This window comes from Neltuma alba, unplaced genomic scaffold, assembly GCF_004799145.2.
Source record: "Neltuma alba isolate B1F8T4 unplaced genomic scaffold, ASM479914v2 tig00012481_pilon, whole genome shotgun sequence".
In the NCBI taxonomy this organism is placed as follows: Eukaryota; Viridiplantae; Streptophyta; class Magnoliopsida; order Fabales; family Fabaceae; genus Neltuma; species Neltuma alba.
This window is the reverse complement of record NW_021636956.1, coordinates 1-123339: the sequence shown is the minus strand read 5'-3', so window position 1 is coordinate 123339 and position 123339 is coordinate 1. Positions and strand designations below refer to the sequence as shown.

General features: G+C 34.4%; 14 protein-coding genes and 1 long non-coding RNA gene across 25 annotated transcripts; 9 read left to right on the top strand and 6 right to left on the bottom strand.

Moving 5' to 3' along the window:
- The first annotated feature begins 255 nt into the window (after nucleotides 1-255).
- Nucleotides 256-9314, top strand: LOC114727511 (protein unc-13 homolog). The gene is made up of 15 exons (XM_028914207.1): nucleotides 256-405; nucleotides 582-662; nucleotides 1270-1452; nucleotides 1548-1691; nucleotides 2284-2376; nucleotides 2558-2629; nucleotides 3263-3380; nucleotides 4253-4431; nucleotides 5395-5476; nucleotides 6248-6352; nucleotides 6433-6539; nucleotides 7605-7682; nucleotides 7757-7852; nucleotides 8372-8467; nucleotides 8850-9314. Exons 1-15 carry the CDS (start codon nucleotides 343-345, stop codon nucleotides 9021-9023), a joined length of 1671 nt encoding a protein of 556 aa, XP_028770040.1. The 5' UTR covers nucleotides 256-342; the 3' UTR covers nucleotides 9024-9314.
- A 2142-nt stretch (nucleotides 9315-11456) lies between these two features.
- On the top strand, nucleotides 11457-12651 carry LOC114727527 (uncharacterized). 2 transcript variants are annotated; one of them, XM_028914231.1, is made up of 2 exons: nucleotides 11457-11942; nucleotides 12018-12651. In XM_028914231.1, exons 1-2 carry the CDS (start codon nucleotides 11540-11542, stop codon nucleotides 12509-12511), a joined length of 897 nt encoding a protein of 298 aa, XP_028770064.1. In that variant the 5' UTR covers nucleotides 11457-11539; the 3' UTR covers nucleotides 12512-12651. The 2 variants fall into 2 exon arrangements, with proteins under 2 accessions (XP_028770064.1, XP_028770065.1); XM_028914232.1 differs by having other exon boundaries at nucleotides 11457-12092; nucleotides 12167-12651.
- Nucleotides 12652-14443: 1792 nt separating this feature from the next.
- Nucleotides 14444-18105, top strand: LOC114727512 (peptidyl-prolyl cis-trans isomerase CYP22). The gene is made up of 7 exons (XM_028914208.1): nucleotides 14444-14667; nucleotides 15329-15352; nucleotides 15726-15813; nucleotides 16601-16693; nucleotides 17081-17113; nucleotides 17231-17287; nucleotides 17843-18105. The coding sequence occupies exons 1-7, from the start codon at nucleotides 14504-14506 to the stop codon at nucleotides 17951-17953; spliced, it is 570 nt and encodes a 189-aa protein (XP_028770041.1). The 5' UTR covers nucleotides 14444-14503; the 3' UTR covers nucleotides 17954-18105.
- Nucleotides 18106-19326: 1221 nt separating this feature from the next.
- Nucleotides 19327-23791, bottom strand: LOC114727524 (transcription factor TGAL1). Of its 2 annotated transcripts, none has more exons than XM_028914226.1 (8): nucleotides 23598-23791; nucleotides 23281-23355; nucleotides 23132-23191; nucleotides 22327-22404; nucleotides 22106-22157; nucleotides 21720-21991; nucleotides 20444-20692; nucleotides 19327-19779 (listed from the first exon to the last, which is right to left on the bottom strand). In XM_028914226.1, exons 1-8 carry the CDS (start codon nucleotides 23661-23663, stop codon nucleotides 19633-19635), a joined length of 999 nt encoding a protein of 332 aa, XP_028770059.1. In that variant the 5' UTR covers nucleotides 23664-23791; the 3' UTR covers nucleotides 19327-19632. The 2 variants fall into 2 exon arrangements, with proteins under 2 accessions (XP_028770059.1, XP_028770060.1); XM_028914227.1 differs by having other exon boundaries at nucleotides 19697-19779; nucleotides 20479-20692.
- A 5001-nt stretch (nucleotides 23792-28792) lies between these two features.
- LOC114727525 (sigma factor binding protein 1, chloroplastic-like) lies at nucleotides 28793-29724 on the bottom strand. Its single transcript, XM_028914228.1, has one exon. It carries the CDS (start codon nucleotides 29472-29474, stop codon nucleotides 28980-28982), a length of 495 nt encoding a protein of 164 aa, XP_028770061.1. The 5' UTR covers nucleotides 29475-29724; the 3' UTR covers nucleotides 28793-28979.
- Nucleotides 29725-33924: 4200 nt separating this feature from the next.
- Nucleotides 33925-35974, bottom strand: LOC114727526 (50S ribosomal protein L27). The gene is made up of 4 exons (XM_028914230.1): nucleotides 35814-35974; nucleotides 34879-34989; nucleotides 34657-34781; nucleotides 33925-34468 (listed from the first exon to the last, which is right to left on the bottom strand). Exons 2-4 carry the CDS (start codon nucleotides 34961-34963, stop codon nucleotides 34235-34237), a joined length of 444 nt encoding a protein of 147 aa, XP_028770063.1. The 5' UTR covers nucleotides 34964-34989; nucleotides 35814-35974; the 3' UTR covers nucleotides 33925-34234.
- Nucleotides 35975-39174: 3200 nt separating this feature from the next.
- Nucleotides 39175-50145, top strand: LOC114727522 (E3 ubiquitin-protein ligase KEG). The gene is made up of 16 exons (XM_028914224.1): nucleotides 39175-40215; nucleotides 40620-40979; nucleotides 41074-41304; nucleotides 41490-41618; nucleotides 41712-42048; nucleotides 42127-42284; nucleotides 42796-42953; nucleotides 43659-43780; nucleotides 43931-44065; nucleotides 45149-45273; nucleotides 45978-46082; nucleotides 46208-46441; nucleotides 47092-47425; nucleotides 47556-47744; nucleotides 47848-48153; nucleotides 48638-50145. Exons 1-16 carry the CDS (start codon nucleotides 39500-39502, stop codon nucleotides 49853-49855), a joined length of 4857 nt encoding a protein of 1618 aa, XP_028770057.1. The 5' UTR covers nucleotides 39175-39499; the 3' UTR covers nucleotides 49856-50145.
- Nucleotides 50146-50854: 709 nt separating this feature from the next.
- Nucleotides 50855-54673, bottom strand: LOC114727519 (nudix hydrolase 16, mitochondrial). 2 transcript variants are annotated; one of them, XM_028914220.1, is made up of 4 exons: nucleotides 53948-54673; nucleotides 52709-52823; nucleotides 51815-51898; nucleotides 50855-51325 (listed from the first exon to the last, which is right to left on the bottom strand). In XM_028914220.1, exons 1-4 carry the CDS (start codon nucleotides 54016-54018, stop codon nucleotides 51086-51088), a joined length of 510 nt encoding a protein of 169 aa, XP_028770053.1. In that variant the 5' UTR covers nucleotides 54019-54673; the 3' UTR covers nucleotides 50855-51085. The 2 variants fall into 2 exon arrangements, with proteins under 2 accessions (XP_028770053.1, XP_028770054.1); XM_028914221.1 differs by having other exon boundaries at nucleotides 50855-51226.
- Nucleotides 50855-57064, bottom strand: LOC114727521 (uncharacterized). Its single transcript, XR_003738585.1, has 3 exons — nucleotides 57053-57064; nucleotides 55002-55008; nucleotides 50855-51024 (listed from the first exon to the last, which is right to left on the bottom strand). It is a non-coding gene; the product is annotated as an uncharacterized LOC114727521 (long non-coding RNA).
- A 1-nt stretch (nucleotide 57065) lies between these two features.
- On the top strand, nucleotides 57066-58723 carry LOC114727523 (uncharacterized). Its single transcript, XM_028914225.1, has 4 exons — nucleotides 57066-57239; nucleotides 57335-57577; nucleotides 58127-58330; nucleotides 58448-58723. The coding sequence occupies exons 1-4, from the start codon at nucleotides 57066-57068 to the stop codon at nucleotides 58721-58723; spliced, it is 897 nt and encodes a 298-aa protein (XP_028770058.1).
- Nucleotides 58724-60779: 2056 nt separating this feature from the next.
- On the bottom strand, nucleotides 60780-61740 carry LOC114727520 (uncharacterized). Of its 2 annotated transcripts, XM_028914222.1 has the most exons (3): nucleotides 61706-61740; nucleotides 61411-61564; nucleotides 60780-61201 (listed from the first exon to the last, which is right to left on the bottom strand). In XM_028914222.1, the coding sequence occupies exons 1-3, from the start codon at nucleotides 61717-61719 to the stop codon at nucleotides 61040-61042; spliced, it is 330 nt and encodes a 109-aa protein (XP_028770055.1). In that variant the 5' UTR covers nucleotides 61720-61740; the 3' UTR covers nucleotides 60780-61039. The 2 variants fall into 2 exon arrangements, 1 of the variants encoding a protein (XP_028770055.1); XR_003738584.1 differs by lacking the exon at nucleotides 61706-61740 and having other exon boundaries at nucleotides 60780-61252; nucleotides 61411-61699.
- A 947-nt stretch (nucleotides 61741-62687) lies between these two features.
- LOC114727518 (mitochondrial acidic protein mam33) lies at nucleotides 62688-69291 on the top strand. 2 transcript variants are annotated; one of them, XM_028914219.1, is made up of 4 exons: nucleotides 62688-62923; nucleotides 66755-66938; nucleotides 67038-67357; nucleotides 68466-68868. In XM_028914219.1, the coding sequence occupies exons 2-4, from the start codon at nucleotides 66771-66773 to the stop codon at nucleotides 68590-68592; spliced, it is 615 nt and encodes a 204-aa protein (XP_028770052.1). In that variant the 5' UTR covers nucleotides 62688-62923; nucleotides 66755-66770; the 3' UTR covers nucleotides 68593-68868. The 2 variants fall into 2 exon arrangements, with proteins under 2 accessions (XP_028770052.1, XP_028770051.1); XM_028914218.1 differs by lacking the exon at nucleotides 68466-68868 and adding an exon at nucleotides 68954-69291 and having other exon boundaries at nucleotides 62700-62923.
- LOC114727514 (transcription factor IIIA-like) lies at nucleotides 64927-86090 on the top strand. 5 transcript variants are annotated; one of them, XM_028914213.1, is made up of 8 exons: nucleotides 81829-81938; nucleotides 82013-82042; nucleotides 83503-83654; nucleotides 83760-83894; nucleotides 84500-84788; nucleotides 84918-85153; nucleotides 85292-85435; nucleotides 85551-86090. In XM_028914213.1, the coding sequence occupies exons 3-8, from the start codon at nucleotides 83511-83513 to the stop codon at nucleotides 85707-85709; spliced, it is 1107 nt and encodes a 368-aa protein (XP_028770046.1). In that variant the 5' UTR covers nucleotides 81829-81938; nucleotides 82013-82042; nucleotides 83503-83510; the 3' UTR covers nucleotides 85710-86090. The 5 variants fall into 5 exon arrangements, with proteins under 5 accessions (XP_028770048.1, XP_028770046.1, XP_028770045.1 ...); XM_028914215.1 differs by lacking the exons at nucleotides 81829-81938; nucleotides 82013-82042; nucleotides 83503-83654 and adding exons at nucleotides 64927-64939; nucleotides 84214-84395 and having other exon boundaries at nucleotides 83871-83894; XM_028914212.1 differs by lacking the exon at nucleotides 82013-82042.
- On the top strand, nucleotides 74640-75727 carry LOC114727517 (acidic endochitinase-like). Its single transcript, XM_028914217.1, has one exon. The coding sequence runs from the start codon at nucleotides 74694-74696 to the stop codon at nucleotides 75582-75584; it is 891 nt and encodes a 296-aa protein (XP_028770050.1). The 5' UTR covers nucleotides 74640-74693; the 3' UTR covers nucleotides 75585-75727.
- A 21470-nt stretch (nucleotides 86091-107560) lies between the features above and the next one.
- On the top strand, nucleotides 107561-110006 carry LOC114727513 (transcription factor IIIA). Of its 2 annotated transcripts, none has more exons than XM_028914209.1 (6): nucleotides 107561-107707; nucleotides 107813-107947; nucleotides 108553-108841; nucleotides 108972-109207; nucleotides 109347-109490; nucleotides 109597-110006. In XM_028914209.1, exons 1-6 carry the CDS (start codon nucleotides 107564-107566, stop codon nucleotides 109741-109743), a joined length of 1095 nt encoding a protein of 364 aa, XP_028770042.1. In that variant the 5' UTR covers nucleotides 107561-107563; the 3' UTR covers nucleotides 109744-110006. The 2 variants fall into 2 exon arrangements, with proteins under 2 accessions (XP_028770042.1, XP_028770043.1); XM_028914210.1 differs by lacking the exon at nucleotides 107561-107707 and adding an exon at nucleotides 108267-108448.
- Nucleotides 110007-123339: the final 13333 nt, after the last annotated feature.

Here is a 123339-nt window from a genome sequence, read left to right as displayed (position 1 = left end):
TCTCGAGATACCACCAATGTGGACATATATAGTTTAACTAGACAAAGAACAAAGGCAAACCAATATTATTCAAACATATTTGGTTATTTTCTGCATTTGTTGCCAAAATATATCACAATTTCATATATTTGAAAGTTTCAAATAATTGCTTGCTCTTGTAAGTGCGGGCTATTTTTGTCTTCTTTATTTTGCATGGAAGGACAGAAAACTATTGAAATCCCTCTTTCTTCTTCATGTCTCATGAGAACATATTCTGATTTTTAGCCATTTATATCTGATCTAATTTGGAGCTGCGCCCTAGTTTTGCTATGAACATCTTTTACTTTGTAGGGTTCAGCTACAATGGAGAAGATCATGACAGTTGCAATGATTTCTAGGAGGCTTCTACTGGAAGAACCAGAGACTGTATGTGTAACTCAGTTTGAAGTCATCTTTCACATGTTGAGATATCATTCTGAGGAAAATTATAGCATTAATATATAAATTTCTTAAATGAAATCCTTGCATCTTAATACTTCTTCACACATCATGTTATTCTTTTTTCTAAAACTGATGAAATTTCTCTACCTTTTGAAATGCAGAATCAGCAGTCCATGCCTATTAGTGATCGTGACCAGATAGAGTTATATATTTCATCATCAATTAAGAGTGCATTTGCAAGGGTGAGTATTCTAGTTGTTTATTCTAAATTCTGATAACTTAATTAACCTTGTGAAGTTGTTTAAATATACCTTTCTACCCAAGCGGCTAATTAGTTATTACTAGCAATAGGCTTCCAAGCTAAACCTTCCTGAAAAGGTCAAACTGAGAACTCCTCTGAACAAAGCTTCTTGAATAACTGAATAGAACCCCTGCTATTATAACATTACATCTCCTACATGTTTTTGTTTCTTGTATGTCTCCTACTATGGGTTCACTGTACTATGGAAAACACTGAGCTAGCATCTCCTTCTGAGCCCATTTAATTGTAGCTTTCAGCCACCAACTAACCTTGTCTAGTTCATTTGTTAAAACTAATTTTCGTGCTTGTTGATCTTCTGACAACACCCCACTTCTAAGGCTGCTATTTATGCACCTAAGACATGTAACAACCCTCTTTCTAATCCTAATAACTCCACTTGAAATGGTTTTGTGCCTTTCTTGTTTCTACCTGTGAATCGTAAAGTGTATGGGATCATTTTATTTCTCTTTTGTTTTCCAATGCAAAGTAGAGGATAGAGAATACTTTCTTTGGTTTTTCTGTTTAAGCAATTTCTTTTCTTTCGACAGATATTGCCAGTTGTTGATAGACTGGACACATCACATGGGCATCCGCTGGCATTGCTTGCAGAAGAACTCAAGAAACTCCTTAAAAAGGATTCAGGAACTTTCATGCCTATTTTATCTCAGAGGCATCCACAAGCAACCATTGTGTCTGCAACACTTGTTCACAAACTTTATGGGAACAAATTGGTGAGTGCCTATATTTTGTTTTTGTTTATCTATATTTTCCTGATGAGAGTTTGGAAGATATTAAAATAGTGAAAATTGATTGATCATATTTTCAGAAACCTTTTATGGATGGTGCTGAGCATCTGACTGAGGACGTCATTTCCGTTTTCCCAGCTGCTGAAAGTCTTGAGCAGTTTATAATAGTTCTTATTACATCTGTGTGCGAGGAAGAGATCTGCAGGAAATTGAATCAATACCAGGTTTGGTAGTTAGAATTATTATTGTTAGAGTAAAACAATTTCTTGTTTGATCCCTGGAATGTGATGATCCACTACTGTAACAAGCTGATAATAAGACTAAAACCAGAAATAGACAACAAGAGAATGGGAATAACTTGAGATTGATAATACTGATACTGCATAACGAAATCAGATTACAAGAAAAATGATGATTTAAGCCAAACCATATCTCTCATACACCCAAATTATAGAAATTACAATCAAATAACAGTGATACAAATACGTGAAACATAATGGGGTACACATCAACTCATTACAACACAGAACCATACAGGAAAGAAAAAGCAACACTGGCTTTCGAGAGGTCTCCTTCTTAGCCTTACTTCACTTCCGAAAGTCTGAACTCCTCTTCCCTAATAGTTTTTGCGCATGATTTAGATTGTCACATGCTTTTTTATTGCCTATTAGTTTGTTGATACACACATACATATGTGTATGTGTATGTATATATATATCTCAAATAGTTCTACATTAGAAATTTTAGAGGTTTGGCAATATAGCTTTCATGACTTTATTTCTTCTAAATATGTTCTATGCCCTCCTGCTGTTATAGATTGAGACAAAATCTGGCACGTTGGTTTTGCGTTGGCTCAATTCACAGCTTGGAAGAATTTTAGGTTGGGTGGAGCGGGCTATTCAGCAAGAGGTGAACATTGACAATTTTTTTATTCCTGTAAAATATTAGGCATTTTGAATTCATTCTCTTTGTACGTCTGTAACTAGGTAGGGTATAATCAATGATTATACTGTCCAGCATCATTGTTTGTTGTCAGCATTATGCTGCTCTGCTGTGCACATTTTAATTTTTTGCCAATATACTTTCACAGCATTGGGATCCAATATCTCCTCAGCAGCGTCATGCAAATTCCATTGTTGAAGTATACAGGATTGTGGAGGAGGTAAGAAACTTGTAGGTTCTTCGTCTTTATTTTACAACTTTACCAAAAGAATAGTTTTCATGGCCCACCAACCAGATAGGCTTTTACTATAGGTCATCTTTGAGGAAAGAATGCGATAAGGCAAATAGTCATAAATTAGAAGAATTGGTCTGTATCTGCATCCATGTTTTCTGCATTAAGTATTTAGTACATTACACAAGATGAGAAACCTTCTATTAATCTCCAATGTGCAAAAATAGAGGAAGGGAACAAACACTAAGGAAATGACCAAAAACAAGTTCAAATACTTCAAAGGAGCTTCCCCAGGGAACATGGATATAGCTTTGTCTCTTCTACATCTTTCCAGAACCTTTTCTCTGCTGTAAGGAAACTCTATCAAATTCATTTGCAAAAGAATCCTTCCCTCTTGAATGATGGTATTTATAGTATTTTGTTAGATTTTATCAATGAGATTGATTATGCTTATAATAAAGTATCAGAGGTCAAGGTCTAGCTCTATTATTTCCGGGGCCTTGTTTTACCAATGCTACTGGGAAACTAAGTGAAATTGTAACAAACTAATGTTAGAGGCAAAATTACTATCTTACCCAGCTGTCTCCTAAAGTTTTGACTTAATTTTGTTATCGTGTGCAGACGGTGGACCAATTTTTTGCTTTTAAAGTTCCGATGAGGACAACAGAAGTAAATAGCTTGTTTCGTGGCATTGACAATGCTCTTCAAGAGTATGCGAAGCATGTTGTTGATGGGATGGGTGAGTAGATGCTTCATAATTTTTTCTTCTATACATTATTTAACGATGGAATCGATTGTCTGTTTTCTGCAGACATCTGGATTTTGTATCTGTGGAAGAAGGATTTGAACCCTCATGTTATTTTAATGTCGAGCTTGAAAGTTTTTTTTTTCCTTTCCAGTTCTCTTTTAAGCATCTTTCTATGTATTTTATCCCTCTACAATAATTTTGATCAATATGATAGCATCTAAGTCTCAAGGATAGAGATCAAACAAGAATTGGTTTCAGACAAAGCACAATAGCATCCTATGATCCTTGTAGCTAACCCCACTTAATGGGATAAGGCTTTTGTTGTTGATAGCTTATAAATCCCTCTGATAGAGATCAAGTTGGTCATTTTCTAGTTATCATGACAACCTATTTCAATTTCGTTTGAATGTTGCTAGACAATTGATGTGAGCAGATGGCAAAGTAGCTTCTATATTTATTCTCAGTTTATACATGGCATAACCCAAGGGCTAGACTCACTCAAGCAGGAATTATCTGTTATATCTGGAAGTTTTGGCATTGAAAATTGAAATTGTATTTTTAAGAAAAACTTTTAATTAGATACTTGTTAAGTACTGGTTGCTTTTTAACATCCAGGTCAAACTAATGTAGTTAAATACTTGTTTGGTGCATCCATAAGCTTGGTGTTTACATTCCAGGATTTTATGTACTTGATTATCAGTATATTGCCTTTCTCCTTAACTGTTGTCATTTGCAAAAGGCTTCATGATTATCTGGAAGGAATTATGGATGTGTATCCAGTGGATGAATAATTTTTCTATAAATTCTTCCCTATGAATCTTTATATATCTGTTTGGACTTTCCTCTACCCTTTAATTGCACAGCTAGCAAGGAAGACTTAATACCACCAGTGCCTATACTCACACGGTACAAGAAGGAGGCTGGAATAAAGGCTTTTGTGAAGAAGGAACTGTTTGACACTCGGGCACCTGATGAGACAAGATCCAGCGAAATTAGTGTTCTAGCAACTTCGACACTTTGTGTTCAATTAAATACTTTATATGTGAGTTCAAGCAAACCTGATTGTATTGGGTCATCTTTTTCCTGTCTTATTTTAGTGATTTGAGGATATTTCGTTTGCACAAGACTTGGATAATGTTTAGGTTTGTTATTAGGTTTTCTAATAAAAATTGAAACTTTCTCTCCGAATCATCTTATCATTTGAAATAATTCATTGGTGGCCCTTTTTCTTTTTCCCTTTCATTCTCTGCTGCCAGTTTGTAGTTTAAAGCATCATACAATTGGTCAGATCAGATGTTGAAACAAGTTTTAAGGTTCATGAGGGGGATGAGTAATGTGATTACCTTCTGCATAGTCTAAAAGCTTTATTTCTTTATGTTTTTCTCCCAGATTGTGTCTTTTCCCATTGCTGAAAACTAATAATCAGAATTCCCTTTTTTAGATATTACTAAGTACATTGAGCTTGATTAAGGAAATCAACTTATGATTGCAATATGAAAAATCCAAGAAGCCATACTATTCATAAGCCTTGTGTAGTGTGGCTTCAGTTTATAATTTTACTGTGCACAAGGCACATAAACAATACGGTTTGTACTGGAATCTGTCTTAGTTTATTCTTGTATTAGTTATTTATCTGTATCTCTTCTCTCTATTTTACTATCTGAATGTGAATTTTGAATTTCCCAAACCTAAAATTTTGTTCAAATTAAAATATCCGCTGATAAAAAATTTCTATTGGGTTATTATTTATCTCGTGCATTGCATTGCACAGCAGGGAAAAAAAAAAATCTAATTTTGGTCCTAAACTGTAGATAATAATCAACACAGAGTTGGGAACTGCTGCGTTGTGCAAGTCATCTGATGCTATTGTGGAAGCTCTTTCCACATGATTGTCTTTTTTTGCTCTTCTTTAAATCTTGGTGTGGCATGTACCAAATACATTTATTTATTAAATTCTTCCATTTTTGTGGCATTAAGCTGATGCAAATATTTCTACCATCTGCAGTATGCGATTACTCAGCTCAATAAACTGGAAGATAGCATTTGGGAGCAATGGACGAGTAAAAGGTCCCAGGAAAAACTCATAAGTAAGTGGCTGTGGCAAGTATTTCTGCATATACAGTATGCAAAACCTATTTTATGAACAGGGGAAAAGAAAGACATGAAAAATAGAGTAAAAACTTCTTTGTTCACCATGCTAATCATAAGTGAAAAACAGAAATTAAGAGAAAAATGAAAATTTGATCCTACTTATTTTGCTAGGTAGAATATATAACCATTTGATGTGGCCTGTTAAACAAGTTGGAAGGATTCTTTTTGAAAGGAACAGCAGGAATTATTAATAAAGCACTTCCTGTAATTCTTTATATTTCCTTTTTGACTTGACTTTTGCTAATTTATTGAGGATGTCCTATCCTTCAGATCTTAGCTTGATCTTTTTATCCATCTGCTAAAATCATTAATTAAAGATGGTGATTTAGTACTTGCTATGTGAGACAGCATTCATTCTCTTAATGCAGTTATGCCATCTTGGACGACATGCTCTGCTATGTTGATGCAATCATGATTATGGATCAAAACTGTCGTACTGTACTGATTTTGAAAGATGCTTTTGTGATTGACATTATGATCAATGAACTGCATAATTATGGTCATGTCTTATTTGTTTCCTTTGCAAACAATAATTTTTTGAAGAGAGGTCTTAAGAAAGAGGATAAGAAATGCTTTCTTTGGATGCTTGTTACTTTGAATTATGTTAGATAATTCTTGATGCTTGATTGATTTTTTTTTCTTCTTCAACGATTAGAATACTGAAAATATTTGAATTTTACCTTCTTATATGAAATTTTGCATTGTAGAGAAATCCATGGACGAGAAGTCCAAAAGTTTTGCACAGAAGGATATCTTTGATGGGTGTAGAAAATCTATAAATGCTGCTTTGGACCGCATTTGTGAGTACACAGGTAACATCTTGAAATTTCATATCTTCCCTTGAAATTTAAACCCGTTTGATCAACGTATTAATTTAACTATTCTCTTGCAGGAACTAAAATAGTCTTCTATGATCTGAGAGGGGCATTCATAGATAACTTATATAAACCCAGTGTCTCAGGTTCTAGAATGGAAGCACTAATCGAACCACTTGATGTGGTAATGTTTGTCTCATTGGAAAGATATCATATTCTGCCATATAGTTTTCACTTGATAGGTTTTACTTCAGAAATGTAGTTATGATTGAAATGAAATTATATGATGTTAAAAGTGAAATCACATGTTAAGTCAAATTTCTAGTTTGCCTACTTTGTCAGCTTCTTTTCTGATGAATACTTGGACACAAATTTAGGTATCAGTTTCTGCGTTGTTACCTATTCAATCATATGTTTCTTTCCCTCAAAACGTTGGATTAAAGAGGAGTTGAAAGTATGTGAAGTGTTCCCCTTCTTCCTTTGTTTAGAGGCATATAAAGTGGGTTAAATGTGAATGTGAGGGCCCATTTGGTTCAATGAATCATAGGGAATGTAATGTTTTTGGGAATGGAATGGAATGTAATCATGATTACAATGTGTTAGTTTGGTATGTGATAGGATGAATACATGTTATATCATGAAGATATGAAAAGAATTATGAAATGGCCATTTTACCCCCGGTTACGGGGAGGGGGGGGAACCTCCCCCATCCTCCCTCTTCCCTGATGCTTCCTTAAGAAGCCTTCACTGTATTATGTTTCAGATTCAAATGTCTAACATCTATCTGCTGCATGCGTTTTTGGCGATTTTGATGAGCACAGGGTCTGCTCAGTTTTGTTGGAGTTTAGACCATTTTCAGTAGTCAATTTAGAAGTTTCAACAGCACAAAGGAAAAACAAAAATCTTTGACAGTCTGCTATTTTTCTATTTTTGCTCACTTGTAGTGGCTGGAACACAATGCCTACTTCCAAAACAGAATTTCCTTTCTCTTCATCAATAGTCTATCTGGCAACTCTTGGGTTCACTGTGTGACTTTATCAGAAAGATCTCCCTTGTAAATTTGCTGCGGGGTTGGAGAGCTGTTCTGGAGCATTATTTTTCTTTAATTTTTTATTTTGTCTCTTCTTGTATGTTCTTCGAGAACGGATTTCTTTTCTCCATTTTTCTTTTCCTATCTCTCTAACTTTTTTATATTGATTAAGAACTCTGTAACTGGAATTTTGTGATTTACTATATTCATTATTTTTAGGAACTTAATCAACTTTGTGATATTATTGTGGAGCCTCTTAGGGATCGCATTGTGACAAGTCTTCTTCAAGCATCTTTGGTTGGTACCTCATTCCTGCTTGCTGCTTCAGACATATTTCTTTCGTCGTCTTTTTAACATTTTCCTCTTTCCAGGATGGCTTACTCCGAGTGATCCTAGATGGGGGTCCCTCGAGAGTTTTCTCCCCAGCTGATGCGAAATTATTAGAGGAAGATCTGGAGGTTCTAAAGGTATTATTGTAATCTAGACAAGCCAATGCTGCCAATAGTATGCAGTAATTTTATTGTGCAACAGGCCAATCTGAATTTTAAGAAACGAATACTTTAACTTTTGTTTAAAGATCATGAGCGTGAAGGTTATCTTTCCAATTTGGAAAAGGATTTCCTAGTTTCGGAATTTTAGAAGAATGAAAAAACATACGCCATTGTGCAAGATGTGTAAAGTTTACCAATCAAGGCGCTGCATAACTATACCTAGTCAAATATTCTCCATGAAGGAGCTCCATTGTTTATATCTGTTTAGTGTAAAAATTACAATAAAAAGGTGAATTCCCTAAACATTAACACATCTTTTTTTCTGCTTCCTTTTGCTCGTCAAATGCTCTGAAAATTCCTGTAATCAAAGAAGTTTTCCTTTTGTTTGGAAGACTTGATTCTCGCTGGACTTTGCTACGTCGGAGCACAAAAAATGCAGGGACCTGGGACTTTTGAGATCTATGATTTTTAATTAATTTGTGATGCATTTTGTAGGAATTCTTTATATCTGGAGGAGATGGGCTTCCTCGAGGTATTGTTGAAAATCAGGTAGCACGCGTTCGGGATGTGATAAAGTTACATGGTTACGAGGTTGGTTCAGATGCTTCTGTCTGCTTAAATACTTTGATAAGCAATATTTGTGCAATATAGAAGGCATTGGATTGACTTAATTTCAAATAGTGTACGTTCAAACTATTTAAAATTAAGCGAGATGCTTAATGGCCATTTCACCCATCTTCATTATCTATTAGTTAACAAATTTAAACATGAGGATTTGAGGATAGTTTGGAAGACGAAATGCTTTTCAGAGGATCACAGTGAGATGATTAAAAACTTCTGGGAGATCAGAGTCAAAAAGAGATGTTCAGAAGGACTGATATGTCTATTTACTATGCGATATCCTATGTTGAAAATAGGGTGCCCATGTCAATCACTCTTTAAAATATATATTATTCTCTGTATTCTTTTGCAGACTCGAGAGTTGGTTGAGGACCTGAAATCTGCTAGTGGCATGGAAATGAGAGGTGGCAAAAGCAGACTAGGAACAGATTCCAAAACCCTAATTAGAATATTATGCCATAGGAGTGATTCTGAAGCTTCACAGTTTCTCAAGAAACAATTCAAGATTCCCAAGTCCTCTGCATAGTTGGGTACAAAAATGGGGGAAACAACAAAATTTTCAGAGTTGAAGCACCATTCTGTGAATATTCATTGTACTGGTTATTTGTGTATGTTTAAGGTTAGGTCATTTGGTGTATAATTCTTTTTTTTCCCCAAGCGGCCCAAACGTCACTTGTATCAAACTACTTTGTTTATCTCTATTTGTAAAGTTTTTCTTGTGAAATACTTAAGAAATTGTGATTATTATTCTTTCAACAATTTCTAGAACCTTTTTCTTTTACGTATAATTTAGAGTATTTTCAAGTCATTTTGTACTTGAGACTGATATATGTCAGACTAAGATGTCTCTAGAATCTTTATTTACTCATTTTGCCCTTATCCATAGAGATCCTTTGTGCACACAGAAGTTGAGATCATTTTTTTTCCATCACAACTTTTATTCTACAAACACTGTTAATTGTTTTGATTTTTTTGGGAGAATTATAATGAGGTGCCAACAAAAAAAATAATTACTAAAAAGTCTTAATAATAGTCTAAACAGTTTGTAACGAGAAGTTTCGGAGTATAAAATAATAGTTTTTGAGACTTATTTTGTATTTCTTTTTTTGAGGTTTTATTGTAATTCTCTATTTCTGGTGAAAATGTTTTGATGTTTCTCATTGTAATTCTCCTTTGTTTTTTTGTTTTTTTTGGATAGAACCTTTGTTTGATTTTTTTGGGTGAAAATGTTTTGATGTTTTCTACAACCAAATAAAACCATTGTATTGAAAACCGGACCGGATCGGCCGGTTCAGACTGGAAACCGGTGAACCAGTCAGGAAACCAGTCCGCTTAAGCTGTGAACCGGGTTATTGTGACTCGGTGTGACCCAGCTTGAACCGGGGTGACTCGGACTGAACCAGGGTGACCCATCGGTTCGGTGGATCAACCCGGTCTCCCCTTTTTAAAAAAAAAATATTTTGATGATTTTTTTTAAAAAACTGTTGATAATTAGGATTTAGTGATTGAGTATTATAAAGAGAAATATTTTATTATCATATATCCATTTTGATATTTTGTTGGGATGAATATTTAGTGATTTTAGTAGTATGATATTATAAGAAATTGTAAAAATGTAATTATTTTACTAGTAATTTAAGATATTAAATTGATATCTAATTCTTAGTGAACATTTAAATTTTTTTTTATTTTTGTATTTCTCACCGGTTTGACTCCGGTCTGACCCACTGACCCTTGACCTATTGCCTTAATCGGTTCAATTGCCGGTCTGGTTTTCAGTACCTTGAATAAAACACGTGATAATCCCTGACCAATTTTTCATGTATTGTTGAAGTCAACCAAAACCAATCCAATGGTTTTCCTTTTTTTGTGGGTATGTTAATGGGACCTTCACCCAAACAAGACAGAGTAATGGGCCTTTGTATTTTTCCCCCTGCGGAAGCCTTTACTCCGTGGGCCCACCAAAATGACAATGTAGAAAAATGAAAAAGCGACTGCATTTTTTCACCAACGGCTATGATTGTTCCTGGAGACTGGAGAGTGAATCAAAGGGCTATTACTGTTTTGTCTTTTAGTATGACAAGGAGACTGTCCCGTCATTGTCAGAAGCCATCTGTCATGCTTCACTTCGCACTTCTCAATTCTCATGCACCCTTCTTCTTCTCTGGCCTGTTTGGATAGAAACCAAACTATGATTTCAGAAGTGCTTTTATAGTTTATGAAGTAAATATGTAAAGGAATTTGTCTCGTTTTACAGAAAAATACTTTTAAAACCCTGGTTTGGAAGTTGTCAAACACCCCCTAAAAGGTTCGAACTTCTGTTTCTCAAGCATAAAATTAGCTGTCCTTCTCACATGTGTTATAGATTCTACTTAAAACAGAGTTGCACGCAAGAAAGGTAAATGGCACTTAACGCTAACGGGATTGTCTTTTATCTAAGTTCAAAGCAGTTTTTTTTTAGAAATTAATGTTTTTAATCTCTAAAATTTGAAATCTCTTAATTATAATGACTTAGTGTAATAAAAATTAAAAAAAAATAAGTTCATGCTTAACTCTTTAATATTAATTACTCCTTCAGTCCTTAATATAATATCTATTTAATTAATTTGATTAGATTAAAAAAATTAGGAAAGTTAGTTAATTATAAAAAAAGTAAAACATTTTTCCTAAAACACTATAATCATCTTTTTTAATATCCCTTCTCCTTTTTCTATTTGATTATGGTTGAGGGAATATCCATATGGGTAATTTAGAAAAAATTGATAAATATAAAAAATAAGTCTTATATTTAGAATCAAAACTAATTCAAAAATTAGATCCTATATTAAGGATAGAAGGAGTATTAGATTTCTTCTCTCAAGTCTCAACATATAGTATTAATTTTAGACTATTTATTAAAAAATTAAATCAGCTGATCGCAGAAATGAGAATGTGACGTGCTGTGTGTGCCTACGCCCCTCATTTTCTCCCGTTTTTGCCAAATCTCATCGCACCAATTCCCCTTTCTGTTGGGGACTGACTCATCTCATCAATTTCACAGCAATGGCGTTTTTGATTTCACGGAAGGTCATCAACAATTTGTTGACATCTTCTCGATCATCTTCTCTTTGTTTACCATCACTCTCTTCCCCCACAATTTCAAAACCCTCCGCTTATTTCTATCTTCTTCATGTTTCATCTTCTTCAACCCCTTCACACCCCACTCGGAAACCCCAAATTCTTGACCCCAACTTCATAAGATTGGCTCCATTCTCCACTTTCAGGCCAAGCAAACCGACATTTTCACCGGCCAATGACGACCGTGAAACCCCATACTCCGGCCAAATCCCTAATTCGATCCACTCTTCATTACTGGAGAACGAGCTTCGAGACTCGCTCAGAAAATCGATAGAGAACATCAGGGGCTTGAAAAATGCATTGACAGTTCTGGGTTTGGTTCATACAGGCATAGGAGCCTGGATCGTTGGCTCCATTCCATTTTACCCAAGCTTTTTAACACAGGGCTTTCTGGCATCTGCAGTCCCACTCTTTCTGGCTAGCAGGATGAAACGAAGTTTGCAGATAATAGGCTATTTGAACATGAAAACAAATGATGGTTTGTTTCTAATTTCCAAAGTTGCTTGGTTGGCTACTTGGAGAGTGTTCGTGATGGCTGTCTCTTTGCTTCAGGTTCAAGTGGGTATCTGTTATTATATGCCCGAAGATCTTCTAATGATCCCAAGGATTAAGATTTCTACAATCACCATGACTTTACTTCCAGCATTATGTGGGTTTCAGCTGTATCGAATGACATCAGCGTGCTATAAGTTGTCAAGCTGGCATCTGGAAAGAAAAGTTGATGGTATGCTTCAAAGTTCGAATTTGATGGAGAGACGAGAGGTTTTGAAGGTCATGAATGTTTGCCTGCTTCGATGGAAAAATGCCTCCTATTTGGCTGCAGGTTTATCTTGTTCATGGTTACTTTATGTGTATTTGCATAGCTATGGAATTCTTACATTTTATGCCTTTGAATGAGAAGCTGTTATGTGAAAATAATCTTAGTTCTGGCAGTTCAGAATTCATTCTGGCAAGGGGAAAAAAAAGTTCAGAAGTTAGTTTAAGGATATAAATCAGGTTTTTTGCCTAACACCTCTGTTCTATAAATATAGGTGTAACTATATGAAATGAGAGCAAATGAGTTGACATAGTTGGTATATGCGTGGTTACTTATGGAGTCATGGCATTGGTATAATTATGTTACAAGTGAAATTGAATTGGCAAGCTCAAGCTCTCACTTATAAAGGAGCTTGCATGTTATTGAATCACAAGCTCATCTGCGGAATTGTTATACTTTAAATCTTTGAATGAATTGCAATATTTTTGGTATTAGAATGATTGGCTCTTGTGAGTTAAGAAATTAGTAAGGTATAGTTCAACTATTTGGCTCATACCTCTGTTGATCCTGAGAGGAGCTTGAATTAATTTCTGTTTTTTTTCATACATTTGTCAAGTAGTATTAATTATGAGACCAGAATAGTTAAACTCACTCACTCCTCTGTTCTATTCTGAATGATGGACCTTTTTAAAAGCCCCCCACCCTGTCTTCAGTATGAGGAAAATAAAAGGGGGGCAACGAAGAAAATTTTTATGAGTTTAATTTAAAAAATTAAAAAAGTATGGTTATAAAATGTTAATAAAAGGTGTAAAATAAAAAATAATAGAAATTAATTTAAAATTTTTAATTTGACCTTTTTAATTTTTCAAATCGACTTTTTTTAAAAAAAAATTTCTCCGTCCTTCTATTTTCCTTGAACCATGCGGAGTCCAAGGAGATTTTGGTGCTGATATGACTGATTTTAAAAGGAATAAATCCCAATAAACAAATTTTAAATTTGGTTGGAATCAAGACATAAAAGACGAAAGGAAAGGAATTAAGGCAATTGTGTTGCAGATTGACTCGTCAAAGCAGAGCTTCCTTCAAAGTATCCGACTGCCAGTTGAGCTTCCAGAAGGATTGTTGCACAGGGATATATCTGATTTCAATGTTTCCAGGGGAAAAAATCCTACAGTGTAATAAACCCTGGCTCATGTGAGGACTTTAAAAAAAATCCAACATGTAATTCTTATATAAAAACTACTTAATTAATTTAGACAGATTAATAAAAACAAATAAATAAGTTAATTGTAACAAATATGGTATGATTTTTTTAAAAAAATATTCATATAATATAGACAAATTGATTTATCGAAACAATGATAAATCTTAGAAACAAAACAGATTAATGTGTTAAATCTGTGTGTGTGTGTGTTTTTTCACCAAATCAAATTTCCCATTTGCCTGTTTCTAAAATTGATATGAAAATATATAAATTCGTTTGTTTGTTCATAAGAATGATAAATTAATTCTGATACACTATTTATTTGAGTTCATTTCAGAATAAAATTTTTAAAACGAATTAATGGTTACATATATTACCTTCCGTTTTTAACACAAGAAGTATTTAACTAATTTAAATAGATTAAAAAAATTAGTTAGGTTAATTATTTATAATAAATAGGTGTTGTCTTATCTAAAGTATTCTTGCTAATCACGTGTCATTTAATTAAACATTTAATATATACAGCTATTATAAGGACTACTTTAAAAATAAATAAATATGATAGACAAGATGAATTTAAATCTTATATTTAAAATGAAAATAAAAATTAAACAAACTCTTATATTAAGTATTGGTGATAGTATAATAGATGGTAGTCTATTGCAATAATAGATGCCCCAGTAACGTTGATGGTTTTTTTTTCCTTTAAATATGAATTAACCTATACTATTAAAATTTTGTTTAAATAATTTAGAATTATAGGTGGAATACAGAGGAAAAACCGAACTTTCTCGCAAAAAAAAAAAAAAAAAAACCCCAAAAGACTAGTTTTTTGAACAAGCATTAGATGCTGCCGCCACTTTACAAACGGCGACGGAGCGACTATTAGCATATTATCATCTCTCTTCGCGGCTGAGCTTCAATTCCGATGGCGTCTGGCGGTGGAAACGCAGGGGTAGAGTGGCACGTTAGGCCTCCTAACCCTAAGAACCCCGTCGTGTTCTTCGATATCACCATCGGTAACATCCCGGCTGGTAGAATCAAGATGGAGCTCTTCGCCGATATTGCCCCCAAAACTGCTGAGAATTTCAGGTTCGTTTCTTTCCAACCTGTGATCGCTTTTTTCTTATTTTCTAGCTTGTTTCCTTAGGAATTTGACGGAAAGAAAGTTGAGTAGTGGTTTATTTGTTGTGTTTGATCCGAGAACCGTTGCTGAGAGTAGGACTAGAGAGGTTCAGTGATGATTCGACGGGTTTTTGTTGTTTCTATAGCTAAAATAAGCAACACTGATAATAAAGGTAGTGAATGAGTCAAAATTTGGCAGCTGGATGCTGTAGTTAGTTCTATTGCTGCTTGGCTACGGACATGGTATTCGTTCCATAAAGTTTTGAATAGCCTTCCAGGGTGGAAGAAATAGAAATAAATTAAAATATGAAAATGATCACAAGTTCATACTGTAGGTCTGGACCAAAGGAATTTGACAACATACCGATGAGAAATTATTATGAGTTTTTAATGTCGATGTGATATCATATGTCTCACTTTAGAAGTTTGGACACGTAAATTTTAGCTGATGTTACATTCAAACAGATATGAGATAAATAATCTTGTGAAATACATTCATAAATGCAATACATGTTTTGTTAAAAATGATTACCTTTAGAAGTAAACTTGTATATTGCACATCAAAAGCTGGCTATTTGCCTATTTATGTCCTTCCAATTGATTGGTTTTGTTTTTTTCTATCTGGCAGGCAGTTCTGCACTGGCGAGTACAGGTAGTGAAATAATTCTTTTCAAGCTGGCAAAGTGTGGGTTGAAATCTACCGTGATACTCTTCTCTTAGTCTCATTCCTTTATATTTAACTTTGGGTTCAAAACACTATTAGTATTGACAGCCTGATGGTTTTCCATCATATGCTTCGATTTAGAAGTCTGGATACTATTTTCAATTGAGACCTAATTTGGCATTAACATCAATGTAGATAAAATCATTAGGACTTCTGAATGACTAAATAGTAGTCCTAGTTTAATTCTTGAGTGTTTTTCAATATCTTCAGTCTTCACTGGAAGTAAATTTCAAGTTTCTGAATGGCATATATTTGTTGGGTAAAGTTTGAAACTTGTAATATGATCTGAATTAATTGGCAGGAAAGCCGGTCTTCCTGTTGGTTATAAAGGCTGTCAATTTCATAGGGTGATTAAGGATTTTATGATACAAGCTGGTGACTTCGTGAAGGTACCTTCTCTCCTCTATTAACCTTAAACTTTCTTTTTTCAACGCACACTATATATAAGCATGGTTGTTTTTGTTCCTGTACGTAAGGACAAAAATATTTGATATTAAAACAAGCAAGGTATTCATATAATCGTCATGCATGGCTTGTTATCAGTCCCGTGTTTCATAACATTGTATCAAGCATAGTATCAGTCATCAAGATTGGAAAAGCTTCAAATTTTTTCTTATATATAATTACATGCGCCTACTATTGAACTTGGATTTAATCCAGATCCACATAATTATGTAAAAATCTTTAGCATGACATCTCTTTCTGTATAAAATTCAAATCAACACGAGAGTACTGTGTTTTAAATGGAGATATAACTATTAAATCTACAACTTGATTTCCATACAATGATGTTAGTCTTTGGATCTCATTAAACGTGGCATTTAGACATTCTGAGCAGTGCTCAATGTAGTTCAAAAAGTGTGAATCATATATTCTATTGGCTAGATAGCCCTAATTATCAGCAAATGCTATATAAGGATTCTCTATTGCCCTCAAAGTTATGAAAAGGCAAAAATGCTTGGGATTCCATTGTTTTTCACGTATTATAAACTGCTAAGTTTAATAGCCTTTGTTCCATCTTTTTGGTTGTTATATTGATCCTCTGAAATCGACTCTTAGACCAATTCCATCTTCCTTTGTGGATTTGTACTTATGTTATATATAACATCAATTACAAAAATTGAGTTGGATTCTGTCCATGGACACAAGTTTGATGATGAAAATTTTATTGCGCAGGGTGATGGGAGTGGATGTGTTTCCATCTATGGACACAAGTTTGATGATGAAAATTTTATTGCTAAACATACTGGCCCAGGCCTTCTATCAATGGTATGTATTTGTTGTATCAACTTTCATCTTCTGTCTTGAATGCGTCAAAATTATATTATTCTTTTGCTTAACCGGTAATGCACTAAATTTGTATGGCTAAATGGTTGCACTTTAATCGTCATCCTGCCCATGGACGGCATACTATCCTCGCGACTGGTTTATTCTTGTTAATTTTGCTCGTCCCTTGTAAAATTGGAAAACAATGATTTAGCTTTTCTGGGGTGCAGTTATCTGGTCTATATATTTTATCTCATCACAATATTAAAGTTCTTTGAAACACTTCCTATCCCCAGGGAAAATAATATGTGTACTCCTGAGACCGACATTAGTTTTTGCTTAGTTTACATTTGCCAAATTAAGAAGGCTTAAACCCTTTTGTGATTGCAGGCAAATAGTGGACAGAATACCAATGGTTGCCAGGTAACGTCTCAGTGGCCACACTTTTCCTCCGTTCTCATCTCCTTTTTATTGGCTGGGAATATTAAATTATGTTGGCTCTATCTGACTCAAGAATCCTCACTTCCTCTCTTCTTGCAGTTTTTTATAACATGTGCAAAATGTGACTGGCTGGACAACAAGCATGTCGTTTTTGGGGTATGCTCTAATATCTCATGCATTATATTTTTCTTCGACGAACCAGTATGGAGGGTTATTTCCGGACCCACATGAGCTTTGTTTTCTGTTTTGTGTCTGCATGGTTTCAAATTATGATGCTAGTAGAATCACTGGTCCTGTGAGCTAAAGTAGATATATTAAACCTGAGAGCCACACAAACAAAAGCATTCATCTAATTTCATTCTTGGCACAGAACAATTAAATATTGCTGGCTTGTGCTAAAATCTGTTGCACTACATACCGTACTGAGTTATAAAAATTTTCACTCAGTAACGAGGTTGGTTGAATTGTTTATAGATCAATTTTCATTTGACCTATGAACCTTCGTTTGGTTCCTAATAATGATTCTTTGCTGGTAGAGCCTGCCAATTCGGTGACTGTAGCTTTGGATTTGAAACAGTCTAACACTAGAAACTTAACCAATAGAGGAAATTTTCACTTGTGAATTCTTCATGTCTTTATATGCCTTTCAATAGCTAGCCTTGTTTGAATGTGGTGGGCACTTACCTGTAATGAAATTTACTTTCTATGCAGAGGGTGCTTGGAGACGGCCTTTTGGTTGTCAGGAAGATTGAAAATGTGGCCACTGGACCCAATAACCGGCCTAAATTAGCTTGCGTCATTGCTGAGTGTGGAGAAATGTAAATCTAAGCTTTTAACACTACTTTAATTAGCAAATATCTATTGAATCATTTGTAATAAAATTGTGAATTATGATACACGTGGACTGACAACTGGGGATTAGAATGTATACAGACTCTGGATGAAAACAACTATTTGCAGTTCTGTTTTTATCACCAAGTTCCTTTTAATCAAAATATGGTAAATGCATGAATCTATAATTATAACATAATAAGTATGTGTTTGATAAAAAGACAAAACAAACAAAAACAAGCATGAAGATGTAATGAAGCAATAGAACCAACATTTGTTATGAAAAAGCGATGCTATCAGTGGCCTTTAACTTAGTGGTGTGAAAGTTCTTTTTAAGTGGGAGGTCATGGGTGTAATAAATTTCTAACCATTAGTATCAGCTCCTCTAATTCAGAAAAAAAGGGGTTTAATCGCGTGTCCAAAGCATTTCTTTTATAAGAGGGAAGCAGACTCTGCCTATTATCTGCCATTAAATAGACAAATTACTCTGCTCCACCTGGTTTGTTGACGTGTTCAGTTCTTAGCGAAATTTGATTTTTTAGGAAGGGTTCGGATTGAACTGGATTTACGATTTACGATTTATTTTCTAATTTGATCAGATGATTTGGTTTAATCGGTCTTTTTAATTGTGATATTTAAATATCTGCCTCGAGATGTTTAGGTATTGCTAGTTAGTTCTTTATGGCATTTGCTGACATTATCCATTCAGTTTCATAATATTACTTTTTTTAATTAGTAATTTAATTTTAAATATAAGACCCTAATTCATTCTTTTTCATATTTATCTATTTTTCCCAACATAATCTTTGCAGCATACATAAATGTTTCATCACATAATAATTCTGACTAATATACATGTATTTTAAAAAAATGACACATTTGTTATAAATAACTAATTTAACTAATTTTTTTAATCTACTTAAATTAGTCAACTAATTTTATATTAAAAACCAGAGGTAATATTTTGAAACAACAAGCCATAATCGACGCCCGTGGCCAGTGCCACAACATTATGCACCTTTTCAAAAGAGGCAGATTACAAGTCATATACTCGTGGGGCATATACCTCTTCGTGGGTGTGCAGTGTGCGCGCGTAGAGTTGTGAGGGGTTGGGTGTGTGCATAATTGTCCATTTCAAGCTTTATTCGGGGCAAAAAGAAAAATAAATAAATACTTAGTAGCAATAATAGACTTGACCTTAGAGAAGCAGTGATTGACGGAAAAGAGGTCAGAGAATGCTGCACTGTATTTTATACTGCCTCGCGTCACATATGCCCAAACTCATTTGTTAGCTATTTGGGGTTTACCTTTTTCCAACAAAGCATTCCCTCGATCACAAAAACACACCACCTTCAGGACAACAGTTGCGGGGCCAAAAATTCAACTTGGTGATAACACCAAGAATGATACGCTGATACAACTTACAGAGAATGAACAGATTTTCAGTCAAGTTACAATTACAGTGGACAATATTATTAGTGATAAATATCCAGACATACTGTCTGCTTCTCACCAATTCTACAGAGTGTGGCTAAATGAAGCACTACAATCAGTATTACAGAAAGACTACAACACAAGAAAACCTGTAAAGGTAGTACCTATGACGGTCAAGCATTGCTGGTGCCAGGTCCATGAAAGCCAAATTATTATAGCAGGTAATCTTCTACCCTTCAATCTCTTGGGCGAGCCAGCCAGAGGGAACTAAGAGCACGAAGTCGAGAGAAGTAGTCATGTATAGCCAGAAGGGCCCGAGCCGACTGGCGAGTTGTCAATATACGGTGCATTTGTTGTAGTGTTTGCTGCCTCAAATTGTCAGCCTGATGGACACCACAGAAATGTAGCCCAGAGTGAGAAAAATAGAACTTAACTATCAAATAGCATGCCAATGATCTCTAAAACTGAAAAAATGCAAATAAAAAGTTGATGCTAAATTGCCAGAAGTGCAAAACAAAAGCTGCCAAGACTAGAGAGTAACACTAGGGAGCCAAATTTGACCACTTCCTCCCCTAGCTCACCTACAATCTTATTTCAAAACAAGTTCAAGTGGATTTTTACCCTCAAACTATTTTTGAAGGAGCTATGAGTACCCTAAAGAAAATTTGGAACAATGAAATAAAGTTTTTAAAACCAATGCAATGTTTTTCCTTTTTAACAGTCAAACATTAAGTCAACGTTAGTGCAGGTCGGGAGACTTTTCTGGACCCAATATTGATTACTAAAGAGAGGGACGCATTGCACAGGTTTTGAAAGATTATGGGCTACATTGCTCCACAATTTCTTTGAACTGCTCTATCTCCTCCAACACTTTCGGGGCAAAAAATGCACTTTAACCCTCGAAAGAAAAAATACCATTTCTATTTTACCAGTACACTTAAATTTTCACCAGTTTTGAAATCCATTAGGAAGCCAATATTGGAATAAAACATTCCCAAACCATATGAGAAAACTTTACCTATCACAGGCTAGCAAGAAATAATGTACCTGTCGAATAAAACCCTCAAGTGTGCCAAGCTTACCCATGGCCATAGCCATTTGGCCCATGTAATTTGCCACATTCCCAGATGAACCAGAAGATCCGAGAGACCCACTAGATAATGTCTCAGCCAGGGATTGTTGCAAAGCTTCCATACCCTGAGATAATGCATCTTCTGCTTGTTGAGAGGATTGCTGCAGGTTGGTAATGCCAACCAGCTGCTGCTCCGTGAGAGGTTCCAATTGAGTTATCAGAAGCTGCAACAGAAGTCATGGCACCCAAGACAGATCTCAAAAGAATATTCTCGGTCAAAACTCAATTATACCAATTGTGGTATGCATGATAAAAAAGACATAATATTTGTAGTTCTGTCAGATGCTTTATTTTCAAACAGCCGGTTTCTTTCTAACCCTTAATTTAATCGAATCCAAACTGAAAAGAATTCAAGCAAAATATTCCAAACATAATCAGGATTCATGAATGCAGTATGAATTTATTGACATGGTAGTTAATTAAGCTATGTATGTGATGCATAAAGCGTATATTCAGTAGATTCGCAAATTGGCATTTCAGTATACTATATCAATACTCTTGGATTACTATAAATTTTGCCCACCCATATCAAATTTCCTGCAGGAAAGGGGAGGAAGGTAGTAATGTTGCAATCTAACACATGCCGCACCATCTCAGTCAGATCTGAGTCGGCCCGAAGGAGAAAGAGAATACCCTCATAAAAGCAGATTTTCATAAAATTCTATAAGATGCACATCAGTTCGAACAAAGCTAGAAATTGCAATTATATTTCTGGAAATGACCAGGTGACATGGTAAATTCAGCGCAAGTGGAATTTGAGCTTCTGCTTATCAACCTTACCCCTATTTCAATCCCCAAAGGTTATGGAAAACAAGTTAAACCTAAAAGGTTCCGTTTTTTTTGGGGGGGGGGGGGGTGGGAGTCCCTTAGAATGAGATGGACTTTCCACATCAGGAATTTGTGACAACATATGAAAGCAAATAGAGAATCTGAAGAAACCAACACCAGCCATTGAAGTCCTATGTAAAATATCATATCATTGACCAGAAATGAGGTAGCAATCAAATTTAGATGCCACAAGGCAACCCAGAATGCTTCAATAATTACTTCCTTTTTAGAAAACTCCAAGACTGAGTAAGATGCACCTGTCTTACAATAGTTGAAACTGCAAAGAACCTATTAATGTGTCTTACTCTTTCTTTAACTAAGTGAACCATGAGGACTATAAAGAAGAGGTCAGAATAAGCCCACCTTGAGGAGCTCAGACGATCGAAAGCCACCAAGCCATAAAAAACATCTCTCTGCAGGTGTTTTCCACATGCCGGACAACAAATGGAAAACGTCAGCCTTAGCTGCAATACCTTTCAGCCTAAAAATCTCATCATAGTGGGCCAATATGTTATCAACAATCATGCGAAGTTCTGTATCACCAGCATGAGAATTTACAGCTGCTCTTAGCTCATTAATTTGGCGATTCTGCTCTTCTAACCACCTTGCATATTCTACATCAAATGCCATGGCTCCTGTAAGACAATATGATGAAAATTATTGATCAGCTTGTGCATTATGTTACTATTTTTTCCAAATATTTCACTAATCAAAATTATGGAAGGAACAACACATCACAGAAGGGATACCATTTCCACTCATTGCATTTGTTTGATCGCTTGAGCTTGATATAAAGATTCCCTACCAGAAAGGAACAAGAGATTTTGGTTAATATTAAACATGAATGGCCAAGAACCATGTCAAACAAAAAATAAGTAGGGGTACTCATGAGCTTAAGACTGCTGAGACATTCTACGTGCATAAAATAATAAAAATTATTTGTGGACATAAAAGAATAAATATATCTCACCTGCTGCCTAGCTCGTTGAAGCTCTTGCTCTAGTTGGGTCAACTTCAAACGACTGCTTTCCAGTTGTTGGACATAGGCCTATGAGGAAAAGCAAAAAGAGGCATTTCACAGATGAGTTTATGCCATAAAGCCTACATCATAAGGGAATCACTTGATTCTACTATCATCGTCACTGCAAAACCCAGGTATATGATTACATGAGGCTGAACATCTTAATCTAACACACACGATATAATCTCAGGAGTAGGTGAACATTATACAGGAAAGATCCAAGCATCCAGCTTACTTCCAATATCATATCACTGGATATGAGAAAAATAGAAGAGGACAAGGATAATATGCTTGTGCCTATAAAAGAAGGGACTCTTCTCAAAATTAAAGAATGCTTAAGATTTTAAATTCCGTTAAAAAAGAAACACAAATAAGCATGACTATGATGAATATGTAACCCCAAAATACTCGCACAAAGTTCTACCCTTCTTCAGCCGTCGCAATGAAAACCAAAGCGTCCAAAATTGGAAAACGAGACTCACTGGTGAGTCTTATATGTCTCTCTGCACTCACAGGTAAACTCCTTAAATATGTAGATCCAGGTCGATCATCAAGATAGGTAGAACCACGTAGAAGTTATGGCACGTTCAAGAATAAAAACTACACAGATATTTCATAGGTCAAGAAAATTCTGTCCTTTTCGCTCATGATGATTTGATTGCAATATTCATAGAGAGTCACACACATACATTAAAAAATAAAAGATATTGATAAATTTTATGTAAGAAAACGGTATAGCAAATGTGTTTCATACTTTCTTTCTCAATCGGCTTTTTCTTGCTGCCTCACGATTCTGAGCAAGCCTGCGGAGAGTCTGCAATAATTAAATGAAACAAGCATCACATGAAAGATACAATAAAAAATTTTAGATATTACTCATAAAATATGATTTAGATATACAACCTTCTGATCTGATTTATCCTTTGATCTGTCACTAGAATCAGAAGCCACAGCAACAAGGGATTGATTTCTATCATACTGCAAAAGCATGCATACACCCGTCAGATTGTCAAGAGAAATCCAATTTCAGTTTTCAACTCTGGTTCCATAAAAAAACATGGCAATTGACAAATGCTTCCACACATGCACTATGTTCAAATACTGTTTTAATGTAGATTAATTATTCTTGACAATAGGCTCAACATGAACAGGTGCTCAACTGTGGAAATGTGGAGCATCAATGAGATTTATCAATAAAAAGAGAGGTAATCAAACATTACCTGCTGATTTTTATCATCAGTATCAACATCCGTAGAAATATCAGTCCTAGGACTGGCATCAGCCATGGCCAACTCTCACTGGTTTTCTGTATTACCTGTTGGTATTTACCAGATCAGATTATTGGACCTTTTGTAATTGCAAACTCAGTGACTCTGCTTACTTGGAGTCTGTCTTTATCAGTGTAAGTTTGAAACTGCATTAAAAAAAAATTATATGAATAGCCTGCTAAAAAATACCCATATTCATATTCTAACAAGTTGAAAGTTTGTTGGATGATAATTAGGAAACTCACCTTATCAACAGTACCTGTGTGAACAGGACCTGAAGAAGTTGTATGGGTAATTACTTTTAATGAATTTAAAGCTGACTCTGAATCATATAACAGAAAAATCATCAGAGAAGAAAACTAGGGAAGGGTGGAAAAGAAAAATAACCTCCTAATAAGAATATAGAAAATACATTAATCAGCTTATATTAATAGATATATGAATCTTCCCCCAAAAGTAACAGTGTGCGCATATGCCCATGTGTGAGTTAGTGTGAATTTAACAAATTCTTTTTTCTTATCCCCAATGCTGCATCACTACAGCGTTTATGATGAAATGATGCTTCAAGATCCTTTCAACAAACAAAGTGATCCATCTAAAGATGATCTGATGCTTGAAAATTGACATCAAAGGAGATAATAGTACAATGCAATGCCCATATACGATTGTTCCATGTGAAGTTATCTAAATTAAATACAAGATGCGCTTACTTTCACTCAGGTCAGAAGCATCCTCTAAGCGACATCCAACTGATTGATCTAATGCTCCAAAGTCAGACACACACAACGAATCAATGGCGCTTCCCTTGGTATATCTGAAATGCAAAAAGCAGATCTTCAGATTTAGGGCAACAAAAATAATAAATGTGCTCCTTGTCAGACAGCATGTAAAACATAGGTAATCTAAAATTTAGATGAATGCAAAAATAAAACCAAAATTCAGCATCAGCTTTCCCAGCACAAACTTCTTATCCATCTCAAACCAGAAATTACAGATTCACCATTGCCTTGCACACACATCATTATTCTAGCATAACTCTCATGCACTTAATCAAATAATCTGTAAGTGCATCCACCCATAAATGCCATGTTGGAAGTACATAGCACAAAATATGCTATTGCTAATGAAATTTTAGAAATACCATTAAACGATTTTCTGAATTCATATTACATAGCTTATTTAGTAGTATCCAATTCATTTCTACACTGACATTCAAAATTTTGGCTAGATGGTGAGAGCAATTTAATACCATCAATCAAGAAACTTTTTTTTTTTGGCCGAAATCAAGAAACATATTTGAAACTGGCACTCCTCAGTTGAACCAAGAAAGGAAAGAAAAAGTATGTGCTTATACTAGCTGTAGCATGTATATCACACCAACGCAAATTACCTTGTTAGATTTAGAATCTTTTGACAAAGATATGTACCCAATTTTAATTAAATTAAAATAATTAAAATAACATATGCTGTAATTTAGACAACCAAATAACAATAAACGTCCCATAAATTATTCAAGTTCTGGTTCAAAAAACAATAATTTATAATAAAAATTAATTAATAACAAAAAGTCAGATCATTAACTTCAAGAGCAACTTCATCGAACTATTTATTATCCCAAAGCAACAATGAATGTCAGCCATCACAATCTCAAAAAAGAGGATAAGAAGGGTGGGGGAAAAGACTCTTCTATTAATGCAGTTAACAACATTGAATAATTCAATAAATAACTAAATATGAAACCGAGAAGATACTCACCGAAAAATGATGGAAACCAGAAATATTCCGCGCATTGGATATGGATAACTGAGAATTGAAGCTCGGCATTCTTCTCACGACCTGCTTCTCATCTTCAAAACCGACCCCCGTTACACAGCCCATCCATCATCACCAACGTATTCTTAACTCGCCTGCTGCCTAATCAATGAGGAAACAAAACCCCTAGCTCAAATCAATTCACAAAATCGATCACAATAGTTGCTTTAGTAGAGCTAAAATAAAAGACAGCAAACATTACATTACAAGTTCAGCAATAAAAGAAAGCAAAATAGCTTCATATGCAAGCACAGTATAATACCGCTCTTGTACAATGCATAAATTGCTAAAGCAGAAAGAGACCAATCTTCAGATGCTTATTCCCGCACGGATGTTCGGCAAATTTGACGTCGACAAGATTTCAGAAAATGTAAAGCGCGAATTGAGATCAAATCAGAGAAAACGCTAAGTCCCAGAGATGAAAACTGATACGAAACCCTTATTGCAAAGCAGCTCTTGTGAATAAAATACACTAGATTATGCAGCGAAATCGCAAAAGCCACATCCAAGTGAACCCAGCAGCCAAACGAGTTAAAAAAGGAAACTTCACAAGTCAAAATCACTTTGACATAAATAGACTACGCTGACACTAACCTAATTACATGGAGACGCCCAAAACAGGTAAAGGAACCAAATCCAAGCTAGAGAAGATCAAAATCACCATGAACGTGATGATTATACAAATAGCAGAGCAGAAAATGAACCCAACCCACCTTGGAATTCTGATGCAAAAGATGATGGCAATGATGACGATTATGTTTTTTTTCTTTTTTGTTGATTTGTTGATTAGAAGAATTAAAGCGAAGGAAAAGGGGGGGAGAGAGAGGGAGAGACTTCCTTAGAGATCATTCCAATCTCTAGACACCTTCTTCAGCAGAAATCTTCCACTTTCCGAGGACTAATCTTTTTTTAATTCCGTTTTTTTAATGCTTAGTGCTTTTCTGCATTGACACGATTTGTATTTTTCTGTGTTGTTTGCTTGGTTTTCTTAATTAATTAATTTCTGAGAAAAACTACTTTACACTTTGCCATGTAAGGCCTACGGTTTTGATTTAACGGCATCTGCATCCCCATTCATGACTTCATTTGATGCAACTTAATTTTTATAATTTTAATCATTTAAAGATTTTAGTTTCAAATTATGAAAATTGAGCTACATTGAATTAAAATTTAGGAATCAACTTATAACTAAATCAAAATTATAAAGATTCATTTGTAATTAAAATTTAAAGGTTGAGTTACAATTATTTTTATTTTTCTTTAGTTTCTTAAAGCAAAAATAAAATGTCGTCATTTTCTTTATTTTGCAGGAAAATTCCGTGAATTTCTGTTTGTCAGAGTTGGACTGACATTGCAACAACGAGACCAATAGAATTCTAGCTAAAATTCAGTTTCGTCAAAAACAAAATTTCAAATATTTTCCTTTTTATATCCACTAGATATAAAGAAATTAAATAAAAAATTGAAAACGAAATGAAAATATTATATTGAACTTATATAAATAATAATACTAAAAATGTGGTAAATTCATAAAAAAATATTTTATTGTTAAAAAAACTTGATGCAAATAATTTTTCATTTCAATTTTTTATTTTATAAATACATAAATGTACTATGCAAACAATTTTGGCTACAATATCACGTAAAGTTTATTATTTGAATTCTCACACACTCAAATAAAAAATTTTATATAAATAAATATCATATATTGCGTGCTAATTATTTAAGAAAATCCGGTCATCATTACTAATCATTTCCTCTTTTGAACGAAAGACAATTTTTGTTATTATACCTACACACACTGAAATAAGAAAAAGAAATCCAATACGATGTTCCAGAAATATATATATATATATATATATCATATTATTACATTTTGATTTAAAATTACAAAACATGAACGGTAGAGAAATGAAGAGGTAGAGGACAAAAGTTTCCGTGGGATTAAGATGAGCCGTTGGAAATTATGCCGCCGTGCCCTGCTTGTCCAAGACGTGTTAGAGTTTAATGATTGGATTGAGACATTTCCCCTTTCCTGTTATGTTATTGTTTTCCCCTTATCCCCTTAATCATTTTTCCCATTTTAAAAGTACTACTTCTTATCTTTAATATGGAAAAAAATACCTGGAGATTTAATTTGATTTAAAATATGAGATTTTAATCTATTTTGTTTTCACTATTTATTGATTTTGTCTCTAAATAATCCATACGGTAATTACATGTGTTAAGGAGTTTCTAACAAATGGTAATTCCAATAGATATGATTAATAAGCGTATTTTAAAGAACACAATATCAATTTATTACAAATAACTAATTTAACTAATTTATTTAACTTTTATATTAACATATGCAATCATGGGAACTACTTTGAGAAAAAATAAATAAATATGATAGACAAAGTATATTAAAGTCTTATACTAACTCTAGTTCTAAATATAAGAGCTAGTTAGAAGTCCTAATTATAAGATCTTAATCCACTTTGTCTTTAAAATTTATAATATGTTCTCAAAAATATCCCTAGTGATTATAACGTAATTCCACCAAAATGTAATTCCAATGTACATAATTAAATAAAGATAATTTAGAAAACTCAACACATGTTTATTATAAATAAATTACTTAACTTTTTTTTCTAATTTTCTCAAATTAATTATCTAACTCTTATATTAAAAATCGAAGATAATATTTGGGATGAAGTCAAATCTCCAACTAGCTTTTAGTATTTATCACCGTAGCTATTGTGATTTTCATTCATGGCTTCAATGGAGTTGGTTCCTCGTGCATTGATTGGTTTTCTTCAACTTCATGGGTGAAAGTTGAGAGATTTCGTTTTTGTCACCTTCGTTCAAATCATTATTTGGTTGGTGCTCTTCTCAACTTTCTCATTGAGACTTGGCATGGTAGTAGGTGGATGCACTTTTCCTCCTGAATTTGCAATCTGCAGCACGTCAATCTGTTTTGTGCAGTTTACAGATTATGATTATGCGCTTATTGTATTAACTTTTTATGTTTTACTAATTTTAACAGTTAGTTGAGAGTTGAATTTGATTTTAAATGTAAAATATTAGTTCATTTCATCTTTTAAATTTATAATTTTTTTTCCACAAAGTAATCTTTATTTGATTCTACTTATTAAGGAGTTTTTTAAGGAGAAAATTTCATTCTAATGCACATAATTAAAAATAATAATTCAGGAAACCAATATGTATTTGTTACAAATAACTAATTTAATTAATTTTTTTAATATTCACAAATTAGTTATTTGATTAATTCTTATACCAAAGACGGTATACATATATATCTACATATATATATATATATATATGCTCTTTCATTTCTAAATGTAAAAGCATTTTGTAATGAAAATTACATTACAAAATAATTCTACATTTAAGATGTGATGAGCATTTTGCTTTTCACAAGAAAATTATAAATCTATAGAAAGTTACCTAAAAGATCAAGAAAAACTGAAACAACCAATGAAAAATACAATTAAAAAAAAAAAGAGTAGATTTACAAAATCAAATCTCAACCAAATCAAACTTCATGTGCTGTTGGTTGAATGGCTCAAACAAGGATCTTGAATACTGAAATCCATTACAGTAATCTTCAGATAACAGATCCAACCAAGAAGAAGGAGCTTCACGGTTGGGCAAATGTAAATCCTCTTCAACTTCATGCTGATGATCTTCATGTCCCTTCCAACACTGTTCATCGCCATTATTACTTGAAGCTCCAGCCATGGAGGCATCATTCTCATAATCATCATCATGACCATGATCTGCAGAATCCTGCAGAAACTTCTCTTCAACATTGGAATCTTGCCCGGTAAGCTCCTGCACAAGAGCTCTGAAGTTAGAAGCACTTGTCTTCACCTTCATGGGACTCGATATGTAAGTCACCTTGATGTCTTTCTTCTTCTTCTTCACCATCTTCTTCAAGACGTCGTCGTTTCTCTTCTGGTTTCTCCACTTCATCATCGCTGCTGGGTTCTTATTAACCCCAAGCATCTCCATCAGTCTACACAGCGTATCAGAGGATCAAAACCAGTGTTTTCCCAGGAAAAGTTTCGATTTTGATGGTTGATAACGGATTTGATGGATAAAGGGAAAAGAACCCAACTTGCCAAAGAACTTATATAGATGATACTGAAAGCGACAAGGGGTTATTAGTCAAAAGGTGATTTTCCAGGAAAGTGAACAAGAAAGGAAAATCGAAAAGGTGACGGCGGGAAGGGAAGGTGACGAGAAGGTCGTAAAAGACGCCATGTATCTAGAGGGAGAGATTGAGATTCTAAAGTTTGCAGATATTTTTGTTGTGGAGAAAGAGCGATCGATGGTGAGATTGAAGATTTGTGGACGTGGCTTAAGTTCAATGAATGAACTCTCAAATTATTATAGGTCACGTGCTCGCAGGCGCAGCCGTGGACGACTAGAACCCTTCGTATTTGGAACTTAAAATTCTATGATGTCTTGGATTGGAAAATAGGAAGAGAAAGAGACTATAATTATGGTGTCATCAAGTCTCTTATTGGCGCTTGGCATTCCAACTTAGCTGCTAAAGTATTCAACTCCATTAACACAGACACAAACGCACAAGGTGGACAATGTTTCCCCACTGTCCCTTTTTCTCTTTTTACCTCCCACCCCAGTGGATCAAATTCCTAACTGATCTGATTAAGAGTTTCTTTCTTTGACCAGATGATTGAGAGTTTTGAATATGGATTTTGTTTTATTCCATTGCTAAACTTAAAATCTTAAATTATGTTGTTTTGAGTTGAAGAAAATAGCAACATATCAGTTTTGCGTCTTAATAACTCTATTTTATTAGATATGTTAGTTATGCATGAATGCTTTATTTATTTGTGAATCAATGACTTATTTATCCAAATATTACTCTTTTCAATTGTAGAAGCGACTAATTTGGCGATTACTACTGGTTTTTTTTTTTTTTTGTGGCTTGACTAGAAGAATAATACCAGCATTTAATCATATATTTGTGTTGTGTACTAAGTTTTGAAAATTTGACTACAATAATACGTTTCTTTAGGCCTAAGAATACAGTAAATATATAATCAAGTGGTTAACGGGACCCTTGTTATTCATATAGTACTTCTCGTACTTAATATAAGAGTTTGTTTGACTTTATTTTGATCCTCAATATAAAACCCTAATACATTTTATCTCTCATATTTATTTTTTTAAGATAGTTTTTATAATAATGGTAGTTCTAGTCAATACATTTGATCGATAATGATATTTTAGAAAATACAGTATATATTTATTGTAAATAACTAACTTAATTAGTTTTATTAATCTATTCAAATTAGTCAGCTAACTCGTATACTCAGGATCAAAGCTAATATTAGTTGTAAAATTAGAACCTTAATATATTGTTAGATTTTGTGGGAATTATTTTATAATTAAAATGTTAGTCAAACAGGGAAGGAAGACTTGATTGATATACAAGCGTTAATTAATTTCTTTTATATAACATTAAAAAAGTATTAAATGTTCTTCCAAAAAACTTTAAAAATAAAAAGCCATTTGTGCAGTTATTCTTTACTTCAGTATATTCATTTACAGTATTTTTCAAAGGTCACTTTTTGACAATTGATTTGAATTATTTTCTTAAAGTTATTTTTAAACAACTTTTAATTGATTTCTAATGATAAAAACTCATCTAAATTACTTCCTATCAAATTTTAATTTGTTAACCTGATTTTTTTTAAATATAATATAATTATATAATAACTAATTTTTATCCGACTAAGTTAATTACATTTATGCCCCGTTCCTTATAGAGGAATTGGAGCTTGGGAAGGGAAATTGGTGCTGGAATTGAAAAATGTGTTAAGGTGTATTCAGCACTCCGAAGTATTTTTTAGGTGCAACCAATACCCTAAAGTATTTTGTAGTGCATCCAGTACCCTAAACTATTTTTTAGAGTCCCCTAACACTCTAAAATATTTTTTTGTCTGGGTGCTAGACGCACCTAAAAAAATAATTTGAGATGCTAGATGTACCAAAAAAATACTTTATGGTACTAGATACATATAAAAAAATATTTCAAGATACTAGATACATCACAAAATATTTTAAAGTGTTAGATGTACTTAAAAAATATTTCAGGATACTGGATGCATTAATCCTTAAAAAATGATGTGTTTTGGCGTGACAGAAATCGGTTCCATGTGGAACCTAATTCCATCAAAAGTGATGGAACCGGGTTCCTCGTCTAAACTGGGTCAATTCCATGGAACCACGTTTTTTGTGACCATTATACCCACTACATTTTAACCTAGTGACAATTATACCCCCCATCCTTGTTTCTCTCTGATGCTGTCACCCCTTCTCCTTCATGCCCCTCTCCTCTCCTTCCTTAGCCTTCGTTGCCACCGCCAACAACAAAGCTACATCGCCATCCAAGCCACCATCTCCTCCTCCTTCATCCTTTCTCACATCGCAATTTGATGTTCGATTTGCAGGTAACATTTGTAGATCTAAAAAAAAAAGGTGCCTCATGGTAGTTCACGGTGATTTCGACAGAGGAGATCGCGATTTCTGCTTGTTCTTCACTCTTGATCTGGTTTTCAAAGAGCTTCTTTGATCTGCTTGTTCTCCCTCTTCGATTTGCTCTTTCTCTTTCTGCGATTTCAGCTTTTGCATATTTGATCTCTAGTGAGTGTGGTTGAGTGACGGCCAGTGAACGAGCGATGGTGTCCCATTCTCTTTCTATGACAGTGGGCAAATCTTTAACGGCAAAATTCAACAGGAATAAAGCTCCATCTCCGACAATGAAAGGGATGCAAGTGAAAATGGGATTACCTTTTTTCCCTGATTTTTCTTAAGATATTTTTACGGTGTACAAAATAAATACATAAAGAATTTATTTCCTTTTTATAGAAAAATGTTTCCAAATACCTCCTAATAACTTGTCTTTTGTTTTTTTTCCCCTGGAATGCTTCTTTTCAATTTGATTGTTGGAAGGGCGTTTGAGCAAATTAATATTTTATTTACATATATAAATTAAAAATTAAAAATAATACATCACTTCTATGGTATACCAAACACATTTTAAGGGCCTGTTTGGCAAATAGACAAATTATGGTTTTGAAACCCAAGCCAAATGGCCAAATCAAATCATGGTTTTAGAACCCAAATCATGGTTTGAGTCAAAAATTTGCTAAACGGGAAAAAGGAAAAATTAGTAAACTACAGTTTTGGATCAAAATCATGGTTTCAGAAAAAGTGAATTCATTCTGTTTCTGTCTTAAATTGGAGAGTATAATTGTTCCTAAAAGAGTAAATCCTAATGGTAGTATGACTTTAACACTCCTCAATTATTTTTCTATAAACATATTTAATCTTATAATTTATAAATATATATACACACATATTAATTATTATTAATTATATTATCATATATATTATTAATTATATTAGTAAAAAGTATATTATTAATAATTTTATTCCTTCAAATTGAAATACATCATAAAATCTACTTTTTATATAATTACCATATTAGTTTATGTATTTTTTTAGTAATTTGTACATATAAAAAGTGTTCCTGATAACAACTATCCAAACACTCTCACTATATCAAAATCACTTTTTTGGCAAAATCTATTCTCTCAAAAATATATTCTTTATAAGTTATTCTCTAAATCATGGTTTGATTCATCCAAACTCCTCCTATACCCTACCTCCAGTTCTATTTCCACTGTCACTTCTACTAAAAACTCTGATCATACCAAACCGCGCATTAGATTGTCCCCTGGGGTGAACCCAAAGCCCAAAACATGGGCAGAGAGAACTCTAATAGATCTAGATTCTAGAGTGTTGGAAAGTCAATGAAAATTATATAAAAATTGATGGCATCAACTTTCTCAAAATATTAACAATGATTTATCAACAAAATTGAGTCTAACCAAAAAAAAAAGTCTCTTGTAACATGATAAATTAAAATTTGAATACCATTGAAAGAGGTACCCAGTTTCCCACAATGATTTCCCTATATTTTAGCAATAACTTTGTTCTTTAAAAGTTATAGCATTAAGATCTATTGATCTAAAATTTACAAGATCAAAACTTCAAGAAGCAATTTTTCCTTTTGATAATATCTTGATAATAGTATGCGATCGAGCAAGCCCAATTACATGAAACATTTAAATATAAGAAAATATATTTCAGTTTTAATCCCAAGGACATGATGTGAAATCTGGACCCAAACGGGATCTTATATTAGTAGTATTAAATATTCTGAAGTTAAATTTTGATAACTTTCATTTTAATAACTTCCTCAAAACTCTATTTTTAGTTCAAACCCACGACAAAGAGGATTTAAAACCCTGTCGTCCTCTTGTATTTATTTTCAACACGGTTTTTTTGATCTGCATGCAAGGTGATTTGAATATTGACCATACCACAAAAGCGGAAACAGAACAGGTCTTAGTGAGAGGATACCTAATAGAACAATGGACAAGCAGCTCATTTTATTTGAATGAAATTGACTTTTAATAATACAAAAAAGCAGCTATCATGCTTTTCAATAAAACCACAGCTTGTCGATATCTTTCTTTAATCAGCAGCCAATCATTGACTCGTTCTAAAAGAATTACCTCGTCCATTACAATTACAATTTAACTAAAAACCTGATAAGAAAACACTAAAAGAACACAGCATCCAAGGGTTCCCAAGCACGTATGAGAAGTTTGCATAAGGTTTGAGAAGTAACCCGAATTCAGTCTCAACTTGTAAGACTTGGTGCATCAGATTTAGGCAGCTACTTTTGGTTCAGTGGCAGCCACGTTTGCGTACACAGGGTGGAGGACATGACCTTCCTTGGGCTCAACATGCACCCACTTGCGACCAGTCAGTTTGTTTCTTTCAAACTTCACCCAGCCTTCTTTCAAGGCAAAAAGAGTATGATCTTTCCCAAGTCCAACGTAGTTTCCCGGATGAAATCGGGTACCACGTTGCCTGACAATGATGTTTCCAGGTATTACTCTCTGCCAGAATAAACATAGAACTTCTGCAATGAGTTTAGGGCTAATCATTGAATAGATTGAGATGCTAACTTTCTGGGAATTTTTAAACAGTGCGGACCTGAAACTTCACCCACAATCAGGTCTAGTTCCATTTGTCCTCTCACAGTCTGCCATAAATAAAACTCTTGCTTAAAGCAACAATATCATACCTCACCACCAAATTTCTTGACACCAAGATTCTTGGGTTTTGAGTCTCTTCCATTCTTTGTAGATCCTGCTGTCTTTTTGGTAGCCCATCGTCTGAAAACCAGACTCAATCCTTCTCCAGAGACATCTAAGTTCAAATTAATTAACAGAAAAATCCTTACATTCTAGCTCATGTTAGAAAAATACAATTACACGAGCTAATGGAGCAATCATGAAATTTATACCACTTGAGTTTCTGTAAACAGGAGCATTCGAGACAAGCTCCTTGATATTCATCCTTCTGCATAGAGATGCTGCAAAATTCATCATTTTGTTCTCTGTTATGAAGACACTACCTGAAAAACACAAATCGGTAAAGTCAAGTTTCTTAATTATCTTTTTTTAAAAAAAAAAAAGAAAAGAAAAGACGTAATTTATCAAAATAGACCCACAAGTGGCAACATAAATCCTTATAAGAAAATAGCAACCTCGCAGATGCAAGGAACAAGAGATATGCAATGAGAAGAATTCTATCCCACAGTAAATAATATAGCAGAGATTGGTCAGAGTTTTATCATGCAGCTGTGCATAGTACACTCCTTTACAAAAGATGTCTCTGTCCTACTGTAAAGTGCGCACATTACAAACAACAATCACCACAAGTTATCATTGACCCACATAGCATAGGTTTTAAGACAAACCCGTAGTCCATAAATTAAACATCCATCAATCAGAACCAAAGAATTCTGGTGATTCAAAATGATTTCCTGAGAGTTGAAACGGTTTTCTCACAATGGCTATTAACCAGAAAGAGGACCAATATCACCAGGACTGCTATACCAAAACAAGAACCCATTCTACTTTTTTCAGCAGAATGTCAAAACCTTGAGGGTCAAACTAGCCCCATCCCAAATGGAAGAGGTGAATGGAGTACAGCAAAAACAGCACAAAATCACTCTTAATGGAACTCTTAAATGTGGAAGGAGAAGTGATAAAATTTTGGAATTGGCAGATCACCAGACAAAGTAAACCCATCTATATGCAAACAGATAAGCATCACCACGCTAATAGATTGAAGAGCAGATTAAAAGATGACATCTATAGAAACTCACAGCAAAATCTTTTGGTTGCAATGATTACATCAGAGCTATAGTGGTGAGAAGGGGACGGAAATACTTACCAGAAGTGTTCTTCACTGTTCCGTTCTTCAACACGCCAGAGAAGACGCCGAATTCGATCTCCGACTCCAAGTTCGAAGGTTTCAGAACGTATATCGAAAGAGAAATGGCCAAAAATCAGAGTGGGAAATTGGAAACGAAGGAGAAAAACGGCCCCAAACGTGAACGACACTGGTACGTCCTACTCGGGTCGATTACCCGATACTCGATCTCGCCCAATCATTGGCTTTTTTGACCCGGTGTTGTTTTGTTCAGGTTGGGTCAGGCATCGACGTATCCGAATGAGTTAACCGGGTTCACCGCACAAGTATTACGGATAAAGCGCAAGTGAATGATAGGGCCTTGGCTGCTGGTAAAAAAAAAAAAAAGACGCTTGGACATCTAAAAGGTTTTCTGAAAACAACTTTTCACAGATTAAGGTAAAGTTCTTCACATATTTACTTCTTATTTTATAAAATTATTTTTAAAATTATATGCGCACCTGGCTGTGGTGGGTGAGTTTCTCAGCAGGGATTTCTGTATATGCTGAGGCTCAAATTCGAGACATCGCTTAAGCAGTACCAAGCCGTTTATCACTTGGACTAACCGCCGTTGGTAATTATAGTTTAATTTTCATCCAAATACTTTCTTAAAAAAGCTAAGAGAAGTCCATCTTTGCCATCAATAAGTTACAAATAATTTTCATATAAGTTAAGATAAAACTCCTTTCACATATTCATCTTATATTTCGTAAATTAAAGAACTGCCAATAAACTATGTCAAGGGGGCCCTACTTCTAAACAGCTCAATAAGTATACAGATAAATGATTTCGAAATTATCATATGAAATGAAACTTAAGTGAAATAAATATTATTTAATTTAATTAAAAGGATAACTTCCTAAATTCTCTGCAACTTCAAAAATCAAGTATATGAAAAGTGAAAACAGTTTTTAACATTAAAATTATTTCTTTTCAAAATTACGTTTCTTTTATTTTAAAATAAAAAAATATTTTCAGAGATAAGACACCACTTTCATTATATTGTAACACTATAATATAATAAGCAGAAAGAATGGTCAAGTGTTTGGGCATTTTATTGCTTGCTTTCTTCCTTTCGGCAGGCACCACTGGACTTATTCTCTCTTTTCAAAGCTTTTGATAAAACAGAGGGAAATAAAAATGGATCTATTTTATTCTTGCCTCGCAACTGTTTTAATCTGACTATTTTTTGATATGATTTGAATTGTTTGCATTTAATATATATAAATTTATTATTTATATCTCTGAGAAGTAAACTAAAACAATCAGAGTATGTGAAAAAGTTTGATACTATTTTTTTATAATATACCCCTCTTATTATTCCTCTATCTCAAATATACAATTTGTCAATGCAGAGAGTATATAGGTTGGCCAAACAAAATGTAACATGATATTTCTCTGATCCTAATTTGTATTATAAAATATGTGTTACATTGGAGACTGGAGTATATATATCAATTTAATAAATGATAAAATGACTTGAACGACTCAGTTTTATTTTCCATACCAGCATTTGACATTTTTATAGGCCCAATATTTTATTATAAATAGTTGTTTTACCCAGTCATCCAGTTGACTTTTTTTTTCTCCCAGCCGGACGTTGTTTTGACTTTTGATTGGGTATTCAGTTTTGTTCTAACCAGTTAAAGTACACCGATTCTAAATATCAGACTCTTATACATACTAGTATAAAGGTTTTGTATTTAAAACTGAAAGAGTTATTTTGTATTGTAATATCACTTATTTTAAATATAAGATCTAATTTGTAGTATTTTATATTTAGCTATATAGGACTAAAAGTAATATAAAATAAATATATGAAAAGAATTTTATCTCATAAAACGTAAAAATAATTTTCAAGGACGTTTTCAGGCATCCCAAATTCTTTTACTTTTTTTTTCACGAAAAAAAAATTAAAGCTAAGACTTCATTCATAACAAGAAATCACATGGCAAATTTGGTGTTATCTAACAACTCAATGAACTTATAATGGCCCACCAATTGTTTATAATAAGGTGAATGATGATAATATATATACACACACTTATATATCGAGATTATTATTGTAGATGAGCCTGATTAAAGAAGTAGTATTCTTTATGGCCTCCATATAAACAAAATTAATAATAAGCCTTGTTAGAAAAAAATCAAAAGAAAAAACTAGATTAAATTCCTCCCATGCCGGTTGCTCCTCTCAAGATGGCAGTGAGAAAGGCTCGATGTAATTGAGTCTTTTCACGTGTTATTTCTCATATTTAATATAAAAGTTAATTGACTAATTCGAGTAAATTAAAAAATTTGTTAAATTAATTACCACTTTCGATCTTTAATATAAGAGTTAATTGATCAATTTGAATAAATTCATGAAATTAGTTGAGTTAGTTATTTGTAATAAAATAGGTGTTATCTTTCCTGAAATATCCTTATGTGTATTAGTTAGGGCACCATGTGATGAAATTTTTAACTTGTGTAATTATTATAAGGATTACGTTGGGAGAAATGGATAAATACGAGAGTCAAAATAAATTAGGATCTTATATTTTGAATCAAATTAAAAGCCAAATTAGCCCTTATCTTAAGGATTGGAGATGGTATTTGCACTAAATAAGTGTTATTTTTCTTAGAATATACTTGATAATCATGTGTATTAGTTAGAATTACTATTTGATAGAGTCTTTAACATGTACAACTACTATAAGGACTATTTTAGAAAAAATAGATAAATATAAAAGATAAAATATATTGAGATCTTGTATTTAAGATCAAATTCAATATCAAACTAATTCTTAGGTGAAGCACCAAAGATAATAGTTTTCAAAGATAGTAGTTTCAGGTTGTTTATCTCCCTCTCATATTGATTATCTACAAAAACGGATTAAAGATTAATAACATGCCAATCTTTAATTTCTTCACATTTCTTTCCCTCATGCAGAATAGAACCATCCACCATCAAGCCTAGCAAGAACCTTTCCATGGGAGAAACATTTACAAAAATTCATGCAAAATTCTGTTTAATAAATTTCTAAATTCTTACAAATAAGCCTTTTTTTGACCAGAAAATTCTTACAAATAAGCCTAGCTCCTATCCTATATATATTTCTTGAATTGATGCAACTTGGTTCCTGTGTTAATGGGAAGAAGGAATTCAAAAATTACATTGATCCTAAAGATAAAGAGGCTAGAAAAGTTGTTTGGGTTAAAAGGTTCTTCAATTTCTACACTTCTAGAATCGCAAATGGTAAATGCATAACCCATATTCGGTGACTTCAAAGTCCAAGCGCCCAGCTCACGCTGCCTACCCACCAAGTCATAAACTACGAAAAAGTAAAGCGAAGCTGATCAAAGTTTTCTTCTTTTCTCCTACGGTTAGCTCCCTCTCTCTCTCTACATTTCTTTCGTCAAAAGTTTATTGATCACTCTCTTTTGAGCTTAATCCCCCATCAATTTCTCTCGTTCTGTTCATTCATGGATCCACCTTTTCCATCTCATAGTGGCTTCAATTCTCCACGAAGAAGTCCTCTTGTGATCAAATTTCGACCAAACAATTTCTGGGTTTGAGCGGTTTCCGTGAAGAAGTTACTTTGAGCTCAATTTTCGGTCAAACAATTCTCGGGTTTGAGCTGTTTACTGGTTGCATATTCTGGCGTTGAAGGCTAAGGAGGGAGGATATGAAAGTACCTTGTTGTTCGGTTTGCCAAACACGGTACAACGAGGAGGAGAGAGTCCCTCTTCTGCTCCAATGCGGGCATGGCTTTTGCAGAGAATGCTTATCGAGAATGTTCTCGGCGTCCGTCGATACGACGTTGCCTTGTCCCAAGTGTCGCCATGTATCTAATGTCGGGAACTCTGTTCAATCTCTTCGTAAGAACTACGCCGTTCTCGCGCTTATCCACTCAGCATCGAATGCGTCCCGGTCGAATTTTGACGGTGACTTCACTGACGATGAAGAAGACGGGGACAGGGACGATGAGTCTGTCATATTCAGCCGTCGTGGGTCCCAGGCGTCGAGTTCGGGAACGTGTGGACCTGTGATCGAGGTTGGGGTGCACCGGGAAGTAAAATTCCTGCGGCGGATAGGTGAGGGGAGGAGGGCCGGAATGGAAACGTGGACGGCGGTGCTCAGTGGAGGCGGCAGAAGTGGACAGTGCAGGCACTATGTAGCGGTGAAGAAGGTAGGGATAACAGAAGAAATGAATTTGAATTGGGTGCGTGGACAGCTTGAGAATTTGCATCGTGCATCGAGGTGGTGTAGAAATGTGTGCACGTTTCATGGGGTTATGGAGGTGGACAAGAGTTTGTGTCTTGTGATGGACCGGTGTTATGGATCGGTTCAGTCTGAGATGCAGCGCAATGAGGGAAGACTCACTTTGGAGCAAGTCCTAAGGTTTTTGAATTTTCCTTTCCTTTTCTGTATTTATCTAATGGAGCACCTGGGGGACTTAAGGACAGATATTCACACTGCTTTGTGATGGGATAAAATATGGTAGCATAGTGGTGCAAAGTTGAGTATTTAATAAAAATTTCAAATACGTCCTAGATAGGGCTGCTTTTGTTATATGTTGGTTCTTTCTGATGGTCTATGTATTTTTCATTCGTGTGTTTTGCCCGAGAACCCTGGGCGCAAGAAGTATTTTATTTGAAGTGACATGCTTGATTGTGTTTTTGTTCATATAATATGGGTAACATTAAGATCACGTTGATGAAAATTTAGGTCTCTTTGCTTCCATATTGCTTTTCAATTAATCATAACAATGACCAACATTGACATCGAGTTTTTGTCAAATATAGGTATGGGGCTGACATTGCACGAGGGGTGGCTGAGCTTCATGCTGCAGGTGTTGTTTGCATGAATCTAAAGCCATCCAATCTTCTTCTTGATGCAAATGGTCATGCAGTGGTTTCTGATTATGGACTTGCCGGAATTCTGAAGAAGCCTTCCTGTTGGAAGGCCCAGCCAGAGTGTGACTCCTCGAAGATCCATTCATGTATGGAATGTATAATGCTCAGCCCGCATTACACGGCTCCAGAGGTCTGGGAGCCTGTGAAGAAGTCAAATTTATTCAGAGCTGATTCCACAGGTGTATTCACAGAGTCGGATGCCTGGAGTTTTGGTTGTACTTTGGTGGAAATGTGCACGGGTTTTGTTCCGTACGTGGAGCAATTTTTTGTTTATGCAAAATTCTTAAAATTAATCTTTCCTCTATTTTCTGAATTTGTAAAATCAACATATATGGTTGTGCAGTTGGGCTGGTCTAAGTGCGGAGGAAATTTATCAAGCCATTGTCAAGGCGCGGAAATTGCCTCCACAGTATGCTTGTATTGTTGGTGGCGGAATACCTAGGGAATTATGGAAGATGATTGGAGAGTGCTTGCAGTTCAAGCCATCTAAAAGACCTAGTTTTAGCGCAATGTTATCTACCTTTCTCCATCATTTGCAGGAAATACCCTGCAGTCCTCCTGCAAGCCCTGATAAGTATGTTTATAAAGTTACTATGTTTGTGACCTGTAACTTCTCTGTAGGTTAATGATATCTGATCAAAGAGCAAATGTAAAAACGTCATTTACACATGCAAAATTGATTGTGCATGTGCAAACTTCAAAATTGTCATTGATTGGCAGCAACTGTCTTTTGTAAAATATATATTTATCTGAATGCAGGGATTCTATTGAATGCTCTGTGTCAAATGTGCTAGAAGCTTCCCCTCAAGCACTTGAATTGAAACTTCCTCAAGATTATGTGAACCATCTTCATCGGCTTGTATCTGAAGGGAATGTTCGCGGTGTTAGGTTAGTAAGCTTCCAACTGATATGCATGAGCTAGCATTTACTCAAAATCAGTGCCAAATAATTCATTTTCAATAACCTTTCTTTTTTATGCAGACATCTTCTTGCAAGGGCCGTCTCAGTAAATGGTAGCAACTATATATCTTCTCTATTGGAAGCTCAAAATGCTGATGGGCGAACTGCTCTCCACTTGGCTTGTAGGCGTGGCAGTGTAGAACTTGTTGAGGCTATTTTGGCATGCAAAGAAGCAGATGTTGATATCTTGGACAAAGATGGAGTTCCTCCACTTGCTTTTGCCTTAGCAGCAGGATCTCCAGAATGTGTTCGTAGTCTTGTCAAAAGAAATGTTAATGTGAGGTCTCAATTAAGAGATGGCTTTGGCCCATCTATTGCTCACATTTGTGCCTATCATGGCCAACCAGAGTGCATGCGAGTAGGTTTTACTTAAATTATACAGAGGCTTCCTCCTGTCTACTAGAGCTCTATTAATGTAGTTATGGAAAAATGACAGGAGTTATTATTGGCTGGAGCTGATCCAAATGAAGTTGATGACCAAGGTGAATCTATACTGCATTGTGCAGTTGCCAAGAAGTATACAGATTGTGCTCTAGTGATACTAGAAAATGGGGGCTGCAGATCAATGGCCATCTTAAATTCAAAGAATCTGACGTAAGTGCTAGCATCCCTTTATCAATTTCACATTGAGCTTCGAATGTGCATGTCAGGTGTGTCAATCTGTCTAGAGGTTCAAAAAATTGACATAGATTAAACGCTAGTAAATACTACTTACATTAACAGCCTGTATTTGTGCACTGGAAGAATGGATTTTCTGCAATTGTTTTATCATCATGGACATTATATTGTATAGTTTATTTTGGTAAAGGCTAAGATTAGATTCTTATCGTGATATTGTTCAAATTCATTTTATGGTGATTTTTATTCAACGAAGTTTCTCCTTGTTTGAGAATGCCCCTCAGCTAGATGATAGGTGCAACGGTGTACTTGTATTATTTTTCTACATATACTCCTGAAACACCTTTCTCAGTTTGGAATGATGTGGCTGTTCCAAGGGCAGTTGTTGTTTAAATAAAGTCTAAATAATGATTGGGAAAAACATTATAAATGCTACATTTAATAGCAAAATTGATTAACATGGTTTTCTTCTCTTTTGATGTTGCAGACCATTGCACTTGTGTGTGCAAACTTGGAATGTGGCTATTGTAAAAAAATGGGTCGAAGTTGCAACTTCTGATGAGATTGCTGAAGCAATTGACATACCAAATCCCATTGGCACTGCATTGTGCATGGCAGCTGCAGCTAAGAAAGATTGTGTAATTGGTATGTGGAAATTGGGACAATTCTTCACCTGCAATTTAAATATTAGGCTTCTTTTATTTAAAGCTTTATTGCACTTTTCTATTTGACTGTCATTATTTTAGTTCGTTGTACCTTCATCTGAATAGGTTGGTTCTGTTAGCTTACTTAAGTTATTAAAAGCACCTAGAACACTTCGGCTGCCACTAGTGTGTAATGCATTATAGCATACTAGCTACATGAACATGTGTCACGCAATTGTAAAAACCTCAAAAATATACTTGATTTGTGCATGCGTCATGCGTGCATGAATGTGTGAGAGAGAGAGAGAGAGAGAGAGAACTCATTTAGAAAAGCCTCATAACAACATAACTGTCACACGTAAATGGCCATATTATGTCTTTGCATGGAATTTCTAGTTTTATGCAGCTATAAATTATATATCTAGGCGTAAAGCAAAATTTCTGATGTTTATATGGTTTTTAAATTATATAGATCGCATGTGAACATAGATCGTATGTGAGAGTTGAGGCACTTGCATGATCTATATATTAATGGCATAACTATTTCCTTCATTTTGGTCATGTTTGAAGTGTGCCCTTGAGTTGATGGTTTGTGCCATTCTGCTGCTTCCTCTTCTGCTGTTCAAAATAATGATTTGAGTGTTGTTTTTCTCTGTTTGCTACAGTAGCTGAATAGTCTGATCTTGTTTTGCTCCATTGAATGCAGAGGGAAGGGAATTGGTTCAAATATTGCTTGCTGCAGGTGCTGACCCATCTGCTCAAGATTCACAGTATGGACGAACAGCTTTGCATACAGCTGTCATATCTAATGATGTGGAGTTGGTTAAGGTAAGTGGTTAATGTTCTTGCTGAATAAAATGGATGAATAAGTAACTAAAACTAGATGGTACGTATGCTCTGTTTTTGAGGGAATTGATTTAGCTGTGCACACTTAGTACTGTCTTCTAACATAATTTTTGTTTTTGGGTGTTTAACTAGGTTATTCTTGCTGCCGGTGTCGATGTGAACATTCGTAACGAGCAAAATAGTACACCTCTTCACTTGGCATTAACAAATGGGGCAAAGTCATGTGTTAAATTGCTTCTATCTGCTGGGGCGAATTATAATTTGCAGGTATTCATTCAAGTTTCCGTTTCTGATGTTTAGTCATGCATAAGCATACTCGTTTTCTTGACCAAGATGTCGCTTTCGGTCAGAGATGTGGCATTCTTTCCTTTTTTTTAAGACTTTATATTAAATTCCCTTTCTATTGGTCTATAAGAGATTAGAAATTGGACTTTAATAAATCACGTATTTAATGCTCACATGAATCTATGATACAGGCCACTTCATTACTGAGTAATTTACAGCAAATTTCTGTTTGAGGGTTAATAAACCTAGGTAGACTTCTCAATAGAAGACATGGAAATGAGATGCTGGATTTATTACTGTGTTGATACATTTGACTTCTCTGGAGTGGGCTGCATTCTATAGTAAAATTATATATATATATATATATATATCTGTTACTAAGAAGTTATTGGTTGATGTGGCAACGGCTTCACCCCTGAAAAAGAGAACATAAGTTTGAACCCTGGGAAGTGCAGTTGTTGAGAGGGCTTTTCTTAACCGCACTCGGCCTGAAAAAGACTAGTCTATATTATGACTTTCTTTTCATGAACAGATATTTCAAAGGAACAAAGAAATATGGGTGGCTCTCCTAAGAACAAAATCAAGAATAGAAAAGAGAAGATAGAAATGCAAAATGTATCAACCCGATTCATCTAATTATCTAATAAACAGACGCCCTAGAAGAAACCATGACCTGAATGCCAAAGAGAGGCCACACAAAAGTTAAACTATCCCATGAAGCCTCTAAAGACTGTAACGGGCTTCTAGCATAAAGTTCGCTCCTTCTTTTTCTGTTTAATACCTTTTAATTGTGCAAAGAACTTTTCCATATCTAGTGGGGAAGTCAATTCTGACCAAAATCCCCGAACAATATGTCCCAGTTGTAAGCAGCTGCTTTGCAATGTACAAATAAATGGGGCTATTTTTTGACTAGCCTCTAGACAGGCAAATAAGATAGAGATTAGGGGGAAAAGCTGAGACCTATGAATCTGCAACATGTCATTTGATTAATTCCTCATCCAGATAAAAGATTTGAATAGCAAATAAATTTAAGTTATTTATATTATACTGTTAACTTTGCATCAGGATGATGATGGTGACAATGCTTTGCACAAAGCAGCAAAGGCTGCAAAATTGGCACGCGAAAACCTTGACTGGCTCATTGTTATGCTAAGAAGGCCTGATGCTGATGTGCATGTCAGAAACCACAGGCAAGTAGAAGTCAGAGCCTAAAGGCACCATCTTTTAATTTGACTTACACATTTCATTCTCTCTGCCATTTACATGTCTTAGAACTATTGACAATCCAGTAAACTAGGCATGTTAATTATTATTGTTTACTCTGCATAAACAAATTAGGCACTTTGAGTACTAATATCTGATAGAATCAGCTTTATTTACCAGACCTATAAAAGTAAAATTAGCAAGATACATGGAAGAGTAAAATCACTTTCTGCTACCCTGGACGTTGGCCTCAAGCTTTATTGTCTTTTAGAGAAAGTTATTGAGCATATTAGTTACTCTAGGGTGGCTATAGGCCTGACCTAGGAAACTGTTGTATTGGGGGTTGTGAGGATCACTTTTTGGAGTATTAATATTCGTTGGGTTCTCAGTGGAAGGGGGACTTAATTTTTGGACTGAGTTTGGTGAGGAGAGTGCTGGCCTCTCGAATGCCAGGTGAGGGGTGGAGGAAGAGAGTCTTTCTTCATCATTTTCTTTGTATTTCAGTGTGTATTTTAGTGTGCTAGTGAGTTGAGTGACCTTTGTTGTTTCCTGTGTGAACTGTGCCAGTTATATATTGTATTGAACCCAACCTTTGTGTGATTAATATCAGTTTCAGCATTACTTGTCTACTGTTTTATCTTGGTCTCTATCAATATCCTCCTGTGACTGATAAGTCTATATTTCATGACAGTGGAAGGACGCTACGTGACATATTGCAGGCCCTTCCCCGGGAATGGATATCTGAAGATCTGATGGAGTCACTCATGTATAGAGGAGTTCATCTGACTCCTACAATGTGAGGGAAAGAATTCATTGTTTTATATCTTATTTTTGTTTTCATGGCAGTAACATGTACTGTTTAATGTCTATTCATATACAACTAGTATGTATTATAATTTCTTAAGTTCATATAATATCTAGGTTTGAAGTGGGAGATTGGGTGAAGTTCAAAAGAACTGTCACAACTCCAACATACGGGTGGCAAGGTGCTAGTTCAAAGAGCGTTGGCTTTGTGCAAAATGTTCCAGGCAAAGACAGACTCATTGTTTCATTTTGTTCTGGAGACGCTCATGTTTTAGCAAATGAAGTTGTGAAAGTCATTCCATTAGACAGGGGTCAACATGTACAGCTGAAATCAGAGGTTAAAAAGCCTAGGTATGGTTTTGCATTAATGCTACTTACGGTAGATCTTTGGTTTCTAATCCTTTCATCTTACTTGATTGGTGTGATTTAAAGGTGGACGCTCACTGACCTCCTCCTGGCTTTGTGAAGATCTGTGAAAGTGACAGAACTAACAGAGCTGGAACTTGAAATGTCATACGATTCAGTAATATCGTTAATGTGAATCAACAAAACAGTAATGAAATTGACACAACATGGATTATTAATTCTGCCACTTCTAATCCGTCAGAATATGACGCCATAAATCACCATGGCTTGAACAGTATATATCTTTCCTTGTACTTTGTCCTGTGGTTGTGTGTGTGAGAGAGAGTGTGTTTAGAGTGTAACATAATTTGTTAACTGCTTCTATCTTTCTCTCCCGTATCCCTCTGTTTTCATCTAAGATGGTGTGTGTGAGTTTGGTTTTGCATCACAAGCATATGTTATACAAGGGAAAAGCTCTGGTTGAATGTGGAAGCATGTTCAGGCTCTCGTTTCAGTTGGAAAAAGGGAAACAGTTGCAGATGACACGTGTTTGACTATTGAAGCTCTGTTAACTGGTGTCTCATTTGTGGGCATATGCTTGCAACCCTTTGCTATTTTTGTATGTTTATACGTTGTTGATGGATTGTCTTTGTTAGGTTTGGTTGGCGCGAACAGTCACGTGACAGCATAGGCACAGTATTATGCATTGATGATGATGGAATCCTACGGGTAGGGTTTCCTGGAGCATCCAGGGGATGGAAAGCTGACCCAGCAGAGATGGAACGGGTTGAGGAATTCAAGGTTGGAGACTGGGTACGCATTCGTCCAACTCTTACATCTACAAAGCATGGGTTAGGGTCTGTTACACCGGGAAGCATTGGTATTGTATCTTCTATCAGACCGGACAGTAGCCTGCTGATAGAACTCAGCTATCTTACAACTGCATGGCATTGTGAACCGGAAGAGGTTGAGCATGTTGCTCCTTTCAGGGTAAGGAATAGACCAACTGCTTTGCTTTTAAGGCACATCTTATTTATCCTGTCTTATTTATTTACCATGTATAGAATTGACATTAACAATGAGTTTTATTGCCATAGCATTAACACAGTTGATCTTACAGATTGGAGATCGGGTATGTGTGAAACGATCTGTTGCAGAACCTAGGTGTGCTTGGGGAGGTGAGACTCATCATAGTGTCGGAAGAATCAGTGAGATTGAGAATGATGGCCTCTTAATAATTGATATACCAAACCGACCAATACCATGGCAAGCTGATCCATCTGATATGGAGAAGCTAGAAGATTTTAAGGTTGTTATTCTCGTTCTTGGCCATTCTCTGCTATTTTTTCTTTTATTTGTCTATTGTAAGATGCATTATTAATATCTTCCCTTGGTATATTGCTGAAGAGCAGGTTGGAGATTGGGTTAAAATAAAATCTTCAGTGTCATCCCCAAGATATGGATGGGAGGATGTTACCAGGAACAGTATTGGGGTAATTCATAGCTTGGAGGAAGATGGCGATATGGGTATCGCTTTCTGCTTCAGGATTAAGCCTTTTTGTTGCTCTGTCACAGATGTGGAGAAAGTGCCCCCTTTAGAGGCAGGGCAAGAAATTCATGTGATGCCATCCGTTACTCAGCCTCGACTTGGATGGTCAAATGAATCACCAGCTACTGTTGGAAAAATAGTGATGATTGACATGGATGGTGCTCTCAATGTAAGCTTACTAGTTTAAATTCTAAATCTTGTGCAAGAAATTATGTTCAAAATGACTGATCATATGAGTTCTGAAGTATTAATGGAAACCATAGTTAAACAGGATCTATGACTACCGTATGTAGCTTTCCAATAATAAGCATCAAAACTTGTAGAGCCTTGCAAAATTGCCTGTGAAATACCCTCAATTTTGAGCTACAGCTGCAGTTAAAAGTGGTGCCTCGGCTCTAGAGCAACGAATTTCTTCCTGCGAGATTAAGTCTTGGCATTTAAAGAAAGCCATTGTTTATTTTAGCCTTGCCAACAGACTTTTCCTGTCTGTCCATTCAACATTACTCAGGTGGTGATTATTTAGCCACTGCTGCTACTAGAAATGTTTGTTTTAGCTAAACTTAAAATAAACATCCATTGACAAAGCTATATATATGATTTCCCCTTTTTAATTATTGTAGTTGTAAAATATATTGTGGCTGAATCTTGTGTAGGTTAGAGTCACAGGGAGGCAGACCTTGTGGAGAGTTTCTCCTGGAGATGTAGAACAACTTTCGGGATTTGAAGTTGGTGACTGGGTACGTTCAAGACCAAGCGTGGGAACCAGACCAAGTTATGATTGGAATGGTGCTGTGAAGGACGGTATAGCAGTTGTGCACAGTATACAGGATTCTGGATACTTGGAATTGGCTTGCTGTTTTCGTAAACAGAGGTTCTTCACTCATTATACTGAAGTTGAAAAGGTTCCATGCTTTAAAGTTGGGCAGCATGTTAAGTTCCGAACTGGTTTGGTTGAACCAAGGTGGGGCTGGAGAGGTGCTCAGGTTGAATCTCAAGGCGTTTTAACCAGCATCCATGCTGATGGAGAAGTAAGGGTATTATTCTTTGGTTTGCCGGGTTTGTGGAGAGGAGATCCTGCAGACCTTGAAATTGAGCAGATGTTTGAAGTGGGGGAGTGGGTAAGGTTGAAAGATAATGCAAGTAATTGGAAATCCATTGGACCAGGTAGCATTGGTATTGTACAAGGAATAGGATTTAAAGGTGATGAATGGGACAGAAGCATTTGTGTTGGCTTTTGCGGGGAGCAAGAAAGTTGGGTTGGACCAACTTCTCATCTTGAAAGAGTTGACAAACTCTCTGTTGGGCAGAAGATTAGAGTCAAGCAAACTGTAAAGAATCCAAGATTTGGTTGGGCAGGGCACACCCATGCTGACGTTGGAACCATATCAGCAATTGATGCTGATGGAAAGCTTCGAATATACACTCCACCAGGCTCAAAAGCACGGATGTTGGACCCGTCAGAAGTAGAATCGGTGGAAGAGGAGGAGGAGATACAAATTGGAGACTGGGTGAAGGTTAGAGCATCAGTTTCAACCCCAACCCACCAGTGGGGAGAAGTGGGTCACTCAAGCATTGGGGTGGTACATCGAATGGAAGGCAAGGATCTCTGGGTGTCATTCTGTTTCATGGAGAGACTATGGCTTTGTAAGGCATGGGAAATGGAAAGGGTGAGGCCATTCAAAATTGGGGACAAGGTAAGGATCAGAGATGGACTTGTCAGTCCAAGGTGGGGTTGGGGAATGGAGACACATGCTAGCAAGGGAGAGGTGGTAGGGGTAGATGCTAATGGAAAAGTAAGGATAAAATTCAGGTGGAGGGAAGGGAAGCCCTGGGTAGGAGACCCTGCCGATATTGTTCTTGATGAGAAGTGATTTGTTTCCTATCATCATATTGAGAAAATCTTTTACACAACTAGGTTTCCTAGTTCAGCTCCTGAGCCCTGTTTTCTGGCCTTGGGGCTTGTACATAGATTGTTAGAGCTTTAGTCTCATTTTAAGCAGACGCCTATGAAATAACTTTATTAGGTTAGAATGCCATTGGAGATTCTGAGGGTAGCAAATGGAAGATTGGCAGTGGGACTGGGCTGTTCACATTCAGTACACTGAGCTAAAGTATCTACCAGATTATGAGGTATATATATAATTCATATTTTTTATACAAATCGTGCTCTACAGTCACCGCATTCTGTTTTTATCACTAACCCACAATGCCTGCTCGCAAATGCATATATACCGATCCATCTATGCATCTAAAATGCCGAATGTTCTTTTTCATAGCTCTGTTTAAACTCAGACAAAAGTTTGAGTATCAGGTATTTGACAGAAGATTCTCGCTGGATATCTAGTTTTAAGGCAAGTGGAAGTTTTTGTTGCGCAGTTCTTCCGCTGTGCACTAAATGGTTCCTTTCAAAAGAAATTTAAATAAAAAGAGGTGAGAAGTATGAGATGAAAAATGAGTATAGGGTATTTGTTATTTAGTCTGAAACTCAGTCAAGGACATTGTTGGGATTGGACAGATCTTCCGCTTAGAATTTTTTTATTAATATCTTTTGGTAATCATCTGCCCTAGTTGAAAACTAATCTTATTAGCACGTCCAAGCGGAGGTTCAGCTCTTGATATTCATAACATCGTCGCAAACTTGAAATCCCAGTAATTTATAATCGTAATGCTATCAATAGCATACACGGAGCAGTGACATCATAACGTTTGGATAATTTAAAATCAGACATTGTAAGTGGCTTTATAATTAATACTACCTCAGATGAAAACAAATTTGCCAAATGGCAGCCTTCACATCGCCTGCTAAAGGGCATATATGGCCAGAAGTATATGTTCAACGCGTATCCAGAAGCATGAATGTGCACTGGGGATACAAAGTAAATCATATTAACTAGTACTTCAATTCAGAATATTTCAGAATTAACTCTTACGAATTATTCTGAAGATATCAATTCACAGAGACTTGAACAGTAGATTGTGTCTAATGTTATCCCACAACTATTTTTTTCAAACAAAAAGAATCAGGGAAGATCCAGGTGCCCTATAGATCAGTTGACAACAAATCAATCATTTTTACCACAGGAAACTGCCCCTCGCGAAACTCACCAATAATCCTGATGCCATTTGGAAAAAGAATCAAGAGCAACCCTCATCCATTCATGTCTGCATCTTTCAAAAGCCTCCGGCACGGTCAGCCAACTCCTGTTTCTGGTACTTTGCTCAGGCCATGACTCAAGTTCTTCCTTGACAAACAAAGCAAACATCGCTGCTTTACATAAACCTTCTGGACTGAATTCATCCTGATGCGTCTTACTCCTAAATTCATAGTACCCCAGAAAATCCTGGAGCACAACGACCATAAGCATTAAAGAACCAGCAGTCTCATTTACAATTAAATCAAGATACTAGGAGTTCCAAGGTGTAACAGTTTTATAGTAGTGATAAAGATCAAAAGCATGCCAACCACGTTGATAATACCACTATCACGTCATACCTTTGACTTTTAGTCATCATAAAGACTTCATTCCATTCATTATATCGTGTTCAAAACTAATCTACTCCCATGCTATCTAGTTAAGTCTTATTCCACAGGTTAATGTTGACTCCAGTGCTTTCAATTGTACGAAGCTAAACCGAGCTTATTGTGAACCTCTATGGTTATTATCTACGGTGACAATAACATATAGAATGACAAGCGGGTATCTCAGTCAAATATGCTATCCAAATTCTCACCTAGAAACCTTGCAAATACTCAATTATATACACAGAAGCTAAAAATTATATTGATAAAATAAAGAAGCTAAAAATATAGTCAAATGAAAGTATTTTACCTTTAGTTCTCCTCGAACACCTGCCTCTTCAATAGCTTCTCTTACAGCTGCCTCTTCAACAGTTTCATCATTCTCCCAACCTCCCTTCATTTGAAAGGAGAATCACAGATCAGGTTATGAAGTTGCCGGCAGTTATGGTGGGGAAGCAAAATAAAGTTTGACAGCACGGTGTGCTATTTAATGGAGGTATCAAAAGTGAATGTACGCCAAAAAAGTGACCGAAGGACCATAAAAGCAGATAACAGTGTCCAAGGGTGCCAGTAGTTTAGTGTACAAATTTACAATCAATTTACTATGAGTCATCTAAGGGCCTAAAGTCAGTATTTTAGTGCAATAAATAATATCTAGTCTATTGCATTATTTTAATCAGGAAATTATAAACTTCACACCAATTAGTATTACGGACTTCAACTCTTCAAATCATTGTGGGCACAGCCATGATGACTTAAGACACGAAGGGAGACAAAACAAGCCACCAAACTTCACAAAATCAAAATTAAAATTATTTTTCCATGATCGAAGTGACAACTATTTATCTGACTAAAGCCCTATCAATAAACAACTACAATAAAAAAAAATTGTAATCCCAATTATAACACTTCCCTGTGCTTCAACAAATTTATTGACCATTAATTTTTTGGGGATTACTAACAAAATCCTAAAATTGTCCCATTTATCTGAGAAGACAATACTAAGTCCCGGAGGACATTAAATCTTTATTAATTCTGCTCTTTCATTCTCATCCTCAAAGCAGGAAATCATTGCAGGCAAGGACTGGGTATAAAGTTTCATTACTAACTATAGTAGTAACTATTAAGTGACCCAGTCATACAACAATAATTAGAGTTACTAAAACTACGACAAATATATAAGAGAATATTCCAGAGTCCATACCTTCGGAAAAAGAAGACCTGGTCCGCTTTGTGAGCTAATCATGAGAACTTCAATAATCTTCTCTGAACCGGACTCCCCACTGTTATCAGAAATTCTATACCTGAATGGAATACATCTGCAACACAATAAGCAGCCTCCAAAGGTCAGATCTATATGTAGTTGCATGCGAAGAATATCACATCGCAGCTTTAATTCTCAGCCAAAATAACTTTTGCTCCACATACCCTTTTTTTTTTTTTTCCAGATTGTTCCACATGCTAAAAGCTGCTTCATTACACTCACAAGCAAATTTAAGCATTGCAATCTCAACGATTTCATTTCCCAACTAATTTATCCCTCAGCCTGCATAAATGTTTACTACCATATCGTGCCAACAAAAACACCCAATATAACACACCAATACGTCATTTTTAAAGGGATCACACTAAATTTACAAAGATGGAGAACAAAATTTGTTCCCCCATGCATCCCATAGAGCCTTGGAAAGGAATACCGCCTAGTGATACGCATCATCTACTCCTCAGAATGAAGCCAGCAATGAAAAAGGAAAAAAAAAGGTGAAGAAAAAATTAAAATAAGATCATTTTCCATATGCGTACACTATGATCTCCACGCCTTCACAACCAGTAAACATGTCCTCGTCGTCGTTTATGATGTAAATTAAAAATACGAATGGAACTGCCTCGTATTATACTAAGAAATAAAATGGTCGGCACGAAAGCTTATAGAAACATATCGGAACGAAATGACTGCCGTAATTTGCCAAAATTGTCCACGAAACATGTCCAATTGAACTACAGGATTCAAACGAATCCAATTAAAAAAAAAAAAACTTGGCCCAATGTATCGAATTAACCACATATTTTAATGCTATATAACACTACACACACACACACACACACATATATATATATATAATATTCCCAACACCCTTACCAAATCGAAAGTCCAAATTAATAGTCAAGACGGGGGAATCATCAGCCAGATCAGCCGCTATCAGCCTATCAGGAAGGCAAGATGTAATTTCTTAACCGAAAAGCTAAATCTATACATCGACACGTAGCTCCAAGCGAAAATCACATCTTTCCTAACAACGACGAACAAAGCCACCACTTTCTCTCTCTTTTTTTGGGGGTGCCCCGGGGGGGCTGCTTAGTTGGGGGGATCAATATTCAAACAAGCCCCGCATACCATATGAATGAAGAACGACAAAATAGAGGAAAAATCTGGAAAGCGTACCCGGCAACAAGGCGAAAACCACCCTCGTACCGCTGCTGAAGCCGACCCGTACGGGCCACCAAGTCAGACATAATAAGGAAGAAACCCAGTCCCTCAATTACACTACTCAGAATTCACAAGATAACAGTTATTCGCCATGAAACCCGATTGCAGGCACACGAAAATGAGAATGCTCAAGGCTGCACTAGATAACAACCCCGCCATTGCTGTCCATGGTTAGGCGGCAGTAATGGACGCTCCTTCGCATCACCAGAATGGCCTCCTCCGCAAACTTCTCCTTAGGGTTTGCAATCCATTGCAGAGAGAGACGTAGAGAGAGAGAGAGAAAGCAACAGCAAGCGAATGGTTGATTTAGGGAGAGAAAGCGCAGAAGAACGAAAGAAGGAAGCAACACGAAATGAATGGTTGATTTAGAGAGAGAAAGTGCCAAAGAACGAAAGGAGGAAAGGAACCGACTCCAACGGATCTGATCGGGGACGGTGAGGACGGTCATGGTCACGTGGATATGGTCAACACGTGGGACCCATTTGGAAGATCATTAATGTGTTCACTGGCCAGAGCTCTACGGAACATGGATCAATGAGACCATTCATGTAACGACACGTGGAATGTGGCAGGGCTCAATCCATTGAAAGATGTTTGATTGGAAGGTGTATTGATGAAGCGACATATGCGCAGCATTGGATCGAAGCCGGTGGAAGAAGTCAGCGAGAGGCCGTTATAAAAGGTAAGGAGTGTTTGCTTTCGCGGAATAGACGGGAAGGAACGATTTAATGTGGGGATTTTGTAGGGCCCTCTTGCCCTCTGGATCTCATAAATAAAAGAAGGTTCTTGGAGCCTTGTCAATTTTCATAATGATTTTTGAGTTAATATATTTTTCATCTTTTAAATTTACACTCATCTTAGTTTTGGTTTTTTAAATTTTGAATTACAGGTTTTGGTTCTAAAGAAACAAAATGATTCTACTTTTTATTAGATTATGAGAACTAATATCATAAATGAAAAGAAACTTAAGAGACTAAAACCTATTATTTGAAATTTGAGGGACCAAAACCTATGGTCTAAAATTTAAAGAACTAAAACTAAAAGAAAAATAAACTTGAAAGACCAAAGTTTGTATTACCCCATGATTATTTTTTTTGGTTTTTGGAAGAGCATGACTAGTTGGATTTTCTTAGCAGTTTTCAAAAAATATTATTTTTTTGATAAATCATGTCTAATTATTTCACATACAAACATTAATCAATGTTTCTTGAAGTTATTTAATCACTTCAAAAAATTCATTAATTAAATATTTTTATTGTCTTAATTAATTAAAAATACCTCTTCTCCATAGACTTCTTGTAAAAAAAAATTGAAAAAAAATTATAGATAAAATTATACCACTAAAAAACTAGAGGTAAAATTGCATCTAAGAAATAGCATCAAGAAATAAAATTGTATTTTTTACCCAAAAATATTAGGTATCCATAAATAAAAATACCAGAACTTTACCAACAAGTTGTTAGCTGATCTAGTAAACAGCAAAGTCGAATTTTGAAAAGTGCACTTGTATCTTGAGCTTAAAGTGATTTGAAAATATGTTAAGTTATTAAAAGAAAAATAAAGGGTTAAGGCGCGCCCAACACCCCAAACCATTTTTCCAGGTGCGCCCAGTGTCCTAAACTAATTTTTGGTGCATCCAGTGTTTCAAACTAATTAAAACGGTGCGTCTATATCCCGAGTTAATAGAAATGTTATCTTTTACCATCAGCCCGTTGACTCAGCATAAAATTGACCAAGAAATCCTACCTGGCAAACACGTGTAATCTGATGTGGATAAATATTATGACTGAAAGATCATCCTATTTTCTCTCATTTTCTGTTATTGTAATGTTATTGTTTCTGCCAATTTTTACACTAAACTTGAAAAACAAAGAAAGAACACCATCCAGAACGATTGAAAGCGGAGAAGTTAGGGTTCAATCCTTACCCCCAATCTCTCGTCGGTGGACTGAGCCAATCGATTGAGGTGAGCTAGAGGACAATGGGAGAAGATGAGAATGTTGGAGTCGATGTGGACCACGGTAGGAATGATCTGGCAGTGGGTCCGGATGACATGGAGAGGGAGAAGGCCGTCGACGTGGAAGAGGAGTTGGATGACGTGGAGCTCGACGGAGATGATGTGGCCGGGGGGTCGAACTAGTCGGAGGTCAACTCAGATGAGTCGGAGGTTGACTCAGAGCTCGAGGCTGGGGATGGACGAGAGTTGAAGCAGAACCCATACGGTGAAACGAGTAAGTCCTGAAATATAATGTATTCATTGCAGTTTTGTTTTTTCGCAGGAACACGTCTAAATGTTTCAATCTCTTCTCTGTAACTTGAACCCATTCATCTGTGTACTGAGTAATAACTTGAACCCATGAAGTATTAGTGTTTGTTAGTTTCGTCTTATGAAGTGGTTTGGCTGAAGTATTAGTGTTTATCAGTTCTGTCTTATGAATTGGTTTGGCTGAAGTATTAGTGTTTATCAGTTCTGTCTTCTGAATTGGTTTGGCTGAAACATATTTATGTTTTTGAAATATGGTTATAATTTGTATTGAAATAGATGCTTCATTTGAGTATGAATATGAAGGGGGGAGGAAGAGTGCGAAGAAGAAGATTATGAATCTTCAGGGGAGGAGGATGAGTCCACGGAAGAAAACACTGAATCTAAAGGGGAGGAGGATATGTTAATGGAACAAGAATTTGGGCAATCTGAATCACAAAACGCACTATTCTTCAGCATCGGCATGACATTTGCCACTGCTGAAGAAATTAAGAGGGCTATTAACTAATATGCAATAGTAGAAGGAGTTAATCTAAAACTGATAAAGAGTGACTCATCAAGAACAAAAACTATATGTCAAAAGGACTGTCCTTTTGTTGTGTATGCTTCAAAAGAGCAGTCAAGTATGAGCATAGATGCCTTAGGGTTTTTAAAAACAAAAGAGCCAGTGCAAAGTGATTAGCTAACCACTTTAAGAAGAAGATTCAAGAAATGCCACAGTATAAAGCTAGCGAGATGAAAAGGGATGTTGAAATTGAGTTTAAGGTACATGTTAGCATTCATAAATGCAAGAGAACAAAAAGATTGATAATGGATGAAATGGAAGGAAGCTATAAGGATGAATTTCACAATTTAGAAGCTTATTGTAATGAGCTGAGAACTTCAAACCCAGGTTCGGATATTAGTGTTGAGGTGAGCAAAGAAGCTTTGGAAAATGGTAGAAGAGAGTTTAGGAGGATGTATGTATGTTTCAATGCTTGTAAGGTAAGGTCGAACAATTTTTTGGCAACTTGTATTTGTTGATTTTTCAATTCAATTGCTCACGTTATAATATATGTTTTTTGTCATTTAATATCAAGGTTGGGTGGAAGGCGGGTTGCAGGCTGTTTATTGGGCTAGATGGCACCTTTTTGAAAGGTAAAGCCAAAGGGATCTTGCTCAATGCAACTGGCATTGATGCAAATGACTGTTTGTATCCGATAGCATTTGGATTAACCCAACAAGAAAATAAATGCAATTGGAGGTGGTTTTTACAATGGTTGAGGCGATCACTTGATCTTGAGGATGGAGAGAAATTTACACTAATGTCAGACATGCAAAAGGTACGGTTTATTTTTTTTGGGATTGCAATATAATTTTTCAACCTTGTATTTGTTTGTTGTGAATGCAATATAATTTTTTGTTTCCTTATAAACAAATAAACAGTTCGGTGATAGGCATGCAGTAACCATGGCAACCATGCATATATATAAGGTTTTATTCTTCAGTGGCTTGTGAAGTCAGCAACAGACCCACGTGATGGGTTATACACAACACATGTGATTGGACATTTGAGGACATCTTCATTAGAATTTAATGGGTTCACGTTATTGTTGATTATAATATAATGTGAGCTTGTTTGGTTCTTTTTGTCTATTTGTATGGTTCAAGACAAGGTCAATAGAGAAGTTATATAGTGGTGAGGGACCACTAGCTACTCCTAGTTTTGTAACACACCGTTTTGTAGAAGAGTGAGAATTTTTTTTGTTTTATATGGTCCACGAGAGGGGACGTGAACTAAGAGATATTGTTGTACAAGAGATATATGTTTTATAACACAGTTTTATATGTTTTATATACTCAATGTTTAATTATTGTTTAATGACGTGCAGGGGTTACATTTAGCTATACTAGAGATATTGCCTAAGTTTGAGCATAGACTATGTGCTAGACATATCTATGCAAATTGGTCCAAACGTTGGAGGGGACATGAACTACAGAAGAAATTCTTCTCTTGTGCTTGGAGTACATATGAAGAGCAGTATGTGGATAACTTGAAAGACATGGAAGCTTTGAGCAAAGAGGCAGCACAATCAGTTCTGTCTTATAATCTGACACAATAGGTAAGAGCATATTTTTCTACCAAGTGTAAGTTGTGGATTGTGGACAATAATTGTAGTGAAAGCTTGAATGCTTGGATTTATGAGTATCAGTTTCTTCCAGTTATACGTATGTTTGAAGGGATAAGAGAGAAAATGATGCAAAAATGGGCTGATAGTGAGAAAGTTGCTAGCTTATGGAAGAATGAGTTTAGCCCAAAGTGTGTTGATTTATATGAGACAAATAGGAAGCTAGCTGCAGGTTGTAAAGTTGTGTTTAACGGGGATGATGGGTATGAAATTACTGAGGGCTCAGAGATTATGCACTTGCAAAGCATGGGAGTTGACCAGGGTTCCCTGTCAACATGCGATTTGCGCAATCTATCATGAGAAAATGGAACCCAGTAGTCACATCTCACAGTATTATCACAAGATGACATTCCCAGCTACATAAGAGACAAAGTTTCAACCCGTTAGGGGAAAAAATTCTAGAGCACAGGAAATTCCAGCCTATGGACCCCCCCACAAGTTTGCAAGTTGCTTGGAAGACCAAGTGTGAAAAGAAGAAGAATTGAGGAAGCAACAACGAGGAGGAAGAAAGGGATTGCCTAACAAAATGCCAGACAAGAGCATATTGTGTTGCCTGCCCCAACAATTGAGAAGTTGAGTAGGTCTGGTCCATATATTAGATGCAGCATATGTAGACAAGAGGGCCACAACAAGTCCACATGCAAGGATGTAATTTTCTTCTATGTTTATTGTGTTCTCACATTTCTATAAAACATTCTTCTAACAAATAATGTTTGTGACTAATGTAATTTTCTTATATGTTTCATGTAGCATCCTCTATCCACAAGCACAAATGTGACATAAAAGAAAAGAGGAAGACCCAGAAAGGATACAACAAACAGTAGTCAACAAAGTCAACAGACTCAAGAGGCACACTCTCAACCACAAAGACCAAAACTTCCATAAAGGAGGAGTGCCAACAAAAAGAGAGTTGACTATGGCATGGGAATTTCATTTGATGTAGAATCTGGAAGGGTTGTGTACAATGTAAGTTACTTAGACTTAAAGACTATGGTTTGTTTCCTTCTAACTTGCCTTTACATTCCTCATTTGATGTTTCATATATACTTTCCTTTGTATGACAGCCTGGAATGCAAGGTGAAGTTGTTATTGAAGAAGGGAATGCTAGAGACGACATAGATCATGATGTTGATCCTGTCATACGGTTTCCTATTCCGAATGAAAGGCACATGAGAATGCGCAATCTTCAAAGTTTTAATGGTGAAGAGAGGAGAATTTCATTCATTGGTGATGGGGCCACTGTCTTCAAGTTCGACTAACTTTCCGTTCAAACCAACGGGTCTGAGATGGGTAGGCCAACCAAGCCTCACTACATCACAACTTGAAGCACAACAAACGAAAAAGATAGCTGAGTTAAGGGCAAAGAAACAGTGACACCATGTACATCTTTTATGTACTATTTTGGTTTTGGTTTGAAGGCTAATCCTACATGTAAATCAAATATTTTGCTTTCAACACTTGCATATTTTGTTGCCATCACAACCTATAGGTCCTTACTGATGTAAATGATTATGGCATTACCAGCATCTCATTTTGTATTATGGAAATCATATTGATATTACATATTTTGCGTGACCATATTGTAAATGAGGTCTTCTGTCTATAATTCGCCTATGTTGTAGTGGAACAAGGACAACATATGCCAAGCAAATGTGGATTTTTCATTGGGAAATAAAATAATTTAATTACAACTGACAAAGTGTGAAGGCTGGTTAATTATAAAATAGATAGGAGTATATTATGTTCAAAATAACATTATAATATTTTAATAACTATGTTTAATATGAAGTTTCTAATTTTATCTTTAAGTTATATTTATAAATAAAGACATGTAGAAAGCTAAAAATACAAAACAAAGGCCACTGTAAAATTTGATCTTTAATATTTTAATAACTATGTTCAATTCGTCCAATGTTTGGTTTTATATAAAAATTGTCCATTCTTTTGACCTATACACAGGGTGATAATCAAAGTTTTTTTCACTGTAAGAATTGATGAAGAGCCAAATTCATCCAACGTTAATGTGTTGCCTTTGTTACTCCAAATTCGTCCAAACCATGTCTACCATTGAGACCAATAAGAATTAATGGCACATGATTCGTTTCTCCTAATTGCACAAGCCAAAACTGAAATTTGCCTCAAATGTAACTAATATACTTATTTGAAGTCACTGAAATTATCAGCTTCTTGTTCCCAGTGAGATTATTGCTGAAAATTGCCAATGGAAGTGTAAATAATATGCTTCTTGTTCCCAGTGAGATTAGCATTCAAATTTACATTCTGAACATCTACTTTCTTCCTACACATGTAGAACCTCATTCAGTATTTGAACACAGAACCTCATTCAGCTACCATATAAAGTAATAATGAACCTAACAAAATGAAGCATTTGTTCCATTCAAACACATTAGGACAATATCATGGTTCAGTGCTTGTTCCATCACATAACACAAATTTACATTCCCATCATGACTACCTTGAAAGGAATAAATAAATAAAACAAAACCAAGACAACAACAAAGCAAGTTGCAATATTTTCATCTTCTTTCTCCCACTTTCAGCTGCAGCTACAAACTTGGCATGCCTTCTCTCCATCTTGTTTAATTCTTGGTATATTCAGCACATCTCTGCACCTAACCCTTCACCCTCAAGTCTTCTTTTCAGCCTCAAATTCTCACCATACAGTGAGTCTATGTGACTTAATAACTCAGAGATCACTTCAATTGATCTCTGACCCATTTCATTATCATGCCAGCTAAAATAACCACATCCTCCTCCCTGGCAGGTTCAACAAGTCATCATCAATATCTTTTGCAAATTTGAATATACCTAGAATCAATTTATTTTGGAAAAATCACCACATTGTCAATATGAACTAAACAAATATGAGTATCAATAGCACTATAGCAGCAATGATATGACCAAGACAAGCTTTCATACAACAACATTTCTCTCAAAAAATGGCTAAAAGATTCAGCTTAACTTACCTGGTTGTATTTTCGGCACCCATAAAATCTTCTACCAGGGTTCTTCTCACTCCAAGCTGTCCATCTAGGAGCCAATGCACCACAGTGACAGAACCTTTTCGGCCCTTCATACTCTGTCTCCACTTTAACTTGCCTGACTAAAGAAATCCTTCTCCTGCTCGTCGCCGTTGAATCAAAATTTGATTCACCTATTGGAGAACACTTCAAGGATGATGAGGCCACCGACAAAGGATAATAGAATAGAAATATAAAACTAGGTTCGCCAGCAATGGAGGTAGAAGGCTTCAACGCTCACCTTTTGCCTCTCATGCTCTGAATCGGTTGAAACCTCCAACTTCGACAACGATGGCTGGGGAACAAGTTTGAACTCTAACTTTTTTCCCTTTCCTGCTCCTGATTGATCAAAACCTCCAGGTTCCTCGCCACCGACGGTTGGGGTCTTATGTTTTAATGGTCACTTTTTCCCTCTCTTATGCCGAATGCATCGAACGCTCCAGGTTTGCTCGCTAGTTAGCATGGTATAAGCTTAGCTCACCTTAATCGATTGGCTCAGTCTACCGCGAGAGATTGGGAGTAAGGATTGAACCCTAACTTCTCCGCTTTCAATCGTTCTGGATGGTGTTCTTTATTTGTTTTTCAAGTTTAGGCGTAAAAACTGGCAGAAACAATAACGTTACAATAACAGAAAATGAGAGAAAATAGCATGATTTTTCAGTCATAATATTTATCCACATCAGATTACACGTGTCTGCCAGGTAGGATTTCTTGGTCAATTTTATGCTGAGTCGGCGGGCTGACGGTCAAAGATAATATTTCTGTTAACTCGGGATATAGACACACTATTTTAATTAGTTTGGGATACTGGATGCACCGAAAATTAGTTTAGGACACTGGGCACACCTAAGAAAATAGTTCGAGGTGCTGGGCGCACCTTAACCCAGAAATAAACACCAAAACTTTTTAGTGATGCCTTTTGTTGGATTGATGTGAAGTACGGGTACTCTTTTCTTTGCTATATTTTGAAAGTAGCTTGATTGGTAATGAAAAAGAAATAATAATAAATATTCTTTCATGGGAGGCATACAAGGGAGGTAACAAGTGTTGAGAAATTCTTACATATACTCAGAGCACCACCTTATCTGTGTTTTGGCCAAATAAAACACACCAACTCATATCATTGTTATCCTAGTTGGCATCCACCTAATTGAGGTTATTATTTTCTTTTAATCCTAGCTGGCGTCTTCCTTTCTCCTTCATTTGCCTCCAAAACCTGGCTTCCTCACCTCAAACCTTGTTCACGCCTCATCCTCCATCCTCTTTCTTCATGAACCAAATGTCAAAAGGGTAGAAAAGTCCAGATTAAGCCAACATCATCTATTGCTCTTGCCATTGATTACCCGGGGAGTGGCCGATTTCTTCTCGTAGGCACCATACAACCAAATCTTCTCTTTGCTCTAACTGGGAATCGTTTCATTTAATTTTCTTCCTGATTCAGAGTCAAAGATTTTTGAAGGTATGCGAAGCTGATGCATTTGACTAGAAAAGCTAGGAATTTTCTTCACGATTTTGGCTTCTACATTTTTGGTCTACGAAGTCATGTGTTTGATTAGTTGGCTGTAATTACTTGATTCTTTTATTTATTTACTTATATTCTTCTTTTTTCTTTCATTATAGCCTCTGATCTAAGAAACTGGCATTTTGTGTTGATGATACTGACATTATCTATGCCCTACAAATGATATTTCATTGTCTAGATGAGATTACTATGTTAGACTTCTGTGTAATTATGCTCTTATTTTAGATTATATTTCTAGTGAAAAATGCTATTTGTTTGCGCTAAAATCTTGTGTTCTCGTTCTATTTCAAGTGTGTTGGTTTGTTAATGTTCAATCAATATATAAGAATTCTTTTGATTTTACATTTAGGTTTAGGAAATTCAATTGACAAAGGTTTTTGACAATGCGGTTGAATATGCATATAAGTATTTTGTATATAGCATATAAATAATTTTTTCACTAGTATTGTTCTTCTTTGTTAATTTTTTCCCTTGCTGCAATATTATTCTTCTTCACTAGTATTATGCTGGATTTTGTTTACAACAGTTTGGAGACAAAAATATTATAGTTGATTCTTGAATGTCAAAGTGCAGGGTACATAAGAAATTTGTTGAAGCCAACAGCCTTTGACATCAAGTAAAGGTGATATTAGTGGAATTATGAGAACTCATTGAGGAAATTCTCTTAGACGGGGGAAGCAAGTATCAAACATGGAAGCTATGATAATCTTGTTTCGCAAAATTGTGTTTTTTGAAAGTCTTAGTTTGAGGATTTTATTGGGCTAAACAGCGTACATAGTGATTGTGCTAGGGGAAAAAAGTCAATGTGGTTAGGTTAGGATTTTTTATTGGGAAGATCATTGTAGTTTGTGTTTAGTTTTTCTTTGTATTTTAGATATTGAGGTGATGATTTTAGTTTGGAAACTCTATCAGATTGAATAAATGAGTTGTTTACACTTTCTTCTCTGTTATATTACATTACATCTGGGCAGATTTTCACAGTTTCAGTAGTATATTAGAAAACTTATTAAGATGACAGCTTTGTGTGTGTCTGTGTTATCTATTACGTATATTCCCTATGATATGGGGTGTATAGTGATACTTGCATCATAGCATGGACCAAACTTTTCATAAACCATGTCAATTGGTCTTATATAATAGCAGAAGGCAGTTGGGAAATATAGCAACACAATCAGCACAATAACACAAAATCCCTTGCGAGTAATTGGCTGATACAGTTCAAATGCAATGGTTGTAAAAACAGGATTATTAATAACCAACAATGGGGCTCTTAAAGTGAGGTAGTAATGCAAGGTGAAAAACTTGCTTCAAGCTGAGGTATCATTTGAGCTTTTTTTTTTTGTCAAAACAAAGGAACAATATTATTTCAAAATACATCTGCTTAAAATTGGCCTTCTAACAACATATTCAAAGTCACTACACACTAAACAATACAGTGAAAAAATCCAAGTTAGACTATCATGCTCTCCCAGCCAAGAAATCTATATTTAGAAGTCTTCCTGCCTCTTCAGTCTTCAATAATCCAATAATATGGATGCTTCTCATTTTTCCACCAGTTAAGAGATGAACTGCTTCCGGTCTTCCACTTCAACAAGCACGAGCTAGATGTAAAACTCTCTCTTCCTCACCACATGCAAATAGAGCCAGGAAAACATGGGTCGGCCCATTTAAGCCCTGAAATTATGAGGGTCGGGTTTGAAATTTTTTTCATCAAATGGAAAATAAGCCCTGGAGGGCTAGTTCTGGAGGGTTGAGGGTTGGCCCATTTAGGCCCTTTTATAATTTTTTTTTTTTAATTTTTTTTATATAATTCTAATCTTCTTAATTTTTTACATTGTTAATAATATTTCAAATATTTAGTTATTATTATCATTTTAAAATTAAAGTTTACAGAATGATTTGATTTATTTAGTTTTAGACAATAATTTATCTAATTAGATTTTTTAAAAATAGGTTAATTTGGACTTTAATAATGATTTGATTTATATTATATGCATTGATATTTTTAAACTACATATATATTTGATAATAGAGTATTTTTATACTTATATAACTTATGATTCTATAATTTGAATTAGAAATTCATGAGTTTCAATAATAATGTTTCTCACATTAAAGTAAAATAATACTTAGATTGTAAAATTTAAAAGTAAAATTCCTATAAAGAAGAAAAACTTGATATTTTTGTTATAAAAGAAAAGCATACTTATGAAAAAGAATAATTGATTATAGTGTTGATGAAGTTTCAAAAGATTAATGACAGTGTTTATTTATTGCACAATTGCGCTATAGATAAAACTTTTGAATGTTGTTATCTTGTTAATGAATGTTTTAGGTGTTCTTGGATGTTGATGAATATTTATATATAATGATATTTTGTATTTGTGACTTAAGTTTATTCATATTTATGTTTTTTATTAACAATTTCATTAATTTATTTTCATTTTTGATAAAAAAATATGAGAAATATAAAAAATAATATTTTTTCTTAAACGGGCCAAAAGCCCGCGAGCCCGTTAAATTAAAGACTGAACCTAGCAAATTGAGGTATTTTTAAAATTTTGGCCCTGAAAGGCCGGGCCTTTTAAGCCCGTCAGTCCTGAAGGACCTGTCCTGATTCCCATCTCAACGTGCAAAGTATTATTGTTAAGAGCCAATCCTCTTCCAGCCTTTCCGAGTTAGTAAGAAGCATGTCATGGGCAGCTAACCCATGAAAATTTATATTTTTCCCGCACTTGTAACCTCTAGATCTGTCTTTGCATTTTCTCACAAGCTCCAAAGTTAAAAATTTTCAGAAAAGCATCTAAAAAAATCTCAAGTTCTCTGTTTTTATCCATTTCATCCAACATATGGAGCATTTTGGAGGCATGTCTTACACAACATTTTTTAATCCAAAAATCTAGATGTGAAGATAGCCATATCAATCATACAATTTGAACAGCACTATCACATAATAAACCCAATTGATCAGAGAATACCATAAATTAATAATATCTTCCTAAGCCACCTCATCGACATTACTGGAGGAAAAAAAGGAACTTGACTGTTCAGGCATCAAGCTATCAATGACTTGTATGAGAGAGTCGTTGCAAGAGACTAGCTTGTTTAAGACAATTTTTTTTGAGAAATCATCCATCTTCTTAAAAAATCTCTGGTTTGCCTCTGACTCTAATTAGCAAGAAAATTGAACGAAAAGGTTCCAAGTTAGGGTTGAGAGAAGATTTGGTTGTATCGTGCCTAAGAGGAGAAATCAGCCACTCCCCGTGTAATCAACGACGAGAGTCATAGACGACGTTGGCTCAATCTGGACTTTTCTACCCTCTCCACATCTGGTTTGCGAAGAAAGAGGATGGAGGATGAGGCATGAAAAAAGGTGGAGGTGAGGAAGCTAGGTTCTTGAGACGAATGAAGGAGGGAGGAAGACGCCAGCTAGGATTAAAAGAAAATAATAACCTAAATTAGGTGGATGCCAGCTAGGATAATAATGGTGTGAGTTGGTGTGTTTTAATTGGTCAGAACACAGATGAGGTGGTGCTCTGGGTGTATGTAAGAATTTCTTACGACTGTCTTGTGCTTTCTAATTTTATTTTAATTTTCAAGGAACCTTTATTGATATATTCATGTCGGCCCACAAAAAAAGTAACCCTATATACCAGGGTCTGGAATCTGGGCCTCAAATAAGCCCATAAATACACAGTTTGTTTTTTTTTTAACAAACTGAGAAAATATAAAATATTCTCAAGGAGGGTCCGGCCTGAAATCTGCTGGAACAATCAATCACAAAATGTTGAAGAGAGCCTTCGTCGGCGCCGTCGGTGTTGCCGCCGCGCTCCGTCACCCCTGTCTGTCGGCAACTCGGCATGCAGGGACCCTCTCTTCCGCCGTGAATTCCATGCTTCTCCGCTCACTTAAGGATCACTATCTTGAAGTGGCCAAAATGACTATGCCTCCTGTACTCTTTCTAACCATTCAATTTGTTCTCTCTTACACCCTCTTGCTTGTTTTGTCAAAAGCTTGTTTTAATTTCTTCGGCCTTTTCGGTGCGTTGCAGAAAGTAGCTCCTCCTGATGCATTCTCTGTTGTGAAAGGCGCGCTTGATTCTGAAGGTCCGGTCCTCAAACGAAAATATGGCGACGAAGAAATCAGTATTTACGTAACGCGATTGCTTAGTGGAATGGATGACGAGAGCAGTGGGATTGATCAGTTGTTCCTTCATGTGGATGTGTCCAAACCCGGTCAGAACGAATCATTGATTTTCCTATGTGGATTGTATGAGGATGCTTTGGGAATTCACTCTGTTTCAATGAGGCCAAAGGACCCGAAGACTGGGTACCTTGTTCTTCCAACTCAATACATTGGGCCTAATTTTGAGTAAGTTATGATTCTTTTCTTCCTGGTTCTCTAGCTGTTTCGTATATTTTGGTAAATGCAATTTGCTTATGTCATGAAATCATGACATAGTAAACCATTTTAATGGAGGTAATTTGGCTCTCTTGCATATCTGAGAAGAAAGAAAATGATAATGAAATGGGAGATATTGATGTTCTTGACTAAATTCAACTAGAACATCACAAACTTCACTTGTAAGAAACGGGAAGATATTCTTCTCTTTTTTATTCTATGTATTTCTAGAAACTGAAAAGGAGCAGATCCTTCGGTGTCCATTCTTAATTTATAAAAAATAGAAAAAAGATGGTATAAATAAAAGACGAAAGAGCTCCCTTTTTACCGGAAGAGCAGATTTGATCTTGAACATATCCGGTGACAAAAGAAAGATCATCTTCAAATATGGAAGAAATTTAGTGTCATATTGAAATTTTAGAATAGAATATTTTACTTTACTCTTAACGCTGCTCTTAGTGTCTTTCCTCTTACTTGTTCATGAGAAACTTGTGGCATCTTGAAGTAGGTGATTGTTTTCCATTGGCACAAATCAAGATGAACTCTTGATTTCTATTAAACATATAGGTAGTTCCAATAGGATTGGCAAATTTAGCAAGTTTCTTCGAAATTCTGTGAAGTGGTTCCTTATGAAGCGGCTCGTGTGTCCTAATCAGGTTTCGAACTTGTAACCAGTCCATGCTCCATTGTTTTTCTTCATCATGTGGTATTGCATGCGTTATTAATTATACAATTATGCAATAACCCTTACTTCGACAGGGTAAAGGTACTAGACTGATGAGTTGTTATAGTTGTGTGAAATCTAGGGCTAGTGAATGTGGTTTGAATCATGTCTATCTTGACACTTTAGAGAGGTAGCTTTATTCAATTATGTTTACAGGGGAAAGAGGACACCTCGAAATCTTAGGTGAAGTGAATGAAGATTTTTAACTGCCTTCTGACAAACTGTTGGAATTGTGTGATTGAATTACTAGCTTACGATTTGAAGTTTAGAAGGTTACCACCCACTGTAATTATTTTTAAGTGGCTCTAATGTATCGGTCATCAACTGGTGAACTGCACCGGCTGTTATTTCTTGGTTGAAGAAGCTTATGATGGTGCATATCTGTCATCAATTGGTGAAGCAAGATGTCCTTTCTTATAACACGAATCAAGTAAAGACATTTGTTGTTCATGCCTTTTGGGGGATGCCGAAATACAATTGAGCTGAAATTGAGTGATTGCGTTGGACATGTTGCTAAATGGTTTCATGGCATGCCGGAGGTTTAGCTGCACAAATGAAATTGCCTTCATTGAAATTATGTAACATTCTGGTCAAAAAAATGATGAGCATGATGATCCCCTATGTTTTGTTGGTGTAATGAAATAGCTACCGATAATGTTTATTTGTTTATGATTAAAAATACATTGCGGAAAAAAGGGAAAAAAAAAATGCCCGCTGAACTCTGTTGGAAAATACAAACAATCTGGCTGTTCTGTAATCCCCATCCTTTTACCATCATAGTATTTGGTACCTTGTTTTATCTGTTCCTATTTTAATATGTGGGGGGACTTGTGAATTGACAGGGAGCTTGATGAAAGGACGAGGGATGCATTTCATAGTTACATAGAGGAGCGAGGAGTAAATGAGAGCCTCTTCAAATTTCTGCAAGCATGGCTTTATGTGAAGGATCATCGAAATCTAATGCGATGGTTCAAAACACTGGGTTTGTTCATTGATGGAGGAAAGCAGCCAGCTAAAAATGCTTAAGCGTCCCATATGGGATTATTGGTCATGCAACAATGCCTATGCTTCATGAGTAAATTTTGAAATATAAGGGCTTTGTACAATAGTTCTGGTGCATGCAACAATTCTAATATTGTGTTTGCTCCTTTTAACAAAAAAATATATTGTGTCTTCCTTCCCTTCGCTTTTAGATTATAATAGCTCATGATGCCTTTTTTCTAATGCTCATGGAGAAATGAATAGCATTGTTTATGATTGCTAAATATTACGTCTTGTTTTTTTATATCCAACTATATTCGGGCCGGAAAAAAGATCAGACTATTTCAAACGCTCATGGATTGGGCCCGTGGATCCGCCCAAAAAGATGGTTGAATATGTTTCTGTAAAACCTGCCCGAAAGTTATCCAAGGGTTTTTCTTTTTAAGCTAAGCACTAGTATTTTTTATTGAAGGCAATCTTGTTAGATAGTACCTCCGGTTGTTACTTTTTAATATAAGATCTTGTTTGATTTTTATTTTGGTTCTAAATATAAGGCGTCAATCCACTTTGTCTTTAATATTTATACTCCTTCGATCCTTAATATAAGACCCATTTAACTAATTTGATTATATTAAGAAAGTTAGGTAAATTAGTTAATTATAAGAAAAGTGACATATTTTTTCTAAAACATCATAATCATCTTTCTTAATACCCTTTTTCCTCTTCTACTTGATTATGGTTGAGGGAGTATCCATAAGGGTACTTCAAAGAAAATTAAAAAATATGAGAAATGGGTCTTATATTTAGTACCAAAATCAACTCAAAAATTAGGTCCTATATTAAGGATCGGAGGAGTATATTTTTTCCAAAATAGTCCTTCTAATAATGGTAATTCTAACCAACACACTTGATTAATAAGGATATTTTGGGAAGGATAATACCTATTTATTACAAATAACTAATTTAATTTATTTCTTTAATCTCTTCAAATTAATCAATTAGCTCTTATAATTAAAATCAGAGGTAATATTAAATATCAAATTTTGGTTCATCACATTATAAAGGAGTCAATCCTTTCTGTTATACCTAACTTCCATTAGATATCCATGGATTTATGTTTCCGTGAACAGCATTTCTTTTTGAGCAGGCAGCCCATCCTCCTAGTCCTAGCCGACATCTCATCTCATTGATCTCAGGAAAGTTTTGACAAAATATTAAAATAATACAAAATAATGTATAAGTTAACTATTAATCTTCAACTACATGTTACTTGCAATTTTTGTTTTGCAATTCATCACACTTCATTAGCTATTTATTACAATATTTTATTAATTAACAATTACTTTTTTCAAATGTCAAGTTGTGAAAATAAATGAATGAAAACCCCAGTTTATTTACGACTTTTATTTAGCAATTCACGACACATTGACTGTTTAATGTTAATTGAAATTTGAATTCAATTGAAATGCATTCATAATTTTGCCGTTGAAAAACAATTGTAATTTTTCTTTCCACATATTAAAAAAAATGTAATCATTCTTGATATAAGAACTAGACCATACAAATTTAAGGGTTAAATTGCAAATCTCCTTATCTACTGTACTTTTATACACACTTAATACTATAAAATCTTTTAAGTATGAAAATACACATGAAGATTTCAAAATAGTACAGAAATGTCATGACACCTCAATTTATTTTGTTTTCTAAATTTATAAAATTTTTACACAAATTACACTTATTAAAAAGAAATATGCGAAAAGAGTTTCTATTACACATGATTAAAGAAGATATCGTAAAAAAGCCAATTGTTATTTTTATAAATAACTAATCCAGGCTCATTTTCTTTCATATCCACAAATCCATGAACTAGGAAAAAAAATGACGGCCATTTCCCATTAAATATTTTTAAATTTTATAAATGTTAGCAACAAACGAATTCAATTTTATAAATGTTAGCAACAAACGAATTCAGAGTCATTAATTATTAAGTTGATAAACTGAGAACTCAACATTGAGTTGAGTGATAATATAAGATTTTGAACCCACCCAACTTCAATTCGGGGTAAGTGGATAACAACAAAAAGTGTGTTTGAATTGGGGATAATAAAACTGAATTTTATTCTATCTGACATTTGCAAAAATCAATTAAAACAAAAGTCAATTAGTATAACGTGATTTATATTTAAATTGGTATTTCTAAAAAATCAACTTAAAAAGTTAAAACTTGTTTGGATGGGTGATGAAAAAAATAAATTTAGATATAAAATGATGGAAAAAGAACATAAGTTTATAATATACTACCCCTAATTCTCAGTATAAAACTCAATTAATTAATTTGAAAAGACTAATAAAGTTAAATAAATTACTTTAAAGTATTTATATTTATCATTTTTTTTAAATTAATTTATTTGACTTGTAAACTAATGTGTAATCTAAATATATCTAATGATACACATAAATATTTTAGAAATATCATGTAATATATAATATAATTAAATAATTTATTTAGCTTCCTTAATCTATTTAAGTTAGTATTTTGGGGTCTTATTTTGAGGAACGAAGGTAATATATGATATGTATACAAGTTGATAAGTTTTAAAAAAATAATAAATTAAGTTAATTAAATTTTATTAGTTAATTTTTTTATCTTAAAAAAGAATCAAATTATTGGATCAAAATAGGAACTATTTAAATACTCTTATCTTTCTTTTTCATCTTTATTCCTTCTCTCTCCACGTTACAAGTTCTAAAAGGCAGAAATCTTAGCGTTATAACGCACATAGCCTTTTGTCCAGAAGTTAATTTGAGAAGCAACCTAGCCAAACAAACTTTTATCACCAAATGACTCACCAACGTGCGTCCTCTAGTTTCCTAGGCACGTTATCTCTCCAAAATAGAGTTCCAAACCAGCACTTAAGTTTGCAAAAGTCAATTGAAACAAAAGTCAGTTTTGTTACCGCTAATCTAAATACATTCTTAATCCATTCAAATTAGTTAATTAAATTTTAAATTAAAAACCGGAAGAGTATGCATATGTGCGCAAAATTAAAAAGGTTAAGACTTAAATTTGTTTAGAAAGTTTTTATTCAGAAGTGTTAGTTACCCAAAAAATTTTTAAAAAAACAAATTTATCCCAGAAGTTTCAAATTATAGCAATTTGGTCTCAAAGATCCAACGTTGACCACTAAAGTAGTGACATTTCACTGTCAATATTCTTAAAGATAAGGAGCAAAGTTACTATGATTTTAAACTTTCAGAACTAATTTGTACAAAAAAAAATTTGGATGCCCAGCACTTTTGAGTTAAAAACTTCTAAAAAAATTTTTGCACATTGATTCAAATTAAAATGCTTCCAAAAAAATCTTACATTATTTTGTTTTTTTTGGGAAAATTTTCTTAGAAAGAGATGAGGACTTGTCATGTTACATTAAACTAAAAGCCGCCCCTCCAAATTATTACATGGAATCTTCTTATATAAAAAGCCAACTCCCAGTTGGTTGAATGTGGCTGGGAATTGGCTTCTTGGATATACATCAGTACATTCCATGGGAAAAAACACAAAAACAATTACCAGTTTTGAATTTTATGCGTGGCATAACATTTAATAAATAAATCACAATATTAATGACTCATGAACAATGCGGCCTACCACAAGAGGGAATGAAGAATATTACAAGCTTGTCCGCTAAGAAACCCAAATTAGAAAATGAATACAGTGAAAAGGATAACGGAGGAAGCTTGCAATCGCAAACGCGGAAGAAGACTTTGAATTAGAAAATTCTTGCCTACCTCTCCCCGCTTGTTACGGTACACGCAAATCTATGACAATGCTTATTTCAACGTCGGCTGCTGCAATTCAAATAAACTAGTTAATCCTAATAAATGCAACACCATCATTACTTTGAAATACTTTTATGTGTACTGCTTCGCGGTACTTAATAAAAGAGTCAATTGATTAATTTAAATAGATTAAAAAAAATAATTAAGTTAGTTATTTACAATAAATAGGTATTGTCTTTTTTAAAATATTTTTACTAATTAAGTGTATTAATTAGAACTACTACTATTAAAAAGAATATTTTAAAAATAAATAAATAAATATAAGAGACAGTTTTATATTTATAATTAAAATAACAGTAAAACGAGTTTTTATATTAAAAATTAAAAGTAATATAACATAAGAAGTTCAAATATATGACAATGCTTATTTCAACGTCGGCTGCTGCAATATGCGTCACATAAATTATACCTCTGTTCAGATTGTTAATATTAGAGTTATTTGCTTAATTTAGACAGATCAAGAAATTCAAATAAATTAGTTAATCATAATAAATGCAACGTGATCATTACTTTGAAATACTTCCACGTGTACTACTTTCGGTCTTTAATATAAGAGCCAGTTGATTAATTTAAATAGATTAAGAAAATTAGTTAGCTTAGTTATTTGCAATAAATGGGTATTATCTTCCCTAAAATGTCTTTACTAATCAAGTATATTAGTTAGAACTACTATTATTAAAAAGAATATTTTGAAAAAAATAAATAAATATGAGAAATAACTTTATATTTATAATTAAAATAAAAATCAAACGAGTTTTTATATTAAAAATCGGAGGTAGTATAACATAAGAAGTTCAAGTAGTTTAGGAAAAAAATAATAAATATGACAGATAATGTTAAATGAAATTTTATATTTAGTATCAAATCTAACTCTTCAAGTAACTCGGCTCTTCTTTTTTTGATAACACTAACTCGGCTCTTCTATTAGCGATTGGACAAGGTATTATTTTGGCCACTATTATTATTACCACCTTTGATCACTAATATAAATTGTTTATTATTTTTATGATAATTAGACTAATTTGGTCATAACTTATTTTCGGCGTTTAATTGGCAGGAAGGTAACTTAATCATGGAGTTATAAACAAAAAGAACAATTTCCCTTAATAATTGAGAAGCGCACATAAAATCGTCTTTTTGAGATTGTATATATTCACCGGCAAGAAATTATTTGAAAGGTTAGGTCTCTGTCGATGTTGACCTGAGTATCGTTTATTTATTTAGTCAAGCAGACCTAAGACTGGACTCCGTAATGTCCTCATCATCCTTCAACAATTCTCACTTGAATCTCAGAACCAGTTTCGGTACACATCACTTTGATGAGCATCTTAAATTCATTCGATTTAGACTGTCTATATCTAATTTGAACAGTTCAGATTTAAAATATTTAATTAATTATTTTTAAATAAAAAAATTATTTTTTTACAAGAATAATAATTAAGAGATCATCACTGTTTTAGATTCTATACATATTAAAATAATTATTTTAAATAAATAAAAATAAAAATCAAATCAAATCTGATCCATCTAAATAAAAATTAATGATTCATATCTAATGAGTTTAAAGTAAACATCAAAGAAATGAGCAAAGACTGATTCCATCTCTTAAACAATCACTTCCTTACAAGACGCGTTGCTTTTACTTTTCCACACCTCAAACACTATAAATATCCACCTTCTCTTTTCTCAAAACCACCCGAGCAAACTAATCTCTTAATACAACGTAACAGAGATTATATTACTCACACCCACCCAAACATGGCGTCTTTCAAACAATCTTCTCTCTTGTTACTACCTCTCTTGCTCATTTCCTCTTTCGTTGAAAGGTCCTCCGCTGCCGGAATTGCTGTCTACTGGGGCCAAAACGGCGGCGAAGGCTCCCTCGCTGACGCGTGCAACACCGGAAACTACCAATTCATTAACATAGGTTTCTTGGCCGTCTTTGGCAATGGCCAGACACCACAACTAAACCTCGCAGGCCACTGTGATGGCACTGCGAGCTCCTGCTCCGTCTTTAGCGACCAAATCAAAGGTTGCCAATCTAAAGGCATCAAGGTGCTCCTCTCCCTCGGTGGTGCCTCCGGAGGCTACTCTCTTAACTCCGCCGACGAGGCCAACCAGCTTGCCAGCTACCTCTGGAGCAACTTCCTCGGAGGAAGCTCCGGCTCACGGCCCCTAGGTGACGCCGTTTTGGACGGCATTGACTTCGACATCGAGGCCGGTGATGGACAACACTGGGACGAGCTAGCCAAGGCTCTAAAGGGGTTTAACCAGCAGCTAATCCTCTCCGCAGCACCTCAATGTCCATTCCCAGACGCTCACTTGAGTAATGCCATCAACACTGGTTTGTTCAACTACGTTTGGGTTCAATTCTATAACAACCCTCCATGCATGTATACCAATGGAAACATTAACAATCTTGTGAGTTCATGGAACCAATGGAACACTGTGCAAGCCGGCCAGGTGTTCTTGGGCGTTCCGGCATCTCAGGCGGCAGCCCCAAGTGGTGGGTTTATTCCGGCCGACGTGATGACTTCTCAGGTTCTTCCAGCCATCAAGGGTTCTGCTAAGTACGGCGGAGTTATGATCTGGGATAGGTTCAATGATCTCCAAAGCAAATATAGCGACGCCATCAAGGGTTCCATTTAAAGAACTCATTATTAAGTGTGAACTTTTGAATAAGTAGCAGTTTCGGTAGGCTTGTTCCGAAGGCTACATGAGTGGAATAAAAATTTCTTTATGTAATAGATGAATTTGGAATGAATAATGAAATACGTAAACTATTCAACTGACTCCGACATTACAATAGCCAGCGCATGATACACACACAAGTTAAGGTGTCTACAACACCTTAAGTATTTTTGTCAAGTGCATCTAGTATCTCAAAATAATTTGTGATGCGTTTAGTACTCTGAAGTACTTTTTAGATGTATTCAGTACCCTAAAATATTATGTAGTACTATAAAGTATTTTTTTCAAATGCTTCCAACATCTTAAAATATACTAAAAAAACACTTTATAGTAATTGATATACATTCATTTAACAGTATTTTTTAAGAGTAATGACAAAATTAAAATTGTTCATGAATTAATATTTTAAAAACACAATCACCTCTGAAAAATTAACACCTTAAGAGCAAAATTACATCACAAAATAATTTAAAGTGTTGGATACAACTGAAAAATATTTCAAAGTGTTAGACACACTAACAAAATACTTTAAAATACTAGAAGCAATTTAACTATACATACATATTTATATATGAAGCTATACGAAAAGTTGTGCTATTTTTTCGGAGTTATAAGTAGTGCCATTTAGTCCGAGTTTTTTTTTTTTTTTGGGAATCACCATTTAGTCTTGAGTTATATACGTACACAATAATTGTTCAAATACGTAAGAGCACTTAAAACTAAAATGAAACTTAACCAGGTGATACCAAAATATTTTATTCTATGAAGTTCAATATTTTTTTTTAAAGCAGTTCAGTTTTTGGAACTTATTATTATTCATTGAAATATTGATCATATGATCTTCCATTACTATAAGAAAAGATTTTAATGTGGGTTTTAAAAGGGACTTGTAAACTAGAGACATTTTCCCCCTTTTAACATTGGTTAAAAAATGACGTAAAAGGGTTTTTTTTTTGTTTTTTTACAATGGTTGAGGGAGATCCATAGGGGTAATTTAGAGAAAATTGATAAATATGAAAACGGGGTCTTATATTTAGGACCAAAACCAACTCAAGAATTGGGTCATATATTAAGAACCGGAGGAGTATTATAAATAACTAATTTAACTAATTTTCTTAACCTACTCAAATTAGTCAATTAATTTTTATATTAAATACGGAATGTGGTACTATGATAAAAGAATAAGAGAATGAGATGAGTGACGTGTTTTACACTTAATTTCTTAGAAGAACGTCTTTCGGTGTGTTTGGATTGCCAATTCATCGAGCTAACGTGCTTGGGACTCTACGAAAAGCAGGTTCAAGGTTCATTTACAGATTAAAGGTTGTTTGGGTGGACTTTGAACACAACTAACTTATGGAGGAAAATCTTAGTGCGGTACAACACTAGGAATATAAGCTTTCTCCGTTTCTAACATGGAGAGAGAAAGAATGAAGATGAAAATAATAATAACGGTATTAAGTAGATCCTATCTTGATCCAATAATATGATTTTTTTTGGGTAATAACTTAATTATTTTTTATTTATTATATTTCTTATATTTATCAAATTATATACATGTAATGTATTGTCTCAGATCCTTAATATAAGACCCAATAAACTAATTTGAAGAGATTATGAAAGCTAAATAAATTACTTAATTATATCATATGTTATATGATTTCTCTAAAGTATTTATATATATCACTAGATTATAAATAAATTTATAAGTCAGGCTATTTTAATTTATATCTGAATTTATTTTTTCATTACCTATCCAAACAAATTTTAATTTATCAAACTGACTTTTATTTCATCTAACTTTTACAAGCGCGAGTTAAGGTAAAAATACATCAATTTTCTTGGCTATGGGAAAGGTTCGATTCAGGGATATTCGACTAGAGTGTACACGGATTACAATCTTTGTACAGAAACCATAGGCCGAGAAGATTTTGGGAGTGCTTGGCCTTTTGAAAGTCGCAAGACCAAATAGCTTCTCATGATTTTGTGAAGCATTCTGGAATACCACAGATCTTGCGATTGCATGTGAGGAGGACGAGGCGCTTTTGTGATTTTCTTGGGGCGAGGGAGAGGAACTGTTACTGTCTGATAAAGTTGAAGGAAGAAGGAGAGGAAAATGGAAAGAAGGTTTCTCAATATATAGTGTGGCTTTGCTGTGAGTGTGAGGAATAGAGAGAATAAGAACGAAAAGTTGAGATCAGCCTCGAGCCAAATCTGCGAGAAATTAGGAACGCCATTGCTGGAAAATTTCTTGGATCACAAGATAAGAAATGGTGAAGGCACTATCTTCTTTGCAGCCATGAGCCTATAGTAAGACTGGTGAGTGGTGAGGCATTTACTTGGCATGGCTCCTTTTTATGGCTAAAAGTAAAATAAAATAATTATTAAAAAAGCCATTGATTCCCATTTTTTGTAAAAATTAAAAACTGATATTTTGCCATTCAAAGCTAGTTCAGTCACTAACATCGCATCATCACTTTCTACTTCCACTTTGTTGAAGCCTAGTTCCCAGCAAAGCTTAAGTCCTTCTAACACCCCCCATACTTCCGCCTCTTCTGCAGTACTTACATTGAGCTTGACAGTGTATCCTCTTATCCACTCACCTTGATTCCCTCTAATTAATCCTTCACAACCTGCTGCTCCTCCTCTGTTTTAGCATACCATCCGTATTGAGTTTACACCATCCTGCATTCCGTGGTGTCCACTTAATTAAGCTAACTTCTATTTCTTCACGCTGCATATTCACATCATCCCATCTTCTCATGTAAATCCCTTAATATTGCTTAATGATGGAGTTAGCATTGCTTGGAACTGCTGCTGCTCCTTGTTTGTGTATTATTAAGTTCCTCCATCTCGAAATCGCCTTGCACTGTGTGGCAAACAATGCCGGCCAGTATATACATTCCTGCCTTCTTGCACTGTCTCTAATGTTGTTTTCCAACCAACTTCTCCACTAACTTGAGAAAAATTCCTCCTTCTTCTCCCTCGGCACGAGCTTCATCCAGATTTCTACTGCCCACTCATGATCTCTTAATGCATGTAACCCATCTTCTTTATGTCCCCTACAAATTTGACACACTCCTGAGCTTCCATCCCATTTTTTGATATGTTTCTGGTCGTGAGTCTCTTGTGTCCTGCCATCCATAAGAAAGTTTTAACTCTTTCTGGCACTTGTAGCTTCCACACATCCTTCTAGAAATGGCTCCTTGTCCCTTCATGACATGCTTTCAACCAGCTGTAAGCGCTTTTCGTGGTAAATTCTCCATTCCTTGTCAAGGTCCACTTCATGCGCTCAAACTCCTCATCTCTTCTGTGGGGTGGGATAGCATTGAGAATTCTTCCGGTGGTTTCTTACGACAGTCATTGTTGGATCCCCGTAATTTGCCAGTTTCCATCCTCATTCATGAGGTCACTGACTCTCAGGTTCATATCTATGTCTGCTCCCGGAGGAATATAGGAAATTAATTTAGTCTCACCACATATCCACTTGTCAGTCCACACTTTTGTATTGCATTTGTTTCCAATTTCAATAATCACAAGCTCCTGAAATATCTCTAACATCTTGGCTAGCTCTTTCCATAACCTAGCGTCGTCATTTTTCGCCAGCATATAGCATCATTCTCACCTTCTCTTTCTCCATATTTTGCTTTGAGAAAGTACTTTTGTAAGACAGAAATAATTGTAACGTAGTGGTAAATTAAAACTGAAAAAAGGGAGTGAATAAATTCTTAAATTTTCAATATGTTGTTTGATGGGGATTAGGAGAGGGTCTTCATCCAAAGCAACCCGTTGCTCATGGGAGTGATGAGTATCCCAAGCTCATCATATTTGGATCATTCAGATTTAATTTATCCTTTTTATTTTTTTAAACAATTATTTTAATAAATATAGAATCTAAAATAAAGATAATATCTTAACTATCCCCAAGGACCTGTGTGTAATAAATTACAATTATGAAATTACCTATTTACCCCCATTAATTTGAACCCAATGCAATTCATTTACAACCTCAATAGTGGCTATTGACAACCCGAGGAGAAGTGGTTAACAGCTTCGGCAATGCCCCTGGTATCCCACAGAGTGAGTTGTTAGGGGCACTGCTGAGGTTGTTAACCACTTCTCCTCGGGTTGTCAACAGCTACCATTGAGGTTATAAATGAACTGCTGCAATAAAATTAATGAGAGTAAATAGGTAATTTCACAATTGCAATTTATTACACACAGGTCCCTGGGACTTAGGAATCATTTTGGGATTTTTAAGGACTTTTTCTGAATTAATTGTCTTCTGTGAGACCTGCGTGTAATTTTTTCCATTAATTATTGCAGACTTTTGGAATGGCTTCATGCGAAGGATCATCCAAATCTAATGCGATGGCTCAAAATACTGTGTCTGTTCATTGATGGAGGAAAGAAGCCAACTGAAAATGCTTATTATATTCATGAGTAAATTTTAAAATATAATGGCTTTGTATCTTATTCTTAATATAAAAGTTAGTATAAAATTTAGTTTAGTCCTAAACATAAGATCGCAATCCACTTTATTTATCATATTTATTTATTTTTTTAAGATAGTCCTTGTAATAATTACACATGTTAAATGTTTCATCAAATAGCACTTGATTAATAAGAGTATTTTAGAAAAAATAACACATATTTATCACAAATAACTAACTTAACTAATTTTTTTAATCTACTTAAATTAGTCAACTAGCTCTTATATTAAGGACATGAGGTAATACTTTTGTTTTCTTTTGTCATGGATAATGGCTTTAGAAAAAGAACTATTTAATAACAACCTTGTCAAAAACTACATAAAATGTGAACTATTCCAAGTCACAACTTAGAAAAGAAAATTTCCCTAAAAAAAAAAGAAAAAGAAAATTTGATTAGCTAATCAAAATACTCTTCCGATTCTTAATATAAGACCTATTTAACTAATTTGATTAAATTAAGGAAGTTAGGTAAGGTAGTTAATTATAAGAATATGACATGTTTTTCTTAAAACACCATAATCATCTTTCTTAATATCTTCTCTTCCTCTTCTATTTGATTATGGTTGAGGGAGATCCATAGGGATAACTTAGGAAAAACTGATAAATATGAGGAATATGTCTTATATTTATGACCAAAATTAATTTAATAATTAGGTTCTATATTAATAACCGGAGAAGTGTTTCTTAACAGTGGATTTCTCATATTTAATTTATTTAAAAAAAGAAAGACAAATAACCTGAAAAAGAAACATCAATAGAATACGCCGCTCAAAACACACACATATTTTTTTTCTTTGCCCACAAAAAACACACACATATATTTGATTCGAACCACATCCAACTGCTTTCGCGCTGAAGAAAAGGTCCAACTGTTTCGAAACGCTCACGGATTGGGCGCAGGGATCCGCCCAAAATAAGCGGTTGGATCTATTTCTGTAAACCTGCCCCGAAAGCCTACACTATCTAGGGTAAGCCGTGGGCCGATTCCCTCATCTAAGGGCGAGCAAAACCGAACCGAAACCGAATACCAAACCGAACCGAACTCAATTCAGTTTTTTCAGTTCGGTTAATTCGGTTTTTATTTTTTTTTCTGTTATTTCAGTTATCGGTATTCGGTTTCTTTTAAAATAATTCGGTTAGAACGGAATAACCGAAATTATTTGAAAATAATTCTTTTTTATTTTTTTTAATACTTCTCCCTATTTTCTTTTTACAGACTACTTTTCTGTCTCCTCACACCATCATTCTCGGGTCTGGCTTCTCTCCGCTGCCGTTTGAAGCAAAATAACAATGGAGTGAGAGGAGGAAGTGCTTGTTAAATGTTAATCCTAGTTTGTAAACCCAACCACCCCAAAACAATTTTTTTTACACCCTCAGGATTAGGCATTTCCTCTGTCCTCACCCAATGCCGTTGTCTTTATCCATTTGCCGAAGTACCCTGCCCTTTATTTTATTATTCTTGCTCCCTTGTCATTTTGCTTCAAACGGTGCCGTGCAATGGTAGCGGAGGGCAGCGGGCCATAACCGCAGTGGAGAGAAGCCAGACCCATCACTCTCTACCATAGCCTTTCACTCCCATCTCAAGCCCTAGATCTTACAGGCCGCACCATCACAGCCTCCTTCTCCAAAGTCCAATCTCTAGTTCTCCTTTCTCCTTCTTCAGCCTTCGCTCTCAAGTTCCGATCTTCACTCCTTGGCCGCGCAAAGTTCGGACTCACACCTCGCTACTCGCCGCAGTCTCCTCCCTCCTTGGCCGTTGCTTGTTGCGTTCCAGTAGATTCCCCCGGTTCTCTCACCTTTCAATCTTCGTTATTGTGAGGTAAGACATATGCCATAGTTCAAAATTTTCAATCTTCTCTCTCCCCTGATTCATCGCTCTAATATTTTTTTTAGGGGGGCTCTTAAAATCTGGAATCTTCTCAGGTGTGAATTGTGATGAGAAGGAAATAGCTCTTTCCTCTCAAGTAGCCTTTTCACGTAGTCATAATTTAGAATATGGTCCCAAAACCATTATTTGTAAATTAACCCTATACACTGTGTGTTCTCTCTAGTCTCTCTGCTTTTCGAGCTGCCACTTTCATACCGGCTGTAGTTTTATCCTGAAAACGCCTTATGCATATATAAAGAAAGACCATCGCTGTCCAACAATGTTTGACATAATTAGTGGTTTATTAATGATGAATATAATTTTATGATAGATGTAAACATCTCCAACTTATTTAACTATGATAGTGTGTTAAGATATACATATTTGTGAATAATTTATGTTTCACAGAAATGTCGGCCAAGACTTTCTTACATGAAAACAGAGCTAATAAAAAAAAAAAGGAACAGGGGGTGTGAAATCAGTGTGTGGGAGGTGGGTGAGACATCCACTGATTCAGCAATCTAGTTTACTTGATACTTTCGTTTGAAAAGAGTGATTAATTAACAAAAATGAATCAAACTTCTATTCAACTTCATAACATATTTTATAAGCGGTCCTATTTTGATGATTTTAATTCAAGATGCGAAGCTTGGGTTTTGGAAAAGTGCGTGGAAGTAGTGCTACATTTTAATTAACATCATTTTATGCATTGTATTGCCTAAAAGGAATGTTATTGTTTGGACTTTTATTCTGTTGGTTGGCTACATGTATGATATTTGGAGCCAAAAAAAAAGCCCCAAAAGAGGCCCAATAACCGAACAAGACCACTAACCGAACCAAATATATTTCTTAATTCGGTTCGGTTAGTTAATAATGTTTTGTTTCGGTTCGGTGGCGGCATTATGATCTATTCGGTTATTTCGGTTAGTATCACTAACCGAACCGAATAACCGAATACTCACCCCTACCTCATCATGCTGATCTCGGGTTGTCCCCCAAGGTTTGGGTGCTGTACGGTACTGGAGTCGATATTCTGGATTTTGGTATCCTCTGGGAATTTTACTGAAAATTGTGAGTTTAACAATTTCATCTCTAACAACTTGCGTTTTTCTTACTGTACTACTCTTTTTTTTTTTTTAATGCGATTATCTCCAAGCTTCCAGTGGTACGATAACTTTAGATTTAAGGATTGGCTTATGGATCGGCGATGATAATTGATTTTATTTCTTGCTTTGGAAAGAAAACCTTGCCTTGATTAGCTGGTTAATATTTTCGTTTGCTCTTTGTAATAGATTTGAAGTTGTTAGGCTTTTGGAAATTTTTTGTCGAAATTACACATTTTATGAAAAATTTCATGTGATGGCCAAACAAATGAACAAGTTTCGTGTGGGTATTCTAAGTCTTGTGCTACTTGCTTGGTTGGGTAGTTCTGGGTAGTTACATCTGAATTTCGAATTTCCTTTATGACTTTCTGGTGATCGCTCTATTAATCTTGATATTTTGTTTTATGTGGCAGCAAGCTGAATGTGTGAGACAAAGATGGGTGAGGCGGGGGAAGCAGAAGAGCGGCCTGTTTTCAGAGATATTAGACGCTATTACTGTGAATACTGTGGCATCTGCAGGTCCAAGAAGACCTTGATAACCGCTCACATCAATACCCACCATAAGGTAGTTTCTTGGATTAAGAAGTCCACTGTAAACCTAAAAATTTTCAGTTTGTCAGGATTAATTAAATAACTGCTATTAAGTTTTATAAATCCTGATGTCTCTCAGGAGGAGGTGGAGAAAGCCAGAATTAATACAGATTTCAAAGTGGAGGATGTAAAATCCAATACTTGCAAGGAATGTGGTGCTAGTTTTAAAAAGCCTGCCTATCTAATCCAGCACATGCAAAGCCATTCACTTGAGGTATTTATTTGTCAACGTGCTAGTATCCTGCTGTACAAATTTAGTTCTTCCAAATTTACATGGTTTAAAAATCATTTGTGGGGATTTTGAGCCGTAGTATGTTTTGAATTTGTAGAAAAAGATGGCAGATCAAAATTGATTTTCACTTGTCGATGTCTGTGATGTATGAGTGGAATTGTCTGTTTCGCATCTGTCAGATTTTATGTTTGATCTGTCCCCCTTATCTGCAAAAATTCTAACTTTTTCTGATGTATAACTGTTTGTATTAACACTGGATGATATTGGTTGATCAAGCTACTGAAGATGCATGTTTTTGCAGGGAGTTAGTTTATAAGATCTTATTATTATTGGAAAGTTGTGGATGTTATGGCGTGAAGCATTGGATCCCAGACAAAGAACTCCAAAATGCGGGAGGCATCATATATCAACCTGATGGATCAGTATCAGGCAGGGAGACCTCCTGAGAAGCTCCATCAGGGTGCCTCAATCACGCTGAGTTCAGTAAGGTTTCAGTTTGTTTGCTTTTGTCTTGTTCTTGTTAGAGCACAGTTAAATCTGTTTAGATTTTGGCATTGCAGCTTTTAACGCTCATTTAATGGTTTCAGAGGCCATATGTGTGTGCCATTGGGGATTGTCAGGCAAGTTACAGAAGAAAGGACCACTTGACTCGTCATTCTCTTCAGCATCAAGGGAAAACTTTCAAGTGTCCTGTTGAGAATTGCAATCGCGACTTTGCTTTTCAAGGAAATATGACAAGACATGTCAAGGAATTCCATAATGAGAATTCCGCTTCTACTACTGCTGAAAATTCGAAGCAGTATGTTTGCCCGGAAGTTGGTTGTGGAAAGGTTTTCAAATTTGCATCAAAGCTGAAAAAGCATGAAGATTCCCATGGTAAGATTGTTTTCATTTACAATTTTTTTAATTCTTGAGATGTTTATTGAGTAGCCTTGACACAAACTTTAGGGTGACTCAAGTTTGAAATGATATTAGACAGTTTTAAAGATTGTCTTTAACCTGCAGTTAAGCTGGAGTCAGTAGAGGTAATCTGCTTATATCCTGATTGTATGAAGCATTTCACAAATGAGCAGTGCCTTCAAGAACATATCAAATTGTGCCACCAATACGTGACCTGTGAGACATGTGGAAAAAACCAGTTGAAGAAGAATATTAAGCGGCACCTCCGTATGCATGAAAGCAGCACTTCGTCAGGGACGTTTAAATGTGAATATAAAGATTGTGGTAGTCAATTCTCAAGTGTAAGACACTCATATTCCTCAACTGTTTAATGTACAATTTAAATCTGAGTTGTCTATGAGCTAGATTATTTTTTATGTAGTAGTCATTTTTGTAGCAACTGAATCTTACAATTTATTCGGACGACTATGCATCAACAGAAATCTAATCTCCAGAAGCATGAGAAGGCTGTGCACTTTGAAGAGAAACCTTTTGTGTGTGGCCTTCCTGGTTGTGGCATGAGATTCTCTTACAAACATGTGAGAGATAAACACGAGAAAATTGGATCGCATGTCTATAGCCTGGTAAATTCATTCACTTGTGCCTTCAAACTTGTTTGAAGAACTTTGGATGTTTTAGGTGTAATGTGCAAAGTTTTTTTATTTAAAAATTTATGGATTTTTGGATGCCTTGGTACAGGGAGATTTTGAAGAAACTGATGGGCAGTTCAGATCAAGACCCAGAGGAGGGCGAAAGAGAACATGTCCTACTGTTGAAATGTTAGTTAGAAAAAGAGTTACTCCACCCAGTCAATTGCATCATTGGTTACTTACGCAAGAGGATGATCAGATGCATTAAGCTGTGTGAACTACATTCAACCATAAGCGTCCTCCTCCTACCATGCATGTGTTCCACATTAATGCTTCCGGGGAATTATCAAAATGATTCTACGCCAACCATCCAGAAGTGGCACTACGGCAAATCTGGGTGGGAGAAATTATGTGAAGAATCATTGACTTAGGGCAAAAGCGTAGTAAATTCTGGTGCCTGCTGTATAGTATAGAATTGACGTATATTATTTACTGATTTGCTGTGGAAACTATGTTGATCTAAGAGAGATATGAATATATATATATATATATATAAACTATTCGACCGCTGTCGCTTTTCCATTTTTGTCAGGGGAAATGACCAAAAAAAGAAGTTGGAAATTATTATATGTCAAATAAGAAATGTTAACAAAAATTTGTTGTTATTGGTAAATTTACTACTCCTCGTCTTATTTATAGAGTAGAGAGAGAAGGTATTTTTGGATTTTAGTTATAGGATACGGAGAGAAATTTTTTGTGTGGCTGAAAAATTTTATCTCATTTATTATTGTGATGGCTTTGTTTACATGAGGTATAATGTATATTAAATAAGAATAAAGTTAAAAAGTTATTAAATTCGAAATATTAATCATTGAAGTTTAATGTTTTTTTTTGTTTGTATAAAATATGCTAGAAGTATCTTATAAATAAGATCAGAAGAGTATTATCAATATTAAATAGAATGTTGTTATCAAACCTAATTTCGAATTTATTAATTCTTTTTTGTTTGTTATGTTGTTAATAAATGAGTTATTGACATCTCACCATTCCCGAAGATGTTTTAACGAATGATATACGGTTGTCAGTGAAGAAATACATGGAGTCAAGCATTTGGAAATATGAAAATTCTAAACTAATTTAAATATATTAATAAAATTATTCAAGTTAATTATTTACAAAATATGTGTATTGATCTTTTTTTAAAATACTATTTTAATCATTAATAATGAAAATTATCTCGTTTATAAAAAAAATTTCTTTAGTATATGCAATAATAATGATATTTTAAAAAAGTTATAAATTTAAAAAACAAAGTGAGATACTTTATATTTAAGTCAAGAATTAATAAATAAATTCGGGATTATTAATGATTCACAATTTACGCCTAACATGCTACTATAATTTTACCAAATGTAAGGTTTACTCATTTGCATGTCTTCAAAAATTCAAACGAAGTTTTTATTTGTCCAAAGTTTAATATAATAATTAGCTCCCTGTGTCATGTAGATCATATTAATGTAATGTGAGTCTAGATTTGTAATTTTGCTTGGAAAAATGTAGTCATTCTTGATATAAGAATTAAACCATATAAATTTAATTCCTAAGGCCAAGCCTCTATTTTTCTAATATAGATTTAACTTGAATATAAGATAAGAAAGGAATCAGACTTAGTTGATACTACCTCCATTCTTATTTATAAAGACCTCTAACGTATTTCAAATATATAATTATACATATTTTATTTAAAGTTTTAATTTTTCTCATCCTTAATGAACTGTAAAATTTTCAAGCTAACTAACTAAGTTCTTTTAACTTGAGAATAATTTAATATTTTCTTGGAAAAAAAAAGAAAAAGAAGAAGCAATTTTAACTAATTTCACCAATTCATCTAAAGTTACTAGGAGCGAGTATTATCAAATTTAGAAATTCCAAAAGTGAAAATCTAAGCACTTAAGAGAGATAAAGTAGAGAGAGAGTGTCTGCCAAGAGTAAGTTTTTTCCATGTCTTCTGTCGACCTCACTCCCCGGAAACAGCCTCCAGATCGTCCTATGGAGGGTCTGAGGGCTCCTAATGGGGGGATTGAAGATCAAAAGAGCACTGCCGGGTCAGAAGGAAATGTGATTACGTTGCCAAGGCAAGGGAATACTATGAGCGGGAATGAAGAAATGGGAAAAGACGAAAGCAGAGGTAAATCGCAGAGGACCACAGGAACTTTTACTGGGGAAGTATCCTTGAGAGCTCGAGAGGAGGACTGGATGTCAGAAGAAAGTGAACTTCCAGTCAACACCACCTCAACCCCCTTGTCCTACAGAGATGCCGTTAAGCCCCCGGCGGGAGATGAATAGAACCCACAGAGAATGAAGAGGGTTGAAATACCCTGGGACGGGAGTCTACTTCAGAGCAATGAGGAAGAAATGAAACAAGGAGTAGAGGTAGTTAATACTGCAGGTTGCCCCCATATTTGCTTTTCTGAAGAAGAAAGGAGAAGGCTAGAAAAGAACTGGGAAATGTCGCTGATTATCAAGTTGTTGGGTGGAACTATCGGCTTCATGCAGATGAGGAGGAAGGCTCAGCTCATGTGGGGAAAAGCAGGTACGGTAGATCTCTCGGACATAGGTAATGGGTACATGATTGCAACCTTTACAGACTGGGATGACAATTTCTTTGCTCTGGAAGGGGGCCCTGGTTGGTCGCCAGCCACTATCTAACGGTCCAGACTTGGAAACGAAATTTCCAACCTTGGAATGAACGTATCAACCGAGTAGCGGTGTGGGTGAGACTACCGGGTTTACTAGGAGATTACTATGACCGTAAATTCTTTTATAACCTGGGTAACCAGATAGGAAAGGCGATTAAGGTGGATGAGATGACACTGACAAGAGCAAGAACGATGTTTGCTAGGATGTGTGTAGAAGTGGACTTGAACGCCCCACTACTTCCGTCTTATATGGTCGATGGAAATATCCTTAAGATAGAGTATGAGGGACTACACCTGATCTGCTTTGGGTGTGGAAAATTCGGACACAATGCAAAACATTGCCCGGTCAAAAACACGCAAAATGGCCAGAACCATGAAGGAGAAAAACAGGGGGAGAGGAAAGCATCCAACTCCGGTGAAAGCTCAAGGAGCCCGGAAAACAAACCGGCAACCTCTCAGGAACACCCCTACGGAGGATGGATGGTGGCACAAAGACCAAGACGGGGGAGAAGACCTGTACCTAGAGAGGATCAGACTAGTACTGAAATAAAAAAAGGTGGCAGAAAGGAGAAGAAAGCAGGTACCTCGAGATTTGCTGTGTTGGAAGTTGAGGAAGAGACTGGCGGGGAAGAAATAGTACAAAAAGGAAACAGAGTACCACTACAAGAAATTTCTAATGAACAGAAAGGAAGAGAAAGTAACCCGAAAAAGCATGAACCAATGAAAAAGAAACAAAATGAAAAGTTAGAGTTGAGAGCCAACCAAGGGAAGGAAGTACAACGTGGCATATTAGAAAAAGAGAGCGTAAAAGTGACAGAAATAAAGAAGCAACAGAGAGCAGAATAAGAGAGAGATCAAGGGAAAGGTCAATTGAGAAAAAGAGAGAAGAGCATGAGAGAGGAAGTAGCGCCAGTAATTGCAGCAGTGGGACCGACTCAGTGACACGGCAGATTATCAGACATGAGAGAGATACGTGTAAGTTGGGCCAGTCTGAAGGGAGACCAATTGGGCCGAGAATTGAAAATAGAGAACACCTAGAGGACAACATTGTGGAAAGCTTCTTGGGTAATCTTCCAGACCGGCCTGAGGCGGGCATGGAACTGGACACTAAACCACCAGACCCAGAAGACCAGTTGGAAGCAACGGAATTGTATAAGGAGGAGGGGCTAGTCCGGCAAGGAGAAGAAGGGGACAGTAAGGAATGCGATACTGAACTCAGTAATGCATAAGTGGTTGTTGGTTCATCCTCAATTTACCATTAATTAATGATTCTAGTCTGGAATGCAAGAGGAGCAGCCGGTAAGAATTTCGGAAGTGCTCTAAAAGAATTAATGAGAAGATTTAAGCCTCAAGTTGTTGTTTTAGTGGAAACTCGGTGCAGTGGGACTAAAGCTCAGGAAGTTATTCAACGGATGGGTTTCAAGAACCAACTGATTGAAGAAGCTAGGGGTATGACAGGAGGAATATGGATTTTGTGGAATGATGACAACTTAAAAATCAGGAAGATTGAGAGTAATAAGCAGTATATTCACTGTGAAGTCAACGAAATAAGTAAGGAAAGTTGGTACTTCACTGCAATATACGCTAGCCCGCGTGAATTGGAGAGAAGGGAGCTATGGGAAAGGTTGCAGGAGATAGCCAAAAACATGAAGGAGCCTTGGCTTTTAGCCGGGGACTTCAATGATATAAAGGAAGCTGAAGAACAAAGGGGAGGGAAGCTAGTGAATGAGAAAAAATGTAAAAAATTCAGAAATAACATAGAACGCTGTAATCTTATTGACTTAGGCTCTGAGGGGCCAAAGTACACTTGGAAAGGACCTGTGATAAACCATGCTTGTAGAATGTATAAAAGGCTTGACCGTGGACTTTGTAATGTAGCGTGGAGAATGAAATTCTGTGAAGCTGTGGTGAGAGTAGGACCAAGGACTCAATCTGATCACCACCCCCTATGTATCCACCTGGAGTCAGAAAGAGGAAACAAGGAGAAGAGACCTTTCAGATTCGAAGCAGCCTGGCTAAGACACAAGGATTTCAAAAGCTTTCTTGTTGATCAGTGGGTTGGGCAAAGCGAAATTGGAATGAAGTTAAAACGGTTGGAGGAAAAGCTTCATGACTGGAATAGAAATGTGTTCGGTCATATAAAGAAAAAGAAAAATGAGTTGTTGAGAAGACTGGCTGGAATTCAAAGAGCTCTGCAAAACCGCAAGGATAGAAGACTTGAGGAACTAGAGGAATCTTTGAACACGGAACTAAATGAGATTCTACAGCAGGAAGAGTTGTTTTGGTTTCAGAAAGCAAGAACAAAATGGTTGAATGATGGAGATAGAAACACAAAGTACTATCATACCAAGACTACCATTCGGAGAAGAAGGAACAGGGTCACCACCTTAAAGAATGATGATAGCAATTGGGTTGAAGGGAAGGAAGAAGTGGGAGCCTTGGTAAATGATTATTACCAGAATCTATTCAAAGAGGAGGAGACTGATAGAGGATGGGTTACTACTCAGCACTCATGGCCAAGTATTGAGAAAGAGGATTGGAACAGGATAAGCACTGATATAACAAGAGAGGAGGTGAAGAGCACCATGTTTTCCATCGGGAGCTTCAAAGCGCCTAGTGAGGATGGATTTCCAGCAGCTTTCTTTCAGAAAAATTGGGAAATAGTGGGAGAGGATATATACCAAGCTGTTAAACAAATGTGGAGTAGACCAAAGACCATAAAGGAGGTGAATCAAACCTTAATCACACTTATACCCAAAGTGGACAGCCCGGAAAAAGTAAGTCAATTTCGACCAATCTCCTTGTGTAATGTGGTGTATAAATGCTTCTCTAAGCTGATTGTGTTGAGACTGAAAAATATCATGAAGGATTTGATTTCCCCATTTCAAGTGAGCTTTGTACCTGGGAGGAACATACATGATAATGTAATTATAGTTAATGAAATGATCCACTCTATGAGAAAGAAAAGGGGCAAGAAGGGCTTCATGGCAATCAAAATAGACTTGGAAAAAGCTTATGATAGAATTAGCTGGAGTTATATGGAGAAGATCCTAAAAGAACTAAAGTGTCCTGACCATATGATAGAAAGATTTTTGGGATGCATGGATACTACATCTACACAAATTATCTGGCATGGTGAGAAACTTCAAGATTTCAAAGTGACCCCGGGACTAAGGCAAGGTGATCCCATTTCCCCATACCTATTTGTGCTCGGCATGGAAAAACTGACTCACCTAATTCAAGATAAAGTGAGAGAGAGAAAATGGAGAGGAGTGAGAGCTGGAAGGAGAGGACCTACCATCTCCCACATGATGTTCGCAGATGACCTCGTGCTTTTTGCAGAGGCAAACACTAACCATATAAATGTCATTTTAGATGTTTTGCAGGTATTTGGGGCAGTTTCTGGACACAGAATAAGCCAGGAGAAATCACATATATATTTCTCACCTAATGTCATACAACGGGTGCGAAATGAGATATGTGCCAGAAGTGGATTTAAACAAGTAGATGAGCTCGGTAGATATCTAGGGGCAAATATCTCCTACCCAAGGCAACGTAAAAGTAAGTTTGAAGCGGTGGTCGAGAAAGTTAGAAAGAGGCTGAATGGATGGAAGGCAGAGAGCCTCTCACTGGCGGGAAGATCAACCTTGGTCAAAGCTGTCACGGGTTCAATGGCATTATATCCTATGCAGCATGACAGAGTCCCAACAGGAGTGGTGGAGGAGATAGAGAAAGCTCAAAGGAAGTTCATATGGGGAGAACAAGGAAACAACAGGAAATGGCATGCCGTGGGATGGAAAACTCTTTGCAAACCAAAGAATGAAGGAGGCTTGGGTCTTAGATCACTGAGAAGAATGAATGATGCGTTTTTATTGAAGCTCATCTGGAGGATGCACTCTGAACCAAATAATCTTTGGGTTCAAGTGCTCAAAGGAAAATATGGAAGAGACCGGGTAGATCAGCAAACCCCTGATGCCAAAAGTAGTGACTCGAGATTGTGGAAGGAATTGACTAAAATGTGGACACTCTTTGAGGAAAATATGTATAAAGAGATTGGAAACGGGAAGGACACAAGAGTATGGATAGATAGATGGATTCAGCAAGAAGGCGCTCTTATTAACTATGTCACAAACCCAACCCAGATAAGTAGAGAGATGTGAGTAGAACACTTAGTAGGGGAGAATGGACAATGGAAACTGTCAGAATTGGAGGTGTGGATACCAACCAGTGTGATTGAAAAGATTTCTAGCATGATGCCACCTCAAGACAATAGAGCCGATGACAAGTTAAAGTGGAAGATATCAGGGAAAGGCAACTTCACCATTGCCAGCACCTATAACAGCTTAGTTGGGGTGGATGAACATGTCAGTGATGCCTTATGGAGACAAATATGGAAGTTAAGGACCCCAGAACGTATACGAACCTTCATGTGGATTGTCGCACACAAAAGGCTGCCAACAAAAGCTCAAACAAGCAGATGGGATACGAGTAATGGTGAATGTAGAATCTGCAGTGCAGCAATAGAGGATATGTCCCATGCACTTAGAGAGTGTCCTTATGCTAAAGCAATTTGGAAAGGAGTAGTACCCCGAAATAAGTGGTCAAGATTCTTTAATGAGGAGTGGGAAGAATGGCTCAACAATAACCTCATGGTGAATGGAGCCCTCAACAAAGACAATGGATGGAAGGAATGTTTTGCGACAGGATGCTGGCTAATTTGGAGGTGGAGAAACAAGTTTGTGCATGAAACTGACTTCAGTATCCCAAATAATGCTGCTGAAGTGATAATCAGACTTGCAGAAAGCTATAAGGAGGTAAGGAACAACGAGTTCTTCAGAGAACTCAGAGCAGAAACAATCCTAATTGCTTGGCAAAAGCCTAAGATAGGATGGTGTAAGCTAAACACAGATAGAAGATGGAATGGAAGCAGCTTCGCAGGATGTGGAGGCTTGATCAGAGGAGATTGCGGCGAATGGATCAGGGGATTTAATATGAGAATACAGTGTAAGGATGCGAGGGAGGCAGAGGTATGGGGACTGTATGAAGGGCTACGTATGGGATGGGATTTGGGTTTGAGGAAGATAGAAGTGGAGTGTGATGCACTCCAAGTAGTTCAGGATATCAAGAATGGAAACCCCATCAGCACCAGGAGAGATTTAGCAAGGATGATCAAAGAAATCCTGCAGAGAGACTGGAATATTCAACTCTCTCACATCTATAGAGAGGGGAACAGAAGCGCAGACAAAATGACGTCATTGTGCAATGGGAGAATAAACGAGAAAGTGATCTGGACAAGTCCACCTAAAGAGATGCAGGAGGTCCTTGAGGCTGACCTTGTTGGTATAGAAAGTAGGAGAACGATTTATAATTGAGTGTTTTGTTGGGCTTCGGCCCCTTCCTTTACCAAAAAAAAAAATTTAGAAATCCCAGAGAGACCAGGAAACCAAAACACACCATAAAATCATGCCTAAGAAATCCAACAGAAAAAATTTGGAAGGGACGATCCAGTCCTAGTTTAAAATCGAATGCAACCGAAATGGCAGCTAAGAAGCAACGCGTCAAGCAACACCACCCACGACAACCCAACAGTGCAGGAAGTGGCCGTACATGATTGAAGCAAGAAGTGATTCATAGTCTTCAAAGCCCGAAGATCCTGACCTTTTTTCCAGAGAAGTATAGGAATCCAGTTAAAGAATGGGAAGAGAAGGGCTGAGCAGCTCTGCAAATGAATGTTTAGATTTGGGATCGCTAGGTAAGAGGCGTAAGTCATCGAGATCCAATACGAGAGAACCAACTGAACATTAGCCAGAAGGAAAGCCACTACATGCATTGTGTAAGCTACCACACGGGCCTTTTCGAAAGCTTCCTCCATTTTCATACTTGAAGAGATCCGTTCCATTCGCCGCAACGGGCCACCCATCTCCACAGCTAACCAGAGTGGCACTGCAGATGCCAAGAAGCTTCGAATCAAAAAGCTGCGGGGAAATTTTGGGACGTAAGCCAAAATACAAGCTCTGAAGCATAAGTGAATCACACACTCAGCCGCTGTCCTTGAAGCACTCAATTAAACTAGGTCTCAATTAATTTGTAGTTCAGGATCGACCTGGGTCATTACTTCCAAAAAGCAATTTATAGGTTTATTTAGATAAAAATTTAGGTGATAAAAAAATATAATAAATTCGACCTAAACTAAAATGTAAAATTCTAATTCTAAATGCAAGATGCAAATGTCTTAAAATCTGTATGAAAATTAAATTAAACTTGAATGAATGCAATTTTTGGGGGGATTTTTTTGGGGAAAAAAATTAAAATGATAACTGAAGAAAATTGAGTAAAGAGCAACGAAAATTAACAAGAAAAAATTGAGAAATTTCTTTTCAGGTAAGGTAGAGGGGACAACTTAGGATTCGCATGAATTTAACCTTCATAACCTTAATCAGTTAATTAGACCAAAGGGTGGTGATAAGAGAGTGGAATGAATAAACTTAATTACCTACTTGAAATAAAAGAAACCCTCAACTTCAAAAACCCTTAAACTATTAGAGAATTTGTAACAGTATAAGGTTGGTTAATTAAGCTTATTAAAACCAATGAAAAGTAACTCAATTAATTCTGAAAATTATGTTTGAAATTATCCAATTAAACAATCAGACAATTAACCAACTTAATTAAACAATTAAGAGGTAAAAGAACCCAAATTTTGCAATTCAAACCACATTGATAATTAAACTCATAATGAAAACTCAATTATAAATTTAATTAACAATGTAAAGGTTCATAAACATAAATTCTAGCAAGTGTCTCAATACAAGTAAAATCCAAATATCAATCAAATCCAAGAATAAAAGTGACAATATAGAACTAAATTGTTTCACAAAATTACAACTTAAAATTATTTAAAACTAAATAATTTCAAGTCCTTGAATTAAAAAGATAAATGAAACATCACTCTCTTATAGTCTTCAAGTGCTAGCCCAAGACTCAAACCTCCTCCATGCTCCTCCCAAGTTGTCTCTCTAACAAGTTTAAGCCTCCATCAAAATGTCTCTTCCTCCAAACTTCTTAGTGCAATTCATGGGAACGCGATGCAATGAATAGAGAAAGTGATGTTGGGTAGATAATTGAGAAGTGGCGTGACTGAAGGAATTGGGATAATGAATAGTTTATGAGTAAGAGATGGAGTCGAAGTTAAAGATGAACCCGTAGAGAGAGAGAGCTTTTCTTGATCTAGAGGCGTGAGCGTGATCATTGATTATTGGATATTGGGCGTGAATTCCTTGCTCACAAATAAGGAAAATACTTTAACGGGAGAAAAGAAAATTTTTGTGGATCCAAAGCTCAAGCTAATTAGTAATTAATTGACTCACTTGATATTAGTTATTGGATTGTGTTTAATTCCAAGAAATAATCTTGCACCATTGGATTTTCCATATACTCTTTCTTGACCTACAAAGATTTAAGTACATCCATTAATGTAGATTATATCCAAATATAATGAAAAATTAAATATAAGATTTGTACAAAAATTAGGCAAGAAATTATAAAACTTTCTAAAAATAATCTTTCTAAAAATATGAGACTTATTTTCAAAGAAATAGAAAAAATTAATTCCAAGTCAAAAACATAAAATCACAAAATATTTATATTTTTAATCTAAAATCTCCATTCAAAATCCAAAAATCAACCAATTAATCTGATAATATATAAAAATTTAATTAAACTCAAAATTATCATTTAAAAATGTATAAAAATTAAGCTTTTATCAGCCGCCACTGAACATTTCAAAGTGACTATGTTCTCCATCGTTTCTTGAATTTGGGCTTCCAGGGCTGGGGAAAGTGCCGATTCAGGGGTTCGACTAAAATGTGTATTGTCGCGGTCTTCAGATTTCGTACAGAAACCATGGGGCGAGAAAATTTTGGGTATGCTTGGCCTTCTGAAAGTCGCAAGACCAAATAGCTTCTCATGGCTTTGTGAAGCATCCTGGAATATTACAGATCCTGCGATTGTATGTGGGGAGGACAAAGCACTGGTGAGATTTTCTTCAGGTGAGGGAGAGAAAGTGTTTCTGTTTGATAGAGTGGAAGCAAGAAGGAGAGGAAAACGAGAAGAGGGTTTCGCAACAGTGTGGGAAAGTTGTGAGTGTGAAGAGCAGAGAGAAGAAGAACGAGAAGATGTGATGAAGCTTGAGCAAAATCTCCGTGAAATGAAGAACACCATTGCAGGGAAATTTCTTGGATCACAAGCTAAGAAATGGTGAAGACGCTATCTTCTTCTCTGCCGTCAAACCCTGGTAATAAATAGAACTGGTGAGGCATTTACTTGGCGAAAAAATAAAATGAAATAATAATAAAAAACCATCAATTCCTTTTTAATATTACCTCTGGTCCTAAATATTCTTAATTTGAGTAAATTAAAAAAATAAGTTAAATTAGTTTTTTTTTAACAGCTAAATTAATTATTTCTAATAAATAGATGTTGTCTTTCTTAAAATATCCTTGCTAATCAAGTGTATTTGCTAGAATTACTGTTATTAGAAGGACTACCTTAGAAAAAAATACACAAATATGAGACACAAAATAGATTAAGGTCTTATATTTTGGACTAAAATAAAAGTCAAATAAGGTCTTACATTAAGGACCGATAGCATTAAATTGAAAAAAAAGAGAGAAAAGAATGAAAATTATATAACTGAAATAGTGATCATTTATCTTTACATAAATTTTCATTTCAGTTTCTTAATTTACAAGGTGGCCTTTTAATCATTGAATTCTAACAATATTAGTTTTATTAACAAAAAAAGTTACTGATATTAAATTATAAATATTGACAAAACTTTCCCAAAATAATAATTGATACAAAAACCTATCATTTAAAGAATGATGATACTAGAATTAAAGGATTAAAAATATGTAAAATTATGGAATCAAACTGAAAACTTGCATAAAATTAGAAGGTAAAAAGTAGTTTTATCAAACCATAAAAGAAAAGGCTAATGATTTCTTAATTTTGAATGTATTATTTCACTGAGCTTATTAATCACAGCCCTTCTGAATCAAGTATGCAATTCACCAGCCCAAAAAAAAAAAGCGAATTAAATGCTAATAATACTAATAGTAGTAGTAAATTCGGACCACAATTACTTTTCACTCTTAGAATTTGATCTTTATATATGGTTACTTTTTTTCTTTTTATAAAATTTTTCAGTATTATTGAATTCAATCATCAAACCCTTCCATTGTATCACAAAAATGAAATCATTAAAGCAAACAAAATGTGTTTGGGGCCCTCACGAAACCAAAGCAATATGTCGCTTTCGTACTCATCATCGGTTTGACAAACTCAAAAGACCCAAGTAACAGACAGATGAAGCCCAAATATTTTTTGAAGCCCAATACTGATGTTGATTAAGCCCAAATAAGACAGTTTTATTTGTTTCAAAAATGAGTCCAAGTAAATTATTCACTGCATTGTAGGTCAATCAGTAAAATATTTTCGGTATTCTTTAAAATTAATTTTTTTTGTCATCAAACTATTTATCGTATATAAACCTTGAGACCAATAATTTGTAAAGTGTGCAATATCATAATTTCTAAAGCTCTAGATTTTTTGTTGCGTCCATGATATATTAAGATTTTAATATGAATGTACTATTTTATTATTGATTTTAGTAATTGGAAGTTTAAATTTCAATTCTTACACACACTAACAAACTAGTTAGAATTTAGAAGGAGTCTACTAATTTACCCTCAATATCCAAAAAGATTATTAGATTTTATTATGAGTTGTGTATATTTCTTGTGCCTAACAAAGAAAAGTACGAGATTGAACCATCCTAATGCAACAAATTAGGAGATGGAAAGCCACATTAGACAGTGTTTTGGCAACCGAATAGGCCTCATGAAAAGCTTCCTTCATTTCCCTATCCGAAGAGACCTGTTGCGTTCGCCACAACGAGAGGCTCATCTTCATAGCCAACCAGAGAGGCACTGCACGCAGATGCCACAACGTTCTGAATCGAAATGATCTGGGGAAATGGAACAACGTAAGCCAAGTAAGCTCCGGCACATAACTGAACTACACACTCAGCCGCCATCGCCCATTTCAAAATGAGTATGTTGTCTATCGTCTCTCGAATATCAATTTTCTTGGCTGGGGAAAGGTCTGATTCAGGGATTCAACTAGAGTGTACATGGATTACAATCTTCATACAGAAACCATAGGCCGAGAAGATTTTGAGTGTGCTTGGCCTTCTGAAAGTCGCAAGACCAAATAGCTTCTCGTGATTTTGTGAAGCATTCTGGAATACCACAGATCTTGCGATCGCATGTGAGGAGGATGAGGCACATTTGTGATTTTCTTGGGGCAAGGGAGAGAAACTGTTACTATCTGATAAAGTCGAAGGAAGAAGGAGAGAAAAATGGAAAGAAGGTTTCGCAATAGTGTGGAATTACTGTGTGAGGAATAGAGAGAATAAGAACGAAAAGTTGAGATCAGCCTCAAGCAAAATCTGCGAGAAATTAGGAATGCCATTGCTAGAAAATTTCTTGGATCACAAGATAAGAAATGGTGAAGGCACTATCTTCTTTGCAGCCATGAGCCCATGGTAAGACTGGTGAGTGGTGAGGCATTTACTGGGTGTGACTCCTTTTTATGGTTAAAAGTAAAATAAAATAATTATTAAAAAAGCCATTGATTCCCATTTTTTGTAAAAATTAAAAACCTGATATTTTGCCATTCATAGCTAGTTCAGTCACTAACGTCACATCATCACTTTCTACTTCTACTTTGTTGAAGCCCAGTTCCCAGCAAAGCTTAAGTCCTTCCAACACCCCCATACTTCCGCCTCTTCTGCAGTACTTACATTGAGCTTGACAGTGTATCCTCTTATCCACTCACCTTGATTCCCTTTAATTAATCCTCCACAGCCTGCTGCTCCTCCTCTGTTTTAGCATACCATCCGTATTGAGTTTACACCATCCTGCATTCCGTGGTGTCCACTTAATTAAGCTAACTTCTATTTCTTCACGCTGCATATTCACATCATCCCATCTTCTCATGTAAATCCCTTGATATTGCTTAATGATGGAGTCAGCATTGCTTGGAACTGTTGCTCTTTGTTTGTGTATTATTAAGTTCCTCCATCTCAAAATCGCCTTCCACCGTGTGGCAAACAAAACCGGCCAATATATACATTCATGCCTTCTTGCACTCTTTCCAATGTTGTTTTCCAACCAACTTCTCCACTGACTTGAGAAAAATTCCTCCTTCTTCTCCCTCAGCACGAGCTTCATCCAGATTTCTCCTGCCCACTCACGATCTCTTAATGCATGTAACCCATCTTCTTCATGTCCCCTACAAATTTGACACACTCCTGAGCTTTCTTCCCATTTTTTTGATATGCTTCCAATCATGAGTCTCTTGTGTCCTGCCATCCATAAGAAAGTTTTAACTCTTTCTGGCACTTGTAACTTCCACACATCCTTCTAGAAATGGCTCCTTGTCCCTTCCTGATATGCTTTCAACCACCTATAAGAGCTTTTCATGGTGAATTCTCCATTCCCTGTCAGAGTCCACTTCATGCGATCAAATTAAACTCCCCATCTCTTATGTGGGGTGGGATAGCATTGAGAATTCTTCTGATGGTTTCTTGCGGCAGCCACTGTTAGATCCCTGTAATTTGCCAATTTTCGTCCTCATTCATGAGGTCATTGACTCTCAGGTTCATATCTATGTCTGCTCTCAGAGGAATATAGGAAATTAATTTAGTCTCACCACATATCCACTTGTCAGTCCACACTTTTGTATTGCATCCGTTTCTAATTTCAATCATCACAAGCTCCTGAAATATCTCTGACATCTTGGCTAGCTCTTTCCATAACTTAGCATCGTAATTTTTCACCAACATAGCATCATTCTCACCTTCTCTTTCTCCATATTTTGCTTTGAGAAAGTACTTTTGTAAGACAGAAATAATTGTAACGTAGTGGTAAATTAAAACTGAAAAAAGGGATTAAATAAATTCTTAAATTTTGAATGTGTTGTTTGATGGGGATTAGCAGAGGGTTTTCATCCAAAGCAACCTGCTGCTCATGGCAGTGATGAGTATCCCAAGCTTATCATATTTGGATAAGTCAGATTTAATTTATTCTTTTTATTTTTTAAAACTATTATTTTAATGAATATAGAATCTAAAATAAAAACAATCTCTTAACTATTATCTTCTTTAAAAAATATTTTTATTTAAAAATAAAAATAAAAAAGTAAATCTAGACTATCCAAATCAGATCTGAATTGTTTAAATATGATGAGCTTGGATGCTCATCCGTCTAATGAGCACTGAAATTTGTTCTGCATCGCAAATGAGTTTTATTAGCTAGATAATGGACACGTGTAATAGCTTCATGTGATGCGCGCCGCTCACATACACACACATATATATACAAGTTTAGGAGAAAACTTAGGTAAAACTGCGTGCATTCATTATGACGATATATATTTTTTGTTTTATGTGAAATTATAATTAAATGTTACTCCTCCGGTCCTAATTATAAGACCCAATTGACTTATTTGAGGAGATTAAGGAAGTAAGTTAAGTTGGTTATTTATAATAAATAAGTGTTGTTATTCCTAAAATATCTTTGCTAATTAAGTATATTGGCTAAAACTATCATTATTAGAAGGATTATCTTGGAAAAAAAATGCATAAATATAAGAGAGAAAATGGATTGGGTCTTATAATTAGGACCAAATAAAAAGTCAAATTGGATCTTATAATAAGGACCGGAGGAGTATTAAATATTAATATTTTAAAAATAAGACATGTAATTGAAAAACTTGACATAATAGATATAAGAAATTTGATATAAATATTATCTTTAAATTTAATACCCTAGTCTGAGTAGATCGTGACCATATTTATCTGTGTCATCAACGGATGATTAAATCCTTCATCCTTCATTTGCCACATCTTTGCCCATTATAGATCATACCTACAGCCCGTAATGTGAAGGCTGACTTGTTCAGCCACTTCCTCGCACTTCCATTCTATGATATGTTAGCAACAAATTAGTTATTGACATCCCACCTTCCATCCAAATTAAAGATGTTTTAATTGCGCTTCTCTATAGTTACCCTTCTTTTTTTTTTTATTGGATTAATGACGTTTCTTGATGCCTGATATAACACATGCATGGAGAGCAAAACATTGCTATTTTTATTTGATATTTTGTTTGTGTCTAATACCAACTCCGGTCCTTAATATAAAAGCCATTTAGAAGTTAGATTTGATACTAAATATAAAGTTTTAATCTATTTTGTCTCTCATCTTGTTCCAATATATCTCTTTTGGTTGCAAGGAGTTCCCATCAACGGGTATAATGCACATAATTGAAGAGAATAATTTAGGAAGATCAACCCACATTTGTAACAAATAACCAATTTAACTAATTTTTTAATATCCTCAAATTAATTATCTAGCTCTTATATTAAGAACTGAATGTAGTAAGAGATAATAATTAACTAAATTGCATTATATTGACTAAAAGGTTGGTTAAAATTAGTTAGGGTAAAAAATTAAATTTTTTTCAAAAATATCCTTATTTATGAGAGTATCTAAATAATTAGCTTGACAATAAGTGTAATGATATTCATATGAATAATTAATTAAATGTGAGGAAAAAGAGAAATTAATTAAAAAAACACACAATATCTAAATGTCTCTTATAAGTAAAAGCAAGCCAAACCCAAAAATCATCATCATTTGTAAAGAGGAGAGGGTATGTATTTTATATATATATATATATATATATATTTGAATATTTGGATAGAGGTTAGGTGAATTTCATGCTTTACCTGAAATCTAAACCATTGAATAATTTGTTTATCTCATATTTTAATTTCTATATCGATATGGTAATATACATTTATATATGAAATAGATATATATATATATATATATATATATATGGAGTCAAGCATTTGGAAAATACTCACATTTTACGCCCAACAAGCTGCTTCATGCTCTGTGAGAGTATCTTCGCCACATTGTTTAGTGGATTTTAGCTGCTGTGGTGAATATTATTTGTCCAAATTAAATGCAAGGTTCACTCATTTGCATGTGTCCTCAGTAATTCAAGCCAAGTTTATTTGTCCAAAGTTTAGTGTAATAATTATTTCCCTCTGTTATGGAGATGATAGTAATGTAATGTTAGTCTAGACTTGTTATTTTACTGTTGGCCAAAAAAAAAAGATTTGTTATTTTGCTTGCCCCATATTTGGAAGGAAAAAAAAACCAGTCATTCTTGATATAAGAATTAAACCATATAAATTTAATTCTAAGACCAAACCTCTTTTTTTAAGATAATTTTTATTTCAAATTGCACATTTACTAAAATAAAAAAAATTTAAAGCATGATGAATAAAATAAATTATAATTGACATAATTCGATCATAATATCTGGATTTAACTTGAATATAAGATAAGAAAGGCATCAAACCTGGTTCTTTATCATGTTGCCTCTAGATCTTGTTATAAAAACTAGGGGTATTCACGGGATAGGACTGGGATAGAGCCATCCCAGTAAACAAAAATAGGACGGGATTTTTGTCCCGCGTCCTGTCCCCTCCCAGGTACCCCGTCCCAAAAGGGAACAGGACCGGGACGTCCCATCCCTCCCCCTTTTCAATTTTGGGCCTTTAGTCAGAAAATATTGGGCCTATCAAATGTGATTAAAATTTCTTCTTGTTTTTTTTTTGGGCCTAATAGATTACTTTGAGCCAAAAACAACATAGATTTAAAATTTGGGCCTTTGGAAATGGACAATACTTTTCATAATTTGCTACAAATTGGACACTTTCAATATATTAAAATTGATTCTACAGGCCCTCAACCTGACACCAGAGATGGAGAAGATGCAAAGACTAAATGCTAAAATTGTAATAGCATCTATACATCTTCCTCGACATGGGGATAGTTCAGAGCGAAGGCAAGATGTAATCATTATTCATGGCAATGGGCTCACGGGGAGTTCAAAGCTAGCGATTGAGGGGAGAGACAGGGTGAGAAGACGCAATCAGAGACTTCAGAGATAGCAGAGTGAAGGCAATAAAAGGAATGATCTTACCTCATGGCGACGCCACGGCAGGCGGGAGAGTGAGCAGCGAATGTGACATGGGGAGAATACAAGGGCGAGAATCACAGTGACGCAATGAGTATTCACAAAGCAGAGCGAAGGCAAGAAGGATAATGCAGCTATAGTGACGGTGACGATAGGGAGACTCACAACAATCAGTAGCTAGCAAGAAGGAGCCGCAGGAGGAGTAATGGAGGTGAGGATTTGGAGAGGGTGAGACTGAGAGGGAGATGGAGATGGATTGGAATGGTATATAGATTAGGGCATCCGTAAAATTCTTTATATTTTATTTTCTTATCATATTTGCACATTTTTTTAAAATTATATACCCCGAGATGAGATGCCCTTCCTATAAGGTATTTTGTCCCGTCTCAGACTTGTCACGTCTCATCCCGCACCAAAGTGATCGGGACTGGGACTAAACAATTTGAACTCCCCTAATAAAAACTTTCAGCACATTTTAAATATATATTTTTTCTAAAATATTAATTTTTCTCATGTAATATCCTTAATTAGTTATAAACCTCTTAATTAATTAATTAATACTAACTTCTATTTACTTAAAATAGTCATTAGCCGAACTATTCAGATGAACCAGCAAACCAAAACATGCCTTGAGATTTGGGTATTTGGCCTCCCTAAAAAAGGAAAAATTACAATTAAGTCTCAAAGAAAAAAAACTAGCACTAAGTCTTAATGACAAATGAATAGTTGTCATTTATTAACATAGAACTTGTCACTGCAAGCTATTCATATTATCATTAAAATTTTTTAGTAATTATTATCTCCGATCCTAAATATAAGAGTTAGTTGACTAATTTAAGTATATTAAGAAAATAAATTAAGTTAGTTATTTGTAATAAATAAGTGTTATCTTTTCTAAAATATCCTTGCTAATTAATTGTATTAGTTAGAATTATCTTATTAGAAGGAATATCTTTAAAAAAAAAGGATAAATATGAGATACAAAATAAATTATAATCTTATATTTAGAATCAAAATAAAAATCAAATGAGCTATTATATTAAGTAAAAGAGGTAGTATATTTCTTATTTCAAACTTCATAATAATTCTCCCAAAAAAGGACATCCCTTGAGAAATCCAACAAAGAATTTAAAAGGGACAATCCGATGTTAGTTTAGAATTGAGCACAACTGAAATAGCAACAACCATGAGGATGACTAGTGGGGAAGCACAGTGAGCAAAATCAACCACGATAACCCAGCAGCAACAAAAGTGGCCTTCCATGATCGAATCAAGAAGCGATTCAAAGCTGATCGGCTACCTTCCAAGAGGAAATTTGGAACGAACTCGAAGTTGAAGAGTGGGAAGAGAAATACCGAGATGCTCTGTAGATGAATCTTTAGATCTGGGATCGGTAAGCACAAGACGACAGGCATCCAGATTGTCAAAATTACGAGAATTAGATGAACAAAAACTAGAGAGAAAGTCACATCAGACACTATTTCAGCAACCGAACTGGCCTCTTGGAAAGCTTCTTCCATTTCCCTTTGCGAAGAGACTTGCTGCATTCATCACAACTTGAGGCTCATCTACATAGCCAACCAGAGAGGCATTGCAGATGCCACGAAGTTCTGAATCGAAACAATCTGGGAAAATGGAACGACGTAAATCGTACAACTTCCTAAGCATAACTGAACCACACACTCAGTCGTCATTGCCCATTTCAGAATGAGCATGTTCTTTATCGTCCCTCGAATTTCGATTTTCTTGGCTAGGGAAAGGTCCAATTCAGCATGGATTATTCGACGAGAGTTTGGATTTTCATGGTTTTCAGATTTCGTAGAGAAACCATAGGCAGAGAAAATTTTGGGCATGCTTGGCCTTCTGAAAGTCGCAAGACCTAATAGGTTCTCATGGTTTTGTGAAGCATTCTGGAATACTACAGATCTTGTGATCGCATGTGAGGAGGACGAGACACTTGTGGGATTTTCATGGGGCGATGGAGAGAATTTGTTGCTTTTTGATAGAGTCGAAGGAAGAAGGAGAGGAAAATGAAAAGAAGGTTTCGCAATAGTGCAAGAAGAACGAGAAGATGAGATCAACCTCGAGCAAAATCTGTGAGGAATTAGGAACCCCATTGTTGGAAAATTTCTTGGATGACAAGGTAAGCTTCTTTGCTACCGTTAGCCCTTGAGCAAATTGGTGAGGCATTTGCTTGGCGTGACTGCCGTTTATAGTAACAAAATATAGTATAAAATAATGAATTAATATGATTTTTTATTTACTTCATTTTGATTTTAATATCTCAATTTTAAAATTATAGGTTTTTTTCCTTCAAATTTTTTTAATTTAAAATATTAGTTATTATAATTCAATAAAAATGTAGATTGTTTTGCTGTATGAATGACCAAAACCTAGGGTTTGATACTTTATGGACTAAAGATTATATTAACCCTAAAATAATGATTAAAAAAACCATTGAATCCTTTTTTGAAATTAAAATAAAATGAAAAGATTATTGAGTAGATGTTTATAAAATAAAATACTTATTTTTTTATAAAAGACTTGAAACCATGTTGATATACTGTTTGATGGCCATTAATTATTGCAGACTTTTGGAGTGGCTTCATGCGAAGGATCATCCAAATCTAATGCGATAACTCAAAATATTGTGTCTGTTCATTGATGGAGGAAAGAAGCCAGCTGAAAATGCTTATTGTATTCATGAGTAAAATTTAAAATATAATGGCTTTTATCTCATTCTTAATATAAAAGTTAGTATAAAATTCAATTTAGTTCTAAACATAAGATCCCAATCCACTTTGCATCTCATATTTATCTATTTTATATAAGGTAGTCCTTGTAATAGTTGTACATGTTAAATGTTTCATCAAATGGCACTTGATTAATAAGAGTATTTTAGAAAACATAACATATTTTTATCACAAATAACTAAGTTAACTAATTTTTTAATCTACTTAAATTAGTCAACTAGCTCTTATATTAAGGATATGAGGTAATACTTTTTTTTTCTTTTGCCATGGATAATGGCTTTAGGGGGAAAAAAAACTATTTAATAGCAACCTTGTCAAAAACTACCTAAAATGTGAACTATTCCAGGTCACAACTTAAAAGAGAAAAGAAAAGAAAATTGTCCTTAAAAAAAACAGAAAAAGAAAATGTGATTAGCTAATCAAAATACTCTTCAAGTCCTTAATATAAAACATATTTGATTAATTTGATTATATTAAGGAAGTTAGATAAGTTAGTTAATTATAAGAAATATGAGATGTTGTTTTTAAAACACCATAATCATTTTTCTTAATATCTTCTCTCCTTCTTTTGTTTGATTATGGTTGAGGGAGATTTATAAAGGTAACTTAGAAAAAACTGATAAATATGAAGAATATGTCTTATATTTAGAATCAAAATTAACTTAACAATTAGTTCCATATTAAGGACCGAATGTGTGTTTCGTAACAGTAGATTTCTCATATTTAATTTATTTAAAAAAAGAAAGACAAATAAGCTGAAAAAGAAACATCAATAGAATACACCCCTCAAAACACACACACACTTTTTTTTTTTTTCCTTTGCCCACAAAAAACACACACATATATTCGACTCGTGCCACATCCAACTACTCTCGCGCCAAAGAAAAGGTCCGACTGTTTCGAAACCCTCATGGATTGGGCCAAGGGTTCCGCCCAAAATAAGCGGTTGATCTATTTCTATAAACCCGGCTCGAAAGCCTACACTATCTAGGGTAAGCCGTGAGCCGATTCCCTCGTCACACTGATCTCGAGTTGTCCCCGAAGGTTTGGGTGCTGTACGGTACTGGAGTCAGATATTCTGGATTTCGGTATCCTCTGGGAATTTTGCTGAAAATTGTGAGTTAAACAATTTCTTACTGTACTACTCAAGTTTTTTCCCCCCCCAATGCGATTATCTTCAAGTTTCCAGTGGTACGATAACTTTAGATTTAAGGATTGGCTTATGGATCGGCGATGATAATTGATTTTATTTCTTGCTTTGGAACGAGAACCTTGCCTTGATTAGCTGGTTAATATTTTCGTTTGCTCTTTGTAATAGATTTGAAGTTGTTAGGCTTTTGGAAATTTTTTTTCGAAATTACACATTTTATGAAAAATTTTCATGTGATGACCAAACAAATGAACAAGTTTCGTGTGGGTATTCTAAGTCTTGTGCTACTTGCTTGGTTGGGTAGTTCTGGGTAGTTCCATCTGAATTTCGAATTTCCTTTCTGACTTGCTGGTGATCGCTCTATTAATCTTGATATTTTGTTTTATGTGGCAGCAAGCTGAATGTGTGAGACAAAGATGGGTGAGACGGGGGGAGCAGAAGAGAGGCCTGTTTTCAGAGATATTAGACGCTATTACTGTGAATACTGTGGCATCTGCAGGTCCAAGAAGACCTTAATAACTACTCACATCAATACCCACCATAAGGTACTTTCTTGGATTAAGAAGTCCACTGTAAACATAAAAATTTTCGGTTTGTCAGGATTAGTTAAATAACTGCTATTAAGTTTTATAAATCCTGATGTCTCTCAGGAGGAGATGGAGAAAGCCAGAATTGATACAGATTTCAAAGTAGAGGATGTAAAATCCAATACTTGCAAGGAATGTGGTGCTAGTTTTAAAAAGCCTGCCTATCTAATACAGCACATGCAAAGCCATTCACTTGAGGTATTTATTTGTCAACTTGCTAATATCCTGCTGTCCAAATTTAGTTCTTCCAAATTTACATGGTTTAAAAATCATTTGTAGAGATTTTGAGCCGTAGTATGTTTTGAATCTGTAGAAAAAGATGGCAGATCAAAATTGATTTTCACTTGTCCATGTCTGTGATGTATGAGAGGAATTGTCTGTTTCGCATCTGTCAGATTTTATGTTTGATCTGTCCCCCTTAGCTGCAAAAATTCTAACTTTTTCTGATGTATAACTGTTTGTATTAACACTGGATGATATTGGTTGATCAAGCTACTGAAGATGCATGTTTTTGCAGGGAGTTAGTTTATAAGATATTATTATTATTGGAAAGTTGTGGATGTTATGGCGTGAAGCATTGGATCCCAGACAAAGAACTCCAAAATGCGGGAGGCATCATATATCAACCTGATGGATCAGTATCAGGCAGGGAGACCTCCTGAGAAGCTCCATCAGGGTGCCTCAATCACGCTCAGTTTAGTAAGGTTTCAGTTTGTTTGCTTATGTCTTGTTCTTGTTAGAGCACAGTTAAATCTATTTAGATTTTGGCATTGCAGCTTTTAACGCTTATTTAATGGTTTCAGAGGCCATATGTGTGTGCCATTGAGGACTGTCAAGCAAGTTACAGAAGGAAGGACCACTTGACTCGTCACTCTCTTCAGCATCAAGGGAAAACTTTCAAGTGTCCAGTTGAGAATTGCAATCGCGACTTTGCTTTTCAAGGAAATATGACAAGACATGTCAAGGAATTTCATAATGAGAATTCCACTTCTACTACTGCTGAAAATTCAAAGCAGTATATTTGCCAGGAAGTTGGTTGTGGAAAGGTTTTCAAATTTGCATCAAAGCTGAAAAAGCATGAAGATTCTCATGGTAAGATTGTTTTCATTTACAATTTTTTAAATTTCTTGAGATGTTTATTGAGTAACCTTGACACAAACTTTGGGGTGACTCAAGTTTGAAATGATATTAGACAATTTTAAAGATTGTCTTTAACCTGCAGTTAAGCTGGAGTCAGTAGAGGTAATCTGCTTATATCCTGATTGTATGAAGCATTTCACAAATGAGCAGTGCCTTCAAGAACATATCAAATTGTGCCACCAATACGTGACCTGTGAGACATGTGGAAAAAAACAGTTGAAGAAGAATATTAAGCGGCACCTCCGTATGCATGAAAGCAGCACTTCGTCAGAGACGTTTAAATGTGAATATAAAGATTGTGGTAGTCAATTCTCAAGTGTAAGACACTCATATTCTTCAACTGTTTAATGTACAATTTAAATCTGAGTTGTCTATGAGGTAGATTATTTTTTATATAGTAGTCCATTTTTGTAGCAACTGAATCTTACAATTTACTCGGACGACTATGCATCAACAGAAATCTAATCTCCAGAAGCATGTGAAGGCTGTGCACTTTGAAGAGAAACCTTTTGTGTGTGGCTTTCCTGGTTGTGGCATGAGATTCTCTTACAAACATGTGAGAGATAAACACGAGAAAATTGGATCGCATGTCTATAGCCTGGTAAATTCATTCACTTGTGCCTTCAACTTGTTTGAAGGACTTTGGATGTTTTAGGTGTGATGTGCAAAGTTTTTTTACTTGAAAATTTATGGATGCCTTGGTACAGGGAGATTTTGAAGAAACTGATGAGCAGTTCAGATCAAGACCGAGAGGAGGGCGAAAGAGAACATGTCCTACTGTTGAAATGTTGGTTAGAAAAAGAGTTACTCCACCCAGTCAATTGGATCATTGGTTACTTAACGCAAGAGGATGATCAGATGCATTAAGCTGTGTGAACTACATTCAACCATAAGCGTCCTCCTCCTACCATGCATGTGTTCCACATCAATGCTTCTGGGGAGTTATCAAAATGATTCTACGCCAACCATCCAGAAGTGGCATTACGGCAAATCTGGGTGGGAGAAATTATGTGAAGAATCATTGATTTAGGGCAAAAGCATAGTAAATTTTGTTACCCGTTGTATAGTATAGAATTGATGTATATTATTTACTGATTTGCTGTGGAAACTATGTTTGATCTAAAGAGAGATGTGAATAAATGAATTATTCAACCACTGTCGCTTTTCCATTTATGTTAGGAATGTTAATAAAAATTTGTTATTATTTATAAATTTAATTGTGTTAACACCGAATAAATTGTTCTCAAACATGGTTTGGAATTCAATGATTTTTATTTTTTTTTTGGGTCATTTGCTCTTGTTAGTAAACGAATTATTGACATCTCACGATTCCCGAAGGTGTTTTAACTAGTGATCTATGGTTGTCAATAGTGAAGAGATTCATGGAGTCAAGCATTTGGAAAATATGAAAATCCTAAACTAATTCAAAATGTGTATTGATCTCTTACCAAAAAAAATGTGTATTGGTCTTTTTTAATGTGAGCCTAGATTTGTAATCGTGCCTGGAAAAATGTCATTCTTCACGTAAGAATTAAACCATGTAAATTTAATTTGTAAGTGCAGACCTCTATTTTCTAATCTAGCTTGAATATAAGAATTAAAAATGTCATTCTTGTTTATAAAGACTTCTAACGCATTTCAAATATATAATTATATATATTTTATTTAAAGTTTTTATTCTACTCATCTTTAATCAACCGTAGAATTTTCTAACTAACTAAATTCTTCCGACTTGAGAACAATTTTAATATTTTCTTTTTTTTAAAAAAAGCAATTTTAACTAGTTTCACTAATTCATCTGAAGTTACCAGGAGCGGGTATTATCAAATGCAGAAATTTCAAGGAAACCAGCAAACCAAAACACACATAAAATCACGCCTAAGAAATCCAACAGAGAAAATTTAAAAGGGATGATCCAGTGTGTGTTTAAAATTGAATGCAACCAAAATAGCAACAAAGAACTGAAGAAGTAGAAACCAGTCTCAGAGACGACAACCCAACAGGTGAGAAAGTGGCCACCCATGATTGAACCGAGAAACGAGTCATTGGCTTCAAAGCTCGAAGATAATGATGATCCCGATCTTTTTCCAGAAAAGTGTTGGAATCAAGTTGAAGAGTGGGAAGAGAAGGGACAAGAAGCTCTCCAAATCGATATTTTAACTTGGGATCACCAGATGAGACGTGAAAGTCATCAAGATCCAGGATGAGAGAATCAATGTTTGTGAAGAATTCTGGAATATCACAGATCTTGCGATCACATGTGACGAGGACGAAGCACTGGTGAGATTTTCGCGGGATGAGGGGGAGAGACTGTTACTGTTTGATAGAGTGGAAAGAAGAAGGAGAGGAAAACGAAAAGGGGGTTTCGCGATAGTGTGGGAAGGCTGTGGGTGTGGAGAGTAGAGAGACTGAGAACGAGAAGCTGTGATGAAGCCTGAGCAAAATCTCCTTGAAATGAAGAACGCCATTGCAGGGAAATTTCTTGGATCACAAGCTAAGAAATGGTGAAGACGCTATCTCCTTCGCCGCCGTCAAACCCCGGTAATAAAACTGGTGAGGCTGGCATTTACTTGGCGTGACTCCTTTTTATGGTCAAAAAATGAAATGAAATAAAAATGAAAAGAATGAAAATGCATTTCTATACAACAGAATTCATTATAGCAGTTGTGATTTGATCATTTATCTTTACATAAATTTTCATTTTAGTTTCTTAATTTATAAGGTGGCTTTTTAATCATTTAATTCTAACAATATTAATTTTATTAACAAAAAAAATACTGATATTAAAATTGTAAATATTGACAAAACATTCCCAAAATAATAATTCATAGTACAAAAAAACTACTACCTCTATTCCTTAATTTAAAAGGACTATTTTGAAAAAAATTGAATAAACATGAGAAAGAAAATGAATTAACTCTTATATTTAGAACCGGAGATAGTATCATTTAAGGATGATGATGATGCTAGAATATAAAATTAGAAGGTAACTATACACCCAAAGGTTTATCAAATGAAAAAGAAAAAGCTAATGATTTCTTAATTGTTGTTTCATTGAGATTATTAATCACAGACCTTCGGAATCAAGTATATGCAATTCATCAACAGGGGGGAAAAAAAAAAAGAAGCTAAGTAAATGCTAATAACACTAATGACCACAATTACTTTTCACTGTTTGAATTTGATCTTTATATATGGTTAATTTTTTTTTTAAATTTTGATAGATTCATTATTACTATTGAATTAAATCATCAAACCCTCCCCTTGCATTGTATCAAAAAAATTTAAATCATTAAACCGAACAACATATCTTTAGGACCATCACGAAACGAAAGCAATTTGTCAATTTTGTACTCATCACGAAGTAACAAACAGATGAAGCCCACATATTTTTTAAAAGCCCAAAATTAATATTGATCAAGCCCAAATACATATTTTTGTTGTGCCCATAATATATTAAATTTTTAATGTGAATGTACTACTTTATTATTGATTTAAGTAATTAGAAGTTTAAATTTCACCTCTTATGCACACTAACAATCTAATTAGAATTTAGAAGGAATCTACTAATTTATCATCAATATCCAAAAAGATTATTAGATTTTAATATGAGTTGTGTATATTTCTTGTGCCTAACAAAGAAAATTATGGGACCTCATATAAACCTGAATAAACTTCATATCTAATGTTACCCTGAATAACTTCTTGTAGCTAAAAAAATTTATTGTTCTAGGATTTTTTTTTTTTTAATACATGCAGAAGACGTAGCAAACAACTTAGATCATAGTTTTATTTAATGATATTTTGCTAAATTATTTTGACTTAAAAAATATCTATTGAATATACTTTCAAAGCAAATGTAGAAGTTAATGAAAATTAAAAATACTAAAAAAATAATTGACAACTTTTAAATTTTTAAAATTTATATACACAAATATTTTTTAAAAGAATTACAAAAAAATTAAAAAATTAAAAAAGTTTTAATTAGAGAAAGGGATTTTTTTTTGGGGGGAGAAAATGGAGGAAAGTGTTTTCCACCTTGTATAAGGAGCAACCGATTCCATGAACCAAATTAACCAAACATTCTTTGGGAACAGATTAAGCGAATCAAGTGAAAGGAGTATGCGTCGGTGTTGACAAATCAAAAGCATGGTAAAGATATCCACCACAGGCAAAAAGTATATATAATTTTTTTTTCTTCATATAAGATTTAGGGAGAATTCCAATTAAATCTAGCCCAAATACCTAAATTCAGATTTAGTCCTACACTTTTAGCAAATTCCTAATTATAATTTCATCCTAAATATATAACCTCACTAATTAATGAATGTGACTTCATCCTAAGTATAAAATTTTAATTTGTTCTGTCTCTTTTATTTGATATTTTTCATTCACTTTATTTTTATTAATTTCACGGTTTTTCTTCCTCTTTTTATTTTATCACATTTTATACCCTCATTAGAAAAAGTTATTGTAAGAAAAGTGAATATATTTTTTACAATGTAATGAAAAATAACTAATTTAGCTAAGTTTTTAATCTTTAAAGATTAGTTATATAAGTTTTCCATTTATGAATCAAAATTATTATATTCTTTTTGTTCTATTTATAAGTAAAAAAAAATTATTCTATTTACAAGCTGCATCATTAATTTTTTATGTAAATGTAGAATTTCATTGATTATTGTGTAGACTATTTTTTTCCAACTATTATTTTTCTTAAAAAGTAGTGTATATATGTATATATCTAATAAAAGTAAAGCCATGAAGCTATTAAATTTTTTAAAAAAATTATTTCAACAAAAAATTTTTAAACTATTTTACTAGGACCATACATAGGTTAAGTTTCATACATTTATTTTGTTAAGTTTTTGAATCATATATAATCATATGTATTATTTTTAAAATATTATCAATTAAACTATAAATTTATGTTAAAAAAATAAGATGCACTAAAATGAAGAAAAATAACTCCAAAAAAATTTAAAAATTTGTAAATATTAAATAAAAAATATTGACAAAAATTACTTGTCATTTATAAATTCAGTCTCGTCAATACTCAAATACTAAATAGGGCATTGTTATAGAACTGATTTGATATTGATTTGATATTTAGGAATTCCAGGCTTTTTTTTGTCAGGAATATATAATTGAGTTGCGTTGGGCCCACACAAAAAGAAAAATAAATGTGATGAACATCGAGAAAAGAGAGAGGCGCGTGGGGTACGTTGGTGACACGCAAGGGTCAGATACAATGCACATCAGAAGGGCAAAGGAAGGAAGCGTGGTGGGATAAAAGATTGGGATTGGGAGAACATTGTACCTTGAAATTTTGAATTGCTGAGGCCAAGTTGCAGCGAGAGATACAGAAATAGAGATATTCAGTGATTCCCTGGTTGTACTGTGCTGGTTTGCGTTCAGTGCAATGAACGCTAAAGTAATCCCATTCTCAGAATCATGGGCTGTCTCTGACACGCGCTCATTAAAGAGCAAGGACAAATCCCCCCCCAATGCATTGAACTCAGACTCATCATCATAATCATAATAATTATAATGTCTGTGCTCTTTTATTTTATTTAGACAACAATAAACAGTGATATTGTTTTCTATTCTTAATATAAAACTAAATAATTAATTTAAAAATTTGAAAAATTAATTAAGTTTCTCATTTATGACAAATGTAATAGATTTTTGTAAATTATTTTTTTAAATTGTGTGTATTCAAACTACTCCCTCCGTTCCTTATTATAAAGACGAATAACCGAATTACGTTGATAAAAAAAGAAGTTAAAATTAGTTAAGAACAATCAATGTGTAAAAAAATATAATTTTTTTCCAAAAATGCCCTCATTAATAAGGAGAGAGAGCATGAGAGAAAATAATTAAACTATTGAAAGAAAGAGAAGTGGGAAGGAGAGAGTGTGTGAGTTGGAGACAATAAATATAGATAAAATAGGAAATCAACACAAAAAAGTAGAAACAAATTTTAAGTGTCTCTTATATATAGGAACATGCCATAAGCATCAAATGTCTCTTATAATAAAAAACGAAGGGAGTCCATTTTAGCGAGAATCTATTATAATAAATAAAAATATTTTTAAAAATACGAAATAAAATAGATCATATATTATATTTAAAATTGAATTATCTCCTAACTAATTTTATATTTAAAACAGGAGAACTAACTCTTAGGTAACTATACAGATGGTGGAAACACCTTCCCATTTCCATGTTGTTTCGCTCATCTTTGATTGGATTTTTCCTGCGTGTCCTTGTTTTCTTTCCAACCTACTCATAGCATTCTTGGACCCTGGGAGCACCTTTCACTTACCCATATATTTTACCTATCTATTCGGTGTTTTATAAGGTGGAAATAATCCAATTATATAATTCAAAAATTAGTTAAAAATAATAAGTATGTAAAAAATATAATTTATTTTTTAAAAGTACTCTAATTATGAAAAATGATACTAAAAATTTCAGACAAACGGATAGTGTCTTTTATAATAAGAACAGACCATCTCTAAAAAAAAAAAAAAACTCTTATGAATAGTATTTGGGGAGTATTGTTTTTATAACAAAGTAGCTTAATGAGAAATTCCGTTTCATAAAAATTGTATTGACTTGATCATTTTACTAATAATAATTGAGGTAAAATGGAAGGGAGTCAGCTCCAGTTATATAAAACTGGTTGCTTGAATGTTGTGAATAAAAAAGGTATATAGAAATAGCTATCTTTAATTTAGTGTCACTATATTTAAATTTTACTTGATAGCACTAATTATTTAATAATTATATCATGAAGATTTGAATTATTTGTACTAGTGAATATTATTATAAAATCTTAACGACTTTTATTTTTTAACATTTTTTGGGTGAAGTTTATTTTCAGTTTTTCTTCCAGTTGCTACTGAATATTAACTTCCGCAATTTTAAATAACTTCAATTTTTTCAGTGGCTTTCTCTTGATTTTTTTTAATAGTAAATGAATTTAATTGCTTCCAAAATAATAGGCTTTACATTGTAATATACTAACATAATTTTTTTACAAATAAATAATTTTTAAATTTTTATAAATTAAATATCTATATTTGTTACGCTTTTGGGTTAAAAGTAGTAAATAGTAATAAACAAATGTTGAGTAAGAAAGAAGTTATGCAATATTGCGTGATCATGTTGGTTTCATAAAGAAAGATTCTATGAAGAACAAGAGATATGAACAATGATACCGAATCATTGCACACATAAAAGAAATCTTTCGAATTATTCTCAGCATCACATGCTTCTCGATATTTTGAGTATGGAGCGATTCTCTTCTTTGATTTCATGTTTCCCAATCAATAATTCAGTATTAAAAAATAATTTCACATTTTTTGTTACTATTTTTTAGACTAAAAAGTCAATATATCAATAAATATTAGCCATGTTCTACTAATAAGCTGTTGGTTGAGATGGTAAAAGATCTCATTTTTATAAAGAGAATAACACAAGTTTAAATTTTAAAAAACACACCTGTCGTATATCATATTTGAACGAGGTTTTAAGCTCGAGTCTATGTATGATAGAAATTCAGATAATTTTCAAATCATGATTTATAATTATATGGTGAAGAAAAATTATACTACCTTTTTGTCATTAATATGAGTTAGATAACTAATTTAAAAAGATTAAAAAAATTAATTACATTAGTTATTTATAACTAATATGTGTTGACCTTCATAAATTATCCTACTTAATCATACATATTGAAACTACTCTTTAATAGAAAAAATCTTAAAATCAATAGGAATACTTTGAAAAAAATATTATAAATTTTGGAGACAAAGTGAATTAAGATCTTATATTTAAAACTAAATTCAATTTTATTATTAGCTCTTATGTTTAGGATAGAGGTACTATTATGATTCATATAAACATGCAATATGCGCGTGTTTTTTAGCCTAAAAATAATAATAATTGTAGGTGATGATATAAAATTGGATAAATAATTATAAATAATAACCAAAATATTTATCAAAAATTAAAAATGTATATATTTTTTAAGTTAAAATATATGTTTAGTCTTCTAATTTTACATGAGGTTTCCATTGAGTGATTTGAGTTTATAATGTATATTTTGAGTTTCTTAATGAAATCGCTTGTCCTTTTCAATGAAAAATGCTAACTCAACAATTAAATAATAACAAGAATGTTTAAATCTTAATCCTTTAATACAATCAAATGAAAATAAATGCTATTTCAAATTTTCCTATGTTAATGGAGTTTTGAAATATAACAATGATTATATTAAAGGATTATATAAATTTCCGATCCTTTAATATAATCACTAATTTTATTATTTATTTTAGTCTTAAACTATAAAAAAATCATACTAAAAGATTAAAATTTGAAGATGATTTATGAGCATTTAATTACACAATCACGTTTTAAATTTGTCAAGTCTAAAATTTTTCTTTACTAAAAACAATCACTAAATGAAGATATCGGTATCAAAACCAAATAATTATCCATGGAAGACATCAAAATAGAAAAAGGTAAAGAAAAAGACTACTGGAATCTTAGCCGAATTAGCAAGTAATTAAGGTGGCTGATAATGCAATCGTGTTTGGCAGCACCACTGACTAAAAGTAATAATTTTTAATTATTTAAAAATACTTTTAATTTCCCCATAATTAAAACGTGTTTTTTCCTGAATTAAATCAGCATAATTATTCTAAGCAGGCGTGGATCCCGATTCGCAAAAACGACGCCGTCTTCAAGTCAAACAATTTCAGCTCTGAATTTTTTTTTTCAAAATTTTTATATAGTAGCATCCACGTACAGTGAATTGTCAAAATATAATATTGAATGAAAATAAAGGTCAAAGTATGCAGTTCACTTGGATATATGTACACACACATATATTGGTAACATTGAAAAGGAAAATGTAAGTGACCAAATAAAGTAATATGCTAATGTTCATGTATCTTTTGACCAGTTTTATAAATATGTAAAATGAATTTTCTTGGATTTAGGTTGAAAGTATTAACAACTATTTTATAGGGAAAATCCCAAAAAAAATCCTGAAATATAGAAAATTTCAAATTGAGTCTTGGAATTATGTAAATGACAGAAATGATCAATGGCCCAATCTATCATTTGTAAAATCAAGAAAAATTGATAATTTTGTCCTCATTTGTATTCATTTCACTACAATGATTTAAGGAACCACTATAAGGGTTTAAGCGTTGCCTAGATTCGTGTAGAGAATAATTACTCACTTTTTCATAGTCAGGTGCCTTGTTATTAACTATAACTAATCATGTAATCATTAGAATAATGTAAGCGTTACTTCGATTCCTGTAGAGAATAACTATTTACTTTTTCATAGTCAGGTACTTTATTTTTAACTACAACTAATCATATAATCACTAGAACAATGTAAGCGTTACCTAGATTTATTTAAAAAATAACCACTCACTTTTGTTTACTCAGGACAAAATTGTCAATTCTTCTTATACGTAGTTTATAAATAGTTTTTTTAATAGTAATTTATGGTATATGAGACAAGTATATGAAAAAAAATTTGTTTCGATTTATGTGAAATGTGCTTATAAAGGATTTCTTAAACCCTACCAAACAGGCCCTCAATCCTTGTGTTGGAAGTAAATTTAGTTGAGAGAATTTTGTTTTTTCCTTTTTTTTAAAAGTTCTACGGTCGCATATAAATTTAAAATAATTATACTTTAAAAGAGATTAGTCTGTATTGTCAGATAACACTAATATCTCGTAAGGAAATAATATTGTATTTTATAAAAATGTAAACATCCATAAAATGTAATTAAATTGAGACGTATAAAAATAGGAATCAATTTATTATTAAACACTTGGGTCAACTTGAAGTCATGCTTTCAGGTGACGCTTAAAATTAATTGTTTGACCAAAAAAAAATAAGTTTGCTGATTTATAAAATGAATTAAAATATTTGGAGAACTAGTAAAATAAAATAAATTTAGATCCTTCTCCATTTATTCATTTATTTATTAGAAGTCGTGGTGGGGTTTGAAGTGCAGCTTGTGTTGTCGTCATAGATGGCTACATGAATTTGAATATAAATTTTTTTTATTTATTTGTGTGTCTGTGTGTTTTGAACGACAACACATGATTCTATGTTTCTTTGGAACCCATTAATATACATACAAGTATTTCAAAAATAATTTATCTGTGATGATTTTAATTCGTGATATGTGTAGTGCGACGTTGGAAAAAAAAAAAAAAACAGTACTCGTTACAATTTCTGCGTGATGGTGGTGACTTGTGACATTTGGCACCACTAATAGTCTGCATTTAGGTCTGCTACTAATAATTGTACATTGTGCAGGCACAATCATTTAATTTCTGTTGATTTATTACGTGAATAAGTTAAAAATAATAAATAAGATAATTTAAAAATATATTTTTATTTTTAAATATATTTTTATAATAGATGAGAAAAAATAAAAGAGAATATATAAAGAAATATCCTAAGAGATAAATAATTAAGAACGATATTAAAAATATATATTAAATATTAAAACATCTCAAATTAAAATTTATAAAACGGATCACATTTATTTTCAACTTTAAAATTTATAAATAAGATCGAGGAAGTATTATCATTATTTTAATGCACTTTTTTAATTCATAATATTAATATTTTTATTGGGTAAACGCCATAATTGGAAGTCTTAACAAATTACAATCAAGATTTAATTAAACTAATTTCCCTTCTTAGTACAGAGTTAAATAACTAATTTATATTAAAAAATTAATTAAGTTAATTATTTTAATAGAAACATGATAATTTTTTTAACTATTATTTTTAATTATGAGTATTGAAATTACTTTTTAGTAGGAATCTTATACAATCAATAAGTTCGCTTTGAAAAAAATATGATTTTAAGAAATAAAAATATATTGATATTTTATAGTTGGACCTCCCAGCTAATCCTTATATTAAGAAGTAAAGGTAGTATCAATTTATTTTGCTAACTGATTTTTAATAATTTTTAATGACTTAACTATTACCAAATTTATATTTTAGAACTTTAAGTATAACTTGCCTAAATTTTATTTAAAAATCATGGTATAAAGTTAAAAACAATGAATACTATAGTTCATTACACCCACCCTTCTCTTATTAGGTGACATAATGCAATTTGAGTTGATTTGAGATTTTTCAAGGCATGGTTAAAGAAAGTACAAGAAGGTGTTTGATTTTACACTAAACACTGTCAGCATTATGGTTTTGGTGGTTATCCACTTTCACCAATAAAATTAAAATACTAATAGTTGTGAACCACTTGCCTGAACCAGTATTAGTGATTTGTGTTAAATTTAACCTTAAGGTAATTATATAACCTAAAAACAACTAAGTAATTAAGATTTCAATTTTTTTTAACTGTACTCTTATTAAAATTTGTGAGAAATCAACAATATTACTGAAGTAGGACAACGCGAGGCAAGTAACTTTGATTAATATTACTGCACTCGTAAAAATATTTTGGATAAAGTTAAATCCTTGTGAGTTTTTTTTTTTTGTTTTGGGTCAAAAATCATTGTAAGTTTTAAACGAGGGGGAAACGATGCCTTCTTTGAAGCTAGATAAACTTTTTTTTTTTTTTACATGAAAGATCTAATTTACCATTTTTATTGCATTTTATCTTACATAAAAGATAAAATATATATTTTTAATGGGTTAAAATATACTTTTAATCTTTTAATTTTACACAAGATTTTATTTTGGTTCTTTAATTTAAAAAAAAAATATGATATTGAGTTTTGGATGTTGATAAAATATCATTAAATATTAACATATTAAGTTTAATTTTCAAAACAACTATTATTGTTACAAAAATTATCATTTAAGACTAATAATTTTAGGATTAAAAAATGAAAAAATATTTTTGAAGCTAATAGACCAAACTAAGACCTCACATAAAGTTAAAGGACTAAATGTATATTTTAGCCATTTTTAATAAATCATTTTAATCAATTTTTTTTGGGTTACCAATAGGTATCCTCATATTTTAAATGCTTGTGTTTTTTGGGCCGAATTCACAATCAAATGGTATTATTAAATGGTCCTGAAAATAATATAAGATCACATTTTATGACCCTTTAATTTTACCTCACCATAGGACACGTTATATAAGTTATTAAATGGGGGGGTTTTTTAGTAAATAATTTATTTAAAAATTTAATTATTGATAATATTATATATCTGTTAACTGATCCTGCCTAATAGAGTGGCATTTATTCTTCTTGTCGTGTAAAACACATTATACATGATGAAAATCATGGGATGCCACTAATAACAGCTGCTTTCAAAGTGCGATGACTTTATCGGTAGGTAATTTATGAGTACTACTCTTGATCTTATCTATAACACTTTATTTATGATTATAAACGAATCTTATAATTAAACTAAAGGTGGTATTTTTGTAAGTGTTTTTTGAGTGCCAAAGTATATCCTAATATTAGTGAGCCTTTAAAATCTAACCTATTTAGGGACTGTTTGAAATAGTTTATAAGTAACTTTTCAATCATGATTTACAGAATACAAAGTAAATACGTGAGAGGAGTTTTATCTCGACTTATATAAAATGTGTTTATAAGTAATTTTAATCATGATGACAAATAAGATCTTACACTTTCTTGTAACAGGAAAAATAAAAACAATGGATGCTAACTCCATACATTTTTTGGGGAAAAAAAAAGTTTGTTAGGCTCTCCAATGAACCAACCAGCTGAAAAGGTAGGAAAATAACTTGGGACCAAACGCTGAAGAAAGTCAAACATAGCACAGTAACAAATCAACTTGCGGGTCTATACATTGAATCCTCTCTCTAAAAGGTGCTTCATCTGAATCCATTGTTTCTGCCACTAACACATTTTCTTCTCTCGAAATAAGAGAAAGTTAACAGTTAATCACTTTAGACTGAATATTATTATTAAAAAAAAATGGAAGAAAATTCACCCAAAAAAATAAATTAGAAGAAAATTCTTCGTTCAAAATCTTATTCTCGTACCAATACTTTATTAGATCTCATATTCTTACACGTCCATTCCAGGAAATCCAAGTGGGGCAGGGGTATGGCTTACAAGCGATGCGGCTTCCAAATTATTATTATTTTATTATTAACATGTTGGTTTTCTATTTTAAAAAATTATAATTTTTTAAATATAAAAAATAAACTAGACATAAGTCTCATGTATTGTTGGGGGAAAAAAAAAGACAATTATAGTTGTTTGAGTTTTTGTATTTTGTAATAATTGGTGATTAACAAGACACTTTTTAGGTTTTGTTAAAGTTACTTTCCATTTCACTGAAAAAGATACTTTCCGTTTATTCAATGAAGGTGCGTGCACACTTTAAAAATTATGTAAAATTAAAAGAATCAATTTAAATAAATCAAAAAATATATCAATATATAATCTATAACAAACATAAGTTACATAATTTTCCTTTTTTAAAAAAAAATTGTACAATACATAAGGAAACGGGTTTTATTTGATTATCCATGAGTTGTCAAAATAATTTTGATAAATTTAAGGCAAGAAATAATTCCAAAATTTTTAGCACAAATATTTTCAAGTTAAAAGTGACAATTGTAATTTTTCCACGATAAAAAGTGACATTATTCTAAAAGAAACTAATTGCATTTGTGCCCACCACACACACACATACTTGCATATTAAAAAAGTGACGCAAAATGAAAATAATTGAGTGGTTTCATGCAAGAAGAAAAGTGTGTTTCAAGCCTACTTTTTTTATTCTCTTTTTTTTTGGGTAAAGACTTTATTTTATTTTTTGACAAAGGGTAAAGATTTGATTCACTTTCTACCTTCCATTTGTTTTTCTCTTTAAATGCATATTATACTCTTTCAGTTTCTAATACAAGACATAATTAACTAATTTGAGTATATTAATAATGTTAGTTAAATTAGTTAATATAATGTTTTTTTTTAAACGTATAATTATTTTTTTCCTACTTGATTATTGTTCAAAAAAATATAAACAGGTTTAATTTGGAAAAAACTGATAAACATGTGAAATAAGTATTTTTCTATAAGAGAAATATTAACTCTCTAATTAGGTCCTATGTAAGGACAGAAGAAGACTCGGTTCAAATTTTATCTAATGCATGAGACCTTGGTACTTTTTTTTTCCCCAGGAATTTCATATGAAATCATGTGAAATATACATACACATATGTAGGGTTAAGTATTATGTAGCACCCTAGAGTATTTTACAGTTCACCTTAAAATTTTGTTATTTATGTGTCTTTGAAGTATTTTTTTAAAGTACTTCTAATATCTTAAGGTATTTTGTGATGTAATTTTTTTCAAAGTGTTAAAGTGCTGGACACACTTTAAAAAAAAAAGATGCTGAATAAATTACAAAATATTTTATGATATTGGAAGGACATATA

Excerpts from the sequence above, each read along its gene's own strand:
- LOC114727523 (XM_028914225.1), top strand. The coding sequence starts at position 57,066 with ATGGATGAAATGGAAGGAAGCTATAAGGATGAATTTCACAATTTAGAA. Across the intron at positions 57,240-57,334 it reads TATGTTTCAATGCTTGTAAG|GTTGGGTGGAAGGCGGGTTG; the intron begins GTAAGGTCGAAC and ends TTTAATATCAAG. Across the intron at positions 58,331-58,447 it reads GCAAAGAGGCAGCACAATCA|TTTCTTCCAGTTATACGTAT; the intron begins GTTCTGTCTTAT and ends TATGAGTATCAG.
- LOC114727514 (XM_028914212.1), top strand. The coding sequence starts at position 83,511 with ATGTGTGAGACAAAGATGGGTGAGGCGGGGGAAGCAGAAGAGCGGCCT. Across the intron at positions 83,895-84,499 it reads TGCAAAGCCATTCACTTGAG|AGGCCATATGTGTGTGCCAT; the intron begins GTATTTATTTGT and ends TAATGGTTTCAG. Across the intron at positions 85,154-85,291 it reads GTGGTAGTCAATTCTCAAGT|AAATCTAATCTCCAGAAGCA; the intron begins GTAAGACACTCA and ends ATGCATCAACAG.
- LOC114727513 (XM_028914209.1), top strand. The coding sequence starts at position 107,564 with ATGTGTGAGACAAAGATGGGTGAGACGGGGGGAGCAGAAGAGAGGCCT. Across the intron at positions 107,708-107,812 it reads ACATCAATACCCACCATAAG|GAGGAGATGGAGAAAGCCAG; the intron begins GTACTTTCTTGG and ends GATGTCTCTCAG. Across the intron at positions 107,948-108,552 it reads TGCAAAGCCATTCACTTGAG|AGGCCATATGTGTGTGCCAT; the intron begins GTATTTATTTGT and ends TAATGGTTTCAG.
- LOC114727527 (XM_028914231.1), top strand. The coding sequence starts at position 11,540 with ATGGCGTTTTTGATTTCACGGAAGGTCATCAACAATTTGTTGACATCT. Across the intron at positions 11,943-12,017 it reads TCTGGGTTTGGTTCATACAG|TCCCACTCTTTCTGGCTAGC; the intron begins GCATAGGAGCCT and ends TGGCATCTGCAG.
- LOC114727517 (XM_028914217.1), top strand. The coding sequence starts at position 74,694 with ATGGCGTCTTTCAAACAATCTTCTCTCTTGTTACTACCTCTCTTGCTC.
- LOC114727522 (XM_028914224.1), top strand. The coding sequence starts at position 39,500 with ATGAAAGTACCTTGTTGTTCGGTTTGCCAAACACGGTACAACGAGGAG. Across the intron at positions 41,619-41,711 it reads GGGAATGTTCGCGGTGTTAG|ACATCTTCTTGCAAGGGCCG; the intron begins GTTAGTAAGCTT and ends TTTTTTATGCAG. Across the intron at positions 44,066-45,148 it reads GGGCGAATTATAATTTGCAG|GATGATGATGGTGACAATGC; the intron begins GTATTCATTCAA and ends ACTTTGCATCAG.
- LOC114727520 (XM_028914222.1), bottom strand. Across the intron at positions 61,202-61,410 it reads GGTGCCGAAAATACAACCAG|GGAGGAGGATGTGGTTATTT; the intron begins GTAAGTTAAGCT and ends TGAACCTGCCAG.
- LOC114727524 (XM_028914226.1), bottom strand. The coding sequence starts at position 23,663 with ATGGCTGATGCCAGTCCTAGGACTGATATTTCTACGGATGTTGATACT. Across the intron at positions 23,192-23,280 it reads AGGATAAATCAGATCAGAAG|ACTCTCCGCAGGCTTGCTCA; the intron begins GTTGTATATCTA and ends TAATTATTGCAG. Across the intron at positions 21,992-22,105 it reads AAATGCAATGAGTGGAAATG|GAGCCATGGCATTTGATGTA; the intron begins GTATCCCTTCTG and ends ATTGTCTTACAG.
- LOC114727519 (XM_028914220.1), bottom strand. The coding sequence starts at position 54,018 with ATGTCTGACTTGGTGGCCCGTACGGGTCGGCTTCAGCAGCGGTACGAG. Across the intron at positions 51,899-52,708 it reads CAGGTCTTCTTTTTCCGAAG|GGAGGTTGGGAGAATGATGA; the intron begins GTATGGACTCTG and ends TTTCAAATGAAG. Across the intron at positions 51,326-51,814 it reads GTGTTCGAGGAGAACTAAAG|GATTTTCTGGGGTACTATGA; the intron begins GTAAAATACTTT and ends GTTGTGCTCCAG.
- LOC114727511 (XM_028914207.1), top strand. The coding sequence starts at position 343 with ATGGAGAAGATCATGACAGTTGCAATGATTTCTAGGAGGCTTCTACTG. Across the intron at positions 3,381-4,252 it reads GCATGTTGTTGATGGGATGG|CTAGCAAGGAAGACTTAATA; the intron begins GTGAGTAGATGC and ends TTAATTGCACAG. Across the intron at positions 4,432-5,394 it reads TTCAATTAAATACTTTATAT|TATGCGATTACTCAGCTCAA; the intron begins GTGAGTTCAAGC and ends TACCATCTGCAG.
- LOC114727518 (XM_028914218.1), top strand. The coding sequence starts at position 66,771 with ATGTTGAAGAGAGCCTTCGTCGGCGCCGTCGGTGTTGCCGCCGCGCTC. Across the intron at positions 66,939-67,037 it reads CCAAAATGACTATGCCTCCT|AAAGTAGCTCCTCCTGATGC; the intron begins GTACTCTTTCTA and ends GGTGCGTTGCAG. Across the intron at positions 67,358-68,953 it reads TACATTGGGCCTAATTTTGA|GGAGCTTGATGAAAGGACGA; the intron begins GTAAGTTATGAT and ends GTGAATTGACAG.
- LOC114727525 (XM_028914228.1), bottom strand. The coding sequence starts at position 29,474 with ATGGAGATGCTTGGGGTTAATAAGAACCCAGCAGCGATGATGAAGTGG.
- LOC114727526 (XM_028914230.1), bottom strand. The coding sequence starts at position 34,963 with ATGATGAATTTTGCAGCATCTCTATGCAGAAGGATGAATATCAAGGAG. Across the intron at positions 34,782-34,878 it reads TGTTTACAGAAACTCAAGTG|ATGTCTCTGGAGAAGGATTG; the intron begins GTATAAATTTCA and ends ATTTGAACTTAG. Across the intron at positions 34,469-34,656 it reads TCAAGAAATTTGGTGGTGAG|AGAGTAATACCTGGAAACAT; the intron begins GTATGATATTGT and ends TTATTCTGGCAG.
- LOC114727512 (XM_028914208.1), top strand. The coding sequence starts at position 14,504 with ATGGCGTCTGGCGGTGGAAACGCAGGGGTAGAGTGGCACGTTAGGCCT. Across the intron at positions 15,814-16,600 it reads AAGCTGGTGACTTCGTGAAG|GGTGATGGGAGTGGATGTGT; the intron begins GTACCTTCTCTC and ends TTTATTGCGCAG. Across the intron at positions 17,288-17,842 it reads ACAAGCATGTCGTTTTTGGG|AGGGTGCTTGGAGACGGCCT; the intron begins GTATGCTCTAAT and ends CTTTCTATGCAG.